Consider the following 143,373-nt stretch of genomic DNA (forward strand, 5'->3'; position numbering starts at 1 on the left):
GGGAACTCAAGGTGACAGCTGCTGCCTGGGTGTCCGCACTGCGAGCCAGCGTGGAGGAACGGCTTGCCCCGGCGGTGTCCCAGCTCGCGGAGGTGCCAGGCCGCACGGAAGCAGAGGCCTTTGAGCTGGGCGAGTTCGGAGCTGGGCTGCGCGTCGCCCCCTCTGCCGTCGGCGCGCCCCAGCCAGCGCGCGTCGTGCCCAGGCCGGAGGAAGGACCGGAGGAGGCGAATGCCGTGGGCCGACGGGACGCGGTGGCCAAGCCCTGGTCAGCGCTGCCGGTGGCGCTGCTTTGCTGCCTGCTGGCAGGCGCGCTTGCGGAGCTGGGCAGAGAGGTGGAAGAGCCGCTCCTTGCCGCAGAGCTGGGGTTTAGGGACACGGAGCCAGCGCTGCCGCTCGGAGCGCCCACGCCTGTCGCAGCGGGCTCGGGCCTCCTGCTTGCGAAGGAGGCGCTCGGCGCCTCGCTCCCGGCAGACGCTCCGAGGGAGCTCGCTGTCGTAGCTGCAGAGCGCCCGTCCGAGGCAGGGGGCGCAGGCTCCGTCCGCACTTTTCCGCTCTCCGCCTTCGCCGTGGATGCCGTCGCCGGTGATGTTGTGGGGAGGGAAAGGGAGGTCCTGGCGTCTAGGTCAGCCGTGGCGCCGCTCGCCTGGTTCGCGGTGGCGCTTCCGCCTTTGCCCGCAGGAGCCGTGGTACCGCTAGGAGCGGAGGCGGGAGCCGTGGCGGGCACCGGCCTCCCCGGGGACAACGAGGCGGCCCCAAGCTCCACGGTGGCCTTTCCCTGGCTGCGGGAACTCAAGGTGACAGCTGCTGCCTGGGTGTCCGCACTGCGAGCCAGCGTGGAGGAACGGCTTGCCCCGGCGGTGTCCCAGCTCGCGGAGGTGCCAGGCCGCACGGAAGCAGAGGCCTTTGAGCTGGGCGAGTTCGGAGCTGGGCTGCGCGTCGCCCCCTCTGCCGTCGGCGCGCCCCAGCCAGCGCGCGTCGTGCCCAGGCCGGAGGAAGGACCGGAGGAGGCGAATGCCGTGGGCCAACGGGACGCGGTGGCCAAGCCCTGGTCAGCGCTGCCGGTGGCGCTGCTTTGCTGCCTGCTGGCAGGCGCGCTTGCGGAGCTGGGCAGAGAGGTGGAAGAGCCGCTCCTTGCCGCAGAGCTGGGGTTTAGGGACACGGAGCCAGCGCTGCCGCTCGGAGCGCCCACGCCTGTCGCAGCGGGCTCGGGCCTCCTGCTTGCGAAGGAGGCGCTCGGCGCCTCGCTCCCGGCAGACGCTCCGAGGGAGCTCGCTGTCGTAGCTGCAGAGCGCCCGTCCGAGGCAGGGGGCGCAGGCTCCGTCCGCACTTTTCCGCTCTCCGCCTTCGCCGTGGATGCCGTCGCCGGTGATGTTGTGGGGAGGGAAAGGGAGGTCCTGGCGTCTAGGTCAGCCGTGGCGCCGCTCGCCTGGTTCGCGGTGGCGCTTCCGCCTTTGCCCGCAGGAGCCGTGGTACCGCTAGGAGCGGAGGCGGGAGCCGTGGCGGGCACCGGCCTCCCCGGGGACAACGAGGCGGCCCCAAGCTCCACGGTGGCCTTTCCCTGGCTGCGGGAACTCAAGGTGACAGCTGCTGCCTGGGTGTCCGCACTGCGAGCCAGCGTGGAGGAACGGCTTGCCCCGGCGGTGTCCCAGCTCGCGGAGGTGCCAGGCCGCACGGAAGCAGAGGCCTTTGAGCTGGGCGAGTTCGGAGCTGGGCTGCGCGTCGCCCCCTCTGCCGTCGGCGCGCCCCAGCCAGCGCGCGTCGTGCCCAGGCCGGAGGAAGGACCGGAGGAGGCGAATGCCGTGGGCCGACGGGACGCGGTGGCCAAGCCCTGGTCAGCGCTGCCGGTGGCGCTGCTTTGCTGCCTGCTGGCAGGCGCGCTTGCGGAGCTGGGCAGAGAGGTGGAAGAGCCGCTCCTTGCCGCAGAGCTGGGGTTTAGGGACACGGAGCCAGCGCTGCCGCTCGGAGCGCCCACGCCTGTCGCAGCGGGCTCGGGCCTCCTGCTTGCGAAGGAGGCGCTCGGCGCCTCGCTCCCGGCAGACGCTCCGAGGGAGCTCGCTGTCGTAGCTGCAGAGCGCCCGTCCGAGGCAGGGGGCGCAGGCTCCGTCCGCGCTTTTCCGCTCTCCGCCTTCGCCGTGGATGCCGTCGCCGGTGATGTTGTGGGGAGGGAAAGGGAGGTCCTGGCGTCTAGGTCAGCCGTGGCGCCGCTCGCCTGGTTCGCGGTGGCGCTTCCGCCTCTGCCCGCAGGAGCCGTGGTACCGCTAGGAGCGGAGGCGGGAGCCGTGGCGGGCACCGGCCTCCCCGGGGACAACGAGGCGGCCCCAAGCTCCACGGTGGCCTTTCCCTGGCTGCGGGAACTCAAGGTGACAGCTGCTGCCTGGGTGTCCGCACTGCGAGCCAGCGTGGAGGAACGGCTTGCCCCGGCGGTGTCCCAGCTCGCGGAGGTGCCAGGCCGCACGGAAGCAGAGGCCTTTGAGCTGGGCGAGTTCGGAGCTGGGCTGCGCGTCGCCCCCTCTGCCGTCGGCGCGCCCCAGCCAGCGCGCGTCGTGCCCAGGCCGGAGGAAGGACCGGAGGAGGCGAATGCCGTGGGCCGACGGGACGCGGTGGCCAAGCCCTGGTCAGCGCTGCCGGTGGCGCTGCTTTGCTGCCTGCTGGCAGGCGCGCTTGCGGAGCTGGGCAGAGAGGTGGAAGAGCCGCTCCTTGCCGCAGAGCTGGGGTTTAGGGACACGGAGCCAGCGCTGCCGCTCGGAGCGCCCACGCCTGTCGCAGCGGGCTCGGGCCTCCTGCTTGCGAAGGAGGCGCTCGGCGCCTCGCTCCCGGCAGACGCTCCGAGGGAGCTCGCTGTCGTAGCTGCAGAGCGCCCGTCCGAGGCAGGGGGCGCAGGCTCCGTCCGCACTTTTCCGCTCTCCGCCTTCGCCGTGGATGCCGTCGCCGGTGATGTTGTGGGGAGGGAAAGGGAGGTCCTGGCGTCTAGGTCAGCCGTGGCGCCGCTCGCCTGGTTCGCGGTGGCGCTTCCGCCTTTGCCCGCAGGAGCCGTGGTACCGCTAGGAGCGGAGGCGGGAGCCGTGGCGGGCACCGGCCTCCCCGGGGACAACGAGGCGGCCCCAAGCTCCACGGTGGCCTTTCCCTGGCTGCGGGAACTCAAGGTGACAGCTGCTGCCTGGGTGTCCGCACTGCGAGCCAGCGTGGAGGAACGGCTTGCCCCGGCGGTGTCCCAGCTCGCGGAGGTGCCAGGCCGCACGGAAGCAGAGGCCTTTGAGCTGGGCGAGTTCGGAGCTGGGCTGCGCGTCGCCCCCTCTGCCGTCGGCGCGCCCCAGCCAGCGCGCGTCGTGCCCAGGCCGGAGGAAGGACCGGAGGAGGCGAATGCCGTGGGCCGACGGGACGCGGTGGCCAAGCCCTGGTCAGCGCTGCCGGTGGCGCTGCTTTGCTGCCTGCTGGCAGGCGCGCTTGCGGAGCTGGGCAGAGAGGTGGAAGAGCCGCTCCTTGCCGCAGAGCTGGGGTTTAGGGACACGGAGCCAGCGCTGCCGCTCGGAGCGCCCACGCCTGTCGCAGCGGGCTCGGGCCTCCTGCTTGCGAAGGAGGCGCTCGGCGCCTCGCTCCCGGCAGACGCTCCGAGGGAGCTCGCTGTCGTAGCTGCAGAGCGCCCGTCCGAGGCAGGGGGCGCAGGCTCCGTCCGCACTTTTCCGCTCTCCGCCTTCGCCGTGGATGCCGTCGCCGGTGATGTTGTGGGGAGGGAAAGGGAGGTCCTGGCGTCTAGGTCAGCCGTGGCGCCGCTCGCCTGGTTCGCGGTGGCGCTTCCGCCTTTGCCCGCAGGAGCCGTGGTACCGCTAGGAGCGGAGGCGGGAGCCGTGGCGGGCACCGGCCTCCCCGGGGACAACGAGGCGGCCCCAAGCTCCACGGTGGCCTTTCCCTGGCTGCGGGAACTCAAGGTGACAGCTGCTGCCTGGGTGTCCGCACTGCGAGCCAGCGTGGAGGAACGGCTTGCCCCGGCGGTGTCCCAGCTCGCGGAGGTGCCAGGCCGCACGGAAGCAGAGGCCTTTGAGCTGGGCGAGTTCGGAGCTGGGCTGCGCGTCGCCCCCTCTGCCGTCGGCGCGCCCCAGCCAGCGCGCGTCGTGCCCAGGCCGGAGGAAGGACCGGAGGAGGCGAATGCCGTGGGCCGACGGGACGCGGTGGCCAAGCCCTGGTCAGCGCTGCCGGTGGCGCTGCTTTGCTGCCTGCTGGCAGGCGCGCTTGCGGAGCTGGGCAGAGAGGTGGAAGAGCCGCTCCTTGCCGCAGAGCTGGGGTTTAGGGACACGGAGCCAGCGCTGCCGCTCGGAGCGCCCACGCCTGTCGCAGCGGGCTCGGGCCTCCTGCTTGCGAAGGAGGCGCTCGGCGCCTCGCTCCCGGCAGACGCTCCGAGGGAGCTCGCTGTCGTAGCTGCAGAGCGCCCGTCCGAGGCAGGGGGCGCAGGCTCCGTCCGCACTTTTCCGCTCTCCGCCTTCGCCGTGGATGCCGTCGCCGGTGATGTTGTGGGGAGGGAAAGGGAGGTCCTGGCGTCTAGGTCAGCCGTGGCGCCGCTCGCCTGGTTCGCGGTGGCGCTTCCGCCTTTGCCCGCACGAGCCGTGGTACCGCTAGGAGCGGAGGCGGGAGCCGTGGCGGGCACCGGCCTCCCCGGGGACAACGAGGCGGCCCCAAGCTCCACGGTGGCCTTTCCCTGGCTGCGGGAACTCAAGGTGACAGCTGCTGCCTGGGTGTCCGCACTGCGAGCCAGCGTGGAGGAACGGCTTGCCCCGGCGGTGTCCCAGCTCGCGGAGGTGCCAGGCCGCACGGAAGCAGAGGCCTTTGAGCTGGGCGAGTTCGGAGCTGGGCTGCGCGTCGCCCCCTCTGCCGTCGGCGCGCCCCAGCCAGCGCGCGTCGTGCCCAGGCCGGAGGAAGGACCGGAGGAGGCGAATGCCGTGGGCCGACGGGACGCGGTGGCCAAGCCCTGGTCAGCGCTGCCGGTGGCGCTGCTTTGCTGCCTGCTGGCAGGCGCGCTTGCGGAGCTGGGCAGAGAGGTGGAAGAGCCGCTCCTTGCCGCAGAGCTGGGGTTTAGGGACACGGAGCCAGCGCTGCCGCTCGGAGCGCCCACGCCTGTCGCAGCGGGCTCGGGCCTCCTGCTTGCGAAGGAGGCGCTCGGCGCCTCGCTCCCGGCAGACGCTCCGAGGGAGCTCGCTGTCGTAGCTGCAGAGCGCCCGTCCGAGGCAGGGGGCGCAGGCTCCGTCCGCACTTTTCCGCTCTCCGCCTTCGCCGTGGATGCCGTCGCCGGTGATGTTGTGGGGAGGGAAAGGGAGGTCCTGGCGTCTAGGTCAGCCGTGGCGCCGCTCGCCTGGTTCGCGGTGGCGCTTCCGCCTTTGCCCGCACGAGCCGTGGTACCGCTAGGAGCGGAGGCGGGAGCCGTGGCGGGCACCGGCCTCCCCGGGGACAACGAGGCGGCCCCAAGCTCCACGGTGGCCTTTCCCTGGCTGCGGGAACTCAAGGTGACAGCTGCTGCCTGGGTGTCCGCACTGCGAGCCAGCGTGGAGGAACGGCTTGCCCCGGCGGTGTCCCAGCTCGCGGAGGTGCCAGGCCGCACGGAAGCAGAGGCCTTTGAGCTGGGCGAGTTCGGAGCTGGGCTGCGCGTCGCCCCCTCTGCCGTCGGCGCGCCCCAGCCAGCGCGCGTCGTGCCCAGGCCGGAGGAAGGACCGGAGGAGGCGAATGCCGTGGGCCGACGGGACGCGGTGGCCAAGCCCTGGTCAGCGCTGCCGGTGGCGCTGCTTTGCTGCCTGCTGGCAGGCGCGCTTGCGGAGCTGGGCAGAGAGGTGGAAGAGCCGCTCCTTGCCGCAGAGCTGGGGTTTAGGGACACGGAGCCAGCGCTGCCGCTCGGAGCGCCCACGCCTGTCGCAGCGGGCTCGGGCCTCCTGCTTGCGAAGGAGGCGCTCGGCGCCTCGCTCCCGGCAGACGCTCCGAGGGAGCTCGCTGTCGTAGCTGCAGAGCGCCCGTCCGAGGCAGGGGGCGCAGGCTCCGTCCGCACTTTTCCGCTCTCCGCCTTTGCCGTGGATGCCGTCGCCGGTGATGTTGTGGGGAGGGAAAGGGAGGTCCTGGCGTCTAGGTCAGCCGTGGCGCCGCTCGCCTGGTTCGCGGTGGCGCTTCCGCCTTTGCCCGCAGGAGCCGTGGTACCGCTAGGAGCGGAGGCGGGAGCCGTGGCGGGCACCGGCCTCCCCGGGGACAACGAGGCGGCCCCAAGCTCCACGGTGGCCTTTCCCTGGCTGCGGGAACTCAAGGTGACAGCTGCTGCCTGGGTGTCCGCACTGCGAGCCAGCGTGGAGGAACGGCTTGCCCCGGCGGTGTCCCAGCTCGCGGAGGTGCCAGGCTGCACGGAAGCAGAGGCCTTTGAGCTGGGCGAGTTCGGAGCTGGGCTGCGCGTCGCCCCCTCTGCCGTCGGCGCGCCCCAGCCAGCGCGCGTCGTGCCCAGGCCGGAGGAAGGACCGGAGGAGGCGAATGCCGTGGGCCGACGGGACGCGGTGGCCAAGCCCTGGTCAGCGCTGCCGGTGGCGCTGCTTTGCTGCCTGCTGGCAGGCGCGCTTGCGGAGCTGGGCAGAGAGGTGGAAGAGCCGCTCCTTGCCGCAGAGCTGGGGTTTAGGGACACGGAGCCAGCGCTGCCGCTCGGAGCGCCCACGCCTGTCGCAGCGGGCTCGGGCCTCCTGCTTGCGAAGGAGGCGCTCGGCGCCTCGCTCCCGGCAGACGCTCCGAGGGAGCTCGCTGTCGTAGCTGCAGAGCGCCCGTCCGAGGCAGGGGGCGCAGGCTCCGTCCGCACTTTTCCGCTCTCCGCCTTCGCCGTGGATGCCGTCGCCGGTGATGTTGTGGGGAGGGAAAGGGAGGTCCTGGCGTCTAGGTCAGCCGTGGCGCCGCTCGCCTGGTTCGCGGTGGCGCTTCCGCCTTTGCCCGCAGGAGCCGTGGTACCGCTAGGAGCGGAGGCGGGAGCCGTGGCGGGCACCGGCCTCCCCGGGGACAACGAGGCGGCCCCAAGCTCCACGGTGGCCTTTCCCTGGCTGCGGGAACTCAAGGTGACAGCTGCTGCCTGGGTGTCCGCACTGCGAGCCAGCGTGGAGGAACGGCTTGCCCCGGCGGTGTCCCAGCTCGCGGAGGTGCCAGGCCGCACGGAAGCAGAGGCCTTTGAGCTGGGCGAGTTCGGAGCTGGGCTGCGCGTCGCCCCCTCTGCCGTCGGCGCGCCCCAGCCAGCGCGCGTCGTGCCCAGGCCGGAGGAAGGACCGGAGGAGGCGAATGCCGTGGGCCGACGGGACGCGGTGGCCAAGCCCTGGTCAGCGCTGCCGGTGGCGCTGCTTTGCTGCCTGCTGGCAGGCGCGCTTGCGGAGCTGGGCAGAGAGGTGGAAGAGCCGCTCCTTGCCGCAGAGCTGGGGTTTAGGGACACGGAGCCAGCGCTGCCGCTCGGAGCGCCCACGCCTGTCGCAGCGGGCTCGGGCCTCCTGCTTGCGAAGGAGGCGCTCGGCGCCTCGCTCCCGGCAGACGCTCCGAGGGAGCTCGCTGTCGTAGCTGCAGAGCGCCCGTCCGAGGCAGGGGGCGCAGGCTCCGTCCGCGCTTTTCCGCTCTCCGCCTTCGCCGTGGATGCCGTCGCCGGTGATGTTGTGGGGAGGGAAAGGGAGGTCCTGGCGTCTAGGTCAGCCGTGGCGCCGCTCGCCTGGTTCGCAGTGGCGCTTCCGCCTCTGCCCGCAGGAGCCGTGGTACCGCTAGGAGCGGAGGCGGGAGCCGTGGCGGGCACCGGCCTCCCCGGGGACAACGAGGCGGCCCCAAGCTCCACGGTGGCCTTTCCCTGGCTGCGGGAACTCAAGGTGACAGCTGCTGCCTGGGTGTCCGCACTGCGAGCCAGCGTGGAGGAACGGCTTGCCCCGGCGGTGTCCCAGCTCGCGGAGGTGCCAGGCCGCACGGAAGCAGAGGCCTTTGAGCTGGGCGAGTTCGGAGCTGGGCTGCGCGTCGCCCCCTCTGCCGTCGGCGCGCCCCAGCCAGCGCGCGTCGTGCCCAGGCCGGAGGAAGGACCGGAGGAGGCGAATGCCGTGGGCCGACGGGACGCGGTGGCCAAGCCCTGGTCAGCGCTGCCGGTGGCGCTGCTTTGCTGCCTGCTGGCAGGCGCGCTTGCGGAGCTGGGCAGAGAGGTGGAAGAGCCGCTCCTTGCCGCAGAGCTGGGGTTTAGGGACACGGAGCCAGCGCTGCCGCTCGGAGCGCCCACGCCTGTCGCAGCGGGCTCGGGCCTCCTGCTTGCGAAGGAGGCGCTCGGCGCCTCGCTCCCGGCAGACGCTCCGAGGGAGCTCGCTGTCGTAGCTGCAGAGCGCCCGTCCGAGGCAGGGGGCGCAGGCTCCGTCCGCACTTTTCCGCTCTCCGCCTTCGCCGTGGATGCCGTCGCCGGTGATGTTGTGGGGAGGGAAAGGGAGGTCCTGGCGTCTAGGTCAGCCGTGGCGCCGCTCGCCTGGTTCGCGGTGGCGCTTCCGCCTTTGCCCGCAGGAGCCGTGGTACCGCTAGGAGCGGAGGCGGGAGCCGTGGCGGGCACCGGCCTCCCCGGGGACAACGAGGCGGCCCCAAGCTCCACGGTGGCCTTTCCCTGGCTGCGGGAACTCAAGGTGACAGCTGCTGCCTGGGTGTCCGCACTGCGAGCCAGCGTGGAGGAACGGCTTGCCCCGGCGGTGTCCCAGCTCGCGGAGGTGCCAGGCCGCACGGAAGCAGAGGCCTTTGAGCTGGGCGAGTTCGGAGCTGGGCTGCGCGTCGCCCCCTCTGCCGTCGGCGCGCCCCAGCCAGCGCGCGTCGTGCCCAGGCCGGAGGAAGGACCGGAGGAGGCGAATGCCGTGGGCCGACGGGACGCGGTGGCCAAGCCCTGGTCAGCGCTGCCGGTGGCGCTGCTTTGCTGCCTGCTGGCAGGCGCGCTTGCGGAGCTGGGCAGAGAGGTGGAAGAGCCGCTCCTTGCCGCAGAGCTGGGGTTTAGGGACACGGAGCCAGCGCTGCCGCTCGGAGCGCCCACGCCTGTCGCAGCGGGCTCGGGCCTCCTGCTTGCGAAGGAGGCGCTCGGCGCCTCGCTCCCGGCAGACGCTCCGAGGGAGCTCGCTGTCGTAGCTGCAGAGCGCCCGTCCGAGGCAGGGGGCGCAGGCTCCGTCCGCGCTTTTCCGCTCTCCGCCTTCGCCGTGGATGCCGTCGCCGGTGATGTTGTGGGGAGGGAAAGGGAGGTCCTGGCGTCTAGGTCAGCCGTGGCGCCGCTCGCCTGGTTCGCAGTGGCGCTTCCGCCTCTGCCCGCAGGAGCCGTGGTACCGCTAGGAGCGGAGGCGGGAGCCGTGGCGGGCACCGGCCTCCCCGGGGACAACGAGGCGGCCCCAAGCTCCACGGTGGCCTTTCCCTGGCTGCGGGAACTCAAGGTGACAGCTGCTGCCTGGGTGTCCGCACTGCGAGCCAGCGTGGAGGAACGGCTTGCCCCGGCGGTGTCCCAGCTCGCGGAGGTGCCAGGCCGCACGGAAGCAGAGGCCTTTGAGCTGGGCGAGTTCGGAGCTGGGCTGCGCGTCGCCCCCTCTGCCGTCGGCGCGCCCCAGCCAGCGCGCGTCGTGCCCAGGCCGGAGGAAGGACCGGAGGAGGCGAATGCCGTGGGCCGACGGGACGCGGTGGCCAAGCCCTGGTCAGCGCTGCCGGTGGCGCTGCTTTGCTGCCTGCTGGCAGGCGCGCTTGCGGAGCTGGGCAGAGAGGTGGAAGAGCCGCTCCTTGCCGCAGAGCTGGGGTTTAGGGACACGGAGCCAGCGCTGCCGCTCGGAGTGCCCACGCCTGTCGCAGCGGGCTCGGGCCTCCTGCTTGCGAAGGAGGCGCTCGGCGCCTCGCTCCCGGCAGACGCTCCGAGGGAGCTCGCTGTCGTAGCTGCAGAGCGCCCGTCCGAGGCAGGGGGCGCAGGCTCCGTCCGCGCTTTTCCGCTCTCCGCCTTCGCCGTGGATGCCGTCGCCGGTGATGTTGTGGGGAGGGAAAGGGAGGTCCTGGCGTCTAGGTCAGCCGTGGCGCCGCTCGCCTGGTTCGCGGTGGCGCTTCCGCCTTTGCCCGCACGAGCCGTGGTACCGCTAGGAGCGGAGGCGGGAGCCGTGGCGGGCACCGGCCTCCCCGGGGACAACGAGGCGGCCCCAAGCTCCACGGTGGCCTTTCCCTGGCTGCGGGAACTCAAGGTGACAGCTGCTGCCTGGGTGTCCGCACTGCGAGCCAGCGTGGAGGAACGGCTTGCCCCGGCGGTGTCCCAGCTCGCGGAGGTGCCAGGCCGCACGGAAGCAGAGGCCTTTGAGCTGGGCGAGTTCGGAGCTGGGCTGCGCGTCGCCCCCTCTGCCGTCGGCGCGCCCCAGCCAGCGCGCGTCGTGCCCAGGCCGGAGGAAGGACCGGAGGAGGCGAATGCCGTGGGCCGACGGGACGCGGTGGCCAAGCCCTGGTCAGCGCTGCCGGTGGCGCTGCTTTGCTGCCTGCTGGCAGGCGCGCTTGCGGAGCTGGGCAGAGAGGTGGAAGAGCCGCTCCTTGCCGCAGAGCTGGGGTTTAGGGACACGGAGCCAGCGCTGCCGCTCGGAGCGCCCACGCCTGTCGCAGCGGGCTCAGGCCTCCTGCTTGCGAAGGAGGCGCTCGGCGCCTCGCTCCCGGCAGACGCTCCGAGGGAGCTCGCTGTCGTAGCTGCAGAGCGCCCGTCCGAGGCAGGGGGCGCAGGCTCCGTCCGCACTTTTCCGCTCTCCGCCTTCGCCGTGGATGCCGTCGCCGGTGATGTTGTGGGGAGGGAAAGGGAGGTCCTGGCGTCTAGGTCAGCCGTGGCGCCGCTCGCCTGGTTCGCGGTGGCGCTTCCGCCTCTGCCCGCAGGAGCCGTGGTACCGCTAGGAGCGGAGGCGGGAGCCGTGGCGGGCACCGGCCTCCCCGGGGACAACGAGGCGGCCCCAAGCTCCACGGTGGCCTTTCCCTGGCTGCGGGAACTCAAGGTGACAGCTGCTGCCTGGGTGTCCGCACTGCGAGCCAGCGTGGAGGAACGGCTTGCCCCGGCGGTGTCCCAGCTCGCGGAGGTGCCAGGCCGCACGGAAGCAGAGGCCTTTGAGCTGGGCGAGTTCGGAGCTGGGCTGCGCGTCGCCCCCTCTGCCGTCGGCGCGCCCCAGCCAGCGCGCGTCGTGCCCAGGCCGGAGGAAGGACCGGAGGAGGCGAATGCCGTGGGCCGACGGGACGCGGTGGCCAAGCCCTGGTCAGCGCTGCCGGTGGCGCTGCTTTGCTGCCTGCTGGCAGGCGCGCTTGCGGAGCTGGGCAGAGAGGTGGAAGAGCCGCTCCTTGCCGCAGAGCTGGGGTTTAGGGACACGGAGCCAGCGCTGCCGCTCGGAGCGCCCACGCCTGTCGCAGCGGGCTCGGGCCTCCTGCTTGCGAAGGAGGCGCTCGGCGCCTCGCTCCCGGCAGACGCTCCGAGGGAGCTCGCTGTCGTAGCTGCAGAGCGCCCGTCCGAGGCAGGGGGCGCAGGCTCCGTCCGCGCTTTTCCGCTCTCCGCCTTCGCCGTGGATGCCGTCGCCGGTGATGTTGTGGGGAGGGAAAGGGAGGTCCTGGCGTCTAGGTCAGCCGTGGCGCCGCTCGCCTGGTTCGCGGTGGCGCTTCCGCCTCTGCCCGCAGGAGCCGTGGTACCGCTAGGAGCGGAGGCGGGAGCCGTGGCGGGCACCGGCCTCCCCGGGGACAACGAGGCGGCCCCAAGCTCCACGGTGGCCTTTCCCTGGCTGCGGGAACTCAAGGTGACAGCTGCTGCCTGGGTGTCCGCACTGCGAGCCAGCGTGGAGGAACGGCTTGCCCCGGCGGTGTCCCAGCTCGCGGAGGTGCCAGGCCGCACGGAAGCAGAGGCCTTTGAGCTGGGCGAGTTCGGAGCTGGGCTGCGCGTCGCCCCCTCTGCCGTCGGCGCGCCCCAGCCAGCGCGCGTCGTGCCCAGGCCGGAGGAAGGACCGGAGGAGGCGAATGCCGTGGGCCGACGGGACGCGGTGGCCAAGCCCTGGTCAGCGCTGCCGGTGGCGCTGCTTTGCTGCCTGCTGGCAGGCGCGCTTGCGGAGCTGGGCAGAGAGGTGGAAGAGCCGCTCCTTGCCGCAGAGCTGGGGTTTAGGGACACGGAGCCAGCGCTGCCGCTCGGAGCGCCCACGCCTGTCGCAGCGGGCTCGGGCCTCCTGCTTGCGAAGGAGGCGCTCGGCGCCTCGCTCCCGGCAGACGCTCCGAGGGAGCTCGCTGTCGTAGCTGCAGAGCGCCCGTCCGAGGCAGGGGGCGCAGGCTCCGTCCGCACTTTTCCGCTCTCCGCCTTCGCCGTGGATGCCGTCGCCGGTGATGTTGTGGGGAGGGAAAGGGAGGTCCTGGCGTCTAGGTCAGCCGTGGCGCCGCTCGCCTGGTTCGCGGTGGCGCTTCCGCCTTTGCCCGCAGGAGCCGTGGTACCGCTAGGAGCGGAGGCGGGAGCCGTGGCGGGCACCGGCCTCCCCGGGGACAACGAGGCGGCCCCAAGCTCCACGGTGGCCTTTCCCTGGCTGCGGGAACTCAAGGTGACAGCTGCTGCCTGGGTGTCCGCACTGCGAGCCAGCGTGGAGGAACGGCTTGCCCCGGCGGTGTCCCAGCTCGCGGAGGTGCCAGGCCGCACGGAAGCAGAGGCCTTTGAGCTGGGCGAGTTCGGAGCTGGGCTGCGCGTCGCCCCCTCTGCCGTCGGCGCGCCCCAGCCAGCGCGCGTCGTGCCCAGGCCGGAGGAAGGACCGGAGGAGGCGAATGCCGTGGGCCGACGGGACGCGGTGGCCAAGCCCTGGTCAGCGCTGCCGGTGGCGCTGCTTTGCTGCCTGCTGGCAGGCGCGCTTGCGGAGCTGGGCAGAGAGGTGGAAGAGCCGCTCCTTGCCGCAGAGCTGGGGTTTAGGGACACGGAGCCAGCGCTGCCGCTCGGAGCGCCCACGCCTGTCGCAGCGGGCTCGGGCCTCCTGCTTGCGAAGGAGGCGCTCGGCGCCTCGCTCCCGGCAGACGCTCCGAGGGAGCTCGCTGTCGTAGCTGCAGAGCGCCCGTCCGAGGCAGGGGGCGCAGGCTCCGTCCGCACTTTTCCGCTCTCCGCCTTCGCCGTGGATGCCGTCGCCGGTGATGTTGTGGGGAGGGAAAGGGAGGTCCTGGCGTCTAGGTCAGCCGTGGCGCCGCTCGCCTGGTTCGCGGTGGCGCTTCCGCCTTTGCCCGCAGGAGCCGTGGTACCGCTAGGAGCGGAGGCGGGAGCCGTGGCGGGCACCGGCCTCCCCGGGGACAACGAGGCGGCCCCAAGCTCCACGGTGGCCTTTCCCTGGCTGCGGGAACTCAAGGTGACAGCTGCTGCCTGGGTGTCCGCACTGCGAGCCAGCGTGGAGGAACGGCTTGCCCCGGCGGTGTCCCAGCTCGCGGAGGTGCCAGGCCGCACGGAAGCAGAGGCCTTTGAGCTGGGCGAGTTCGGAGCTGGGCTGCGCGTCGCCCCCTCTGCCGTCGGCGCGCCCCAGCCAGCGCGCGTCGTGCCCAGGCCGGAGGAAGGACCGGAGGAGGCGAATGCCGTGGGCCGACGGGACGCGGTGGCCAAGCCCTGGTCAGCGCTGCCGGTGGCGCTGCTTTGCTGCCTGCTGGCAGGCGCGCTTGCGGAGCTGGGCAGAGAGGTGGAAGAGCCGCTCCTTGCCGCAGAGCTGGGGTTTAGGGACACGGAGCCAGCGCTGCCGCTCGGAGCGCCCACGCCTGTCGCAGCGGGCTCGGGCCTCCTGCTTGCGAAGGAGGCGCTCGGCGCCTCGCTCCCGGCAGACGCTCCGAGGGAGCTCGCTGTCGTAGCTGCAGAGCGCCCGTCCGAGGCAGGGGGCGCAGGCTCCGTCCGCACTTTTCCGCTCTCCGCCTTCGCCGTGGATGCCGTCGCCGGTGATGTTGTGGGGAGGGAAAGGGAGGTCCTGGCGTCTAGGTCAGCCGTGGCGCCGCTCGCCTGGTTCGCGGTGGCGCTTCCGCCTCTGCCCGCAGGAGCCGTGGTACCACTAGGAGCGGAGGCGGGAGCCGTGGCGGGCACCGGCCTCCCCGGGGACAACGAGGCGGCCCCAAGCTCCACGGTGGCCTTTCCCTGGCTGCGGGAACTCAAGGTGACAGCTGCTGCCTGGGTGTCCGCACTGCGAGCCAGCGTGGAGGAACGGCTTGCCCCGGCGGTGTCCCAGCTCGCGGAGGTGCCAGGCCGCACGGAAGCAGAGGCCTTTGAGCTGGGCGAGTTCGGAGCTGGGCTGCGCGTCGCCCCCTCTGCCGTCGGCGCGCCCCAGCCAGCGCGCGTCGTGCCCAGGCCGGAGGAAGGACCGGAGGAGGCGAATGCCGTGGGCCGACGGGACGCGGTGGCCAAGCCCTGGTCAGCGCTGCCGGTGGCGCTGCTTTGCTGCCTGCTGGCAGGCGCGCTTGCGGAGCTGGGCAGAGAGGTGGAAGAGCCGCTCCTTGCCGCAGAGCTGGGGTTTAGGGACACGGAGCCAGCGCTGCCGCTCGGAGCGCCCACGCCTGTCGCAGCGGGCTCGGGCCTCCTGCTTGCGAAGGAGGCGCTCGGCGCCTCGCTCCCGGCAGACGCTCCGAGGGAGCTCGCTGTCATAGCTGCAGAGCGCCCGTCCGAGGCAGGGGGCGCAGGCTCCGTCCGCGCTTTTCCGCTCTCCGCCTTCGCCGTGGATGCCGTCGCCGGTGATGTTGTGGGGAGGGAAAGGGAGGTCCTGGCGTCTAGGTCAGCCGTGGCGCCGCTCGCCTGGTTCGCGGTGGCGCTTCCGCCTCTGCCCGCAGGAGCCGTGGTACCGCTAGGAGCGGAGGCGGGAGCCGTGGCGGGCACCGGCCTCCCCGGGGACAACGAGGCGGCCCCAAGCTCCACGGTGGCCTTTCCCTGGCTGCGGGAACTCAAGGTGACAGCTGCTGCCTGGGTGTCCGCACTGCGAGCCAGCGTGGAGGAACGGCTTGCCCCGGCGGTGTCCCAGCTCGCGGAGGTGCCAGGCCGCACGGAAGCAGAGGCCTTTGAGCTGGGCGAGTTCGGAGCTGGGCTGCGCGTCGCCCCCTCTGCCGTCGGCACGCCCCAGCCAGCGCGCGTCGTGCCCAGGCCGGAGGAAGGACCGGAGGAGGCGAATGCCGTGGGCCGACGGGACGCGGTGGCCAAGCCCTGGTCAGCGCTGCCGGTGGCGCTGCTTTGCTGCCTGCTGGCAGGCGCGCTTGCGGAGCTGGGCAGAGAGGTGGAAGAGCCGCTCCTTGCCGCAGAGCTGGGGTTTAGGGACACGGAGCCAGCGCTGCCGCTCGGAGCGCCCACGCCTGTCGCAGCGGGCTCGGGCCTCCTGCTTGCGAAGGAGGCGCTCGGCGCCTCGCTCCCGGCAGACGCTCCGAGGGAGCTCGCTGTCGTAGCTGCAGAGCGCCCGTCCGAGGCAGGGGGCGCAGGCTCCGTCCGCACTTTTCCGCTCTCCGCCTTCGCCGTGGATGCCGTCGCCGGTGATGTTGTGGGGAGGGAAAGGGAGGTCCTGGCGTCTAGGTCAGCCGTGGCGCCGCTCGCCTGGTTCGCGGTGGCGCTTCCGCCTTTGCCCGCAGGAGCCGTGGTACCGCTAGGAGCGGAGGCGGGAGCCGTGGCGGGCACCGGCCTCCCCGGGGACAACGAGGCGGCCCCAAGCTCCACGGTGGCCTTTCCCTGGCTGCGGGAACTCAAGGTGACAGCTGCTGCCTGGGTGTCCGCACTGCGAGCCAGCGTGGAGGAACGGCTTGCCCCGGCGGTGTCCCAGCTCGCGGAGGTGCCAGGCCGCACGGAAGCAGAGGCCTTTGAGCTGGGCGAGTTCGGAGCTGGGCTGCGCGTCGCCCCCTCTGCCGTCGGCGCGCCCCAGCCAGCGCGCGTCGTGCCCAGGCCGGAGGAAGGACCGGAGGAGGCGAATGCCGTGGGCCGACGGGACGCGGTGGCCAAGCCCTGGTCAGCGCTGCCGGTGGCGCTGCTTTGCTGCCTGCTGGCAGGCGCGCTTGCGGAGCTGGGCAGAGAGGTGGAAGAGCCGCTCCTTGCCGCAGAGCTGGGGTTTAGGGACACGGAGCCAGCGCTGCCGCTCGGAGCGCCCACGCCTGTCGCAGCGGGCTCGGGCCTCCTGCTTGCGAAGGAGGCGCTCGGCGCCTCGCTCCCGGCAGACGCTCCGAGGGAGCTCGCTGTCGTAGCTGCAGAGCGCCCGTCCGAGGCAGGGGGCGCAGGCTCCGTCCGCACTTTTCCGCTCTCCGCCTTCGCCGTGGATGCCGTCGCCGGTGATGTTGTGGGGAGGGAAAGGGAGGTCCTGGCGTCTAGGTCAGCCGTGGCGCCGCTCGCCTGGTTCGCGGTGGCGCTTCCGCCTCTGCCCGCAGGAGCCGTGGTACCACTAGGAGCGGAGGCGGGAGCCGTGGCGGGCACCGGCCTCCCCGGGGACAACGAGGCGGCCCCAAGCTCCACGGTGGCCTTTCCCTGGCTGCGGGAACTCAAGGTGACAGCTGCTGCCTGGGTGTCCGCACTGCGAGCCAGCGTGGAGGAACGGCTTGCCCCGGCGGTGTCCCAGCTCGCGGAGGTGCCAGGCCGCACGGAAGCAGAGGCCTTTGAGCTGGGCGAGTTCGGAGCTGGGCTGCGCGTCGCCCCCTCTGCCGTCGGCACGCCCCAGCCAGCGCGCGTCGTGCCCAGGCCGGAGGAAGGACCGGAGGAGGCGAATGCCGTGGGCCGACGGGACGCGGTGGCCAAGCCCTGGTCAGCGCTGCCGGTGGCGCTGCTTTGCTGCCTGCTGGCAGGCGCGCTTGCGGAGCTGGGCAGAGAGGTGGAAGAGCCGCTCCTTGCCGCAGAGCTGGGGTTTAGGGACACGGAGCCAGCGCTGCCGCTCGGAGCGCCCACGCCTGTCGCAGCGGGCTCGGGCCTCCTGCTTGCGAAGGAGGCGCTCGGCGCCTCGCTCCCGGCAGACGCTCCGAGGGAGCTCGCTGTCGTAGCTGCAGAGCGCCCGTCCGAGGCAGGGGGCGCAGGCTCCGTCCGCACTTTTCCGCTCTCCGCCTTCGCCGTGGATGCCGTCGCCGGTGATGTTGTGGGGAGGGAAAGGGAGGTCCTGGCGTCTAGGTCAGCCGTGGCGCCGCTCGCCTGGTTCGCGGTGGCGCTTCCGCCTCTGCCCGCAGGAGCCGTGGTACCGCTAGGAGCGGAGGCGGGAGCCGTGGCGGGCACCGGCCTCCCCGGGGACAACGAGGCGGCCCCAAGCTCCACGGTGGCCTTTCCCTGGCTGCGGGAACTCAAGGTGACAGCTGCTGCCTGGGTGTCCGCACTGCGAGCCAGCGTGGAGGAACGGCTTGCCCCGGCGGTGTCCCAGCTCGCGGAGGTGCCAGGCCGCACGGAAGCAGAGGCCTTTGAGCTGGGCGAGTTCGGAGCTGGGCTGCGCGTCGCCCCCTCTGCCGTCGGCGCGCCCCAGCCAGCGCGCGTCGTGCCCAGGCCGGAGGAAGGACCGGAGGAGGCGAATGCCGTGGGCCGACGGGACGCGGTGGCCAAGCCCTGGTCAGCGCTGCCGGTGGCGCTGCTTTGCTGCCTGCTGGCAGGCGCGCTTGCAGAGCTGGGCAGAGAGGTGGAAGAGCCGCTCCTTGCCGCAGAGCTGGGGTTTAGGGACACGGAGCCAGCGCTGCCGCTCGGAGCGCCCACGCCTGTCGCAGCGGGCTCGGGCCTCCTGCTTGCGAAGGAGGCGCTCGGCGCCTCGCTCCCGGCAGACGCTCCGAGGGAGCTCGCTGTCGTAGCTGCAGAGCGCCCGTCCGAGGCAGGGGGCGCAGGCTCCGTCCGCACTTTTCCGCTCTCCGCCTTCGCCGTGGATGCCGTCGCCGGTGATGTTGTGGGGAGGGAAAGGGAGGTCCTGGCGTCTAGGTCAGCCGTGGCGCCGCTCGCCTGGTTCGCAGTGGCGCTTCCGCCTCTGCCCGCAGGAGCCGTGGTACCGCTAGGAGCGGAGGCGGGAGCCGTGGCGGGCACCGGCCTCCCCGGGGACAACGAGGCGGCCCCAAGCTCCACGGTGGCCTTTCCCTGGCTGCGGGAACTCAAGGTGACAGCTGCTGCCTGGGTGTCCGCACTGCGAGCCAGCGTGGAGGAACGGCTTGCCCCGGCGGTGTCCCAGCTCGCGGAGGTGCCAGGCCGCACGGAAGCAGAGGCCTTTGAGCTGGGCGAGTTCGGAGCTGGGCTGCGCGTCGCCCCCTCTGCCGTCGGCGCGCCCCAGCCAGCGCGCGTCGTGCCCAGGCCGGAGGAAGGACCGGAGGAGGCGAATGCCGTGGGCCGACGGGACGCGGTGGCCAAGCCCTGGTCAGCGCTGCCGGTGGCGCTGCTTTGCTGCCTGCTGGCAGGCGCGCTTGCGGAGCTGGGCAGAGAGGTGGAAGAGCCGCTCCTTGCCGCAGAGCTGGGGTTTAGGGACACGGAGCCAGCGCTGCCGCTCGGAGCGCCCACGCCTGTCGCAGCGGGCTCGGGCCTCCTGCTTGCGAAGGAGGCGCTCGGCGCCTCGCTCCCAGCAGACGCTCCGAGGGAGCTCGCTGTCGTAGCTGCAGAGCGCCCGTCCGAGGCAGGGGGCGCAGGCTCCGTCCGCACTTTTCCGCTCTCCGCCTTCGCCGTGGATGCCGTCGCCGGTGATGTTGTGGGGAGGGAAAGGGAGGTCCTGGCGTCTAGGTCAGCCGTGGCGCCGCTCGCCTGGTTCGCGGTGGCGCTTCCGCCTTTGCCCGCAGGAGCCGTGGTACCGCTAGGAGCGGAGGCGGGAGCCGTGGCGGGCACCGGCCTCCCCGGGGACAACGAGGCGGCCCCAAGCTCCACGGTGGCCTTTCCCTGGCTGCGGGAACTCAAGGTGACAGCTGCTGCCTGGGTGTCCGCACTGCGAGCCAGCGTGGAGGAACGGCTTGCCCCGGCGGTGTCCCAGCTCGCGGAGGTGCCAGGCCGCACGGAAGCAGAGGCCTTTGAGCGGGGCGAGTTCGGAGCTGGGCTGCGCGTCGCCCCCTCTGCCGTCGGCGCGCCCCAGCCAGCGCGCGTCGTGCCCAGGCCGGAGGAAGGACCGGAGGAGGCGAATGCCGTGGGCCGACGGGACGCGGTGGCCAAGCCCTGGTCAGCGCTGCCGGTGGCGCTGCTTTGCTGCCTGCTGGCAGGCGCGCTTGCGGAGCTGGGCAGAGAGGTGGAAGAGCCGCTCCTTGCCGCAGAGCTGGGGTTTAGGGACACGGAGCCAGCGCTGCCGCTCGGAGCGCCCACGCCTGTCGCAGCGGGCTCGGGCCTCCTGCTTGCGAAGGAGGCGCTCGGCGCCTCGCTCCCGGCAGACGCTCTGAGGGAGCTCGCTGTCGTAGCTGCAGAGCGCCCGTCCGAGGCAGGGGGCGCAGGCTCCGTCCGCACTTTTCCGCTCTCCGCCTTCGCCGTGGATGCCGTCGCCGGTGATGTTGTGGGGAGGGAAAGGGAGGTCCTGGCGTCTAGGTCAGCCGTGGCGCCGCTCGCCTGGTTCGCGGTGGCGCTTCCGCCTCTGCCCGCAGGAGCCGTGGTACCGCTAGGAGCGGAGGCGGGAGCCGTGGCGGGCACCGGCCTCCCCGGGGACAACGAGGCGGCCCCAAGCTCCACGGTGGCCTTTCCCTGGCTGCGGGAACTCAAGGTGACAGCTGCTGCCTGGGTGTCCGCACTGCGAGCCAGCGTGGAGGAACGGCTTGCCCCGGCGGTGTCCCAGCTCGCGGAGGTGCCAGGCCGCACGGAAGCAGAGGCCTTTGAGCGGGGCGAGTTCGGAGCTGGGCTGCGCGTCGCCCCCTCTGCCGTCGGCGCGCCCCAGCCAGCGCGCGTCGTGCCCAGGCCGGAGGAAGGACCGGAGGAGGCGAATGCCGTGGGCCGACGGGACGCGGTGGCCAAGCCCTGGTCAGCGCTGCCGGTGGCGCTGCTTTGCTGCCTGCTGGCAGGCGCGCTTGCGGAGCTGGGCAGAGAGGTGGAAGAGCCGCTCCTTGCCGCAGAGCTGGGGTTTAGGGACACGGAGCCAGCGCTGCCGCTCGGAGCGCCCACGCCTGTCGCAGCGGGCTCGGGCCTCCTGCTTGCGAAGGAGGCGCTCGGCGCCTCGCTCCCGGCAGACGCTCCGAGGGAGCTCGCTGTCGTAGCTGCAGAGCACCCGTCCGAGGCAGGGGGCGCAGGCTCCGTCCGCACTTTTCCGCTCTCCGCCTTCGCCGTGGATGCCGTCGCCGGTGATGTTGTGGGGAGGGAAAGGGAGGTCCTGGCGTCTAGGTCAGCCGTGGCGCCGCTCGCCTGGTTCGCGGTGGCGCTTCCGCCTTTGCCCGCAGGAGCCGTGGTACCGCTAGGAGCGGAGGCGGGAGCCGTGGCGGGCACCGGCCTCCCCGGGGACAACGAGGCGGCCCCAAGCTCCACGGTGGCCTTTCCCTGGCTGCGGGAACTCAAGGTGACAGCTGCTGCCTGGGTGTCCGCACTGCGAGCCAGCGTGGAGGAACGGCTTGCCCCGGCGGTGTCCCAGCTCGCGGAGGTGCCAGGCCGCACGGAAGCAGAGGCCTTTGAGCTGGGCGAGTTCGGAGCTGGGCTGCGCGTCGCCCCCTCTGCCGTCGGCGCGCCCCAGCCAGCGCGCGTCGTGCCCAGGCCGGAGGAAGGACCGGAGGAGGCGAATGCCGTGGGCCGACGGGACGCGGTGGCCAAGCCCTGGTCAGCGCTGCCGGTGGCGCTGCTTTGCTGCCTGCTGGCAGGCGCGCTTGCGGAGCTGGGCAGAGAGGTGGAAGAGCCGCTCCTTGCCGCAGAGCTGGGGTTTAGGGACACGGAGCCAGCGCTGCCGCTCGGAGCGCCCACGCCTGTCGCAGCGGGCTCGGGCCTCCTGCTTGCGAAGGAGGCGCTCGGCGCCTCGCTCCCGGCAGACGCTCCGAGGGAGCTCGCTGTCGTAGCTGCAGAGCGCCCGTCCGAGGCAGGGGGCGCAGGCTCCGTCCGCACTTTTCCGCTCTCCGCCTTCGCAGTGGATGCCGTCGCCGGTGATGTTGTGGGGAGGGAAAGGGAGGTCCTGGCGTCTAGGTCAGCCGTGGCGCCGCTCGCCTGGTTCGCGGTGGCGCTTCCGCCTCTGCCCGCAGGAGCCGTGGTACCGCTAGGAGCGGAGGCGGGAGCCGTGGCGGGCACCGGCCTCCCCGGGGACAACGAGGCGGCCCCAAGCTCCACGGTGGCCTTTCCCTGGCTGCGGGAACTCAAGGTGACAGCTGCTGCCTGGGTGTCCGCACTGCGAGCCAGCGTGGAGGAACGGCTTGCCCCGGCGGTGTCCCAGCTCGCGGAGGTGCCAGGCCGCACGGAAGCAGAGGCCTTTGAGCTGGGCGAGTTCGGAGCTGGGCTGCGCGTCGCCCCCTCTGCCGTCGGCGCGCCCCAGCCAGCGCGCGTCGTGCCCAGGCCGGAGGAAGGACCGGAGGAGGCGAATGCCGTGGGCCGACGGGACGCGGTGGCCAAGCCCTGGTCAGCGCTGCCGGTGGCGCTGCTTTGCTGCCTGCTGGCAGGCGCGCTTGCGGAGCTGGGCAGAGAGGTGGAAGAGCCGCTCCTTGCCGCAGAGCTGGGGTTTAGGGACACGGAGCCAGCGCTGCCGCTCGGAGCGCCCACGCCTGTCGCAGCGGGCTCGGGCCTCCTGCTTGCGAAGGAGGCGCTCGGCGCCTCGCTCCCGGCAGACGCTCCGAGGGAGCTCGCTGTCGTAGCTGCAGAGCGCCCGTCCGAGGCAGGGGGCGCAGGCTCCGTCCGCACTTTTCCGCTCTCCGCCTTCGCCGTGGATGCCGTCGCCGGTGATGTTGTGGGGAGGGAAAGGGAGGTCCTGGCGTCTAGGTCAGCCGTGGCGCCGCTCGCCTGGTTCGCGGTGGCGCTTCCGCCTTTGCCCGCAGGAGCCGTGGTACCGCTAGGAGCGGAGGCGGGAGCCGTGGCGGGCACCGGCCTCCCCGGGGACAACGAGGCGGCCCCAAGCTCCACGGTGGCCTTTCCCTGGCTGCGGGAACTCAAGGTGACAGCTGCTGCCTGGGTGTCCGCACTGCGAGCCAGCGTGGAGGAACGGCTTGCCCCGGCGGTGTCCCAGCTCGCGGAGGTGCCAGGCCGCACGGAAGCAGAGGCCTTTGAGCTGGGCGAGTTCGGAGCTGGGCTGCGCGTCGCCCCCTCTGCCGTCGGCGCGCCCCAGCCAGCGCGCGTCGTGCCCAGGCCGGAGGAAGGACCGGAGGAGGCGAATGCCGTGGGCCGACGGGACGCGGTGGCCAAGCCCTGGTCAGCGCTGCCGGTGGCGCTGCTTTGCTGCCTGCTGGCAGGCGCGCTTGCGGAGCTGGGCAGAGAGGTGGAAGAGCCGCTCCTTGCCGCAGAGCTGGGGTTTAGGGACACGGAGCCAGCGCTGCCGCTCGGAGCGCCCACGCCTGTCGCAGCGGGCTCGGGCCTCCTGCTTGCGAAGGAGGCGCTCGGCGCCTCGCTCCCGGCAGACGCTCCGAGGGAGCTCGCTGTCGTAGCTGCAGAGCGCCCGTCCGAGGCAGGGGGCGCAGGCTCCGTCCGCACTTTTCCGCTCTCCGCCTTCGCAGTGGATGCCGTCGCCGGTGATGTTGTGGGGAGGGAAAGGGAGGTCCTGGCGTCTAGGTCAGCCGTGGCGCCGCTCGCCTGGTTCGCGGTGGCGCTTCCGCCTCTGCCCGCAGGAGCCGTGGTACCGCTAGGAGCGGAGGCGGGAGCCGTGGCGGGCACCGGCCTCCCCGGGGACAACGAGGCGGCCCCAAGCTCCACGGTGGCCTTTCCCTGGCTGCGGGAACTCAAGGTGACAGCTGCTGCCTGGGTGTCCGCACTGCGAGCCAGCGTGGAGGAACGGCTTGCCCCGGCGGTGTCCCAGCTCGCGGAGGTGCCAGGCCGCACGGAAGCAGAGGCCTTTGAGCTGGGCGAGTTCGGAGCTGGGCTGCGCGTCGCCCCCTCTGCCGTCGGCGCGCCCCAGCCAGCGCGCGTCGTGCCCAGGCCGGAGGAAGGACCGGAGGAGGCGAATGCCGTGGGCCGACGGGACGCGGTGGCCAAGCCCTGGTCAGCGCTGCCGGTGGCGCTGCTTTGCTGCCTGCTGGCAGGCGCGCTTGCGGAGCTGGGCAGAGAGGTGGAAGAGCCGCTCCTTGCCGCAGAGCTGGGGTTTAGGGACACGGAGCCAGCGCTGCCGCTCGGAGCGCCCACGCCTGTCGCAGCGGGCTCGGGCCTCCTGCTTGCGAAGGAGGCGCTCGGCGCCTCGCTCCCGGCAGACGCTCCGAGGGAGCTCGCTGTCGTAGCTGCAGAGCGCCCGTCCGAGGCAGGGGGCGCAGGCTCCGTCCGCACTTTTCCGCTCTCCGCCTTCGCAGTGGATGCCGTCGCCGGTGATGTTGTGGGGAGGGAAAGGGAGGTCCTGGCGTCTAGGTCAGCCGTGGCGCCGCTCGCCTGGTTCGCGGTGGCGCTTCCGCCTCTGCCCGCAGGAGCCGTGGTACCGCTAGGAGCGGAGGCGGGAGCCGTGGCGGGCACCGGCCTCCCCGGGGACAACGAGGCGGCCCCAAGCTCCACGGTGGCCTTTCCCTGGCTGCGGGAACTCAAGGTGACAGCTGCTGCCTGGGTGTCCGCACTGCGAGCCAGCGTGGAGGAACGGCTTGCCCCGGCGGTGTCCCAGCTCGCGGAGGTGCCAGGCCGCACGGAAGCAGAGGCCTTTGAGCTGGGCGAGTTCGGAGCTGGGCTGCGCGTCGCCCCCTCTGCCGTCGGCGCGCCCCAGCCAGCGCGCGTCGTGCCCAGGCCGGAGGAAGGACCGGAGGAGGCGAATGCCGTGGGCCGACGGGACGCGGTGGCCAAGCCCTGGTCAGCGCTGCCGGTGGCGCTGCTTTGCTGCCTGCTGGCAGGCGCGCTTGCGGAGCTGGGCAGAGAGGTGGAAGAGCCGCTCCTTGCCGCAGAGCTGGGGTTTAGGGACACGGAGCCAGCGCTGCCGCTCGGAGCGCCCACGCCTGTCGCAGCGGGCTCGGGCCTCCTGCTTGCGAAGGAGGCGCTCGGCGCCTCGCTCCCGGCAGACGCTCCGAGGGAGCTCGCTGTCGTAGCTGCAGAGCGCCCGTCCGAGGCAGGGGGCGCAGGCTCCGTCCGCACTTTTCCGCTCTCCGCCTTCGCCGTGGATGCCGTCGCCGGTGATGTTGTGGGGAGGGAAAGGGAGGTCCTGGCGTCTAGGTCAGCCGTGGCGCCGCTCGCCTGGTTCGCGGTGGCGCTTCCGCCTTTGCCCGCAGGAGCCGTGGTACCGCTAGGAGCGGAGGCGGGAGCCGTGGCGGGCACCGGCCTCCCCGGGGACAACGAGGCGGCCCCAAGCTCCACGGTGGCCTTTCCCTGGCTGCGGGAACTCAAGGTGACAGCTGCTGCCTGGGTGTCCGCACTGCGAGCCAGCGTGGAGGAACGGCTTGCCCCGGCGGTGTCCCAGCTCGCGGAGGTGCCAGGCCGCACGGAAGCAGAGGCCTTTGAGCTGGGCGAGTTCGGAGCTGGGCTGCGCGTCGCCCCCTCTGCCGTCGGCGCGCCCCAGCCAGCGCGCGTCGTGCCCAGGCCGGAGGAAGGACCGGAGGAGGCGAATGCCGTGGGCCGACGGGACGCGGTGGCCAAGCCCTGGTCAGCGCTGCCGGTGGCGCTGCTTTGCTGCCTGCTGGCAGGCGCGCTTGCGGAGCTGGGCAGAGAGGTGGAAGAGCCGCTCCTTGCCGCAGAGCTGGGGTTTAGGGACACGGAGCCAGCGCTGCCGCTCGGAGCGCCCACGCCTGTCGCAGCGGGCTCGGGCCTCCTGCTTGCGAAGGAGGCGCTCGGCGCCTCGCTCCCGGCAGACGCTCCGAGGGAGCTCGCTGTCGTAGCTGCAGAGCGCCCGTCCGAGGCAGGGGGCGCAGGCTCCGTCCGCACTTTTCCGCTCTCCGCCTTCGCCGTGGATGCCGTCGCCGGTGATGTTGTGGGGAGGGAAAGGGAGGTCCTGGCGTCTAGGTCAGCCGTGGCGCCGCTCGCCTGGTTCGCGGTGGCGCTTCCGCCTTTGCCCGCACGAGCCGTGGTACCGCTAGGAGCGGAGGCGGGAGCCGTGGCGGGCACCGGCCTCCCCGGGGACAACGAGGCGGCCCCAAGCTCCACGGTGGCCTTTCCCTGGCTGCGGGAACTCAAGGTGACAGCTGCTGCCTGGGTGTCCGCACTGCGAGCCAGCGTGGAGGAACGGCTTGCCCCGGCGGTGTCCCAGCTCGCGGAGGTGCCAGGCCGCACGGAAGCAGAGGCCTTTGAGCTGGGCGAGTTCGGAGCTGGGCTGCGCGTCGCCCCCTCTGCCGTCGGCGCGCCCCAGCCAGCGCGCGTCGTGCCCAGGCCGGAGGAAGGACCGGAGGAGGCGAATGCCGTGGGCCGACGGGACGCGGTGGCCAAGCCCTGGTCAGCGCTGCCGGTGGCGCTGCTTTGCTGCCTGCTGGCAGGCGCGCTTGCGGAGCTGGGCAGAGAGGTGGAAGAGCCGCTCCTTGCCGCAGAGCTGGGGTTTAGGGACACGGAGCCAGCGCTGCCGCTCGGAGCGCCCACGCCTGTCGCAGCGGGCTCGGGCCTCCTGCTTGCGAAGGAGGCGCTCGGCGCCTCGCTCCCGGCAGACGCTCTGAGGGAGCTCGCTGTCGTAGCTGCAGAGCGCCCATCCGAGGCAGGGGGCGCAGGCTCCGTCCGCACTTTTCCGCTCTCCGCCTTCGCCGTGGATGCCGTCGCCGGTGATGTTGTGGGGAGGGAAAGGGAGGTCCTGGCGTCTAGGTCAGCCGTGGCGCCGCTCGCCTGGTTCGCGGTGGCGCTTCCGCCTCTGCCCGCAGGAGCCGTGGTACCGCTAGGAGCGGAGGCGGGAGCCGTGGCGGGCACCGGCCTCCCCGGGGACAACGAGGCGGCCCCAAGCTCCACGGTGGCCTTTCCCTGGCTGCGGGAACTCAAGGTGACAGCTGCTGCCTGGGTGTCCGCACTGCGAGCCAGCGTGGAGGAACGGCTTGCCCCGGCGGTGTCCCAGCTCGCGGAGGTGCCAGGCCGCACGGAAGCAGAGGCCTTTGAGCTGGGCGAGTTCGGAGCTGGGCTGCGCGTCGCCCCCTCTGCCGTCGGCGCGCCCCAGCCAGCGCGCGTCGTGCCCAGGCCGGAGGAAGGACCGGAGGAGGCGAATGCCGTGGGCCGACGGGACGCGGTGGCCAAGCCCTGGTCAGCGCTGCCGGTGGCGCTGCTTTGCTGCCTGCTGGCAGGCGCGCTTGCGGAGCTGGGCAGAGAGGTGGAAGAGCCGCTCCTTGCCGCAGAGCTGGGGTTTAGGGACACGGAGCCAGCGCTGCCGCTCGGAGCGCCCACGCCTGTCGCAGCGGGCTCGGGCCTCCTGCTTGCGAAGGAGGCGCTCGGCGCCTCGCTCCCGGCAGACGCTCCGAGGGAGCTCGCTGTCGTAGCTGCAGAGCGCCCGTCCGAGGCAGGGGGCGCAGGCTCCGTCCGCACTTTTCCGCTCTCCGCCTTCGCCGTGGATGCCGTCGCCGGTGATGTTGTGGGGAGGGAAAGGGAGGTCCTGGCGTCTAGGTCAGCCGTGGCGCCGCTCGCCTGGTTCGCGGTGGCGCTTCCGCCTTTGCCCGCAGGAGCCGTGGTACCGCTAGGAGCGGAGGCGGGAGCCGTGGCGGGCACCGGCCTCCCCGGGGACAACGAGGCGGCCCCAAGCTCCACGGTGGCCTTTCCCTGGCTGCGGGAACTCAAGGTGACAGCTGCTGCCTGGGTGTCCGCACTGCGAGCCAGCGTGGAGGAACGGCTTGCCCCGGCGGTGTCCCAGCTCGCGGAGGTGCCAGGCCGCACGGAAGCAGAGGCCTTTGAGCTGGGCGAGTTCGGAGCTGGGCTGCGCGTCGCCCCCTCTGCCGTCGGCGTGCCCCAGCCAGCGCGCGTCGTGCCCAGGCCGGAGGAAGGACCGGAGGAGGCGAATGCCGTGGGCCGACGGGACGCGGTGGCCAAGCCCTGGTCAGCGCTGCCGGTGGCGCTGCTTTGCTGCCTGCTGGCAGGCGCGCTTGCGGAGCTGGGCAGAGAGGTGGAAGAGCCGCTCCTTGCCGCAGAGCTGGGGTTTAGGGACACGGAGCCAGCGCTGCCGCTCGGAGCGCCCACGCCTGTCGCAGCGGGCTCGGGCCTCCTGCTTGCGAAGGAGGCGCTCGGCGCCTCGCTCCCGGCAGACGCTCCGAGGGAGCTCGCTGTCGTAGCTGCAGAGCGCCCGTCCGAGGCAGGGGGCGCAGGCTCCGTCCGCACTTTTCCGCTCTCCGCCTTCGCCGTGGATGCCGTCGCCGGTGATGTTGTGGGGAGGGAAAGGGAGGTCCTGGCGTCTAGGTCAGCCGTGGCGCCGCTCACCTGGTTCGCGGTGGCGCTTCCGCCTTTGCCCGCACGAGCCGTGGTACCGCTAGGAGCGGAGGCGGGAGCCGTGGCGGGCACCGGCCTCCCCGGGGACAACGAGGCGGCCCCAAGCTCCACGGTGGCCTTTCCCTGGCTGCGGGAACTCAAGGTGACAGCTGCTGCCTGGGTGTCCGCACTGCGAGCCAGCGTGGAGGAACGGCTTGCCCCGGCGGTGTCCCAGCTCGCGGAGGTGCCAGGCCGCACGGAAGCAGAGGCCTTTGAGCTGGGCGAGTTCGGAGCTGGGCTGCGCGTCGCCCCCTCTGCCGTCGGCGCGCCCCAGCCAGCGCGCGTCGTGCCCAGGCCGGAGGAAGGACCGGAGGAGGCGAATGCCGTGGGCCGACGGGACGCGGTGGCCAAGCCCTGGTCAGCGCTGCCGGTGGCGCTGCTTTGCTGCCTGCTGGCAGGCGCGCTTGCGGAGCTGGGCAGAGAGGTGGAAGAGCCGCTCCTTGCCGCAGAGCTGGGGTTTAGGGACACGGAGCCAGCGCTGCCGCTCGGAGCGCCCACGCCTGTCGCAGCGGGCTCGGGCCTCCTGCTTGCGAAGGAGGCGCTCGGCGCCTCGCTCCCGGCAGACGCTCTGAGGGAGCTCGCTGTCGTAGCTGCAGAGCGCCCGTCCGAGGCAGGGGGCGCAGGCTCCGTCCGCACTTTTCCGCTCTCCGCCTTCGCCGTGGATGCCGTCGCCGGTGATGTTGTGGGGAGGGAAAGGGAGGTCCTGGCGTCTAGGTCAGCCGTGGCGCCGCTCGCCTGGTTCGCGGTGGCGCTTCCGCCTTTGCCCGCAGGAGCCGTGGTACCGCTAGGAGCGGAGGCGGGAGCCGTGGCGGGCACCGGCCTCCCCGGGGACAACGAGGCGGCCCCAAGCTCCACGGTGGCCTTTCCCTGGCTGCGGGAACTCAAGGTGACAGCTGCTGCCTGGGTGTCCGCACTGCGAGCCAGCGTGGAGGAACGGCTTGCCCCGGCGGTGTCCCAGCTCGCGGAGGTGCCAGGCCGCACGGAAGCAGAGGCCTTTGAGCTGGGCGAGTTCGGAGCTGGGCTGCGCGTCGCCCCCTCTGCCGTCGGCGCGCCCCAGCCAGCGCGCGTCGTGCCCAGGCCGGAGGAAGGACCGGAGGAGGCGAATGCCGTGGGCCGACGGGACGCGGTGGCCAAGCCCTGGTCAGCGCTGCCGGTGGCGCTGCTTTGCTGCCTGCTGGCAGGCGCGCTTGCGGAGCTGGGCAGAGAGGTGGAAGAGCCGCTCCTTGCCGCAGAGCTGGGGTTTAGGGACACGGAGCCAGCGCTGCCGCTCGGAGCGCCCACGCCTGTCGCAGCGGGCTCGGGCCTCCTGCTTGCGAAGGAGGCGCTCGGCGCCTCGCTCCCGGCAGACGCTCCGAGGGAGCTCGCTGTCGTAGCTGCAGAGCGCCCGTCCGAGGCAGGGGGCGCAGGCTCCGTCCGCACTTTTCCGCTCTCCGCCTTCGCCGTGGATGCCGTCGCCGGTGATGTTGTGGGGAGGGAAAGGGAGGTCCTGGCGTCTAGGTCAGCCGTGGCGCCGCTCGCCTGGTTCGCGGTGGCGCTTCCGCCTTTGCCCGCACGAGCCGTGGTACCGCTAGGAGCGGAGGCGGGAGCCGTGGCGGGCACCGGCCTCCCCGGGGACAACGAGGCGGCCCCAAGCTCCACGGTGGCCTTTCCCTGGCTGCGGGAACTCAAGGTGACAGCTGCTGCCTGGGTGTCCGCACTGCGAGCCAGCGTGGAGGAACGGCTTGCCCCGGCGGTGTCCCAGCTCGCGGAGGTGCCAGGCCGCACGGAAGCAGAGGCCTTTGAGCTGGGCGAGTTCGGAGCTGGGCTGCGCGTCGCCCCCTCTGCCGTCGGCGCGCCCCAGCCAGCGCGCGTCGTGCCCAGGCCGGAGGAAGGACCGGAGGAGGCGAATGCCGTGGGCCGACGGGACGCGGTGGCCAAGCCCTGGTCAGCGCTGCCGGTGGCGCTGCTTTGCTGCCTGCTGGCAGGCGCGCTTGCGGAGCTGGGCAGAGAGGTGGAAGAGCCGCTCCTTGCCGCAGAGCTGGGGTTTAGGGACACGGAGCCAGCGCTGCCGCTCGGAGCGCCCACGCCTGTCGCAGCGGGCTCGGGCCTCCTGCTTGCGAAGGAGGCGCTCGGCGCCTCGCTCCCGGCAGACGCTCTGAGGGAGCTCGCTGTCGTAGCTGCAGAGCGCCCGTCCGAGGCAGGGGGCGCAGGCTCCGTCCGCACTTTTCCGCTCTCCGCCTTCGCCGTGGATGCCGTCGCCGGTGATGTTGTGGGGAGGGAAAGGGAGGTCCTGGCGTCTAGGTCAGCCGTGGCGCCGCTCGCCTGGTTCGCGGTGGCGCTTCCGCCTTTGCCCGCAGGAGCCGTGGTACCGCTAGGAGCGGAGGCGGGAGCCGTGGCGGGCACCGGCCTCCCCGGGGACAACGAGGCGGCCCCAAGCTCCACGGTGGCCTTTCCCTGGCTGCGGGAACTCAAGGTGACAGCTGCTGCCTGGGTGTCCGCACTGCGAGCCAGCGTGGAGGAACGGCTTGCCCCGGCGGTGTCCCAGCTCGCGGAGGTGCCAGGCCGCACGGAAGCAGAGGCCTTTGAGCTGGGCGAGTTCGGAGCTGGGCTGCGCGTCGCCCCCTCTGCCGTCGGCGCGCCCCAGCCAGCGCGCGTCGTGCCCAGGCCGGAGGAAGGACCGGAGGAGGCGAATGCCGTGGGCCGACGGGACGCGGTGGCCAAGCCCTGGTCAGCGCTGCCGGTGGCGCTGCTTTGCTGCCTGCTGGCAGGCGCGCTTGCGGAGCTGGGCAGAGAGGTGGAAGAGCCGCTCCTTGCCGCAGAGCTGGGGTTTAGGGACACGGAGCCAGCGCTGCCGCTCGGAGCGCCCACGCCTGTCGCAGCGGGCTCGGGCCTCCTGCTTGCGAAGGAGGCGCTCGGCGCCTCGCTCCCGGCAGACGCTCCGAGGGAGCTCGCTGTCGTAGCTGCAGAGCGCCCGTCCGAGGCAGGGGGCGCAGGCTCCGTCCGCACTTTTCCGCTCTCCGCCTTCGCAGTGGATGCCGTCGCCGGTGATGTTGTGGGGAGGGAAAGGGAGGTCCTGGCGTCTAGGTCAGCCGTGGCGCCGCTCGCCTGGTTCGCGGTGGCGCTTCCGCCTTTGCCCGCACGAGCCGTGGTACCGCTAGGAGCGGAGGCGGGAGCCGTGGCGGGCACCGGCCTCCCCGGGGACAACGAGGCGGCCCCAAGCTCCACGGTGGCCTTTCCCTGGCTGCGGGAACTCAAGGTGACAGCTGCTGCCTGGGTGTCCGCACTGCGAGCCAGCGTGGAGGAACGGCTTGCCCCGGCGGTGTCCCAGCTCGCGGAGGTGCCAGGCCGCACGGAAGCAGAGGCCTTTGAGCTGGGCGAGTTCGGAGCTGGGCTGCGCGTCGCCCCCTCTGCCGTCGGCGTGCCCCAGCCAGCGCGCGTCGTGCCCAGGCCGGAGGAAGGACCGGAGGAGGCGAATGCCGTGGGCCGACGGGACGCGGTGGCCAAGCCCTGGTCAGCGCTGCCGGTGGCGCTGCTTTGCTGCCTGCTGGCAGGCGCGCTTGCGGAGCTGGGCAGAGAGGTGGAAGAGCCGCTCCTTGCCGCAGAGCTGGGGTTTAGGGACACGGAGCCAGCGCTGCCGCTCGGAGCGCCCACGCCTGTCGCAGCGGGCTCGGGCCTCCTGCTTGCGAAGGAGGCGCTCGGCGCCTCGCTCCCGGCAGACGCTCCGAGGGAGCTCGCTGTCGTAGCTGCAGAGCGCCCGTCCGAGGCAGGGGGCGCAGGCTCCGTCCGCACTTTTCCGCTCTCCGCCTTCGCCGTGGATGCCGTCGCCGGTGATGTTGTGGGGAGGGAAAGGGAGGTCCTGGCGTCTAGGTCAGCCGTGGCGCCGCTCGCCTGGTTCGCGGTGGCGCTTCCGCCTTTGCCCGCACGAGCCGTGGTACCGCTAGGAGCGGAGGCGGGAGCCGTGGCGGGCACCGGCCTCCCCGGGGACAACGAGGCAGCCCCAAGCTCCACGGTGGCCTTTCCCTGGCTGCGGGAACTCAAGGTGACAGCTGCTGCCTGGGTGTCCGCACTGCGAGCCAGCGTGGAGGAACGGCTTGCCCCGGCGGTGTCCCAGCTCGCGGAGGTGCCAGGCCGCACGGAAGCAGAGGCCTTTGAGCTGGGCGAGTTCGGAGCTGGGCTGCGCGTCGCCCCCTCTGCCGTCGGCGCGCCCCAGCCAGCGCGCGTCGTGCCCAGGCCGGAGGAAGGACCGGAGGAGGCGAATGCCGTGGGCCGACGGGACGCGGTGGCCAAGCCCTGGTCAGCGCTGCCGGTGGCGCTGCTTTGCTGCCTGCTGGCAGGCGCGCTTGCGGAGCTGGGCAGAGAGGTGGAAGAGCCGCTCCTTGCCGCAGAGCTGGGGTTTAGGGACACGGAGCCAGCGCTGCCGCTCGGAGCGCCCACGCCTGTCGCAGCGGGCTCGGGCCTCCTGCTTGCGAAGGAGGCGCTCGGCGCCTCGCTCCCGGCAGACGCTCCGAGGGAGCTCGCTGTCGTAGCTGCAGAGCGCCCGTCCGAGGCAGGGGGCGCAGGCTCCGTCCGCACTTTTCCGCTCTCCGCCTTCGCCGTGGATGCCGTCGCCGGTGATGTTGTGGGGAGGGAAAGGGAGGTCCTGGCGTCTAGGTCAGCCGTGGCGCCGCTCGCCTGGTTCGCGGTGGCGCTTCCGCCTTTGCCCGCAGGAGCCGTGGTACCGCTAGGAGCGGAGGCGGGAGCCGTGGCGGGCACCGGCCTCCCCGGGGACAACGAGGCGGCCCCAAGCTCCACGGTGGCCTTTCCCTGGCTGCGGGAACTCAAGGTGACAGCTGCTGCCTGGGTGTCCGCACTGCGAGCCAGCGTGGAGGAACGGCTTGCCCCGGCGGTGTCCCAGCTCGCGGAGGTGCCAGGCCGCACGGAAGCAGAGGCCTTTGAGCTGGGCGAGTTCGGAGCTGGGCTGCGCGTCGCCCCCTCTGCCGTCGGCGCGCCCCAGCCAGCGCGCGTCGTGCCCAGGCCGGAGGAAGGACCGGAGGAGGCGAATGCCGTGGGCCGACGGGACGCGGTGGCCAAGCCCTGGTCAGCGCTGCCGGTGGCGCTGCTTTGCTGCCTGCTGGCAGGCGCGCTTGCGGAGCTGGGCAGAGAGGTGGAAGAGCCGCTCCTTGCCGCAGAGCTGGGGTTTAGGGACACGGAGCCAGCGCTGCCGCTCGGAGCGCCCACGCCTGTCGCAGCGGGCTCGGGCCTCCTGCTTGCGAAGGAGGCGCTCGGCGCCTCGCTCCCGGCAGACGCTCCGAGGGAGCTCGCTGTCGTAGCTGCAGAGCGCCCGTCCGAGGCAGGGGGCGCAGGCTCCGTCCGCACTTTTCCGCTCTCCGCCTTCGCCGTGGATGCCGTCGCCGGTGATGTTGTGGGGAGGGAAAGGGAGGTCCTGGCGTCTAGGTCAGCCGTGGCGCCGCTCGCCTGGTTCGCGGTGGCGCTTCCACCTTTGCCCGCAGGAGCCGTGGTACCGCTAGGAGCGGAGGCGGGAGCCGTGGCGGGCACCGGCCTCCCCGGGGACAACGAGGCGGCCCCAAGCTCCACGGTGGCCTTTCCCTGGCTGCGGGAACTCAAGGTGACAGCTGCTGCCTGGGTGTCCGCACTGCGAGCCAGCGTGGAGGAACGGCTTGCCCCGGCGGTGTCCCAGCTCGCGGAGGTGCCAGGCCGCACGGAAGCAGAGGCCTTTGAGCTGGGCGAGTTCGGAGCTGGGCTGCGCGTCGCCCCCTCTGCCGTCGGCGCGCCCCAGCCAGCGCGCGTCGTGCCCAGGCCGGAGGAAGGACCGGAGGAGGCGAATGCCGTGGGCCGACGGGACGCGGTGGCCAAGCCCTGGTCAGCGCTGCCGGTGGCGCTGCTTTGCTGCCTGCTGGCAGGCGCGCTTGCGGAGCTGGGCAGAGAGGTGGAAGAGCCGCTCCTTGCCGCAGAGCTGGGGTTTAGGGACACGGAGCCAGCGCTGCCGCTCGGAGCGCCCACGCCTGTCGCAGCGGGCTCGGGCCTCCTGCTTGCGAAGGAGGCGCTCGGCGCCTCGCTCCCGGCAGACGCTCCGAGGGAGCTCGCTGTCGTAGCTGCAGAGCGCCCGTCCGAGGCAGGGGGCGCAGGCTCCGTCCGCACTTTTCCGCTCTCCGCCTTCGCCGTGGATGCCGTCGCCGGTGATGTTGTGGGGAGGGAAAGGGAGGTCCTGGCGTCTAGGTCAGCCGTGGCGCCGCTCGCCTGGTTCGCGGTGGCGCTTCCGCCTTTGCCCGCAGGAGCCGTGGTACCGCTAGGAGCGGAGGCGGGAGCCGTGGCGGGCACCGGCCTCCCCGGGGACAACGAGGCGGCCCCAAGCTCCACGGTGGCCTTTCCCTGGCTACGGGAACTCAAGGTGACAGCTGCTGCCTGGGTGTCCGCACTGCGAGCCAGCGTGGAGGAACGGCTTGCCCCGGCGGTGTCCCAGCTCGCGGAGGTGCCAGGCCGCACGGAAGCAGAGGCCTTTGAGCTGGGCGAGTTCGGAGCTGGGCTGCGCGTCGCCCCCTCTGCCGTCGGCGCGCCCCAGCCAGCGCGCGTCGTGCCCAGGCCGGAGGAAGGACCGGAGGAGGCGAATGCCGTGGGCCGACGGGACGCGGTGGCCAAGCCCTGGTCAGCGCTGCCGGTGGCGCTGCTTTGCTGCCTGCTGGCAGGCGCGCTTGCGGAGCTGGGCAGAGAGGTGGAAGAGCCGCTCCTTGCCGCAGAGCTGGGGTTTAGGGACACGGAGCCAGCGCTGCCGCTCGGAGCGCCCACGCCTGTCGCAGCGGGCTCGGGCCTCCTGCTTGCGAAGGAGGCGCTCGGCGCCTCGCTCCCGGCAGACGCTCCGAGGGAGCTCGCTGTCGTAGCTGCAGAGCGCCCGTCCGAGGCAGGGGGCGCAGGCTCCGTCCGCACTTTTCCGCTCTCCGCCTTCGCCGTGGATGCCGTCGCCGGTGATGTTGTGGGGAGGGAAAGGGAGGTCCTGGCGTCTAGGTCAGCCGTGGCGCCGCTCGCCTGGTTCGCGGTGGCGCTTCCGCCTTTGCCCGCAGGAGCCGTGGTACCGCTAGGAGCGGAGGCGGGAGCCGTGGCGGGCACCGGCCTCCCCGGGGACAACGAGGCGGCCCCGAGCTCCACGGTGGCCTTTCCCTGGCTGCGGGAACTCAAGGTGACAGCTGCTGCCTGGGTGTCCGCACTGCGAGCCAGCGTGGAGGAACGGCTTGCCCCGGCGGTGTCTGAGCTTTTTCCAGTAGTGCTATTCGTGGTATTTTGCTCCATGTGTAATGTTTTAATGGAATGGTTTGTAAGAGATGAGGTATACATTACCATTTTTTCTGTGGTTGTGTTTGTGTTCTTGGAGCTATCCCTGCTGAAAGTTCTCATGTCTTTTGTCATTGCCGTAGTGAAGCTTTTGCATGCTTGCCCTGTAATTGTTTAACTTAATTAAATACTCTTCATAAATCCAAACTTTTTTGATCTCAGATTTCATTCATCTCAACTCCATAGCCCTTTTATTTTTTTTTTTCCATCTTATCAGGTACTCAACTTTGTAATTATGTATCCACCAATTTTCAGATATTTTAAGATCTGTGTACATTATCCACCTGCAGATAATCAGTTCGCTATTCTATATAGTTTTCATTATTAATCTTACTAAATTAGAAGCATTTCTTTCTACACATCATATATTTTTCAATATTATTTTTTCTTTTATCTCTCTAAATATCATTTCTTCTATATTCTTTCACATCAAAATTTCTAGAGATATGTCAAGAAAAATTAATAATGAAAAGAATGGAAATTTTCCATGTATTTTCTTTTTTTCTGCAATTCGTGTACATTCCATTATTTCAGTTTCTCTAGTTTGCAATGCAAATATATCTTCATTATTTACTGTTGTCCAGGCAAGATACAGAGGTTTTCTCTGTACATATTTTTATTCTGATATCTTAAATCGTAAGTAAACATGGGAGAAAATTCACTGCTTTCCTGTGTTTATCTGTATCACTAAGAATTAATAAATATTAACTAGTGTAGTTTGCAAGCATGAACATTTCTACACATTTCTAATGCTCCTCAGATTTCTTTAAGGAGGAAATCAAATATTGTTTCTGTTTTGATGAAGTATTCAGGCTAATTCAGACTCATTTCGTTTACTTGCCTCACTATTTTTACTTTTATTCTGAGGAATGTTTTTGTGCCTACTAAGAACATAGACACAGTCTGCTGTCTTATGTTAATATTATGCTTTAGCATCATTTAGTTAATATCCTAGTTCTTTGCTTTTGGCTGTTTAAAACTTAAAGGATTCTCAGCCAGGGTATACTGGAGTAGCTCTACCGAATGCATAGGAGCTACATTAATTAACTTCCTTGGACTCTACGTACCTGTAAAGCAGAGTGGAATTTGTCATACCGTGAGGGAAATATATAACAGTATGCAACATAACAACACATACTTGCAAACTTCCTTCTACAGACTAATATATTTTCTGATCCCCCATCCAGTTTTAACTATATGACCCTGTGTTTGTATCCCTTGGATTCTTAATAGCAAGTACTGATTTCCAGATAATCTAACTCTAATGCTGTATTGAATGATATAAAACAAGACAGTAAGAATCAAATAATACAGCAGTCTGAGTTTCTAGATGTTATTTCAAACAGCTCTTGCATTATAGTGAGAACACAGCATAATTAATATAACATAGTTCATGTTTTCTTACCAGTCTTTTCCTAAAGAGCCTCTCAGGTGAGAAAGACTGGCAAAACACGTCTGTCTTTCACATGTCTCGTAACTAAGAAAGTTAAGACTTAAGGCTAAAAAAGTCATAAAATCTAGGCAGACACTGCATGTTTCATCTTTTAGATGAGAGATTTCCACATAAATTATTTTTCCAAAAAGTATTTGTTTATATCGATTTTTAGCCCCCAAAACATGAGATTATTATTTGAAATCTGTGTCAGAACCTCTTAAAATAAATAACAAGGATACATAGTCAAACAGATTTTAACTTACACAGGAAAAAACAGAAAATGAAATGCTGCAAGTCCTTCCAAGTCCCCATGATGAGTTTTCACCTCCTTGCAGTACTCTTTCCATTTGTGAAAGTGACATTTTGAATTGAAGGCTTCAGTATTTTAAACAGGGTGAGGCTGCATTGTTACGTCTCAGCTTCAGACAAGCAGGATCCCAGCCAATCTAATGATATTCTCACGCCTGACCTTACTATAATAAATTCCAAAGTTTTCTGTAGAAGTAGGCTTGCTTGTCTTTAATAAAACAAAGTCAGGGCCTGATCCAAAGTCCAATGAGTCAAAAGGAGAAACTCTTACTGAATTCAGTGGGCACTGCATCATACCTTAACACCTCTGGATATTTGATAAGCAGAATAGTTTAACAACCTTGTGCCTGGTCAACGCATGACCAAGATGACCAAGATGCAATGACTAAGATACAGAACTGAGGCATCTTGAGTCCTGAACTCTTGCCTTAATCAGGTGATAAAAGTTTCTTTGTCACATTTCCCAGTACTTTAAATTATTTAGGAGTAGATGTTGAAGTATTCAATCTTAACTTGTACTTTTATTGGCTTAGCATGCCAAATCACCAGGAATCCACCAAATGAACCTCAGCCTTTGGTCCTCCAGTCCTGTACAGAGGCTGGAGCAGGTGTAAATCTCTACTACCTCACCTCTTTGAACTAGGTGGAAAATACTGCATAATCAGACCTCTCATGCTGAGTTTGTGCACATTTTCTTTAATGGGTCACCTCCTCCTAATTATAGGCAGTTGGTACTGACAGATAATACCAGTCACTTGTTTTGAATCATATCCTCACCCCACCAATGCCATACCCACCTTTTTTCATTTCAGTGACCAATAATTATTGGTCCAGTATTATCTGTATGCCTGGGGGTTTATCGATGACTTGAGCATTTATATTATGTCATATTTTCAATACCTTTTCCTGCCTCAGGTTTATGCTGGTAAGAGCCTTGATTAAATCATTTGCGGTGAGATTTTTTTTTTCTGCCACACAGTGCACAGAGGAATGCTTCTAACTAGAAAGCACTTCTGGGTCTTTGCAACTGGGCCTCTTACTCTGTAGCGCAGAGGGAGTCCATACTGCCTCTCCAGGGAATGCTACCAGTACTGGCATAGCAAGTGCTGTGACTATGCTTCAATTTCCTGCAGGGAAGGGGAAGAAAGTGGAGAAGGAAGGTTCTTGTATGTTATATTTGTATTAGTGTAGCCTTTAAATCACAACCTACTGTGCCTCATTATAAAAAAAATATTCTGTGTCTTTCCTGTTTCCTTTGTCTCTCTAGATGACTTTCACTCTGTTTCATCATTTTGCTTCTTAGAACTATATCGGTCCTATTTTCTTAGTCACACAGACTAGGACACTAAGTCTCCAGTTTTCTCACCATTCATTGGGAAAGAATGAGGAACTGAAAGATACAAAAGAGAACAGAAAAATCTGTTTCACGGTTACTGGGAGATTTACTCTGGCTTTCTACTAAGAATACCCTATGTGATGTGGTTAGGAGTACAGGCCCAAAAAAGGAAGACCATTATCTATCTAAGCATTTTTCAAGTTTTCAAAACCTGGCATATCTATAGCTACATAAATCCTAGCTTTTGCTCTGGAAGATATGTTTTCTAAAATCAGTTTCATTTTGGTTTCACTTTGACACGCAAGTGAGATGAAGGCAAATAATACTTCTGATGAACCCAGCAAAGGGTATTGTTGTTCTTTGGTGTGAGGTAGCAGATTTCTGCTTTGTGCCTTGTTTGATGTAGGAACTCCTGATGCAGAGTCAGGGTGTTTTCTTGGCAATCATTTGTTTACACTCATACACTCCGGCTTTAACTGAATTGTTTAAAGAATGCAAACAAGCTATTTCCTCTTGCAGAAATCACTGGAAATCCCATCCTCCTTTTAACCAGGAGTCCAATGTCTTTGGGCTTCCCTCTCTCTTGGACTCTTATTAGTCTAACACTCATCTTCAACTCATAGTCAGCTTGGGCACTTATGGTTGAACCATTCTACATGCAAGGGGAACATTTGGATCTTATCCCCTTCCATGGCCTCCGCAGGTCCTACTCCTCTCCAAACATTGTATAAGAATCAGTTCTCTTGCAAACTAGAGCCCTCTGTCCCTATCAAGGAAAGGGCAAGATTTGCTCCTCCTTCCTTCTCTTAGCCAGTATCATCGTGTGTGAACTGACAGCCATAGAAAATTGGCTGCAAAATATTAAGTCAAGATTTTAACTACCTTGGAAGAACCGCTACCGTTCTTTAATGTACAATGACACTCAACTTTTATGAAAGGGGAAGTTTTTTATGTACCAAAAGGGCAAACCAAGTTCAGAATTTAGCAATATGAGTCTATTTTTACTGACTTGGTTTGCCAAGGCATATTATCTTAATGAAAAAAACTTTTGTTTTTTTCAGAGGGATAGATACAGTGGGCTGGCTGGTTGTTTCATCACAGCCTGTCACCACAGCTAAGGTTCAACTAAGCCTCTCTGTTAGGCAGCCTACATTCCACAGTCTCTCTTTTTTCACCAGGGACAATTTATGTCCCAAGAAGCAAACTAACCTCCAAGTCATCTTGCCATATATTTTCCCATAAAAGTTGCTTTCTGGATAATGCAGAACAAGTTTTACCACATGCCTTAAAGATATGAGAGTTCCCACTATCAAACTGCTGTCACTTGTCAAATTTTTCTAATGCTTTTTGACTCATCTCACTCATCTATAAACTCAAGATTTGACTGACCACCTACTTCTTGTATATTTCTTTCATAACTTGTGAGGAAGCTCATGTTACACCTAAATGTAAGAGATGAAGAAACAAGACTGAAACTCCATACAGTTTACTTGTTCACTTGTTCAAGATCTTGGCTTGGAATGCTAAAGGCTCTGGCCCTTACATTGCAAAAAAACTTAGGATCTTAATTTCCATCTGCTTCAGAACATGTCACTAAAAGCCCATATTTACCAAGGCCTCAGCTTCTCAATAACATGGAAGAAGCAAAAAGAAATACAGAGGGCAGCAGCCGTTGGCAGAAGCAGTATGTTTTATAATGTCAACTAATACAATGGGGAAAAAAGCTAAAACTCTTGTGGGCAATTAATCCTCTCAGCAAGCTTAAATCACAAGCAACAGATATTGGGGAGGGATGTTAGTGACTTCACAACTGAAAGATAAACAACCCATTTTGATGTATTCAGTTTTCTAACACTCCCTTCTGCCAACTGTCACCGAACACATTCGGATTCTTACTCACCCATCTATTAATCAAAGGTAGAATTTCTTGGGGAAATGACCATTTGGGGAAATAGGATAATATTGTCTTTAACTTCTTTTATTGTATCACAGTCCCAAACTAATGTATTCAAGAACTTCCAAAAACATATCAGTACTGTCAGTGAGGACGTGGTTGTTAATATTGCTCTGTGGGTGTTAAGAGCAAGAGAAAAGTTTTTTTTTTTAATGTAATAACTCTACTTTCCATGTGCATAAGAATGCCTGTGTGGTCATAAACTATAACTGTCAAAAATCAAAATCTGCTCCACAGTGTTCTTAGAATAACACAAAAGGAGCACCATAATCAACTTCTTCCCATACAGTTATCCCTGTAAATGAAACAGCCCTAGTTAGAAACATGATGTGCCTGCACTGTCATGAAGCGCACCACAATATGAATTTCAGACATTCAAACCCTTCTGCCTTCTACAGTCATTTAAGAGGTTTTTGCTGGAGGAATAGATTTTTTAATACTAGCTGTGGGTCAGTGACATTTCCAGCTGACATGTTGCATCACTTACAACTACACTTGTGTAAGAAGTGTCTGATCACTGAATTTTCTTTTCAGTTCATTTACTCAATGGGTCAACCTCATTTCAGAGCCTTAAATCCACCTTAAGAATGTAAAGCTACATTATTTAGTGGATTCAGCGGAGCCAGTGGATCACTGGATTTGCTCCAATATCAGCCTATTTAAAATTAATTCAAGACTGTCCCTGAGATTTTATATTTGCCTTCTCATTAATCATAAATAAAAGTGAAGTTCTTCATTGTCCAGATGTATGCAAGCACCTTCTCATTTAGTAATTTCAGTGTCAGAGAGAATGTTCTCTTTTTAACAACTCTACTACTTACTTTGCTACTGCAATTGATTCCATTCATTTCTAAATTCATTCAGTGTGATGTCCCAATAGCACAGATATGAAACATATTTTCTACTGCTCATAAAAGTCCAAAAACATTCAAAGAAAATGTATGGATTTAAATGTGCACCCAAATCTTATTGTCTATGAGGTTTTAAAGGGCTCCAGAGCAAAAATAATGCTCAGGAGCACAAAAAGTTAATCAAATATAGGGAAATGAGATGATATTAGCACCAGGCATTCACACAGCATAGTTATCTTGGCCAGAGACTTAAAGAGCACACTATGTTCTGTCAGGTCCTAGTTCCTAGATCATCCAGACTGAAGACCTGGTTGAAGGAAGCTGGGTTTCTCCCTTGCCCCTTTACATTTTGTGAGAAAGCAATTCAAGGGAGGTGGGGGAGTATTCCTGTCCCTCATGTAACATGAAATCAGTGCACAGAGGACACCCCATGGTATATGGCAGTCATGTGGTTCCCCAACTTTAGACATCACCCACCTCGGTATGGAGATAGCTCTGAGCTACTTGCTTTTTAGCACACCATGTGAGCTATGTATTGTGAGGTCTTTCTCATACATGGACAAACTGCAGGCTGGGGACATGTATTAACTCATAGCAGGATTAATATAACGATTTCCTAGCTGGTAGGCCCCAGAACAATCTAGCTGGTAAGAGGGAAGAAAACGCTTCCTTTGTGCTACACAGGACTTCTAAATACCTTTGAAAGGCTCCTGTTCATTAAGGCTCACTCTCACTACACTAAAAAACATGCCTGTGCCTGCTTTCTCTCTTCTCATGTGGTGAGGAACTACAGGAAACAAACCTGAGTATGAACCCTCAGAGGGTGGTCACACCTGTCCAGAGTCCTCTGGAGAGGGACTTTTTATAACTAGATGGGTCCCTTCTACATTGGCTGCATCCCTGCTTAGAGGCTTCCCCACACACACACACACCTTTTGCCACCCTAGACAAAATCTACAGCAAGGCCTGGAATGAGTTACTGCTTATCCAATGGGGATACACAGGCTGGTTTCAACATCACAAAGTCATTGAGCATGTGATTTTAAAAAGTCACTGAACAGTCGTGATTCCAAAAGCAAATGGGATCTAAATATATATTTTAAATGTAAATCATTTGGCATCAGGTTTGCAATGAGAGAAAATGGGTTTCCTAGAAACTATTCCTATTTCAAATTGGCAAAACATGTTCCCTTTTGTAGAAGGTTAATGAGGCATGGTGTTGAGTAGAGAGCCCCAGAGGTAATGAGTGTGCTTTAACTAGCTCTGATGAGATGAAGCCCATGTTTTCCTACCCAGACTTGCAGTATCCTGGAAAGAGCAGATGGAAGATAAATCAAGTACAAAATACCAGGAGAATTGCAAACAACACAGATTAAGAATCGGAGATACAGCTGAACCAAATCAACACCCAGAGCTCACAATCTAACCTGGAAACCAGAGGCCCCAGCTCCAAACAGACAATTCATGGATTTGTCAAAATGCTCTACTCTGGAAATAAGAACAGCAGAAAATAGAAAGAAATTTTCTGTGCAGGAAAGGAGGAATGAGTGCGGGGGAGAAGGGATATATGTTCTGCATTTGGACAGGGCATAAAAACAAAAGCATACCATCATCAGAGAATGCATCTACCTCACCCAGTAGCACTCAACACAGAGATCCCTGAGATAGCACAACCAAGATGGCTCTAGAAGCAGAAGTACGAAAGCCCAAGTGCCCTTGTTGTTCCACTGCAGCTAATTAGTCCTGAAAAAAGGCAGCACTATGTTAATGAAGCTATGCTGCTGCTTTGACTTGACAAGCAACTTTGCGTGACTTTATTCTGTGCTGTGTAGATGCATCAGATTGGTCGTAGCTATATCAGGGAAGCGCTAACACAGAACTGCATAAGGCCATGTAGAAAAATTGTCCCTGTAAATCTGGACAGGAAAAGGAAGAAAAGAAAATGTCTCTAAATGAGAATGTCCAGTTGTCCATCAAGCATTATCCCTCACACAGCATCTGCTTCAGAAATGCATCCATCAGGCCCACTGCCAGAGAATAAATATCCATGTTAATCATAAACTAGAGATCAGAATTAAGAAATTAACTGTGGGTTCCAGAACATAATTCCAATGACCGTGCTCAGCCAGGGATTACTGCCAACCATAACAGTGTAACTTCATTATGGAGAGCTGGCATCCAAAATTAAATAGTGACTCCCAAGGAAGATATACCTGTCTTGCAGGCTTGCTGCATGGGATCTAATGCCTTTCTGATTAACTACCAAAATGATGATGGTAGACACTGAAAGCAGCTGTTAATGTGGCTATTGATGACCATCACTCCCATGGCTCTGATTCTTGTTTTCTTGATGTTTCATTCTCATAATTCCACAGTCTTCTTTTTTTTCTCTTAAATGGGACTTCCTAGCATTACTGAAAAGTTCCCCACATGTAGAAGGTCTGCATTTTGTAGCATAACATTTTTAACTCCATATAGCTTGTCAAAACTTCTCCTACAAAGGCAGAAACACAGCTGCCTTGGAGAACCCCCGACAACTACATACACTGAGAGAAAGGCCAGTCTGTTAATTGAGACATCAAATTGGGCCTCTGTGAAATTAACTCATTTCCAGGTCTGCCACAAGCACCTCCCAACATCCTGAACATAAGGTCTCATCCTCTGTCAGCAAAATGAAGATTTACTTTCTTTGTCTGGGCTATTCAAATTACTATTCTTTGGAGAAAAGATCAGCTGCTGGGATTACTGCTTCTGCATGTGAGTGTGTGTAGATCTTGCATTTGTTAATAGCGAGCCTTGCAACTTATTAGGAGTAGAGTTGTTTTGTGCTGCTAAGAGCAGCAGACAGAGAAGGAGATTTCTTACATTCAAGATGTGCTTTGATGTTATGGCTAAGCTGAAACTGCTGCTGAAAGGGGCTGTCATGCTCCCCTATGCCAGTCCCTGGCTGTGCATAGCTGCATCTGGCTTTACATTGGTTCAGTAAAATCATGCAGCTACAGTGGGGAGTTGACTGGGTTAGTTATCTTGCAGAAAACTGTTTTCTTTTTCATCTTCTTTCTTTTTTGAAGGATTTATTTTAATAGGATCTGCCAGCTGAGCTGACTCTCCCTGAGGCCACAGAATCACAGGATCTGAAATAAGTTTTGCGCATGCAGGCGCATACCACTAGAGAAAAGGGTGGGCCTGCCCTTCTTGGCAGCTCCCAGGTGTTAGATTGGCATGGCTGTACTGCCATGTTGCAGCTTCAGGACCTTTTGTGAAACAGTTACTGGTGCAAAACCAGCAACCACATGGAAGAATTTTGAGCTAGCTCTAATTGATCCACCAACATGGAGTGGGGTTCTTGAGCAAGCCTGGTCCAAAATCAGGACTACTATGAGTCCACCCTATTGATCAATTTTTTCTTCCACTTACTGCAGATTGAAACAGAGAACTCTTTTGATAAACACCTTTTTGCTACAGATACTGTTTTGTGACATTTCTGAGAGGGTGTTTTATAACTCACCTTCCCCTCTTACTAGCCTTGTTCCACAAAAGTCAGCCACACTATTTTGCAATTTCTTCAGGCTCAGCATTTCCAGAAGTGACAGAAGGCATAAGTGCTACAGGAATCTCTGTTTTCTTCAAGACTTTGAACTTTTGCTTCATATTGGCTCAAAGTGTCACCACTCTCTAGAGCATTTGTGAAACAAAGTACGCTGAATTTTGTTTTCAATATTAAAGAAAATTTGGGGTTCTGGCTGAATGCTCTTGTTTGGACTCTTATAAATTTAAACACCCTGATTTCCAGACCATATTAAATTGCAAAGTGAGGTTAAAATACAAAATGATAAAGAGGAATAAAAACTATTTGACAATATATTGAAAAGAAACATTGTGATAAACTCCCTGGTAATTTCAGAGAAATCAGAGTACTATTGAGGGAGAGTTTCTTTTCACTTAAACAGATTTTTTTCTACAGTTCTGTTCTCAAGCCAGCAAAAACAGTTAAAGATCTTCCAATGGAACAGTATTTTGGCCAGGGATTCCTCTAAGTTGACTGTCCTCTTTAACAAAACCTGGTAATGACTATGCAAGAATGCTGTGTTCCATATTAGGTTATGCTTTCTACACCTACATTCCTTTCATTAGAAACCTCTGCCACAGAACACTGTAGAGGATACCACCAGAACCAGAACTGGGATTTTAGCCTTCCATTGCCATTTTCCTGAAGAGCTGTGATTAGTGTCACATGGCTGCACAGAAGGCACAAGGCCAAGTCGTTACAGAAAGGAGTCTGTCTTTCTAGAAATGGAAAGTGAAAGAGAAAAGGAGATACCAAAAAGTCACCATCAACCCAAATATCACTAAATAGAAGAGAGCTGTGAACTGCTCTTGGGCCCCAAGGCCAGAGATACCAGCTGTTTTGCAACTACACTGCTTAGAGCTTGTCCCCTTACAGAAGTTTTGTCTTGGAGAGAACCAGAGTGAACTAACAGTTAAGTACTGTGGAAGCTCAGAGGTCTGCTGGGTGAACTCACTCCACTCCCTGGCCCATTTTTATTTAGAAACACAGATGTCACCAGTGAGAATGTTTTTCTCTCTCTCTCTCTGTTGAGAAATGATGTTCATGGAAGCTTTTCTTTTACTTCACAGGAAAAAGTCTCATTGACATGTGCAATGTCTAAAAGATGTCAGGACCAGAATCAGGAGATAAGACCAACATGAATAAACAATCATCATGAATAAACACACTCTACTAAGGGTGTGGGGGGATCTTTTGCCTGTGAGGACTAAATGCTGAACGTGAATCAGAAAATGTGTTCTATAAGCTGTCACTTTTCAAGAGATCACTCTATACCTTTGGCATAACTGGCTATGTGTTGCTGCTAAATATTGTCCTACACAGCGTCCATGATATTCATCTCAGTTTTTACAGTCTAGGTTGGATCCCCTTGCACAGACAGCACAAGGGCAATGTGCTCCCTGTCAAACACTCAGATTGCATGACTGACACTGTATTTCTCACTAGTCCAGCCTGTAGAGGAACCTGCAGGCTTCTTGTTGAAATTTTCTTTGCTGCCTTTTCACATTTCACAAAGAGCTATGACTTCTGCTCACTAATAAGAAGAGAGCTAGAGCCTTTTCTTCTAGACAGGAAGCCCTTAAACAGAATTATCACAGGGCAAGTCCCTGCTCTGCATGCTCAAATACAGTGAGTAAATGAAGGCACAGATCAGGTAAATGACAACACAGTGAGCCACTTCAGAGGAGGGAGCATATGCAAAAATGAGAGAATAAGTGATTAATAGGTGATATTAATATATATAACACTCATTGCCCTCAAGGTGTGCACAACAGAATGTACACACCTCTATAAATATATCATATGACTCTCCCTCTCTTCTAACTACCCTTAGCACCACAACAAAAATCAATATCAATTACAGTAAATAGTGACTAAGTTAATTCCATGAGCATGTGGAGTATTGAATGCTTCCAGGTGCCTTTTACTCTCTGTGAAATAACAGGCCTAAGCTTAGTAGTTTTTGAAGGAAATTAATTCTCTGTAGTGACTGTAAGCTGCTCAATGTACCTGGCATGGCAACACAATCCCTTTTTGTGCTCCAGAGCTACCAGAAATATTACCCTGTGTAACATGGCTGTGGGAATGAGAAGTTGGTGACATTTGTGAATAGGATACAGGTAGCTTAGAGTAAACCACGTTGGCTTGCTGCTGTCCCAACCAGGAAGGGCAATATTTTAGTGCTGTGTTTAAGTTTGTGAAGGATGACTTAGCTTAAGGAATGACTTTTGATTTGCCTGTGATTATTTACATGCTGTTCAGGGACAATGAGGAGCCATTAAACTCCTTTCTAGGTTAATTTATCCACAGGGCAAGGGCTGAATGGCTTCAGCTAGCCATGCCTGTTCCAGCATTCTTTGGGGAGGGACCTTTTTGCAAGATGTAATAACAGCAAGGGCTTAGCTGGAATGTAAATTATTCTTTGGGGCCTGCCAAAATTAATGGGAGGAGGATGGGACTGGTATTCTTTTTTTGTCCAGTTTCAGGACTGAAAATAATGGAAGATCTTGTTTCTTTGTTATCGTATTCCTCTGTAAACTCCAGTGGAAGATCAATGACTCAAATTTGTCTCCTACTGGTATTTCTTAATGTCTCAGTTCTTCTTCCGAGAATGCTCTTTTCTTTCATCACTTTCTCTAATTTGGTCTGATTTGGCCTCCAGTGGGACATTAATTTAATAAAGTAATTCCTGGCCTGCCTTCTGAACTTTAGAAACCTTTTTCTCTACCAGCCTTATCAGTCGCTCAGTTTTCAAAATATACTTAAAATAAGCTGACATCTTTAGCTGACAAGAATTTTCCTGGAAACTGTTGATGAGGTAAAGGGATTCTCACTATTCACTAGGAAAGGGATTCACTAGAAAATTCTAAGTAGGTTCAGCTAATGAAAGCATCGATGCCTTCAAAAATATTCTTGAAGTTCATATCTGAGCCTTGGAAAGGAAATAAGCCTGAGAAAATGCAGACCAAATGCTAAAGACAATACCTGAATTTTTTTCTCAGATGGTCTATCTGAATCTAGTAATGGCTATAGACCCCCTTTTGTACCCCTCCAATATTTATGCATTTTGCTACTTTTTGAGTTATCCGTGGTTTAGCAAGAGTACTGAAAACCCTGTGTTCACTGTCATTGCTAGGACTTTGACAAGTCCTACCAGTTTAATGATAATTCCAAAGCCACTTCAAAGATTTAGACACCATGTAGGTCACCACATTACTGATGGTCAGGATCACATTTTCACTGTAGTGTTTAAGTAAAGAGGAAAAGCCATAAGCACGTACTTACAATCAAGCAGGTACTTGAGAGCCTACTGGATTATGACTTGACAACACAAAGCTGAGTCAGGAATACATCGTGAGCACAGAGTGCACAAGACAACAAGAAGAATATATGTGATCAGTAGCTAATGAAACAATACTAAATCATTAAAAATAATAGTAATTAGTACTATTAAAAATAATAGTAATTAACAGAGCAAATTCCAGGCCCTCAAGCAGTACTGTCCCTGGCAAAGTCCTTTGATTTCAATGTCTAAGGATTGTGAAACACAACCTAAAAGTTTGCATCTCTGTAGGACCTGCCGTTTGAGATTTTCAAACATGACTTGGCTACACTTCATAATGTATTTGCCCCAACAGTTTCTCTAAGTATAATTAATTACTCTGATTTTACTAACAGAGAAACTGAATGGTTAAATACCTTGCTCAAGGTATTTGCACAAAAGAGTCCCTGGAGACTATGAATACCACTTCTCAGAGGCTAGAAATTTGCCCACTTCTGCCAGCGATAGCTTTCAAGTGAATGGGTACAGCAGAGACATTGGTACTAGAGAGAAGTGAAGGACTGGTATGGTGAAATTTCAAACACTTGGAAAACTTTCTATCCTCCTGAAGAAAGTTTAAAAGCCAAGTAAATTTAAGTGATTAAATAATGTCAGGATGTGTGTCCTGTTTCTTAACTCTTACAAATTCTTTACTTTTACATGGGCAGAGTAAGTTGGAGAGAGCTATAAGCAGAAATTCTTACTGTGTGTGGCAAGTGAATGGAGATAAAGAAGCTTTAGGAATAACACTGGACTCCTATATTAAAAAAAGTTTAATTTTGAGAAGAAATCTACACCACTTCCTTATGAAATTTGTATTACAATAATAGTGTGAAACCAGTCATTTCACTGAATGACTAAAAGTTTTAGGCATTTCATTAAATGACTGACATCAGACATTCTGTTACAATAAGTAATAGGATCTGTTTCTCTCAGGCATTTTATGAAACACCTATACATGTAAGATCAGTCTGGCATTCCTAAAAGTCATGATATGAACCTTGGCTCCACAGACATTCAGTTGCGCTAACAGTGAACAGAGAAATTCTCTGCTGGACGTTGCCTGACATAGAAATCTCACTTGGTCCCCACAACTTCTAACTGATCAGCTATGGTTAGAGGCAAGCCTCTAGACTCCCATTGTCAGGCTGTAACGGATGACACTATAACAAAGCTAGCAGTATGTGGACTCTCTCCCTATGTAGGGAGGCTGATATGTTGGTCAGATTAAAATGAGAGCCCCTGGCTTTCAGAGAACATTAACAACTCTTGGGTGGCTTTTTTTTGAGGCGGGGGGGGTGAGGGGGCAGTGTTCTTCATGAAGCAGCTTTTCTGGCATTTATTTATCCTGCAAGCAGAGCAGAGAAAACCCAGATATTGATGGCAGATCCCTCTTACAGTTATCTTCCCAGACAAGGTTTTCTTGAGGATGCACTTTAAGTTCCAAAAGTTGCAACTGAGCCAAACAGTTCACTGGTTGGTGCATCCAGAATCAGGGCATCACTGCAGACCCCAGATGTTAAGCGAGCACTGTCCTCTAGTCACAACACAAATCCACTTGAGGGTCTTCAGGCTGTTTGTGTCCCATGCTGATATTTATCTCTATAACCAGACTGTCAGTCTGGATGACAGACTCACTTCTACAAAACCACTGCGCCGGAACAGTAATCAGCAATCATAGCACATTGCAGAAGAGGTCATGATATTTCTGTGGCCTCCCTATAGAAGGTCTCAACCATGGATAAGTGTAAAACGCAGCTGCTTAGGCTTTTCATTTACACCTTAGCTAGTAGCATGCCATTTCAGAGTTATCTCAGTATGACTTAACATTTGATAGAAAGTTCTTGCAATTGCTTGTCAGCTAAAGACTCTAAGACAAACCTCTCCTCTCCAGATGGATCAAAAAGGGAGCATTGTATCTACAGCATGAATGAATCATAGATGATCCCTCAAGAAAGAAAGAAAAGAAAGTTACCTACTGATAATCAGTACTTTGAGATGCGTTGTCTATCTGCACATTTATTACTCATCCACCACCATCTGTCTCTGATCAACAGATTTTTGCAGGTGAGAGGAAACCACACTGTGCAAAGTACATTGGGTGAAGGGTAGTTTAAGCCCTTTTGTGTGGAACACAAGGGGAGGTGCGACCAGAAGTTGCTGGAATGAAAAAGCCTCTGTGCTAAGATCTTTATGGCATATGTGTCCTTACAGTATAAAAGTACATATGAAATATATAAATATATGCACATATGAAATACATACCATGAAGAAATGCTAGCTATTGACAAGTAACTTCCTTTTCTGTGATTTCACACATGTTACTGTATGGCTTTAAAATAAACATTAATCTTTTTTACATTAGTGACTGGGCATTTCATATAATGCTTATTTCTTCCACTATCAATTTTACATTGAAACCTCTCTGGAGCAGAGTCAGCCATGTACTACAAGGGGCCAGCACCTAGCACTGGGACTCCCTAGCCAGGCTAGCCTTCTTGCTCTACCATAAGATAAATCAGTGAATTTTTTTCTACTATTTCTATCACAGGTTTCATCTAGTTATTGTTGAAGAGTTGAAAGGAACTGTGAACACAGCCTCAGGAAGTGCAAACTGGCTGCACAAACCAGATGATTCTGAACTAGTCTTGCAATGAGCTGCTGACAGACAGCTCTCTGCTCAGCTCTGCTGAGTAACAGGGCTAGGGAAAGTTATGCTGGTGGGGCAACGTGAAGGGGAATGGCAAAACTGGTAAAGAAAGGAGCCTCGCCTTCACTGTGTAATCCCAAGTGCATGCTTCACTTTGCAGTGCTAATAGTGAGGCGAAAACTGCCCTCTCACCTCTGCTTATCCTGTTACTGACTCAAAGAGCATGTGAAAAAATTTATAGGGAAACATTTATACACAAGTATAAAAGAAAAGTACGCAGCCAGGGTATTTAAAGAAACACAATAATCCAATTGTACCTTTGAAGCAGGTACTGTCTATAGGTTTCTTGGTTAACTGAGGTTTTGTTGGCTGAAGGAAACTATTTTTATAAACCTGACTCTGAGCTTCACTATAATGGCTGTCCAAATAAACACCACTTCCTGAAAGTAAATGCCAAATCTATAAAATTAGCCTACAAATGTCAGGATTTGCATTTGTTTAAGGAGAAAAAAATGTAAGTGCAGTGCAGATCTTATCATTGCAGATCTGTGTTTGTTTTCTCTTCAGTACATTCTTTCCTTTTTGCTCCTGGAGCTGAGAAATGTATAAGTGCCTCATGGTATAGCTTGACAGCAGGATTGTTGAGGGCTTTTCCCTTTGGCCATTACTATAGTGGTATCTTGGGGCTGACTGCACTCAGCTGGCACTAGAAGCACTTGAAGGAGGAAGGAGAGGACCCAAACTACACTACCTGAAAGTAAATTTGAGAAGAAACCATGGCTCAGTTACACCCCAACTCCTTCAAACACAAGGATGGTAGAGCTTGACTAGGGACAAAGCATGTCCCTCTGGCATGTCTAGGGTGACCTGTGTTCTCTAGAAAGTGATAGCAAGAAAAAGTCTTTCTCTATCTCCTCCCTCCCAAGTGCTATCAGAGACCAGTCACCAGGCTAAAAGGTATCACAGCATTGTACAGGGGAATGACCCTGAAGCTGTGCCTGAGTGCTAATACTCCTGGAAGTCTTTTCTTCCAGGCATATGAAGGAAAGTGATTGGGAACAGCCAGTTTGGATTTACTGAGGACAAATTGTGCCTCACTGGCCTGAATGCCTTCTGTGATGAGATGACTGGCCCTGTGGACAAGGAGTGAAGAGTAGATGTCATTTACTTTGGCTTTAGCAAGGCTTTTGACAAATTCTTCCACAGCATTCCTGTATACAACCTGTGGAGGTATGGACTGGATGGGTGGAGAATAAGGTGGAAGGAAAATTGTCTGAACTGCAAGGTCCTAAGTATAGTGGTCAGCAGATCAAAGTCAAACTGGCAGCCAGCCACCTATTGGTATTCCTCAGTGGTCAATACTGGAGCTGGTAGTGTTAAATATCAACAATTTGGAGCAAGTTCATGAATGACAGCAAATTGGGAGAGTGGTCAACACATTGATGGGAAGGGTTGCCATTCAGAGGAGCCTTGATAGGCTGGAATGGACCAATGGGAACCCCATGAGATTCAACAATGGCAGGTCCAAAGTCCTACATCTGGGATAAAATAAGGCCCTTCAACACTACAGGCTGGGGGCCAACTGGCTAGAAAGCAACTTTGCAGAAAAGGACCTATTGGTCCTGGCAAGGATGCAGCTGGAAGTTGTGAGGCCACATTAAGAGTATTGTGTCCAGTTTTGTGACTGCCCAATGCAAAAGAGCTATTGAAAGACTGAAGCAAGACCAGGAAAGGGTCACCAAGATAGTTAACAGGCTGAGCACATAACACTTAGGTCTAAGACATGGGCTTGAGTTTCTCCTTGGTCAACAGACACAGAAGAGAGTCCTCTAAAAAGCTTGCCAATAAGTTCAGCTCTGAGTGTAACATGTTCACACTGCCCAAAGGTGCTTTCCCCACAGCTTTGTAGGCACTGCTGTGGGTCTCATGCTTCACCCAGAGAAAGGGAAGCTGTGTCACACTTGCTGCTGGAGGACATCAGCCTATCTGTGCTTGGTGCTTGTACTGGCAAATGATGTTAACTCAAGGTGTCCCTTTTTAACCAGGAAAGATGTACTTGGATAGCCTATAATGCAAGTGTGGTTAGACTTACATGAAAGTGCCTTAAACTGAAATAGTTTCTGCCACTTCCCACACAGCTCAATAATTCTGGTCTGAGTGCATCCTCCCCAAGGGACTTCTGTTTTCACTATTCCAATACAACAAAGGTAACAACATGAATATATAAAGACATGGTATTTTTATATTTGAGGAAGGCAGGGGTAGGCAGCATCCTCATTAAGTGAGTCAAAGTTCTGGGAAGTGGGTGACTCCCAGATACAACCAACCACCAGGCCTCTCCCGTTTACCAGACCCCATCATCCTCCAACTGTATGTGGTTTTGTGCGATCCCCTCCCACTTCTTTCCTCCCCCTCTCCCCATGTTCTCCTATGACCAATATCAGAGTGGCAGCCATACTTATTCACACAAAAAACCTGTGAGAGATGTCAACAGCACAAAGAATAGTATGATCCAGCAAAAAAACCCTTGACTTTTCTGGATCAACCAGCACATGCATTAATTTAATTTATAAATATGTACTCGTATTTCTTCCTTATTTGTCTAAAAAATTTCTATTTGATTTGGTGTGTTTAAACAGACAGTATAATCCAGACTGGCACTGCTAAGTCCCACACCTACTTGTGTTCCTTGTACACAAAAAATCATCCTTTACAGAATGATTACCTCCATACCTATAGACAGGTTCCTGGTTTTGCTTGTTTGCTGTGTACTAGCACTGGGAAGCAACACTTTTCTGAGCCATATTTGACTCATATCACTTAGAATTAATAGTTACTAATATTGCTGCCAATCCAGCAACAGAAGAGGGCTATTAGAGATTCATTTTCTCATTGGAAAAGGATATTTTCTCTCTTCAGCTGTTTTTCTCTCTGCTGCATTATTCATGCAAGCATATCCTTGCATAGGATCCCAGAAAACTCCCACTCTTATGCCCTGAAGCCTGAGATTTGACTCATTTTGGTTGGGCCCCAAACTCCCTTAACTTCCTAAAGTTCTTCCCTCTTTCTCCAAGCAAGCAAAATCTTTGCTTCTCCCAGAGGAAGACATAGTGGGCTCCAGTGAGATTTACTGCCCAAACTGTTATCCCTTGCCACCATGAGTGTATTCACGTGGATGTATAGTGCATTTACCTGCTACGTTCCAGCCTTGCCAGAAGCTCATTATTCTAGTTCTTTAAGGTATTTTCAGCCAAGCTATTGTTGCCAAGACAAAGTGGGGGGAAGAGGGAAGGGGAGCGCCTTGAGTTATGAATGACGAAGTAGTTTTTAATAATGACACAATGACAAAGCAAGACACCTCAGAAAGAAATATGAATGCAGCCAAGTTTTATTCAAGAGATGATAAAATCCCCCTCACCTGACTGGTCAAAACTGGAAAAAATAAACAGGTGTAAGACAGAACTAATGACATATCTCATCTTGACCTTGGCTCACTCATGCATTTCCTTGGCTTCTTCTCCTAACCTGGGAAAATTCCCTGAGACCCTGTGAGTAGACCTTGAACAGCTTCGCCAGATGGTTATCAGCAGAGAAGTGGAACTATAAAATGAGTCGTGTTGTCATCTCTAAAAATTAGCGGCATATAAATGTTTTATTGAATATAAATATTAGAACTTGTAAAATACATGCTCATCCACATATGTGAATACAGTTGGGAGAATTAAAATACTGCAGAGATACATCAGGTGTTAGACCTTCTTTAGGTCATGGGATGCTTTCCAAGCACAGAGGTCAGGACAGATCTGCAGGAAATACATTCTAGAGCACAAAGGCAAACCTACAGGAAGACAGGCTCACCTTATCCCTGCCCTCCAAAACTTGGCCCTTCTACTAGAATTCATGCCATATGCTACAGTGCTGCATTCCCTCTCTGATTTCACACCAGATGACCATAAAAGCTCATGCCACTGGCTGCAATAAGGAAGAAGTTATTTGGATGGCTTAAAGCTATAGAGCAAGATCTGTATTACGGAAGCTTATTTTCATTTTATGGATCATAAAGATGACTCAGTGTCTAGCTCTGTAAAGCAGTGATATGGCCTTTGATCTGTATGACCTTGTATAGAATGTGCCCTTTGCTACAAGACAAAAAAAGAGAAAGCCCTAATAGACATTGGATATTTATCAGATGAAAGCACATAGCAAACAGCAACAGACTGCAAATATCTACATTATGGTATCAGTTGCTATTGTAAAGGGAGAGGTCTAGAAAGGTGTGGAGGAATGAGTAAGGAAGGTCTTTTTTGAGGTCAGAACCGCCCACACAGAACTAAAAGGTAATTACAGAAGAGGCAGCTGGGGGAGATGCTCTTTATGTGCTTTGTGTGGAACCTCCATATCGCAGATGGACTAACTATAATGGGTTTCTTGTTCATGGCTCTGCAAATCCCTTTGACAGCTCAAGCCACGCATTGAGAATAAACATATATCTGTGATGCAAATGAATACGATACATATTGCAGCAATATGCATACATATGCAGCAATAAATGTACTCTACCAAGATATGCTAAGGCATTAAGCTTTAAAATCTGCCAGAAAAGATAATCCTCTAAGTACTTTGTATTGGAAATATTAAGCACGTTCACAATAGAAATGTCATTATTTTTAATCTGTAAAGAATGTGGTAACTTGCAATATGCTTAGAATCTATATCTAGCATCTACCAAGCAATACAGGAATGTGTATGTAGGGCCTAAGCATTTCCTGGGATCTGAGTTAATGTAAAACTTGCAAGAACCTCACAGTTTCCCTGTCAGAAATTTCCTAGGGAGCTTTAAAGGCATTTGGCACTGGTTTTGATGGCCTTGTTTCATGTCTTTTAGCATTAATTAGCAATCATCTTATTAAGAATAGGTCTCATTTTTCTAGACCATACAAAGACAGAGCATACAGTTATTTTCTAATAAGTATATATGTATATACAGGACAGAGCTCTTGGTAGGTATGCAGCTTTTTCTCACAGGTATGAAAATTCTTCCATACTCAGCCTTAGTGATCATAAGTGTAATTCAAAAAGTGATTGCGTTAGAAATGGGGAGATTAACTAACTCCTCCAACAAAGGACTGCTTTACTTAGTAGTAAATGTTACAATACTTGTATTAATTGATTTACCCAGCATTCGTATCCTATATTCAGGAAATGAAACTAAAAACCACACTGATTGATATGTTCTGGGCAGGGTTTCAAATTACTTTGAACAGACAGTTATCTGTCTTCCTTTGCTTAGCAGATAAACAGTAATAATATGCCAAGTTGCTAGAAACTTTTCTTTACAGAATGAAATACTTTCACTTCAGACACTGAACAACTTCTGACTTCTTCTGGGAAAGGAAAATAAAGCAGTGCAGAATGACAGGACAGGGAAGTAGTGTGAGAACAGTACTTTCTCCAGGCATAATGTACACCTGGCTTACCCCACCATATGCAGTCAACAGAACGAGGCAGTCATATTGCTGTCTCCCCCCGTTTTGTAATTATAGGTTCTAGAAAAGAAAAGAAGGCAACTGCCTTTGTAGTGTCGCACAATAGGGCCAGAACAAAACATAATTGCAACAGATGATGTTTGGATCTTGTTTATGCTCCTACTGACATGGAGGGGCTATTTTAGACACTTTCCATGCCATGAACTGAATTGAAGCCATTTATCCAGCTACTGCAAGGCTTCTAGACCTAAACAGCCCCGTCAAGCTTTAACTACAACTTTGGGTCAACACAGCCTCAGAGCCCTCATGTTAACTTCTATTAAATATACTCAATAGAGCATCCTGTCAGTGGGACTGGAAACAGCAAGAACCATCATTACTATCTCCCCATGTTTTTCCAGCCACTTTGTATTAAAAACAACACGATCAGCTCAGAGGGGTCTGGCATCAAGTGAAGACTCCAGGGTCTGCACACTGATGCTCCTCTGATAGGATTTTTGAGAGTGCTTAAGACGATGGCATCAGTTTACCTTGCCAGGGATGCATCCTTACATTTTAGGACTTATGACACTACACCAGGCACCTGAGCAGTCTGCTGCATCTTCTACTATATCATTAATAAGGGCTGGCAAAATCTGGCCCTGGAATGAAGAAATTGATATCCATATGAGGGGATATATGATATAAAAATTACAGAATCGCAGACTGTAAATTCCACATTTTTTGTGGACATGGCCCCAACAGGATGCAGTATTTGTGATGGAGGAGATGGTTGAAACAAGAAACCCCTGAGTCCAGCGGGAACTTCACAAGCGCCTGAGGCTGCCTCTGCCCTGCCGGTGGCCTCAGACCCTTCCCCATCCCTTACACCTCTCAGGGGGAGACGAGCCAGGTGATCCCCACCACAAAACCTGCACTACTCTTCCCCACCACCACCCAGGGTCTCTTAAAATGTGTCCCAGGTTCAGAAAGGGGAGACAAAAGGCTCTTTTGTGTCCCCATTTGCCCCAGGCCAGCAGGCCCTCCCATACCTTTCGCTCTGGGCCTTCACAGGTGCTTTCCACCCACCTCCCCACCACAGCACACACAGCAGGGAGACCCGCTACCGCCAGCCCCGTGGCAGCATTGGCTGCCATTTCCAGGGAGCACCATTGCCGGGGGGTGACAGCCCAACCCTTGCAAGGGGGTTTCCAGGCTGGTCCCCAAGCCCCTGACTGGGCCGGACATCACGGGCCCCTCCGTGCTGTGGGAATGATCTGCTGGTGCCTGGCCCTGGCTGCCATCCTGGCACCATGGCAAGGTGTCGCAGAGAGGCTGCGCTCGCCCGCTCAAGAGGTGGCTCCTCATCAGGCAAGCGCTTTTCAGCCAGTCCATGTGTCCCCCTGCCATGTGCCCTGTGGCCAGTCCTAAACCACTGAGTTTGTCTAGCAGGGAGCTGCTCTGTGAAGCAAATCTGCCTTTTCTCCTTCATTTGCATCAGCTGCCCACCCTTCTCCTGCTCTGCTCCCATTCAGATCCCTCTGCACATCTTACATGCAGAACAGGCACATCTCACTCACAGGTTTATGAGGAGCTGCTCTTTGCAAGCCTGTGAAATCACCGTCTAATGAAGCAGAGGCAGAAGTACACCAACACATACCTGGGAGAGAGCACAGAGAAAGGGGAAAAGAGTACAAAACATCAGTTCACCCAATTAAATGTACTGAGTACATTAGCCAATACTGGAAAAAATGCAGTAAACCTTTCCGTGTGATTTTATATAGATACAGTTTTTAATGCAAGATTGGTTTTCAGGGACACCATAAAGCACTCCTTAACTACAACCACTGTAATCTCAAACAAATTATGTGTGTAAATAAATACATTCATGTAACTAAACCCATGTCACTAAACAGAGCGTAGCTAAGTGGGTCTGTCAGAAGTAGGTTAGAAGGGTCCATCTTCCTCCCTTAGGAAGCTCTACAAGAAAAGGCACTTTTATTTGTGTCTGTGGGGTTTGAGGGAGAAAACAACCTCCTAGAAAATGTGCTTAGAAGACACAGAGTTACATTTTGTTCACCTCGCAGTCACTAACGTGTGTTCCTTAACAAGGAAAAAGAAGCTGTAGAATCACAGGAAGAATTTCAAGGGTTCAGTCCATCCTTTCTCTCATCTCCTGTATTATCTATCACTGTCAAAACGCAGCAGAAACTCCAGTAAGAAGGTGACATGCAGAGTTACCTCAGCCATCAGGTGCTGCCACAAAGGAGGTTGATTTTTCACCCAACTTCTCACCTCTGAAAAGCCCAGGCACCATCACATTAAATTCAACTGTATTTCTTACTCCTAATTTCAAACTACTTCTGCCCCCATTAATAACCTCCTGTCTTCTCACAGTCTTGTGAAATAGCTGACCAGATGCATACATAGGCCTGAATGAAGATTTCTGTGAGACAACATATGTCACATTTTGCACTCGGTGACAACTAGCTGAGAAAGTCACAGTTGCCAAATGAATATGAATGGCACCAGTGCTTTGCTGGAGAAGCGAGAACAGTAAAAACATTATGCACTGCGCCAAGACAAGGTACAAATATCAGTTGGTTGTATCGATGGGAAGACATTGGTGGTTACAATTAAGGAAGACAGCAGGCCACAGCACGGGCAAACTACAGGTGTTCCTTTCACTGCAGCATCTGGCTTTACTCACTGAAAATATTGATAACAATTTAAGAAACAAATTGTCTGGGGGCAGGGGGAGGGGGAATGTTTAAAATAACAAACCTGGAAGTTACTAAACATATGTCTTCCCAGGGATGCCATGTAGCTGTCACTGATTTCTATTAAGAAGTAGCTGAAGAAGGATGGCGTGTACCACCATGTCATAAGAGAAGCCCAGGACACAGGACAAGGATCACACCTGGACATGCTGGCACACTCGCTTTTTTGATAGAAGTTAAGTGAGATTTAGAAGTTATTTTCAGGGGAAAGACAGAACTTTACAAGGTGGTGCTTCTGGCATACCTGGAAGGCAACAGACACACTTTCCTCCTGTTAAAGAATAAGATGTCACAGCTGTGGCCAAACAAGGGGAAAGGAGGAGAACAGGGAGCTGAATCAATGATGACAGACTCACGAAACAGGCAGCTAACAGTATCTAGATATCTCCTGAGAAGTCAGCTGCTTTTTAAATGAACTGCATAATGTAGTCTCAAACAAGGCATCAGCTGTAAATCCTTCTGGGACATAAACAAAACAGCTCCAGAAGCCAATTGCATCTTGTTCAACTGTTACTCCTGGCTTTTGCCCTACTGACATGGACAAGAGCTGTGGGGTTTGGTTTGGTCCTGTGCTCTGCAAAAGCAGTTTTCTATAAAAATTAAAGTTGGATTCAGTAAATATCCCATTCCAAATTCCAGTTCAGCCGTATTTTCCCATATTCTTTGTTGAGTAACACGGTGGACATTATAATCTTACTGAGAAGGCATGATATACTGCACAATTAAATACGCTAGACTAAGCATAAGAAAGCTATTCATATATAACATTCAGTAATGAGTCTCTCAAGGCTGGCACTAGAACAAACACAAGACCCTTCCATCCACATGTACTAATAATAGTCATATTTGTTGAAAATGTTGAGGTGAAGCACTTCCTTCATCCTTTCAAATTGCCAAGTGTCAAAGGCAGCTAATAAATGGGAGCATTGTTTGAGGCCAGCATTTCACATCAAAGCTCCAGGCAGTATAAGAGGCAAGGCCGGACATTTCCTGAGCAGACTTGAAGAGTTTAAGCATTACTGAACGTAAGCCGTGAAGAACCCACACTGTCAATGTTATTAGCTGCCAGCACATTCCCAAGGTATTGTTTGCTGGAAAGAGCAATTCTACCCAACCATCTCTGTCAGAAAGAGGGGGGGAACCTTGTGCAGCCCTATCTAATTCTGGGCAATTTCTTCTTGGAATTCAGAAGTCACCACCACCGTCCTGGAGCATGATTTCTTGGTACTTTGGGATGGACTTGTGTTAGCCTGTTGAGAATACTGCTACCCTATAGCCTACTGCACCATTCCAGATCAGCTTCCAAATATCAATCAAAAGTAGCTCCATAATGGCACCATCCTTGGAGTACTCCAGTACTCCTCAATGTTCATATATAGCTTTCCTGTTTTTCCCATGGGTTTTCCCAAAGACCCCATCCAGCTGTGGAAAGAGTAAAACTTCTCATATAGCAAAGTGCCAAACATTCTCTGCACCATGAATAAGGTAGTTGGGACATATTTTCTCATCTCACTGTCCTTCAGTTCTGATCCTCCTCAGAGTTATTTGTAGCAAGAGCAGACACAAAACTGTCAATGAAAAGCAATTGTCAAGAGATGGTGTTCTTTGAAGGATTAAACGGAAAGATCATGGAAAAGAAATGTCATTTTTCTTTTAAAATGGATGACTTGCATAGTAAAGCAAGAAAAGGGGAAAATCTCTCTTTAAATAAAAGTCTGTTACTTCATCTGTGCCTACAAATACTTGTGCTTTTCCAGAAGATAACAAACATTTTTATATGTGTGAAACTTGTGTAGGAAACAAACATTTCTAATACCTTCTCTGAAGGGAAAGGAGAAGAAAAAGAGAAAGGAGTAGGATCAAATCAAGTTCTCTTCACTGTATAATTGCAGTATTCCTAAACATGCAGAATTGTGTGTAAAACACACACAAGCACACACAAAGATAGGTTGATAAAACCAGTATATTTTTGCATTTCTTACAGTTACTATTTCCACAAAGCCACTTACTGGACAGCAACATGCCTTTACCTTACCTGTCCCAATACTTTTATAGTCTTCTTTGTAGGTGGGTCTGAACGCTAGCTATTTAAGCTATTTAACAACAACAATATGAATGAACATATAGGGATTCATTCCAAGCACTGCACCAGTGATTTATTACTGGGACTTCCCTGAAGCACTCAGTCTTCATTGTCTTGGTCCTTTAATACTCTTTTCCTTACCTTCTCCAAACATTCTGGCTTTTCCTCAATTCCCCTCTTATTCTCACCTTAGGATTCCTAATAGCATATGAGTCTTTGCAACTATATTTGTATTAAGTCTCTAAAATTCTTCTTTCTGTGGGTCTCAGAGGAAAAACCTCCCTGTTTTGGGAAAGAAGGGCAGGAGAGGCAGAAAACACTTTCAGGTGAATTTGCTGTACATGAAAAAGCGCTGCACTGACAATTCTCCTGTGTTACCCATTGGCAGACATTGTTCACATCCAGACAACGTACCTGAGAGCATCTTTAGCACAAGATGGCAGCTGTCAGCACAGCCAGAGGGAAGAAAGTTGAAGAAACAGGCAGAGGTTCCCTGAAAACTCAAAGCTGAAGTACTGTCTCAAGTGGGCCTGTTAAGATCAGGAAGTGAAAAAGAGAAATCTGCAAAAAAGGAAGGGGTCTTAAAAGGCAGCACCTTAAGCAGCCACATAAAGAGGGTACTACTCAATTAAAAGTTTGCAACAAGCCACAGAGCACAGGCTTCCACAGAGAGCACATTTGACTGTGCAGACCTAAGAAGCCGTTAGGCGGCTCTGTGCTCTAGGCTTTCTGTCAGAACGTAGCTAACATCATGTTTTTAGATCAATTGCAATTAAATATTTTCAGTTTGTCTAACTTGTTTCCTTCCACAACCTACAAGAAAACTTTCCAAATGGGCATTAAGAAGTCAATTCCTTTATATTTTAATGGACAAGGACATTTTCAATTATCTCAGCTTTTTTCCCAGCCCCAGTGGGATCAGAGCTTGGCAATGTTACAATACAAGAGAAAGGCATAATAATGAGTGTTCCTGCATCAGGTGTCACCAGTGTGGTGTTCTCAGTGAACAATGGGGACATTAGGCACACATACCACTGCTCTTAAGTGTTTCTTAGGAAACAATGCAAGAGGTCAAAGCTAAATCTTCAGATTTTATTTCTACACATTTTTTCAGCCATTGGCACAAATAATTATCTAGAGCCAGTGCATTATTAATAGAACAAAAGGTGGGCAACACCAGACTGTGGGGAGGAGGTGGTCAGTGCTACTCCTCTGGAAGATCTCTTCTTGGACACAGAGCTATGTGCTTGGCAACAGACTGCCTGATTGCTTAGTTGGGCAACTGACCACAGCAGTCCAAAATGAGCCCTTCAAAGCCATTGAGTTTTGTCCAAGCATCAGATACAGTGAAATTAGCAGGGACAGAGGGACCCTACTGCTCCCTGTACGTGATACCTCAAATGAACAACCTGTTCTGTGCCTCAGCATGAAAAGGAGATACATGGCAACACGGCTCTGAGAGGAAGGTGACTGCTAGCCACTAAAGTGTACAGGAGAAGGGAAAAAATGATGAACAAAGAGGTGGTGGCAGTTGTGCAACACTTTTGCGTAGGGATGATAAAGGAAGTAGTTGGACCAAGTGCTGTCATCCTTCCCTGCTTTTCACACTCAGATCCAGACAAGAAGTCCACTAACATCCTTAGGCAAAGCTTCATGGAGGGAGCTCTGAATATGCTGCCTTTGGAGCAGCCCTCAAAACCGGACAAATCAAATGCTCAGGGAGGCTGGTGTCATGCTAATTTTAGATGGGATCACCACCTTACTGAAAGTCTGTTACGAGGCTAGAAATGTTGAATACTTTTTTGGTTGTCTTAGATGTAAAACATGAAACCAAGAATATGCTCATCTCCTTTGCTGTGTTGAAGAAGAGACTCTTATTAAGTGTGCATACATAGTCAGTCATAATTGCAATACATCAGTATTTGGTCATGTGCTGTGTTTTGGGCATTGCTCAAACATACTGATACTTGAACAGTTCTTCAGAAGCCGCCACATCCACAAGACACACATCTTAATACCTGTGACTAAATCATAAAAGCAAAAAATAACAGTACAAAGGTCAACAGTAAGCTTAGGGAGTGCTTTTATTAAGACACCAAAACTGAGCTACACAGACTCTGAAATTCACAATAGCAGTTTCTGCTGAGCATGCAAGGTATTACATGCAAGCTACTGCTTTGCATTTAAATGAGGACTAATGCTCAGCTTTTGTAAATTACATAACTCCACTGAAATCAACAGGCAAAGCTCTAGTCCTGTCACTTTCAAGAAGCTGAAGTCTGTAAGTACTACAAACTAGAAAAATATTATAGTAAAATAGTTTATCCTTTCACTGTGTCCAGAAGGCCAATACATTGTACATTCAAGAGCAAACTGAGCAAAAGTGAAGACACTCCTACAAAATAAAAAGTTTATGGTTATGTTAATTAAATTTTAAGATTGCAAAAATAAATAAATTGTAGCTTCATTAATGAATTGTAATGAAAGAGATTTTTATATCAGGATCTGGGAACTGTCATTTCATCAAGGAAAACACAAGTCACAAAGATTTCTCCTTGTAGAGCCATTTGAATTAAAAGCAAAATACAAATGATTATTCTGAAATTTATCTATGGATTTTAAAGGCATACATGATCCCAAAGATCAATTAGTCTGATCTTTTGCAAAATGCAGGCCAAGTTCCTTAACCAGTAATCTTAGTACCTAACAGAAATTAGATTAAGCAGACAAAAAAGATAAAGATTTCCCAGACTACCACTCCACACTGATAAATCAGTACCTAAATGCTATGGCTCCAAAGAGTATTTGTGAATTCAGATTTATGGCTAAATTCCACTGAAATAATGGTGTCTATTGCACTTAAAGAGGGATGAGCTTGTTCACTGTAAGTTACTGAATTATATTTGACCCAGACATAGCAGACTAAACCACCATACTGGAAGAGAGCACATAGCTATCAGAACCTGCTGGCTGTGGTGACAGGTTACCATGCTGCTTTCCTCTCCAGCTTCCAAAACACTCACTGAAACGTAGGCTTGGGGCAGCAGAGGGGAGAAGAACATCCCGGGGAGGAGTCCTGCAGGAGCTGCTCGTTGTGTCAAAGACTGGTCTGAAGAGTCACAGCAACAGCAGGCCTTTGCCAGCTCTGTGGCCCTTTGCAGATGTCTTGCAGCACAAATCTGACAGCACCTGTAGGTTTGGAGTGCTGTGGCTTAGGCTGACCTCTGCAAGACCATGCAGCACTCCACTTACTTATGCTGAGCATGAACTTTCTTTTCCTTTGCGAAGTGACAGCCTAGACCTTTCCCTCTGAAACACAGAGGAGCAGCTTCCCTTGCTATTAGAAACATATTGCAATTAAATTCTTATCATCATTTCTATTAATGGGTCACAGCAGAGGGTGACTTAAGCAGCAAGTCTAGGACACAGCTGAAGTGTGAGCAGCTGAGCAAGAACAAAAAGCGAAGAAGAAAAAAAAACCTCTGTAAAACTGTTTAAAGGGAAAATAGCGTTGCAGCAGTTGTAAAGTAAAGCCGTCAGGAAAAGGGGACTATTGGAGGAAATTGCACGGCTTTTTGTTCCAGTTTATCCAGCTGAACAAACACATTGTTATTGTATCCAGTGGAGCATGTAAACTAAACCCTTGCTGTTACACTAACAGTGGGATCTTGCAGCCAGTCAAAATACAGCTCAAATTTATATTTATTCGGTTGCAATTGGAGTGCCCTCACTTCAGTGGGCAATACACTCTGGAGTTCGATTGTACAGTCATTTTGGCCTACTTCAACAAACTAAATAGTTACCAATAGTTATCTGGAAATATATGGGCTCCCAGTAGAAGAAATAGCTTTTTTCCCCCCCTCTCCACTAAGCCCTTATTGATTAGAAAATTTACAATCAAATCTCAAAACTCATGCTGAAGAACACTTTGGGCAGGTTAAGCCTCAGATTCATGGTGTCTGTTCTTTATTTGCTGACAAGTCTACTACTTGTTCTCCAGCTTCTGTATACTTAAGGTGTTGTACAGCTAGGTCTTCAGCATCACTGCAGCTCAGGGCTTCAACCTCACCCTAAGTAAACAGGTGATTTGCAAATTGAAAAGGAGCTCTCTCCAAGGCTTTGCTGATTTACTTCCTGGAGTATTTGTAGAAACATCAAGCTTGTCAGTAGTCATACACACAAGTGATACAAGAAGGGCACATTGCAACATGACACAGTGGGAGAGCCAGACAGCGGAACATGAATAGAGAATCATGAAGTCTTTCCTTTTTCCCTTTTATTTTTTCCATGGAAAAACTGCCAGACAAGCTTGCTTCAGTCTAGAGCTGCAGTCACAATATTTCTTAGGACACCAGGGAAAAGCCAGACTGACAAAAAAATTGGAGGGATACAGAATCCTTTAATACATGACATTAACTTGCAAGAGTCAGTGTTGCAACCAGTTGTGACCATCATCACGAAGAATAATAAAAGCCAAATGCTGAGTGAAGACAAGCTGCTGTTCTCTATGTGATGAGACATGATCCGTCTAGAAAAAGTAAAAGCGAAATAAATCATGATTGAGAGATGTAATCAACTACTTTCAACTACTTTCCAAAGTAGAAAAATGTGTAGGGAAGTAAAATGCGTAAGGAAGAACACCTGAGTTTTTCCAGAATCTGAAAGGATCTATTAGTTGAGACTCCAACATGCTGATTATATACAAGTGTTACAAGCCTGACAATACTCTTCATGCTACAACCTCCTTGCACAACTTCAGAATTGCCATTAATTTTAAGTGTTACAATCACTCGTGACCACCAAGAGGAAGAATTACAAGAGCAGGATGATGAATGAAGGCAAGCCTCTCTTCTCCCTGTGGTGAGACTCAGAGGCTTTATAGATAGGTTTTAATGTAAGGCACCTAGATATGCCCTTTATGCCAGACTACAACAGCCCAGTGGGACCCGTATCACCGATGGGACCATACAGCTGCTGAGGCTGTACCAAGAAGCCCCAAGTACCTTCTCTTTGGGCTCCAGACAGGCAGCCCTGCCTGCCCTCACCTTCAGAGATCTCTCTGGAGCTGCCCATAGATTACTACAAAGGGTGATCTTTGTAATATACTCACTAACATGATAATGTCAAATAAGAAAGCACTCAGGAACAGAATGGGATCAGATGCACAGTAATCATCCTCGAGTTGTGAAGCAACATTGTGTATTATTTTTCAGCAAGCCAGCTTTCCCATCTACCCCTACTGCCCTTAAAGACACAAACATACAAACTGTGGTGAGCAGCTAGACGCACCCATTTTCAGCAAAATGCTGAATCCTATGGCATTCTGGAAAAGTGTCAAATTCCAAAGTTGCAGAAGTAGAATTTGTTGTAGTGGCTAACACTCCTAAGAGCTATCTTTTCAGACTCTCTGCAGGCTCATGTAAGCACTGCTTATATAGTATCAACATTTCCAGCTCTTATGTCTAACATGCCCCTATTTTCTTTAAAAATATAAACCCAGACTTTTGCAGAAAGGGGTAACTTCTGAAACAAATTCCCAGACAAAAAGGACCTTGCTTATAAAGATGGTGGTTAAGTTTCTTTCCCCTACTATGCCAATCCATGATGTAAATCAAAAGTGATATGCTTTCTTGGAGATGGTTATAGGCACTCTCCAAAAGTGGCATGTCATTTACTACAAATGAGACTGAAACCATGAAGGAAGAGAAGGCTATCCTCCTCCTCCATAGTCTGCAGCATTTGAAAAACAGCAAGAGTAGTAGGAATTTCATGCTTGCTTCTATGATCTTCCCCCTTAGTAAAAAGGAGATGGATGTACAAATACCTTTAACTGGAAAAAGTTCATCTGCAAGTATTTAACCAGTTCAGGAGGAGCTAAGCAGTTAGAAGAGTAACTGATCATGATTCAGTACTTACATCTGGTAACTTGAAAATAGCTAATCGTAGAACACTTGGTAGCTGAAGTTGTCAGACTTGATTCTGAAATTGTATCTTCCTGTCTTTTGCTGGTACCGGAAAATGAAAAGGCCTGCAACTCCCAGCACAAAAACAAATGCAGCAATGACAATAAGGATGATGTATCCAACTCCTAGCCCGGCCTCCTTCTCTCTCTTTGAATCAGATGCTAAAAAAAGAAGAGGTGAAAGACAAAAGCTTTGAAATTCCTAAGTCTGTTCCTGGGATAAGGAGCCAGCCAAGCCGTAGAACCTTGCCTACAAATTAGCCAGCGTACTTGTCAAAGCACAGAGCTGTGATATAGAATTGATCTGGCCTTTTTGGGAGAGTGCTTCTCATGGAAATGTGTACGATCCAAATCCAAGACCTCTCTTTGTATAAAAGTATAGAATCCCTGCAGACTTATGTGTGATGTGTGTTTGGAGTTTCCCTCTACAATTTTCCATTAAAATAAAAATTAAACAAAGGATAAGGATGTGCAGCTTTTTTGAAATGCTGGCCTACTTTCAGAGCAACCCAGATTTATAGAGGTGGAGCACTCTCTCATCTTAATCCTGCTCCCATTCATCCATGAATATTAAAAACACTTGGTTTGCTTTCATCTCATAAGTAACGCTTCTTTAAACACAAGGCATTTAGGGAGAGATTCAGCTCATAGATCAACACACTCACATTCAGAAGTCTATGTGGGGGTCTCTCTGTATTTGCTGGGTTTCTAAGCTCCCATTCTAGTCATCAGAGATCCAGCCAGTGCAGTCAGTGGAGCCAAGTAAGTGATTTACACCGAAGTAGTCACCAAGGCTCAACTTTGTAGCCTGAGCATTGGCATCTAGTGCCACCTGAAAAGCTGAAGGGTCTACGATATCTGCACAGGGCTGGCAAACATGGCATGGGATCTACAGGAGACCTGTACTTTCCTGGAATAGCATCCAGATACTGAGGGAAAGGAGAGAATAGGACACCATAGGTCATCTAAAGCAGCCCATGTGTGGGATACACAGTAAAGTCCCTGGTTGCCAGCTCTGTCCCTAGGCCCCACTGACCATCAATAAAACATATTCCCCTAAACTCAAATATAGACACCGCCATACAAGTGTCCAAATCTGCAGGCAGAACCCCCCACCCCTTAACATTATGCATCTATTAACGTTTGTACATGTACTATTGCACACTGCCCATTTATTCTTGTAAATGTACCTACAGAAACATGTATTTGTTTATATACATTCTCAGGACAGCACTTATTTAGCCTTGCACTTATGCAATATCTGAGGTGCACAGAAGACAATTAGAGACAAAATCTTTGGCCAAATGGCACTGTCGATAGTCAGGGAGGTACACAATAGCAGAGTCCAAGCTACATAGTGTCCAGGACATTGCTCCAAGACCGGTCAAGGCAGTTTTGCATATTATTTTTAGAACTTACTTCTGAATTTCAGCCTCAGACCAAGGAATGAAAAAGAAGATGTTCAAAGCAAATGGCAGCCTGCAGTACTGCTAAGGAGAGATATAGACAGGGGAGCACCATTTATCAGTGGACTTTGCTATAGCATGTTTTTTTTCATGTTTCACTGCAGCACCTTCCCTGACATAATAATTCACATTGTCTCCTTCAACACAGAGGGAGATATCACTGTCTAAGGCTAGCCTCACACTTAAAATGCAACATGAGTATCTAAACTGGAAATATTACACAACATTCTGCAGTGCCACATAGCTACACATTTGCCTAGGCATGGGTGTAGTACAGCCCAAATGCTAAAGCTCCCCTCAGAGTTCCTTTTGTATGATGGCCATCTTTCAATATTAGAATTACATCAGGGTCTCTGATACAAATGGGAGCAAGATCTACATGATATGAGTGCTGTACAAACAGAGCTGTATTAATTGCTAAGTTTAAAAGAAAAAAACTGATTCAGAAGTGAACACTGAGAGCCTGTTCTAAGTGACTAATACTGCATATAAAGGAAGAAAAATACAATATGCTAAGGAAGAACCTGTTTCAAGTTCCAAAAGAACATTGTGACCATCACAATAGGGGAGCAAAAGAAACACATAAAATCCATTAACAGTCTGACACTAACTCTGCAGTTAGAAAAGCATTAAGTGACTGGCAAAATAGGCAATCAGCAGGAGAAAACAGGGCAACTTCTGTGTATTCACATTAGATATGTGTTATAACTCTGAAGCTGGTGTGTACAAATACTTTTAATGTGTATTTTACACTAATAATAAATAAGAGTGCAAATGGCTGGAGGAGGCCAAATGATTCAAAATGTTAGAGGCAACAGTTGTCCTTGAAAACATCACTCAGGGCTAAATACAGAAGATGTAGAAAGCAGTACAAATTGGACCTTGCACTAAGTGCATGGTGCTGGTCTTCACTCTTTATTAACCTGTATTGTACTGCTCCACCAGATTAGCCAAAGTGCTATGTACCAGCTAGGCTCTGCTGCCTTCCCTCGCAGCATTAATTAAGTCAATGTCAGGGAATCTAAGGAAATATGGCAATGCAATTGGCAATGCAATCTTTTATCTCCTCTGATTTTGGACTTCAGAGCTCAATATAACTGTGGTCTAAGAACGGTGTAGAGTAAACTCTACAAAAACTAATTGCAATCTAAAAGATCCCAGCCACTTTGGGACTTTATAATTGTAATAACTGTTTGATTTTGTGGCTGTACTTACTCGCCTGTGCAAATAGCTACATGAAATACTTTCTTCTTCCTCCTTTCCCCAGTCACCTAACTATCTGATAGTCACTTCATCGAGAAGGGCAAAGACTTTTCCACACTGCCACATGGCTTCAGTAAGGACCCCTGCTCCTCAGAAAAATATGAAGAGGTTTTTGTATCACAGTTTTTCAGGTTCCTTTGCCAGTGAAAAAGAATCTTGAAATGGTGGTTACTCTGTGTCACCTTTTTGTAAACATCTATTCTTAACTCACCAGCAGATTTACATAGGGGTCCCCAGGATGTCCTGTGGGTAGCGATGGTTTCACCAGTTTTCAGGGATCGAACGCCACGACATCTCTGTAACGATTAATTCAAACTCCAATAAATCATATGGCAGACTAATTAATAATACAAAGCTTTTTGATGACTTGCTGAAAGCCCAATGTTATTCTGACTCATTGGGGTTCTGTTTCTTAATGTTATGCTTCGTTACACTGAAATGAACACCAAATGGAAGTTCAAAAGGAATGGCATTAGGGAAATACCAGTTTATAATCTGTAGTTAGTCACACTGGAAAACACTTCTGTGAACAGGCATTTCACATCGACAATCTCTTTCTTTTCATTACTTTTCTGCTTGTTTTAGGGAAAACCTATGGGAGAAAAAACTTCTCGCTATTTCTATATGCCAGGTTTTACAATAATTTCTGTCCGGATACATCTACTGCTCATAGAAGGCACAGCAGATACTATAACGAGCACCAGCATCAGCAGCGGCATCTTTCACTCCCTGCCAAGCTGTGGGTCATTTTGAAGCAACACACAACTCTTCAGTATTATGTGAACCACTACTCTGGGAACTACTAGTTTGGGAAGCCCTGCCCTGTCCAATATTGGGGATGAACTAGCTACTTTAGCTTTCTGTGAGCAATATTTGCAGAATACACAGCACACTGTCATCTTCTGTATACTTCCTCAGTAGTACTGTTTGGTTTGTTTGTTACTCTTTTAGGTTGCAACCTAAAGGTCTGTGCTAGGATCCATAGCCTGTTGAGGTTATTCTTAAGATACTGTGACCCTTCTGGAAGTGCACGTAAAACTGAGAAGACGCAGTACCATATCACAATCAACAAAAGAAAGCAGGAAAGTGTAAGGGTGTCTTAACAGCTTGTCTACACAAGATTGTTTCATCAGTGTCACCAGCCTAGTTATGCTGATACACCTATACAAACCATTGTCAGCAACAGTGCCTTAAGCCAGATCAGGCCTCAATAAAACAGCCATATAACTGTGACTTTGGCCTACCCCTGAGTAGCTTTCCCAACTAAGCAGATCCACAGCTAGAGAATATGGTTACATAGCTGGTCCCTGATGTCAATTATTTTTTGGTTCTACCTGGCCATGGAGTGACTGTGCTCTCCTGTACACATGGCTCTGCCTGATGGCAGTGGCACACCTTTCCTCTTCCCATTCAAAATCATGTTTCTTTTCCATTTCTTACCACATTTCTCTCCACTACATCTATCTTTCTGCTCTAAACTTAAGAGCATCTTACACTCCTCCACCCAAGAAAACAAGGAATTAAAAGACTGGATGAGAAGAAATAATAAAAGAAGTAAGCCTCAATTTTGTGGGCAAAGAACAGAAGCAAGTCTGCCACAAAGCAAATCAGTATTGCCTGGAGCAGCAGACAGATGGAGGAGCAGAGCACTGTGGGAGTATTCACCTTCCTGGCACCCTAGCCCAGGCTTCACACAAGTCAGCCAAGGGCTGGAAAACATGCTGCCATTGTGGCCCGCGATGGGGTCCTCTGTCAGCGCTGATTTCAGAGCTGCCTGTCAGTACTTTCTTCCCCTGCCCTTGGAATAACTGAGCTGGGAGCAGAGCAATCCTTGCTCTCTGCTAGCAGGGGCAGGTGGGAAGGTGGGGAAAGACTAGGCTTTACCCCTTTGCCCCTACTGCCTGCCCACAAGTAGCTAGTCAGTAGCTGTCCTCTCTGTGCAGGTCCTGTGAGGTGGCCCCTTTATCCCACTGGGGCCAAGGGACGTGCGAGCAGGCTCTTGACTAATCCTGCAGATACCACTTTGGCCTAAAAATGGAGACTTGCCTCCCCCTCTGCTTTCCCCCTTAGCTCTGGGGGCTCCAGCTCTCTCTCTCCTTGGTATCCAGAGGGTTCCCAGTACCTGGGCACTTTTCCACTTGTCTGAGGTGATTTCCAAATACATTTTTTGTCTTTGCTCCAAACATCCTTGATCTTTGCACCTCTGGCAGCTCCTCCTCCCTTCTTTGTAAAAGCTATTGTCAATTTATCCATCCTCTCTAGATATGCATAGTACTTGTCTTCTCCATACAACATTTTCTCTCAATCTAACATACTGAATTCCATAATTTTTCATAAGGGGTAAGTTTTGCATAAGAAAAAGAACAGTATATTTCCTTTTCCTTAAATGAATATTATCTCCAAAAGAAGAGGGCCTAGCTCATTAACTCTGCTGTGCCATGTTAATTGCTGATGTCAATCCCAACCATACCTCCAGGCCTCGTTTTCAGCTCTTTTACAGCCAGCTAGCAGAATTACACCATCACCGACCCCTGCAACTCAGATCAGAGCCAGGCCTCCAGCTGGCCATATACCTAAGCCACAATCCACACAGTTACAGGTCTGCTCCAACAGCAAACACAGCAGCTCCTAGTAAAGCCATAGCTTGATTGCTTGCAGCCACAGTATCTGCCCATGCAGTCCCTGTCCTGCCTGTCCCTGTTCTTCCCTGCCTGGCTCCTACCGCCATGTCCCTCCTTGGCTGTGCAGGACACTGCTTGTGCAGCCACACAACCATCTGGGGGAGGGAACCACCTCCTCCAAAGGAGGGCATAAGCTGGTGTTTGCTTAAGCACTGATTTTTAACATACAAAATCAGCTGTGAAACCTGGAGCCTTCTTTCCATCTGTCAATCACATTTCCTGTTCCTACTTCTTTTTTTCCTCTGGAGGAAGCTTTATGCTTTGAGAAGGAAAACAAGTATCTTCTGCTAGCCATTTGTAATCTTTTAGGAAAAGGTCATTTGCTTTATAATGAGCTCAAACTGAGTTATTTAGAGCTAGAGGAAAGTGTTAAACAATGGAGGAACACCAAATTGTTAATAAAAACATCCTTGACAGAAAAGAAACAGGAAGGTTGGCAGAGGGAGGGGAGAATTCCTGTGTATATGGTAAAAAGGAAAAAAGCCATCAACAAAAGCTAATTTTTCTTATTAATATTGTAGCAACACATTTTTAGATGAAACAGTGTATCACATACTTAGAACTAGAAAGAAACAAAGCATTGATTTGGAACACAATTAGGAAGACAATTAGGCAGAAGTTGTTATCAGAACGTTGCTTGGTTTGTTATTTAGAAAGCCCTATTAAACTGTACTGGATTCACATCCCTAGAAACTTAATGCCATGGAGTTTCCTATCCTGGCACCTAAACTCTGACCTGTAGAAGTAAATCTCTGGGGAAAAAAAGGACAGAAAGACATCCCAAATCAATTTAACCAGACTTTTTGCTGAAACTGCTAACATGGGTGCTAGCTGCCCGTTTTTATGGTGTGTTCATCTGAGCTGTATAAGGATCACTGACACATATCTGAACGGCCTATCTCATTGTAACTTCTATTCATTGCCTTCTAGATATCCCTAAAGCAGAGGTGAAAGGCTCAGTTCTCAAGTTCCCTAATTTTGATAACCATTTCTGTGTAAGCTCCATGCTTTTAACTGGGAGGATGGGGAACAGAAAGAAAAAGGTGGGCACTTCCATATGGCTATAGTTCTTCCCCACTGCTCTCTGCTCTCAGCAGAGAATGAAGGAGAATTTCAAGGGCTATTTTACAGCCTGTTTGGAAACATGAATCCTTCAGTTCCATAGAAGAGTTGTGTATGGCATATCAGAGAAAAATAGGAGTACAGGAGCAAAACCCTTACCATCCTGCAGGTACTTTCTGGTGTCTCCATACAGATACGAACTTTGCAGTGTAGGTAAACCACAGAATTGTTGACAAAGGAAAAAATTTTCATCTTAAACTGTGCTTTACTTGAATTCCCATTCTCTAGCAGTGTGGTATACGTGTTTGGGATGGGACAGCTGAAAAGGAAGAAGAAAAAACATACATGGTAGCTAGGGCTATAGAAGGTATCTTCTGGCAATAGCACATGATAACTCAGGTTGTAAACCTCCTTTAGAAAGTCATAGCCAGACATTCTATAAAGCAACCCTGAGGCAGGCATAGCTGTGATAAGGGATTATTTGTTGCTTTATTGTTGCAGTAACCAATAGAACAAGACATTCAAGAATTGTCTGAAGGAATAGAAAGAAGAAAACAGAGAGAAACAGGGAGAAGAATTTAAACTTGACTTCAGCAAACACAGAAAGTGAACCAAACAATACATTAGAAGGAACAGCTTTTGTTACTGAAAGAAAGGACTATCATGTATTTTAAGGTGGAGAGTGAGCCCAGGGAACAAGACATAAGAGTGAAGTCAGGGATGAACTTCCTCTCTCGCCAGAGTCTGCTGAATATTGCTTGTGGATCACACCATATAGGAATCACCTAACCTAGGCTTTCAGTGATGAGTCATGCAGGGCCTTAATATCTGAACCATAGAGAAATGGGCAAAGCACATGTTTCAAATGAACTTACACTACCAACTGCCATAACCACTTATTTCTTCAGATAAAAGGTACAATTCCTTTAAAAGCTATGTGGGAGACAACCAAACTCAAACAATTACCACATTCCCCTTTAAAAACATTTTCTTTTTATAAATACTTTCCTTGTTCAAAGAAGGCGTGACCTGTCAGAATGGTAAAGGACTGTGCATATGATCAATGAGAACATACATAAAAGGCTTTTAAAAGATAACACATTAATTGTTAGTACCACTGGCATATCCAAGGTATGGCACTTACTATTTGCAAGTAGCATTTGCTGTACCTGTTGTTGATAAAAGTGAATGAGAGGGGATCCACTGAATTATTAGTTGGAGTTGCCCAGCAGTCAGTGAGTACCACCTTGAGCTTGGTGTTCTGTCTCCGGATCCCTACTTCAATCAGTACATCGTCACTGGCAGAGACACTGAAATTTTTAGGTATTGGGGAGTTTCCAACAAACAACTGCATTTCTGTTCTGAAGTGTCCAGATCCATGTAAATCCTCAAAAATGGTGTAAATTCTGAAACAACAATTCACCTCTTTTAAGACCACAGATTTGACTGTGTTTCTGTAAGTCATAAGTATAGTGCCTGTTTCTCCACCGCTCACACACATTATAGGGAGGAGTTATCTGCAGTCCAGGATGTTAGGAAGATTTTCAAGAGAAAGGAGTGAAGAGGCATCAAGTTTTCAGGTGGAGAGGTAGGAAGCGAGGGGGAACAAGTCTATGAGCTGTCTCAAAGTTCAAAACAATGAGAGCAAAAGCCAAGAAGTGACAAGTCTGAACAATAAATGAGGGACATGAAGAAATGATACAGTTCAGAGAGAAAGAAGATACAAGGCCTGACAAAGATTTTATCTGGGGATGTAAAGGAAGGTACAGCATTTGGAGAGACTCAGGAACAGCAAGTGGATTTGGTGATAGTTTAAGCATGGTGCTAGGGAGGAGAGAGGAGGTGCAGACGTACAAAGGGAGAACATTCATTGTCAGGCTGTAGCCTATTCTGTAGCCATAAATGGAGGTTTTCATTCCATCTTACTGGAAGCTGGAGCCTTTCAAAAATAATATTTGCATCACATTTATTTTTTTCTAAGCTAATCAAATAAGAATTTGTGGGGGTTAAAAATTCCCATCCTCCTCACCAAGCACCCACCTACTAGTTTGCATGCCTAAAGTAGTGGAAAGGATAAAACATAGTTATGTTTCAAAAGCAGGTAAATATTGTTATTGCTAATTGCATGTGATTGCCTAGTGAGGCAAAGAGAGGTCAGGAGTTCTGGCTCCCAAACCTGCACCAGTAGTTCCCAAAGGTTAATTTTCATCTACGGTTTAACCAGGCAACAGTCAAGCTTTTTGGCTGTTGGATCTGTTGGCATGTTGGATCAAGTAGCAGAAGAATACTTAACAGGGATCCTCTGAGCACAGGATTCATAGGCTGTCAGGCTACTTAGCGTAGCAAGCACTGTCACTGAATACAGCTACTACCATTGGGGATTTTCCCCATGCAGCAGTGCTGAACACAACAGCATTTCAAAGCAGAGTTGTTACTTACCCTTCTGCAGTGTATCCAGATGAAGTCAAGAGATCATTCTGAAACACACAGTGAATTGGACTGGCAACTTTTAAGTGGTGTATTACTCCCTGAGCAGAAATGTCATTCCGAAGTATTGTTTTCACTACAGTATTAGTCACATTCTGTGGAACATAGAAAGAAGAAAGCAAAACTTGTCAATGTCAGTGTTTCTAGGGATATAGCAGACCTACAGGCTTACCAGCTTCAAGTAGTTAGGAATTCTCCATTCTCCTGAGTGCAAAAAGTCAAGCAGATTAAACCTCTAGTATCTTTGTTGCTGTAGAGCTAGAAAGTGAAAATCCATCAGCCTTCCTAGTATAGTCTGCAATGATAATTGCTCCACAAGGGAATTTCTATGCTTTGGCATAGCTTAAGCCTTGTTTTTGGTTTGGGATCCAAAATTTTAAAGATATGATACTCCCTTTAACAAAGACAGTCCCCTCTCATGTTCCTCATTACTATACAGTAATAATTGGGCTATTTGTTTAAATATTACATTGAAATTGCTTTTAAGAAAAGAGAAGCTTCTGACAGCTGCAAAGGTAACCCAAAGAAGCTTGGGAAGTGAGTGTCAATCAGGAAAGGCTGCTGAGTTTTGCTGCCTGAACCCAAAGACTCTCTTCTCTTTCTTACTTGCCCCCACACAGAGAGGTAACTTTCCACTTGCAGGAAGGGGTTTTCCTTGTCCAAAGAAATTTTTTTGGACAAAATTTCAGCAACTAACAGACTGTATTCCTAGCTTAGGATGTGCCATTGCATCCCACAGTGCGAAAGAAATGCTCTGGGGCTTCTTCACATTCACTGGCTCAAAGGACTTACCGTCTCAACTTCAATGCCGCAGTCGCCCCAGCCTGCCTGCAGTACAACGTGAGTGCCATTGCTGATGCTCACATTGCAGTGAGGCTCCCCCAGGTAGAGGGAGGATTCGGGGATAGATTCCTGCTGTAAAAATCTCTTCTGGATGGTAAGGACTATCTTCTCGATTTCACAGAACACTCTCACTGCATCTTTAATGGAAACCTCCTGGGCAGGTTTAACAAGGGGGAGAGGAGATGTTTGAGGAGAAAAGTCAGGAGTTGACATTGGATCTGTGGTGAAATGAGGCAGCATCACACCAGAGAGGATGGTGTTGTCCAGAGCTTTGTGCCTCGTGGTAGAGGAGCCCAATGCAGCAGGGGATGAAACATGAGTCGAAATCTGCAGAGATGGCACAGGTGAAACTGTGTTGTATACAGGTTTCTTATCCATCATTGTTGCCTCTTGGCGGATAGGAAGTGCTGAAGAGTACCAAAAATAAAGCCACTGTTGTAATTTACAGATTCAAGTTGATTTCATATGACAAAAGCAAACCCTTATGAGGACACTCATGGTTACTGGTAGGAAACTGGTTTCTTTCTTTCTTTTTTTTTTTTTTAAACCAGCTCTATTTACTGCCAAAGCTGTGGCTTTTTATTAATACATAAAGAGCCTGTGAGAAAAGCTGAAGTGCTTCATTTCCTGAGAGCTGCAATAATTTGTGTGCTCAAGGTATATAGCTTCTGGAAGATCAGCAAGAGATCTCCAATTGTAAGGCGCTCGACAAGTGTTCAGACTTTTTTGGCTAATACTGATGGGGGGACTGAACACTTCTGGTTTGGGGGTCTAAATAGGAGCAGAGCATGTTAAAAAACCTGGCTGCATTTGTGAGTGGTTGGTATCCAGAAATTATGACCCTCCGCACTTTGGAAAACTTGGTTTTTGAGGAAATGCAGGATAAACCTTATGCAGCAGGCCCATCCTGCACATGTGCCCTGAGAGACAGAGCAGGGAGTTCAACAAATGTGTGTTAGTAGGAATCTAATGATTCCAGGAAGAAAACAAACAGGGGAATTGATATTAATGTGCATGTGGAACACCCCACTTCCAGCATAGGCTCTGGCATTTCCCCATGTATGTCTCTTTAGTACTAGAAACAACCTGAGTGTTCATCCACCACTGATTTAGAAAGCACCAACATAATAAATTCAACATAATAAATTCCTTTCCAAGTGAAACAGGATGTGTCTCATTGTACAAAAAATCTCTCACAATATTTTTACTGGAGTGTACATATAAATAACATCTATTTCCCAAGCTGCATATATAAAAAAAAGTCCTTCTAGAACTCCCCTTCACAGCTTTTGGGAATGGCCCACATTGGAAAGTTGCTGATTTGAAGACAAGTGGAAAAAAAAAAAATCTGAGCTCTTTCAGAGCTGACTTGCTTAAAAGCTCATTATCAGATGCTAAATACCTGTTTAAACAAAACAAATGAATGGTTGGTATCAGTTTACAAATCCTTGTTACTTCAGCCAACAAGTAGCTTATCACTGTGGTTACAAAAACAAATACAAATTACTGAAGAAGCCTAAAAGAACTTAGAAGATTCATCATAAGATAGCTAACAAACGATTTGAGGAAAGACAGAGGGAGCTGCATGAATTGACTGATATGAAAAAGCATTTTGTCATCCCAACATTTCGTCTCTGCTGCAACACAGAAGTAAAACTACCTATCCTGTGCTTTCTGTTACCTTCTCCATTATCTCGGCTGCCTCCTTTACTACTGCTAGTGAAAATAACTTATGCTCCTGATAATCCTATCTACCTTTTATGGCAAATACAAGAAAACAGAAGTGTTAAAAGAACATTGCAAAGATCCTATTAAATATTCATATAATAGACCGGAGTATTACAGTTAGAAATTCTTAAAGTCTGTTGCAAGACATTTCTCATTAAGATGCAGTTGAATACAACAAACCAAATTCATCCCTGGCAAAATTTCAAGGCCTGTGGCAAGTGTGACCTAATGATCCAATAAAGATCAGATCGCTAAGATTTCAGTCAGCCATTACATAATAAGAAAAAGGGTTTTTGCCTTCACAGTTTCTTCCAGGCTTTTCCGGGTGCACATCAGCAAATCCTTCATTGCAGCTGCACTCATAAAACCCAAGTGTGTTATGACATGATGCATCTGGGGAACAGTCATCTTCTTCCCTTGCGCACTCATCATAATCTGTTGGGTATATTTAAGCAAAAGGCAAAGGTGAAAAGTGTATAAATGAAAAAGTGATGGTTGTGAAACTTGAGCATGATGGTATCATCAGCATATCATGGTGGGATTACACTTTTGTGAAACTGCACCATATGTGTCAGGTAGCTGCTGGCTCTACAGAAGGCAAGACAGTAGAGACAGCCTAGAGGACTACTTGCCTGCCACTGACAAAGGTCCTACAGGAACACTGCCACTAATGATGCTCTGTGGGTGCTCACCTAAATGTAGGCACCCCACTCCTATACCCCTAAACTGACCAACAGCCAAAGGAAACACTTATAAAACCAGGGGGTTCCTCAATTGTGTCCCCCATTTCACAGACCTGAGGAGATGATTAATAAATGCCCAGCATTAATGAAGCAGTATGAAAAGCAGGGGGCTCATATGACTGGTCCAAGTTTCAGTCTAATTGCTTTCTTCATTTTTCTCTGGCCCAAATTTTCATTTTTGAAAAAAAAATGCAAAACTTCCCTTTCTCTTCCCAAGGCTAATCAGAACTGTGCAGATATGAACATACCACCATAGGTGGGATTGAGAAAACAGCACTAACCCTCAGCTCTATGGGGACTTGTCCCTGAAACAAGCCATCTGTTTTAGTGCAGGCAGGCACTGTACAAAGTGCTACCACAAGATAGTCTTGATCTTACTAATTAATGTGCAGGTAGTGATCAGAAAGCATCACCATTTGGCCAAAATACAGCAAGGCAGAAGTCTTACAGAAATCAAGCAATCATGCCTGTACATACCAGAGATTCAAAAAGAGCATATATATAACCTGTAGTAAGCAGTAAAAATGCAGACTTGGTAATCCTTACATTTAGGGCCAGTTATCACACCAGAATTCACAATGAGTACAGCTTTACTCAGCTGCAATGTGACTGATTCTGGCCTTTAGGGAACAATACATTGCTGAATATTAGAGCTCATAAATACTACATAATCCCCCAACAAAGGCAGCAACGTTTTTAGAGCCACAGCTGTAAGGGTAACAGGCAGAGAGAATGTACAGGACAGACTGAATATATGCTTCTGATGTCATTTTGCCCAAGATTTTAATTGAGAGCTTATAACAATAGTCTTTGGACAAACTTATGTTGAGGATATAGAATTTGCAATTTTTTTCTAGAGATGACATCAATTTGTGGGACAGGATTCAGCAACACTTAGTCAGGAGATTAATGTTTCTTGTTACCATCTTAAATTACATATAAGGAAAAAGAAATTATACAATCACCCGTTGCGCTGGCCTTGGTAAACTGTGGACTTTCATCTGAACTCCCAGCCCACAGGTGTGTGAAGAAAACAGATACTCTCACTGCAGAAGAATTAATTTATTTGCTTTTGGGGTTTTTTTATCTCACGCAAATTTATCAGTGCAAAACAGAGGGAAATGTGTTTCAAAATGGTTTTATACAGGGCTAGACTGTCTGTGTAAAAGGACCTGTTTTTACTGGTAGCTTATAAAACCCTCCAATTGTGACCACAGTTTGCAATTTCTCCATATCTTCTTTTCTATAAAATCCCTAGCTATAGACCAAAACACTGGTTAGTTTTGTCCTTTTGGATCAGGGATACCACAGTTCTTATCTTTTGATGCTCTCTGAAAAAAGCTTATTGGGTGAATGGGCAGAAGCAATAAAAGAGAGATAATGGCTTTTCATCCATCAGTTTTACAGGTACTTCCATCTCAAAAAATACAGGCTAATAATAGGCTTTATCATCTTTTCTAGTTCTGAAGAACTGTTGTGATATAAGCTGCTCCTTACCGTTTATGGAGAGACTGCTCTTGTCAACTGTGAAATAGGAGCTGTGTTCAAAAGCATCGCGAAAAGCTGTGATGATGTAGTAGATATCCACATCTTCTGCAATCAGCAAATTGAAACTTACCACTGTGCTCCCATTAGTAATACCAGTTATCAACACTTTAATCAGACCGGCATCCATTTTCAGAAGGAGCTCAGGAGGCAGAGATTTTCGTACCTGGAATAAAAAACAAAATAAAGATAAGATGGACAGATAGAAGCAATTACATTTTAGGCTTTGTACGCTGCCCAGAAATGAATATTATGCATTACAACTCTGCTGCTTACTCTGGAGGGCAGCAGCAGAAAAATGACTTTTTGCTTCTTAACAACATTTCCACTCAACAGCAACTGAAGGATTTGATATTTGACTGTGAATATTAAACAAGAAAAATGATTAACTCAACCCATCTATCATTTGGCACAGGTCCTCACAAAAGCCCCTGGTAACAAGTCTGCCAAAGGAGAGGGAGCAACCCAAGACAAGGAGGTGCAGCCAATGGAAGTGGAGAGGCCTCCTGGCACTCCAGGCTGTGTGTATATCTACGATAAACATTCATGGAGCTCAGACTTATCTTACAGCTTAGAGCAGACCACTCTCAGACTTTCTTCACAAGTGATTTCTCATCAGAACTGAGCTGATGCACAAAATTCTTCTGCTTATCACTAAGTGTAAACCTGGCTCTTTTTAAGTACTGAGACCAGGGTAAAGAAAACAGAAAGGCAGCTGTTCCATGCTATCAGCATTGCCACACAGCCCAACCTCCTGTCAAGCCTGGACTCTACCCAGTCCTCAGTTTGATTTCAGAAATATTTCATTAACGTCTTCCCTGAAGAGTGTTGTATTATTTCTGCAAATTCTAGCTGCCATCTGGACTCACACCCCACACTCACAGTCCTCCTGGAGAGCCCAAGAGCCAGGCTAGGAAATGACTCTGCACTATTTTGAATAGGAAGGGTCGCCCTCAAAGTAGCGCAGTGCTAAACCATAGCTGAGCTTAGGGCAGTCTAGAGAAATCGATAAAATTACTATTCACAGCTTGTACACAGAAGCCTTGGAATTCACTAGTGGCCTAAGAAAGAAAAGTCCACCTTTTTCAAAGCACACTGAGCCTTGGTCACCACTAGCCCACAGAAACAGCCTCTTATATCACACTGGGGAGCATGGTGGTCTGCTTTCTACAGGACTGGAAAAAAACATTGCTCTGCTTTAGGCTTTGTACCAGCTACACTGCCTGGCCTCACCACTGTCCAGTTCAGACGGAGACACTGACCTCTCTCAAAGAGATTAAACAGGCTGGAGCTGAATATTCAGCTTCTTCCCTTTCTGCGGCTTTTCCCTCCACAGCTGGGTACCTCTGGTGGGCAGCTGCACACAGAAGCATCTTCTCCTCCCACAGGAGGGCAGTTCATGGGGCAAGGTACGATGCTGATGCAAGAGCCTGAGGGGGATTTCAACAGTTTTTACATTTCCTGCACCATTTTTCTTCATCTCCAGCCCCAGCACCAGCCACAGGAGCAACAAACACAGGCCAGGTGGCATCGGTTCACTGGACCAGTCCAAGACACGATGCAAGGCTAATATTAATTCAGCTTTAAAGAGTATGCGGAGAAGATGTTTTGCACAGAAATACTGACATAGTTGTGAGAAACTCATCATAAGGAGAAGTTGATAGACATCCACACATGCTCCCCTCAGTCTATTTCTTCTAAGTGCCCAAACAAGGGTCCCTATAGGACTGCACTGGACTCCCTGCCTGTCTGCATGTCCCAAGAAAAGCAGAGCACACAAGAGAGGTTTGTATGCTCAGTCTTGCAGACCAGATGTCATGGCACACTGCAGGGTAAGCACAGGCTGTGTGACACCATCCACCAGCACTGTGAATTTGACCATGAGAAGTGTATATTTTCTTCTCTCCCTTTCTCCAGGAGGTGCTAACAGACCTCTTGTGCTTCTTAATACCTTTCCTACATTAAGTTCCCCATCACACGTACATGTGTCTGGGAAGTCTTTTACTTTTTTCCACACTTAAAAAGTGCAACAACAGAAAATGTTGAACAAAACTTTCAAACCTGAATGGCTGAAAGGAAACACCTTCATTCACTATTTTGAACTACTGATATTAAAATTGCACATAGAGGGTCCCAGCAAAAGCCCAGCAAGAGATGGTCCGCAGAAAGAGAGCTGCTCCTAGCAGGACAAGAAAGACAAATCCCATGCCATCCTTGTCATTCTTCCTGAATGTTCAGAGTCTGGGATACATGCAACCTTCTTGTACATAACAGCCACTAAATTCAATGAAGGACACAGACAGACGGAGGCAGAAGAAAAAAAAACACTTCTACATGCCCCCCCATCTCTGCCAGGTTCCCTGGGGATGCCAAGAGAGGCAGACACAGAGCAGCAGAGCAAACTACACTGTAAGAGCCAGATGAGCAGCACTTGGCCCATGTGAGAGCTGACATGTGGCTGCCTTGTCTAGAGGAGTCACACATCTTTTCCAGTACCCTGCTCTGCTTTAGACCCTCTCTTTAGGATATATAACTCACTTCCTGCCCAGCTCAACTTTCCTGATTATAAAGACAGCAGGAGGGTGCTAAGCTACAGTCACCTCCAACAACGTATTCCTCTGCACGTTTGCTCTAGGTATTTCCTGCAAAAGAAGGGCTGGATTTCAGCTGTGAGTTTAATGCAGATCTCATGTCCGCAGCATAGTGCTCAGGCGCGCAGGCAGCAACCGCTACCCGGGAGAGCCCGGCCGGAAGGAAGACGGAAGGTGAGGGCCAGCAGTGAGGGCTGACACAAGAAGCAGCCTCATTTCTGCTGCACCCACGCACTCAGCTCCTGTATTTTTGGCTGGGTTTTCCCAGGTGACCATAGCTCTTGCACACCTACACACCAAGTCTGGCTTATCCCCCTGCTGCATCAGCCCTCCAGGCAAGCCCAGGATTTGCAGGCAAGCTGCAGCCCTTTTCTGAGCTGTCAGAGCTGATGTGCATTGCATGCACATGGTGACCAGGTGACACACACAGAGTAAGCTCCATGCTTACCACACGCCTAAAAGTCTCGCGGAGCAAATGCTGCAGTGCCCCACAAGGCACACAGGCAGAGCTAGGAGAACGGAAAGAGGTAACTTAGCCAGGAAAGCCTGGGCAGACTGCAGCTTGACCTTGTCAGCCCTATCAGCCATGTCACCCAGCCATGGGGTTCTTAGGTCTGTTCTTCTCTCCCTTTCTGCCATTTCACAACCATGTACTGAAAAGTTGTGGGTCAGCCCTAAGTTTTCATCTTTCATAATTTTTTGTCCGAACTTCTGGGTATTAAATACACCTGCGATGTCCTCTCAGCCCATCCCCAATTTCACCAGTATTCCTTTCTCATCTTTTTCTCTGAATATTTGGTTTTATTGTTGCCTCTTTTTACTTTGGGTTTGGAATTTTTTGTTTGGCTTATTTGTTTCTGTCTTTATTCATATTTTTGCTTACAAAGCATGACTTAAAGCTTGAAAAGCATCTTCGAAAGTACAATCACATTACTTGTAGCTAGCCACTAGATGACACTACAAAACCCTTTATTCAGAAGGCTACATGATTTCACAATACATACCACACCCTGGGTTATCAAAATAATAGTTGATGAAGTACATAGAGCTCTGGGGCGAGAAAATGAAGAAAAGAAAGAGTGATTTTTTAGAAAGTAGTAGTTTGATATATAGCATTCTTGAGGTTTTCTTACAAAAAATAAAATATTTTTGGATCCGTAATTGTACCTACAATTCCTGCAGCATAAAAAAGAGAAAACTAGCAAGGCCAAAACGGGAAAACATGTATGCCACAAGGAAGGGAGAAAGCGCAGACAAAATTAACACTGACATCAAGAGAAGGGAATGTCCCTTGTTAAAGCAAAGAAAACTAAGAGGGAGATAAAGTCAAAGTTAAGGGCCAGATGGAAGCCACACTAAAAATGATTTAATGTTATAGGAAGGGCCGACAGGTGTTTTGAGCGAGAGGAAAGTGCCAGGCTCACTCAGCCAGGCTTCCACTATGAGTGGCTATGGTTTTCTGGGACCATCCATCAGCAGGTCCCAGGCCAGATGTCAGCAGCTCATCAGAGTTATTGTAGGTCACCTACATGTATAAGCCTGCAAGGCCAATACAGCAGGAAACGCACTGGCATTTTGGAAACAAGTAAAAAGGACATTAATTTTAACAGAACATCCTATTAGTCAGTAAGATAATCTGCTTCAAACCTATTTTTCTGCTCAGAGAGCCCACCCCCATGATCCCTGCTCTGCCAGCACCACCAGAGGAAAGGTACTAGAGCACACATCTGCCCAGCCACCATCACAGCCAACTTTAAGGATTTCTCAACAGGGAGATAAACTCAAATTAACAAAAGGGGTGAATTTCCACTGGAACAGTGAGACTGCCTTAATTCCTGTATCAACATCCATTCCACATTCAAATGGCTTTAATTACATTCATTTTAAGTGCATTAAGCTACCTCAAAGGAAGGTTATGCCAGTTCCAAATGAGGGGGTCACCTTGTGGAATAAGGCAATATCATTTATTAATTTTACACTTTTTGTCAATCGATATTTAAGACACTATAATCCTGAATGATCTCTCGCACTCAGGAATTTAATGCACATCAGAAAATGCATTCTCATTTCAAACTCTTTGTTTCCTCAGTTCATTGTCTTGAGGACAAGCCCTTGCAGTCATGATATTCTTCTTGGCTGTTGCAAAAGGCTGGCTGAGCAAAATACAAGGGTAAAATATGTTGTATTTCAGGTGCAATGCGAGGACTGTGGTGAAACTAGCCTGGAAAATGACAGTGCAAGTTGTCACATCAAGATTCTTACCTCAAGTTCACGTACACTGTATTGCAAGGACAGTATTTCTATTTGCTGTACTGCCAATTTAACTACAAGGCTTTAAGTACTGGGGCAGCACTACACTAAAGAACATTATACACATGAGGATTTATAAATTTTCTGAACTGTAGATGGTGACAACAAAGGCATTTAAGAAAAATCTTTGGCAATATCTAGTTAACTGGATCCTGATATTGCTTTTAAAGCCCATAAGACTTTCCCCGCCTACCTTAATAGGATCTATTTGTGGCCCTTTAAACCTGAAAAGAAAAATTTGTAGACCTTTTTCTTTTCCTAAACTTGCTTTTCTTTGGCATTTGGAAACACAATATAAGCCCTATATCTAGTGGTTCAGAGATAGATGAGATAAAGACCATAACATGTCTAGTCAGCTGATTCACAAAACCTGTACACTGGAAAAAGGATTTACTTCCTTATTGTCCCAAGTGATCGTTTTCTGCCTAAAACTCGAGAACTGTGTAACACTGGCACAAAACATACTTTAGTTGCTTTACCCATATAAAAATACTTTAGTTCCTTTATCTAATCATTTTACAAATTCTCCAAACATATTCATATCACCGATTTTCTGGATTAAGGTATCTGACTGAATAACCTGTGAGAAATATATTTATTTTAACCATTAACTATTAACCAATAACCATTAACCCATTTTAATAACACACTATTCCCAAATAGCTTCAGGCAGAGAGTGATGTTGAATGAAAGTGAGGTCAGTGGAGAACTGTTCCCTTTCCACTTTGCACAATCATGTCACTTTCATGTTGTGACTAGTTCTGTGATGTGACTGCCTGGGGTGGAAGCAACCCTGAGAAAGCTGTGCTCCACTAGCATATCCAGAAGGGTGCAAACCAGTAACAACCAGTGGGAAAGTTATTTGATATCCAAGAAAATGCTATGTACAGCAAAAGAGTTTACACATTTCCCTTACAATTTTCTCTAATTTCTTGCTGGCCACAGCATCTTTCTTTTTCTGGACTCTGCCTGAACACAAATAGTTGTCATTGCATTCCCCACAGACAGCTGTATTTCAGTGACAGGCTATAACTCTGCACACAGTGAGAGTCTGCGGAGAGCTCTGCTGCATTTGAAAAGTCAAATAATTGTCAGCAGTGGATTTATCATCACAGTTATTAATCCTTCCAAAAACTAGACAGTTAAAATGAGACAGAGAAGAGAATAAAGCAGCACAACACAACCAGTGTTTTTCCAACCACAGATGTGTGTGTTGAGTAAACACCAAAAGGTGCAGCAGGAACAAACTTCCTATAAATTCACCAAGAAATTAGGAAAGTAATACTGTCAATGGCCATGCCTGAGAATTATGAGAATGTTAAAGCAGGAGTTGATATTGCAGTGTGCTTTGATACCCTGTGCCCTAATTAGAAGTCATGGCAGAGGTGACTTACCAAGAAACCACATTAGACTTCCTCTCTAGATATGGGCCTACAAAAAAGGATGATTATAAAAATGTCAGCCTTAAGGTACTATGCAAAATGGTAATAACAGACATACAGTGCATTGATATACCTCTGTGCAGGACAAGGGTATCGCTAGCACTTTGCAAACATTCATTAACATATCACCACATCCCTAAAGGAAATAAGCCAGTATAACTAGATGCGAGCAGCAGAGGAAACAGAGGCATCGGAGAATCCCCAAATCCTTGTCCCACTCTAAAACACTGCAGCATGCTGCCTACACAGTCTCATAGAGTCAGTGAGACTCAGGACATACATAGGGGTGTGAAGGGGCACATATGTGGCAATACACCCTTTAATGGGAAAAATCATACACATGACTTTATTGAGACCAGTAACAGGCCACATCCTTCTTATCCACTTACTTCATCAACAAAAAGCTGTGCAAAGTTTTGATATTCCTCACTGCTTGTATTGCTAAAGCCCAGAGAGTATTTCACATTTGTTATCCGCACCATTCCGTTAAGTTTCTGGACAGCTGCAAAGCAAGAAAATGACAATTTAGACACATGCTTCATGGACTATGGTCCATGGATGAATGTGTGATCGTCACCAGCATGCCTGGTTACACGGGGTTCATTTCAACTCAAAAGAACAGCAGGTCAGGCTGCTGAAATAAAGCCAGGGATGCAAGTGCCTAAACACAAGCATCCAGCATCTTAGGCTATATTCTCTGGCCTCTGGATGCTTTTCAAGAAGGGCACAAGTCTCATTTAGGTCTTATATCTGACAGCCTGTGTCTTGGATGCTCTGCAGCATCCAAAATGTCACTCTATGGCTATGTTCAGGTGTCTGAACTGCTCTCCTAGTCTCAGCTAGCTGTCCCAGCTCCCCCAACACTCAGCACAGGGAAACTGGCCCCTGCAGAGGGCAAATCATTCCAGCACCTAGATCCTCCCTCCAACTTCAGGTGAAGGCTAGATAGCTATCAGAGATTAGGCATACACATTTCAAATGGCCACTGTTAGATGTGATGAATCTGATGCCTTCTCCCCCCAAAGCTGTATCTGCTGAATCACATTAAAGCAATCTCAGGTGTTTTAGAACATTTCTTGGTATTACTTTTTTTGAATTGTTACAACAGCAACTGAAAGTGATCATGAAATGAAGGCGAGGGATTTCTCAAGACATGATTGATACCACTGGCATCATTTTAGTGGCTAACCAAATAAGTTGATTTATATCACCCAATACCTCAACCATTGCCAGCCTATCGTCTTCTGCACTGCCTTCCAGCTGTTAATGGATCATCACCTTTAGCCTTAGATATCCACCAAGATCTACGCTGGCTTCAATGTTTCTTGCAAATAGAGGGTGGTTCTGCACCAGAGACTTCAAGGATAGTACAATCTAGCTAAGGGATTCAGTTTAAAAATTGTTTCTGAATCCAATTAGCAGTCTTCACTTTCTGGTATACTGCCATGCTTTCCTTCATACACAGTTCTGTCCTGCTTTCAACAGTGTATAAGATATTAGGTTCTAGCCCTGAGACTGTCAGGCTCCTGCACTGAGTTTTAGTCTCCCATATTAGTTACTTTTACAGAAGCAGCAAGAATTGAAAAGCAGGACTCTGCATAGACTCTATGCACCACATTACATGAAAGCTAGTTTTGGTCACATTGAGGACAATAATCATTTGAGCTGGGACAAGTACTAGAAGAAGAGAAACAGTCTTGAAGTAAAGCTTTGCAGGGGAGAAGAGAAAGTCATGTCTACTTAAAGCGAGCTACTGACAGCTTGCTTTATCCCAAAATATTCCTGATCCAGAAGGAACCCTCACCACCACCAGATCGAAGGATTTGGCTCTGCTTTCTGCTATGGCTAAGGATGAGCTCCAGGTTAGAGGTGCTGCCACAAGGAGGAGCTCTATATTAAACATCACCAAAGATGGATTTTTGCCCTTTGAATTACCTGCTTGGGCTTGTGAAATACCACCATGGTGGCTCTTCCTTTTGTTCACCAAGCATAGTCACTTTGCAGGCCTCTTTCCTAGCAAAAGCTGGGCAAATGTACTTGGCTTAATATTTGATTCATCCAGAAAAGAAAGCAGATTTGTATAAACTGAATGTGTTTGTGTAGAATTCTTCGATTTGTTTTTCAGCTGGAAGAAAATGATCTTCGATATCTGACATCTAAAAGGAGCTACCTCAACATTTTCAAAAAGAAATGAACATTCGTTGCTTTCATTTGGGGGGAAAAAACCAACAGCAAAACCCGTTTTCTTTACTCTTCCCTATATCAAAGGTGGGGGAAGGCACAAAGCAAAGCAGTAAATGGAGCTTTTCAGTTGAGGTCAATATTTTATTCAGTCCAAAATGACTTTTTTTCTCCATCTGCCCAGCAAGCTCCCAAATCGTGTTTACCTACCTCTGTTCCTAGGTCTCACCAATGCCACGCAGAACAAAGGATATGAAGAGGATATGAAGAAAAGAGAAGACAAAAGCAAAAAAGAGGCATCTGCACAGCTGCCCAGAGACTAGTAGGGCTGGAGAAATGGAGACTATAGCACTGGGAGAGAGGGTGAAGAAGCAGCAGAGATGGTCTCAGGAGGGTGAAAAAGAGTATTTAGGGAGAAAGGAACTAAAGAGAACCAGAAGGGTGCTGGATGAATGGAGACCCCAGGAATAGGAGATCCTAGCAGAGAGGAAGAGAACAGAGAAACAGGAGAGTGCAGTTTGTGACTGGAGATGTAGAAGGCATGAGAGAAAGAAGAAAGACAAGCAGAAACAAAACTGAAACAGGTATCACTTGCTAACACACTAAAGGAACAGTACATTTAGCAATGGGCAGGGACAGTGACGTTCCTATCCCAAACACAACTATAATTTAAAGACCAAATCTGACTCTAACCTTGAACTGTGATTCAGCTCCAATCAACAGAAAGGTTACCTAAGTAGTTGCAATACCTCTTCCCAAACCCAAATGGATGAAGGCCTCTCCATCAGCCTTGTTAATCTCAATTAGAGGTCTTCAAAAAATGGCTCACATATTTCCTTGCACCTCTTGCCCCTCAGGGGATCTGCACCGTTCTGTCTAATCCATGCTTAACTGAGGGAAATATAAAGGCAGGTCATTTGATTTCTCAGGTCTCTAAGATATCTCTATAGGCTGCTGCTATGGTACCCTGGTGCCAGAGCATGTAGAAGAAACCAAGATATGCGACAAAAGGACATGTAACGTATGTTTCAATGAGCCACACTCTGAACACTGTATGATTCGCTTCATCTGCTTTGAGGAGAGGAAATGTAACATCAATAGGACTACTGTCAAATTACCAGAAAGTCAGAGTATTTTGACATGTTGATTTAGAAAAAAAGTGTCAATTCCTACAAGAAAATATATTTGACAAACTAATTGCAGTCACCTTCATTCCAGACCACTGATTACAACAACTGTACAGCTTTCTGGAATTTGAGTGAGGTTTGGCTTACCATGCTGTTGAATTACCATGCATGCAGGCCCCTGCTGGACGCATACTCACTGCAGTCCATGTCTGGGCCTGGCGTTGGGCTGGAAGCCTGAGAGAAGTCTGGCAAAGCTGGTGACCCCAGGATTTCAAAATATTTCTCAGACGAAGAGCTGTTCTTTCTTTCCATCTCTATATGTATTTTGAGAGTGGTATTGAGAGCAAGAACTCCAGCATCTCCTGTGACCAGCAGAGTTGTACTGAGGCCACCCTGAGAGCTTACTTCAGGCACACCAAAAGCTGCATGTCTTCCCGTAGTAGTGGAGGCCATTTGATTTGATAATATTGGCAATGGCGAACTGAGTTGCTTTTGCCCAGCCATGCCTGTGGGTGCATTTGTGAGAGCAACCACTTGTTGCAATGCACCAGGGGAAGCCTCTCCCACTGAGCTTCGCTGCAAGAGACTTACAGCTGCCTGCTGCTCTGCAGTCATGGCCAGTTCCTCGCTGGCTGTGGCACCCATGGCCATGGAGCTGTTTTCTCTGCCAAAACCAGTCTGTGATGACAGGCCTTTTTTCCAAGTGGCTGGAGGAGCATTGGTGGGAGAATGGCTGTGGGGTGCTTGCTTTTCACTCAGGGGCAGTACAGCAGGGACAGTAGTGCTCATCTTGGAGCCTACAGCAGCTACAATCTCCATCTCAGTGATGGCCGGGGAAACAGAGTCTGCGGTGCTTACTTCAGGAGCAATTTCTGTGGTGCCTGTTACTTCAGGGGACATTGTTTCAGTAAGGGGGTTCACAATTTCACCTGCAGCACAACAAATGCACATGAAATGGAAACTCAGACCAGAAGAGAACATAAGGACATGACAGATCTGACCTGAGGAAAAGGCTGAGACCACCTTGCCACAAGTAATAGTGTTAAGGAAATAGGACCCAGATATTTTATTAGTGAACTGCAGTATATGCAATTTTTATGGTACTGAGTCTGGTTTGTGCCCACACAAAGAAGAAGATTTGATTCCTGTATCTCCTCTTCTGGTTTGCAGGCCATGGATCATTACAGAGGAGGGAAATTAGCCCCAGAGATACCAGGAAAAGGAAAGCGTGCCTCATGTTTCTCAGCAGCCAGTCTTTAGGCTAATCAAAGAGTAGCTCTGAGAGATTACATGCAAAGACATATATAAGGGTCACATTCATAGTAGACAGAGATCATACATGATTCATCAGCCAGAGACTGCATTTTGTACACTATACAAACACTTGTCATAAAAGCAGAGGTAGAAAAACAGAGCTTATTCCCACCTTTCATGGCAACAGAAACTAAACAGCTGTCTCTTGCTCACCTTCACAGTTTCTTCCAGGTCGGGATGGATTGGTGTCCATGGTTGTCTTGCATCGGCACAGATACGAGCCCATCAAATTGATGCACTCTGCAAACACGGAGCAGTCATTCTCAGACTGATAAGTGCATTCATTCCAGTCTGGAAGACCAAAACCAGAACATCGGTCAAACAGCCTCCCTTCTACTGCATTAAGCTAGAAATAATCACAAAGTAGTCCTTTCCTGAATATTTAAATTTACGTATGTGATCTTCCTCTCTCATCATTTATCTGACAAACAAGCTCTGAGCGATGCAGAACACTATCTATGCTGTTATTGGGTCACATAAAAAAATCAATCTTTGTCCTTTCACTCTAAAGAATATTTTCTTCAGATAAAGAATTTTTTAAAGAAATTTTTTTTAGAATTATACACTGATTTGAAGGGAGAAAATATTGTAGGTTTGTGCATAATAAAGTCTGCTAAATGGTAGAAAATAAAATAGAGGTATAAGATAATAAGAGGCCAGAGAGATAGATATATCAAAAGCATACATTATACAAAATTCTGGTTACAATACCTCCAAATACATCAAGTAATGAATAGTTCTGTTACCACTAGCTAGAATATTAAATATAGTTTGAAGTCAAATCATTTTCTGCTTCAAACAAAAGGTAGATGGAAGTAACTCCCCTCTTAGCAGAGGAAGTTCTAAGGGTGAAAACTCTTCTTATAAAAGACTTCTTTTTACAGGTAATATTATAAAACTGTGACCCTCTTTCTGGTAGTCTCAGAAAAGAGATCCTGGTTCATCAGGGCATGATTATGCTCTAATGATATTTCTAAGGTCTAATTCCAGTCACTCTGAAAAGGTTAAAGTAAGAGATGCTCCCGTCATGGAGTTTTAGACCAGTTTTACAGCTGAGTATCTTCACTCCTGAAGGATTTTGCTCCAGAGTCTTATATCAGCATTTGCACTGTGTTTCAGCAAGCATGTAAAGGGGGAGTTAATGCTTTACGCACTAATAATCTCAGTGAATTCCACGTAACCACTCCCTGTGTACGCTCACTTGTGCATATATATTCACAGCCTCGGGCCTTAATTGACTGAGAGCAGGAAGCTAGACTAAAAACTCTACATCTTGGGACAAATAATTCTGATCAGAGACCTCAAAATTGTTTTGCACAAAGCATTATTATAAGCACTTGTTCTGCAAACATACAGACATTAATTACTCTGACTATTTCTCAGAAGAAAGTCCCATTTTAGAGACAGAAAGCACAGAGCATGTGTCTGCATGCACATACATGCATTTGCCTTTGTGCTTGCACACAAGCTTCCCCTTTTACTTCCTTCAAGCTAATATTTCAATTCTTTTTCCTTTCTTCCTCATTAGGTAATTGTTGTATCCATGATAATTTCCACTAGAAAATTTCATGTGTCCATAGCCAGCATCTGCCTATCAGGTTACAGCCTAAGCCACTTAGAAGGAATATAGAATCATGCAGGATTGATTAAAGAATCAGCAAGAAAATGATCTCACAAATGCCTTACTGTGCTATAAGGCAATTGCAACTCTTGATGATTTCAAACAACATTTGAGAGATGTTCTAGTGCTAACTGCCAAATAATTTACGTTCCCTGGCTCCATTGTCTCTGAGGGTTTCCTTTCCCATTACCTAGCATGGCTTTTTAAGCAAATTTCTTAATCTCTGATAACCACACTCCACAACGTTTCAGCCCCAAACTTATATTCTCTCTTCTGTGCTCATTGGCACTAATATATACACATGCGGACACACACACCACCCTTTTTCCTCTATAGTCTTTGCATCTCAGCCAAGGTGTGCTCTGTGCTCCTTTTCTGCGCTCTTGGCATCCCTCTGGCCTGTCTCATTTGACAAGAACCTTCTCTGCCCCCCACCTCTACCAACAGTCCTACACAAAGAATTATAAAAAAACCACTGTTGTGTGATTACCCATTATATCTGTACAAGGTACACAGAGTGGGTAAAAATCTGTGGAACTCCTTGCCTAATGATGTTGCAGGTGCTGAAGGTTTGCATGACTTTATGGGGTCCATGGAGGAGAAACCCAAAAGAAACCACACTGGATTCAGGGAGTCCTGGAGCAGTTGGTAACCAGCAGAGGATTAGTGAAAGGCATCATCTACACTTGCCATATACTTACTCTTCTCTAGGAATTGGTTCCCAGCTACTACTAAAGACATGATACTGTGCTAGATGCACCTTGACCCTGGCTCAGAACATGTCCCTTTCCCTTTTCTTACTATGCCTCACACAACAGACAGCCATTTTAGTGTCTATATATCATGGCAGAAAACTTAATAATTGAGATACAAAGAGAGGTGCAATTGCGCCATTCCTTCAGTTGTGCTATCTCTTCTGACTTCTCATTCTTGCTGTTTTAAAGCTGAATTTTCTGCTCTGGCACTGTCACTAAACCAAGAACATAGTCTTTTGATGGCCAGGCTCCACAGAGCATCTGAGAAGTGGCATTGCTCCTCAACGCAAGAGTAGCTGTGCTAGCTTATGACCTAATAGATGTCCCAGGACTCAGGCTGCCCTGCTTCCTGAACCCATCATAAAACCTTTCCTTCATGTGCTGCACTCTTCAGCCTTATTTTCCATATTTGATTTTAAGAAATTCATGTCAAACAATGCTGGTCTGGCCAGAGCTAAGAAATAGATCCCATTTTCTAGCCCTAAATAGGAGTGGTGGAATTGGCTGTGCTCCTAGATAAGAGCGCTGCTACTGGAAGTCATCTGGCTTTCTGAATTTAAAATAACACTCAAGAACTTTTGCCTCCTTCCTTCCAACCCCTTCAGTCTCAGGACACCCACAATCCTCTGTGCAGCCAGGAAGATTATATCAATGACGTTTTTAAGGTATTTTGGCACACGTCAGCATCTTGCAATTCAGTATCTGCTAGCAGTGCAATACTCATAGACTTCAGGTGCAATTTGTCTTTTCTGTTTTTTTCCTCTCCTGTTCTCTCTAACCTTGGTATACTCTGCAACTCCAAAGGGAATTTTCCCTGATCATTGTAAATAAGCTTGTAAGGGCACAGTACACTGGGAGAGAAGAATAACCCATTCTGTTGACTTTGGCAACTCTCTGAACTCTGACTGGCTTTGTCAGCTGTGAAACCTGAAGCCAGAACTTAGTCCTTTGAAGATAAAAATGGTGATTACTTAAGATCAAACAAATGCCTAGTTTAACATAAATTCCATACATGTTTCTTTAGTCCTACTCACTAAGAGGACATTAGGGAATTTCTCTAGCTGGATTTCTATTGTGAAGATGTTGGATTTCTTTTCTTAAGCCCTGGCCCAAATACAATCCCACAGCCTTGAAGTACAAATTGTCTAGAGGGCGTGTGTATTTAAAGGCTTCAAATATTCCAAAGTAATCCTATCCTCAATTCAGTGCAAGATATGGCAAACTTCCAAGAGCTCACAAGGAGGAGGGAGAGGAAAATTAATAGGGAAACTGAGTGCTCCTCTCCTCCTTGAACATACCAAAGTAGAGGGAAAGAGTGCCTGCAGGCACTTGGGGACAGCCAAGTGCTCCTTCTTCTGGGCTTACAGATAAAAGCCCACAGAGGTGTTCTGATGTCATGGTTTTCTCTCCAACAAATCACTGTAAGATCCACATTGTACTTTGTTTCTCTATAAAGTACTTTTCGTGAAGAAAGCTAACGATACCATGGGTGATCAAAATATGAACACTGCTTTGTTGTTTAAAAAAAATACCTTCTACTGCGGTGTTTTGTTGATCCACGAAAAGCCTGGAACCATTGTACAGGTAAGAAAGCATTGGGGCAAATGTAGAGGCATCAACTGGAAACTCGGGATCCTGTACAGTGATTCTGAGCCTCACAATGATACTTCCAGCCTGCAGAGATTCAATTTGCACTTTCAGCTTCCCAGATTTGTATAAGGCAGAAATGTTGGATGGAAATGAATTTTCAATCTGAATAAAGTGAGAGAAGCATCAACAATTAGGAACCCAATAAGAGTAGCTTATTTTAAAACTGAATCATGGTGGTACCATTTTTAAAGATTTATACACATGCAGTATTAGTAGAAAAATTTAGTAAAAGAAGTTTCAAAGCGTTTTTGAAATCCTATTTTTCAGAGATTATAAACACACAGATATGAGAGTCTCATTGTGCACCTAGGTACACTTGAAAATGGGACCCATCTGACTACTCATCTTACCGCAAGCGGTACCCAGGCAGGGTTTGGCATTTAGCATAGGCTAGGGACCAGTCTCAATAAGCAATTTGAATGTGGCCACCATACTTTGGAAGGCCAAACAGTATGGATGCAGGCTGTTTTGTGCCATCTCGTCTTAGTGCCAGAAAATGGTTCTGGAAATGTTTGATTAACAACTTTAGGCATAGCTTTAGACATAGCTTTAGATTATTTGAAACTCCCCAGTACAAGGCTAGCCTGCACCGAGTACGGTGACAAAGTAATCTCAGGGTGAGTGGCAAGAAAAATGGGTGGGTAGCTTCCAGAAAATGTATTTGAGACAGCTCAGCTTAAAGGCAATATCACAATTACATCATGATTGATTAACATTCAGCTAAGTAGACATACTTATTGAACAGATGGTGTTACTCTGAGTGTGAAAGCTGGCATACTGCTGTCAATATTTGAGCTGTGCAGAAGTTGGCATGTTTCACCCTACATCTCTGGGAAGCATCTCTTTTGCTTGAGCCTTTTTTTCCTATGTGCACCTCAAAGCACACCTTTGAGCATGCGGTGCATAGTCATAAATCAACACAACTTTGCTCCCATTCAACTGGAGTTTGCTCAAAAAATTTCTACAAACAAGCTGCTTAACCAGTCTAAGTTCATATCTGGGTGGGGAGTCAAGAAAAAGAGAAGAGGAAAGAAATGAGAAGTGGACAGTGTGCTCCCAAACATGCAGTGAGGCACAAGAGGCACAGATGGGCAGCCCTTCTTTTCCTTCCCAACTTCATGATGCCAATTAGTTTTGCATCAACCTCAGAGTAGAATCACCAACAAAAGTCCTCCTGCACAACAGAAGTGGACAATTTGCAGCTATGGGAAATAAAACCATGCCAGAAGGCTCAACTACCATTTTTTCATGAGTAAATGCCTCTTCTGTATTGCCTTTGAAAATATAGCTCCATTGTTGTTAGCTTTTTTTTTCTCCACAGTTTTATATTCACCTTTGTTCATGAGTCCCCTTGTATTTTGGGAAAGTTTAATTTTGGATGAAGATCTGAATTCCTCTGTCTGGGCCCTGTTCTCTACAACAAAACTGTAAGAGATTACGGTGTCTGAAATACCCTCCCTGTTTGGGAAGCTGAGAGTTGGTAACAGAGATCATGACTCAGTTTTGTTCATGGCTGATTATACCTGAGCATTGATAGCGGCTATATGTGGGTACATAATGAATGGAGCTAGAGAAGAAAGCCTAACCCAGTCACTTTTGCTTAAAGAAGAAAGAGCTTTGAGAGCAGTCAAACATTTATTGAGAAGACAGCACTGAAATGAACACCAGCAATGTCATTTCAAAAATCCATTAAAAAGCCTCAAGTCAATTTAGTGCAAGTTTATTGCCAAAGTAAAGATCCAAGAAAAGGAGTCCCTATTGCATGCCTGATTTTTTCTTCCTTTACTCTTCTGTAAGGGAAAATTCCCATTGGCTCCATTGCTAACAAGATCAAGGGCTTGATCTGTTTAGTCAGATGGATTTTGTTTTAATTATAAAGATAGGTCACAGGAAATGATATGATGATTTTCAAGGGACATTTCAGCTGTGCACAAAATCCTCTATTAAATAAATTTTCAATTTAAAAAATATATATTACCCACGATACTTTAACATTACCTCTGTAAACAACAGTCTTGAAAATTCTTGATATGCTGAACTACTGGCATCATAGAAATCTTCAGTGAAGTTGTAGTTCAGGATCCTCATAGTGATACCAAATATCTTGGCCTCTGTAGGACACAAAATACATGCTGACCAAGCAGAAAAGGAAAGGATTCAGTCAACATGATGTACTCAGATCAAAATCTCAGAGGCATAGCCAAATGCTGACAGCCAGCAGTAATATGGTGTCAGCACACCTGTTTTTGGCAAAACCTAAGATAAAATGTATAAATCTGGAATTGATATGCAACCATTTGTTTTAGACCCAAATATACACAGAGTACAAGACTAGAGCGTGTTGCTAGTAAGAGAAATATAGTGGGAGAAAAATTGTTCGTATTTCAAAGAAGATACCCCTTTTGTATTTAAAAGAAGGTCTCCTCCTCTTTTTTTGGGGGGTGGGAGGGAGGGAAGGGATATGAGGGGTAAAAGAATTTTGTATTAAACCAAGAAACTGATGCCAATTTTTTGCTATGAGTCTTCTATACACCGAGTACTTGCATCAGGTCCATAAAGATATTTAGGTGCCTAATTCCAACTGAGTGAGAGGGTATACACATATCCTTGTGGACCTGGCCCTACATAACTATTGCATTTGATTTACATCCAAGGTTGAATGTGTGCCAGCTCATCTTCAATCCATCAGTCGCAATAATTTTTATTTCAGATCTTGGCAGTGCAGGAGTAAGTATACTCCTAAACTGAAGAGGAAAAAAAATGTGCATACTGCTTCCTCTGGTGAGCACGGAGAGATCCTGCACAGAGCACATCAGCTGAAACCTAGAGTCAAGGAATCTATAACCAATTTAACCTGTATAAACAATCTGAGTCAGTTACTCTTTGGACTCGTCTTTGAAAACTTCTTTTTTCAAGGGCTCTGGCTCCATACTCTGCAGGCCAACCCCATTTCTGTGAGCACTAGACCTCCTACTTCCCCCCCAATGAAGAGAGGCAGCTCCTGGTGACCCAAATGGGAGTCATCTCTTATCTGATCGAAGGGAAGGCTCTTACAGATAAACATAAATAGCAGCATTCCCATGCTGGCAGGTATTTAACAGTTCACTGCCTGCTTTTTAAAGAAAATGAAGAGATTTCTTTTTCTGTGAAGGCTCAGGAAATAATTTAAGGATAAAGAAAAAGCAAAGTTACATTTGATCAACAGATTAGGGTCTCAGGGAGCTAACATCATTGACTAATTGAATGAAATTATGCAGCTATTCTGTAAGCTTTCTTACACAGCTCTTGTTATCCACTTTAATCCTGGTCACTTACTTACAAACTATTCATCAAAATCAGGCCTTCCTCTGAGCACTTTCAACAGCTCAGCAGAGCCCTGGCCAAACCAGTTGACTGGATTCCTCACTTGCCCCAACCATAAATCAGGAAAAAAAAGACCCTGATGGGAGAAGGGTTAGTGGTGGTAGCAGAAGGGAGTGCCAAACAAGAAAAAGTGTATTCCAGTTTAGCCTGATATCTGTAATTGTCTGAGTCAGTTCTAGCACTGCTTCATCAGCTGAGGCCAAAGCCCTGCTGCCTGGTAGTCCAGATTGTGAAAGTGCTGGGGTGGGGAGCAGAGAAAGTGTCAAAGGAGGTGGGAAATGTAGACTGGGGAGGCCCAGAGGGATCACTGCTGAATTGCAAGTGAGTGTAAAAACAGAGAGAATATTTTCAAGTGGCTATTTACCTGTTTTAACATTTTGACGTGAGATGCTGTTTTTTCCACAGGTTTCATAGCTGATCTCTACTGAATACATCACACCTGCTTCCAGTCCAGACACATCCATTTTCATTTCCTCTGTCTTCAGGTTTTGTACAATCTCCTTGTCCTTGAACACTTGGACTTGAAAAGTATGGTTCAGAGTGGAACTGATGTGCCAAGAAATTTCAAAACTGCTGCTGGTAACACTGAAGATTCGGTGGTTTCTAATTGAAGGGGGATCTACCACAGTCCCAGGGAGAATTATCAAAGAAAAAGCATTACTTCATCCTTAAAACATTGTGCTCTTCTAAATCCATTATAGACATGCACTTCTACAATCAATAGGGGAAGTTTCTCTTTCAATTACATCACAACAGATGCATCCCTCTTACAGTAAGAGGTTCCTTCATCCCTGAACCACTAGAGTGAGTAATCGAGTATTCATTCTTTTTTTTTTTTCCTTTTACCATAAGTATTTGTGTTGAATCTCTGGTAATACTGATAAGCTGAGAGTGAGCTACGGGCTCAAGCAACAAAAGTAAGTTGGAACTAGTGAAACTGTGTAATCTACATATGTTCACACTTGTTTAGCCTCTTGCCACTTTAATCATCAAATGCACATCTTTAGGTGGAGATTCACTGCCTTGATTTATGCCTGGAAAAAAAACACCAATTTCCACATAAGTCAGAGCAGAACACAGACCCCAGCTTTTACAGGCTGAGGGGTAGGGGAGGAAGGGGAGACCTTTTTACTTATTTATGCCACTATAGCCCAGTGCAGTCGTTGTCATGTCAATGGGAAAAGACAAGACTCTTCATAGATGATTCCTCTCCTCAAAGGAGGGGGAGGAGGCACCTATATTAAGTGGGATGAAATGCTTTTGAGCAGGGCCTGTCTCTCTCCACTAACTATAGAGACAGCCCAGATGGTGACCACAGACTAGACACCTCTCTTATAGTCAGCTGGGATCAGGTGAGACGAACATCAGCCCCTATGCTAAATTAGAGACCATGCCATACTCCCACCACAACTTCAATTTTTTTTATACTAACAGCCTGAGAAAAAGGGTTGTTTTCTTAAATTATTTTAATGGGACAGAGTTTTTTCCAGGCCTCCTGCCAGACCACCCCAAAGCCATACTGCCCTGCTCTAGGGAGACTTCAGTTTAATTCCTTTAGCATCAAATTGGATCAGAAATTGTGGATAAAGATGAAGATCAAGAACATCCAGCCTGTCTCAGTGAACTAGGCAAAGAACTCTTTAAAGCTATTTCCTCCCTAAAGAAGAACAGAATGTTCTTAAAAGGATTGTGATAACTCTTGCCTGAAAGGACTGAAGTCACCAATATAAAGACAAATCTATTGGGGTTTGTTTTTGTTCTTATCATGGTCCCTCAGACAGCTATAATACAATGCAAAGAGAATATTCACGCAGAGAGAATATTCATTCACAAACATTAACTCCAGCGTAGGGTGGCTGTGGCCAGCCCTCTTGGCTGAACAAGTACCCCATCAACATTTTTGTGGACTCAGAGGCAAAAGGTCTGCATCCTGGTGGCCATGGCCAGGAGGATCTCTTGCAGTCGGGACTGGATCCTCCCTTACATTGTTCCAGGACCAACCAGGGATGAACACTCAGCTGGGTCCAGAGGCAGGACTGTGGTATGCACCTCGTGCAGCCCTCGCTAGAATTCTTCCTTGTGTTGGAGGCTTTGGATTATCCAACACAAATCCTACAACAGGAGCTGTGCTTGAACTGCTCACCAGGCAGAAGTGGCTCAAGAAATCAAGCGCAGACACCCCACTTCAAGGAGGCCAGCTTCCTTCAGTAACCACTGGGATAACAGGGCCTTTTCTAGTGGTCCATTCACAGCACTACAGCTCCCGATTTGAATCTCCCACTGGGGGACCCTCTTTCTTTCCATTTCCATAGGTGGAGATTCACTCCAAAACTATCATCAGCTTTTGTGAACATCCTCCCATAGCTCAACCAGCCTCAGGAAAAAGGGATCAAAGAGGTGCTGAATTAAAAGCAAGACAATATTCACTCAAATCCAAGGTTACTTACAGCATCCAGCCTCAGCAGATTGGTTAGTCATGGACAAGAAAGTTGAATTACTTATAGACTGAGAGCTATTGCCAGTGTTAATGGGATCCAACGCTGCACTTGGAATAGATGCTACTATGCCTAAGGGAGAAACAGTAAAGCATTCCTAATAAAGCAAATCCAAAGTAATATCATTCACATTTTCAGCAGCTGAAAAGAAGCAATAGAAGTAATATAAATACAAATGAAAATGGATGTATTATCACATAAGTATAATGATAATACATTATCTTCATATTTGAGACTAAGGGACTGTAAAATTGTTTTTGAACTAAAGCACTGAATCTGCAAACATTTATTCATCTCATAATCTGTAAGCCTGTTAGCAGGCCCATTGATGTCTGTGGACTGTAAGCACATGCCTACATACTTTGCTGGACTTTGCAAAGAATCATTTCACCCACTGCTAAACTCCAGCTGCCTCCAGAAGGGAACTCAGCAACAGTTCAGCAGCTCAAGGTGATATTATACAACCACTGAGTTCAGGCTGTAGTCATGCAGTCAAAACGGAAGGAGACTTTATGTATGCATAATGTCATTAATCATATTTCCCCAGGCCGCTGGGGCAGTGTACTGACTATGAATGACTTGCTCTGAGAAGAAGTCAAGGTCTGAAGCTAGAGAGATTTTGGCAGGTGGATAAGGACAGCTGAGGGTGAGATATGGGAGACAGTCTGGGACTGTGAGATAAATACACACACCATGTTTCAATCAGAAGCAGCTAACAGCTAGCTCCGATGGCACCTTTTGCCAAAAGGAGGATATGGACCGCTCTGTATTCCAGAAATCCTTGCCTCTCAGGCAGCTCCTGCACTAGACCAAAGTTCCACAGAAGCAACCTCAGTATTTTCAAGATGAGGCCTACATTTCTTACCTTCCTTTCTTGTGTTCATCTGGTGAGGGCTGACATCAGCATGTTCATGCTCAGGGTTGCAACTGTAATAACCCTCCAGATTTACACAGGTGTCTCTCTTAGGACAAGCATTGAATTCGGCATAGGAACATTCATTGACATCTAAGAAGAAGAATACATTTTACACAGATCTTGATAGCAACATCGAGATTGATTTGCAATGCATGTCAATCAGACTCTGGATATGATAAATTTAGTGAAAATCTGCAGTAACTTTGTTGAAACAACTCCAGATCCACACGGGTGCAATGAAATCAGAAAGTTGCCCTTTCCTGAAACAAGCCCTGATTCAGTTATAACTGTCACTTTTTTGCTCAGATTCTTTGGAATAAAATGGTAATAGTGGCAGCCCTCTCTTGCAGTTCCAGGGTGTCATCCAAACCCAAGCAAAATGAGAAGCAGGGGAAGGCAGATCTACCCAGCGGTTTCACTGAAAGTTACACTGAGTTTTCAAAAATAAACACAGAGTAAGAAGTGATGACAAACAGTGCTGTTGAGGCATTTCAGGAGTGGAAATGTTCAAACAAATATGCAGCAAAAAAGTAGATTAAATCTATTTAAATCGACTAAGTATTTACCTAAAATTTAAATACACAATAGTAATTAACAGACTATAAATACTCAGTGTTTCATGCAAGCTTCTGGAAATAACACAAGTCTACACAAATAGAGTATATCTGCTTCCTAAGAATACCTCAAACACCTTTGTTAAGAGCCTCTTCTGCTTAAAATAACCAGTGATTGTGCCACAGACTTGAACCCCCTTTGCTTTTCAATACAAAGGTGGGCTATGCTATTAGGAGAAAATAAATTTAATTCAGGAAGCAGGACTATTCCCCTCCAAATTATTCACTCCAAAATAATTACTAACTACACCCATCTACTCATCTTATAATGCATAATTTAGGGCCATATTTTCAAAGTTTACAAGATTTGACACACTAAATTTCTGAAAGCCAATGGACAGTCATACAGATAAAATCCCAAGTGAAGAGGGATAAAAAGGCTTCCTCCAAGGACAGGATTATAGTAAATAGCAACCTTGCACATCTGTGTCAATCACTTCATACACACGCTTCACAATGTCCTTCAAGGAAGAAGAAATATCCACTAGTGGAGCTGGTTGATGCAATCCAGTGAGAACCTGAGAGGCCACTGTCCCAGCATATATTTCTGCATTGTTACTCTGGATATGATACACAGAGGCATTCAAGGGCTGTAACGCTCCAGTAATCTGGAAAACAGGTGAACAAACACTTCAGTATCTCATTTCTTTATCAGTACAACTGCATGCCAATGAGGCATAATCTATGCAATGATTACCATTATAAACTGAGTGCAGAAAGCACCGATTCAGAAATCTTAGCAAACTAGGTCTGTATTTATGCAAGGAGAGCTCTTCTTATTATCGCATTTCACAAAAGAGTTACAGTACAGTAATGCCAAACCACAGAACATGTGGAGGAGCTGCAATGTCAGATCTCAAACGCTTTGAGAGCATGTAACCCAGAAAGATATGGAAATGTTCTCTTTGGCATGTAATGCTTAAACAGCAAAATCTCAATGGGCAGAATATACTTTAGACAGGCTCTTTGTGCACCTCTAATAAAGCTGTCCAACACTTCCTACTTTAAGCAACTGGAAAGGGTCCTTTAACTTTGCCATAGTTTGGCCAGGAGAAGTAAAGTTTTCCAGGGTAAGAGTCAGCCTCAGGCTGATTTTTTTTTCCTTCTGGTTGTTGAAGGCTTCAGATGAAATAATTCAGTAGTTCCTAAGAATTAGGACCTATGAAAAGTCAATAAAGAGAATTCCAGAGACATTATGCAGAAGAAACTCTACCATCACCTGCCTGTTTAGGAAGAACTACTTGCCATTTGGCATATGTGCAGACTGACTTGCATTAGGATTGTGGGTTTTCTTCTTACTAGGAAAATGTGACCACATTTGTCCAAGTTCAAATGCACTGAAAAATTAGATTTCTGTCCATCGCCTCCAAGCATGCTTCAGCCTCTAAGAGCTCTGAACCAGACAGAGTAACTCAGCTTTTCCAGTGACTCCTTAGAACTCTCCTTACAATTTCAGTCCTCAGCTGTGTTGTCCTGAGAGCAAGCAACAGAGCTGTGAATGCAGAGCATTGCCTTTCCCCTTGTTGCTTTAACTGGTGTTCAGGGAATATAATGGGGAAGGTGCACTGATGGGGACACAAGGAATAAGAGATAGACCCAAAAAGAAGAAAGGAGTGGCCTGAGAACAGAATGTAGATGAAGCAATGAGAGCTACAGGGAGGGAGAAAAATCCTAGTGCTGGCAAAAGGAATATTAAAACAAAAAAAAGGAGGGGGGAAAAAAGCAACAGACTGAGCAAGGAGACTGAAACTAAGAGCTACAGAGAGAGACAGTGGGACTGATTAAGTCCTCATAACCACAAGTCACAAATCAGACAGGTGACACTGAGACCAGCTGAGCATTGAAAGAGGAGTCATTGGAGCAGACAGGGCCTGGAAGACATTCTTTTGAGAAAAGGTTCCTTACAAAGCCTCCTTTTTGTGTTTTCTTTTGAGTGCTTGACTTTTTGCCATAGCTTCATTGAGACCAAGATAGGTAAGTCCTGGTAGATCATTGCCCTCTACTCCTTACCCCAACAGGACAGGACCAGGGCTTCTGTTTTTTTTAGTACATGGAGAAGAGGAATTTAGGCAGGAGGAAGAACTAAATTCATACAAAATCTCTATGTTACTACTATCATTTCTGTTCTCCTGCCCATCTATGGTGGGAGAGGGGTATCCTTTGCTACTTGCTCACTCCCAGTTGGAAACTGGGGAGGAGCAGAAATGAAAGAGAAGGGTAATAGGGAACTTCCCTTTTAGGTACCTTTCAGGGACCACATCAAAGCCTGGTTTTCTCCATGAAATGGTGACATGTACTAGGAAAATGCTTCAAGTTTATGGTTTGGTGTCTTTGTCCTAGTTCATCAATCCAGTTCCTAAATACCACTCTATGGACAGAAAAAGCCACCCTGTCTGAACACTGCCTTAGTCTGTAGCCTGGTTCTTCCTGTAGACAGACCATCCTTTAGAGATGCTTGCCTCAGCCTCTTCTTATCTGTTGTAGCTGGGATACCGAGATACATATCGTGCTGCTGTAATGTGACTATACACACACAGTTACCATGGTCACTGCTAATCCATGCACGAGGCAGAGCCTTGGTCCTACAGAAAAAGAAATACCCTGTTGTCTCACAGAGCACTGCTTGCTATTGTAAGAATGAAACTGAAATACCCTTGATCCAGAGACAGTCCCATGCCATATTCCTAGATTTTGACAGAGAAACTTCTAGCCTTGCACAATCCACCTTGCATGTAGATCCCTATTTCATAGATCAGATTTGTCTCTTGAAAAGTTCAACTCAAAACTCCTTATTGGAAAACATCACACTTTGCAGGTCTTGAAACCCCAACCCAGTCTGACTGTCACAGACCTAGAACTGAACTGAGCTGAAGCAGGAATCACTTAAGCAGGAGAAAAAAATATATTTTAGAGTGTGAAAACTTTAAATTCCCCTTGGCAGAGACCTGAAAAATTTACTAAAGAAGATGTTAAATCCACATTACTTGAGGTTCTTGAGGATGAAGTTGACATTCAGTTATTAGGAATATATTAGGGCCAAAAACAATTATCTCACAGAACAACGGGGGAGCAACTAGGTAGAAGATTATGCCCTGCACAGAGGACTATGAGATCCTTTCCAAACCAAAGCCATTAGTGGTTACTGAGTAACAGAAATGCTGATGAAATGAGCAACACACAAGAATATTTTTGTACATACCATGGAGTGTAACAGGCGTGAATGATTCAAAAGGTGGGGATCCACTCTGATTAATTCACTAAAATCCATTTTAACAAGCACTGTCACATTGTACCAGAATATTCTTTCTGAAATGAACAAAATTAAACAGTCAAATCATCTGAGGTCTGATATCTCAGTTCAGAGCTATAAGAAGGCCCTGAGAAACTGAAGCCAGGTTTAAATTCAAAATTTTGAAGGGCCCAAATAAAACCATCAGCTACTGCTATGTTTACTACATGCTGAGACAGCACCACTAGCTAGAAGAACTTGAGCAAAGTCCACTGGACCTGTAGCACCTGCTATTCAGGGCTCGCAGATTCAAATATTGAAACTGAATATCCTGGAACTGATCCAAAACAGATTTCTATATTTGTTTTATGAAGAGCTATGGTAACAGTTGTTCTGCCCACTCCCATCCTCAGAAGCAAAAATAAAGCATATTTTTGTATTAGAAGCAGTTTTGAATTTATCAATAGCATACCCTCTGGCACTGGATCCACACAGCCTGCTCCTTTGGATGAGTTGCAGCATTTTTTAAGCCCTGGACATTCAGCGTCAAACGTGCAAGGATAATCAGATGTTTCCATATTCTCCGTTGGACAAAGACCAGGTCTTGAGGCAAATATACTGGATCTATTGAGTGCTAAGTAACAAAAACATTTCTGAGAGCAAAAATATAGAACATTGTTTCCGTAAAACTGTAATGTTGAATTTATAACAAACACCTCCTCCTCATTCTAAAAGTATGTCTGTTCTGAGGTTTTCATGGGGAGAAAACAGCAACCACTATTTCATTTCAAAAGTGTAAATGTTATCAGAATTTTCTCTTGTTCATGACAGTTCCGTTACAGAAATTTTGAACTTATAATTTTCCATAAATGTGTGTGTGTGCGTGCGTGTGTGTGTGTATAAAAACATATATATATATATATATAGTTTCTAAATATGGAGAAATTGAAGCACTGCAAAATTCAGAAAATCAGAAAATGTACCTGATGTCAGCTATGACTAATCCAAATAAAATATAATGATCAAAGCAAACAAGTAATATCTAAGCTAGAATTCAGGAGATTTTCTTTAACCTTTTGTTTCAAAAAAGTTAACCTTTAGTTATAATAAATAATCAAAGATGTTACACGAGAACTGAGATAAATGCTGTTCTCAGTTACAGTTAAATGGGTTACACACAAGGACAGGAGGGCAGAATTTAGCTCATGGTCTTTAACCTGACAGCATCCACTCGGTATCAGCCATGCATCCCGTGAGATTGCTAACCCATGGCTGACAACCCTGGAGAAAGGGTAGCTAAGACAGGTGGTTTCTGCTTCCCAAACCAACTGTAAACAGTGGTCCTGGCTCAACGCCAACACCTAATCTTCTCCAGAGGAAAAGAAAAAATATATTTAAGTTCTACAAACATCACCTTCACCCACACTCTCAAATATAGCTCCAAGTAATGCTCAGCTCTATTCTTTCCAACTGGCATAAAAATTTTTCTTCTCTTTTCCATTCATTTGGTACCTACAGCTCTTTGGTCTTATAAACTCTCAATCTATTTACCAGGCAATTAAGTCAGCCAGGAGAAAAATGAAGATGATTCTTGCTATAGAAACAGGTTGTAATGGAGAAAGACATTTCTCATAATAAAGTCAACTGCAAATGTAAGGTCTATAAAAACCTAGAGCAAACTACAAATCTATCATGAAATGCCAGTTTCCACAGGGTTTCAATTTCTGTTATTCCAAGACTCTGAATAAAAGTAAATGAGAAATGGAAGGGAATATTGAATCTATGATTTTTTGCCTCAGCAAAGTAACCTTCTCAAACAGGCAAATGGTCTCGATTAGTCAAGATTTAAACTAAATTATGTAATGTGCTGGCACATGCACATTTCTGGTCCCCTCTCTGCTAATCCACAGTAGACTGGAGTCTACTGCAGAGAGCCTTGGCTTTTTAGCAAACTCTGTAACAGATCTCATTTTTAGTACTGCAAATCCCCAATTCAATTTACAACCCAGGGATCAAGCTCAAAATTAAGCATGCAAAACTCAGCACACAGAATTTGCAGCCATTTCTGCAAATGGGCATGCAGTCATATTTGCGTAAAGAGATAGTCCACTGCAATCAGTGATTTTGAGCCTATGTTTGTGTCTTCCTCGGGGTCCATGGTCTACTTGTTAAGGTTCTCTGAAGGGTAGTTAAGAAAAGCAAGCTTAATTTAGTGATGGGGGTCCACAATTCTGCTGGAAAACCTGCCAGAACCCACAAGCTGGAGACCAGTGAAGGCACTGAGATAAGACCTCTCAGCAGCAGGCGTTTTATTTGTACATGAAATTTTAAAGATTTGGACCCAGAATACATGGGTCAGTGCCCTTCCCACACTATTTTCTATATTTTCTATTATATTTGGTATGCTCCATGCTTATATTTTGGGTGTATACAGTCAATGAGCACACCCTTTAACAGGGCTGTGAGCATCACTCAAGTAGAGTTAGCATTAGACACACAAGAGCCTTTGACAGTGAATAAGGAGCGCCCCCCAGGCCTGATGAAAGGCTGACTCCCTTACATCTTGCAGGATTTATCCTGCTACCTAATGTTCATTTTGCATCATAGACCCAGGTCTGTAGTGACAGGCTAAAACAAAACAAAAAAGCCCAACCTTGTACAATTTGACTGAAGTTACTTCTGAGTCCAGCAAGTCTCCACACCTGTTCTGCTTGCCAGCACGGACCAGCAACCTCTGCTTTTGGCTCAGGCACCTTGGGAAGTGTCTTAGGGGCTGGCACTGCAGATCATTCTCTGAAACGGGTCCTACTGCTAGAAATCTCTTCCTGATTTCTAGTCTAAAGCTCCAATAATTTGCGATATAGCCTTAGTCACCCCTGAATGATTCTTCTACACATTCCCAGGCTCGTGCAGTTGCTCCATGTTAACCTCCCACAGAGGGAGGCAGGTTTGGAGGCAGGAGGCTTGCCAGGGTGACAGGCTGTGTGAGCAGGGCTCTGTGCTCAGACTGCAAGGCCAGTTCCCAGTTCTGCAACAGACCAGCTTCATGTCCCTTGGCAAATTGCTTAACCAGTTTGCTTCCACCTGATGCTGGGGAAAAGGCTGAGAAATTAACCCTCTGCCTACCGCCTCTGGCAACTCTCTGAGCCAGGGAGCCTCTCGCACTGGGACCTTGCACAGAGACTGGCACCGGGGGACCTCTCACAAATATACCTTACTATTCAAACTAAGTGAATTCTGGTAAGCTGGACTCAGGCATGCAAACCCCTCCAGCTCCAAGATTCAGTTCAAGCAGGTTTGAGGTTCAAAGTAGTTTTTTGCACACAAGTCTTGTTTTTTTTTTTTTTTTAGCATGTTGAACTGTGATATAAAGAATTTAAGAGTCACGCGCAATCTCAGAAAACACTATTGAATCCTGGCCGAGTGCCGCACTACCCATTTATCTAAAACCTAAAGGTCATCATTTTTACATCAGCGGAAACAGGGAAGGATTCACATCACATTTCTGCCTCATCATACCAGATGCACTTTGAAATTCAATTCAGGCTCTCCACCTCGATCATCTTGGGGACAGTCACCCAGAGCTAAGCCATCTGCCAAGTAACATTGTAAGCATCAGGGAGCAAGCTGGCAAACACCTCCATCAGTCAGATAAAGCATAGATTTTTCTCCTTCATTATTTGCATAAACTTAGAGAAGTAGAAATGCAGTACTCACTGCCTAGCAACCAAAAGCTCAGTTACAAGCCTATCAATACAACAGCCGCAGTGTGTGCTGAGACCACAAAACTGGGGGATCTCCTAGGAGGTAGATGCTAGGGGATACAATTTGCTCAGCAGTAACCTCCCTTCCTCTCTCTCCTTGCACCCGGAGCAGTCAGTTTTCACCCAAAGGGTGCAGCACAGCTAAGGATGAAAAGCCTGCATTTGTCTTAGGCATCAGAAGGTGGAAGCAAACCTATGATATTATAGAAAAAGCTTCTGGCAAAGTCTGTTACAAAGACAGTCTGGTAGTTTTTGTTATAGGACCCTGTTTTGAGGCTCCGATGGAAATTCTCCATCCTTAGGGTCCATCCAGGGCTTAATCGGAATGGAGGGCAGAGTCAGGATGTGCTGGTTCAGTGTCTGACAAAATACTTACTGCCCTTTCCTATGAAAAGTCATATTATTCACCAGAACACATTCAGGAGCCAAGGGCTGAAATTTGGCAAGGATGCAGCTATTGGACAACGGAGCTACATGGCCTTTGAAACACAAAAACAGTCTGTGCTGCTTTTTCACCTTACAGTTGGTTTTCTGAAAACCTTAGAAAGTTTTACACACAAAAAATACTCTGATTGAAGAGTGGTCTTAACTTTTCAAATCAAGTCCTCTCAAATTAACGAATTTCAGGATTAAAGTTGTTCTTATTTCAACCTTTTTGTATACATATGCCAGCACCAGCCTTCATCACACACTCTTTTGTTCCCTGGCTGGGGATCAAACAGGGATAGATGGTAGAAAAGTAAATAAGGAAGGAGCCTCTTGCCTGCAGCTCTCCTGTTTCATCTTACGCAGTAATATGGAAGGTGGGTGGCAAATGAGCCAACAAGAAGAGAAGTAACCATCTTACTGATTCAGGCAATGGAAAACTAGCCTGGAGAATTGGACTCTGTCTCTGCCTAAAAGAATTCCTGCAAGATGCTGAGAAAGTCACTTACAAAAAACTCATAACAACCTTTCAGATACATGGGTTTTGCAGGCTCTGGGAACCTGACCTGCAGCCCTGGGAACCTGACCTGCAGCCCTGGCATCTGCTTAGCAAATGTGGGATTCCTTATAGTCACCATCGAAGACACTGGGCTCTACACTCCAAACACGTACAGTTGTTAAAGGCAGCACTAAGTGCCCTGAAGAAAGATCATACCCTAGATGTCTCAAAGAGGCCACACAAAATTATTTGATCTGAATTGCTCTGCAGCTCAGTTCCTCAGCTGTAAGACAGAGAACCTCCCTTCCTTCACACAGGCTTCATGAAGATAAATACTGTTTGTGAATCACTCCAGGATTTACCTCAAGAGGTGATAAATAATTCTCTATTCAGAGAGAGGCTTAGCAGAGCACTCAACCACAGAGCGAACACAGAGGCCAGAGTGATGCACCGCTGGGAAGCTCATTAGAAGGGCTTCCATCATCTCTGAGCATGACATGGGAACGTGGTTCTTGGGGCAAGGCAGCAGAGGAACAGGTAATTAAAAAAAAAACAAACAAAAACGTGCATGCATAGGCACAGAGAGTGAACAAAAATTGTATTTATTTAATTCTAACTTTAGAATTAACCCTAGCATTTCCTAACTTTTAGATACTTGACTTTGCAATCTGAATTTAAAAAAGTTAAAGTACTTTCTCTCTGTGTCTGTGTGTGTATAAAACTATCTTAATGGATCAACAGGCAACTAGTGGGAAATACTAGAGTAACTTGACTAATGATATAGGTATTTGTGCCCCAACAGTAAAGAAATAAGAAAAGCAGGGCCTGTCATATCCCAAGCAGGGGTAAATGATTCCTTCCAAGAAGAAAAGGTGGGGAAGTGGCCAGAAACAGGTTATTGTGAAAGGTCATGCTGACCTTTCACCTCCTAGTACGATGGAGAGAACGCCAGCATGGATAACATCAAGACGAAAATAACAGTAGTTCAACAGCACACCACGCAGTAATTTCAGCAGTTCCAGTTTCCTCTTTTCATCATTTATTTAAGACTGTGTCTAGACAGTGCATTACTATTCACAGAATTTATGACTAATGCCCTGAAAAGCAAAGATACCGGAATAATCTAAACAGAGAAATCACCTAGAAACCATACAAATCCTTTGATGGTTTAAATTATTCCCAAATTAAGTTTGACAGGAAAAGAGTCAGGATGATCACAGTATTTCATGGACAAACCTGCCCAGAGTGCATATCAACAATGTGGCAAATTGAACTTGAAATTCCATAGCTAAGCTTTGCAGGAGACTTTTAGTACTGGATGAAATAAACTCATAGACACCTCTCAAGCTTCCATATTTGCTAGAGATGCTTCTAAAATGCATATAATTATACTAGCAAAAAAATTTTTTTATGTGTAACCAAGCATGGAGTTTCTCATTCAAACAGAAAACCATAACTTGCTAGTCACTCTTCAACATTTGGCTGCCACGGATATTCTCTTGTGCTACAGAATTAAAAAAGCAATTTTCTCCAACTGCTTCTCAGCCTTGCCATTTGATTAATTTATTTATAGTGCAAATGTGCACACATGCATGTATATTAAAAGATCTTACTGAAGTGACTATTGAACATGAATTAGATCCCCTGGAGATTTTCACCAACCTGGAACTGCTGCTTGAAAAATACGTATTATCAATAGTCAGTCTTTTGCCAGTCTGACAAGACTACCTGGAAATACTGTAACCTGCAGGTCAAATTTTGCCCTGGTTGACATTTAGCAACAGCCACAGAAACAAAACAATAGCAGGAAACAAAAAATGAGGGATGATGTATGCCTAATTATGCTTTTATTCTTTTTCCCTACCAAATCATTTTAAAAACAAATAAAAAACAATGACTACTTCTGTGCTTCAGCCTTCCTGTTAAAAGCTTTTTCCTCCTAAAACAATATTCTATTAGCAATTACTGAGAAAACAACTCGGAAAAGTTGTTTGGAGGTTCATTTTCTAATACACTGAAGCAACTTGAGAGTAGGATGAACACATTCTTCTTGACAGATCACATGACAAGATATATGGCTCATACCCGCTCATGTCATGTTATGTGATCTGATGCAGGAGCAGCTTTGGGGACATTCCCATAGAAAGGAGTCACTCAAGTCATATGACCCAAAGGCAGGGCTAGGGCTGCAATAGGACCTTTCCTTTTTGATCGTTAGTTACATTGCTGATACTATGTAAATTCCTAGGACCATAACTTGAAAAGGGGAAATGGAGAAAATGCAATGTCATACTGAAAATATGAGACAAAATTCTGTCCTACAGAATTTTTCTGGATGCTGGAACCATCCAGTGCTTACCCAGCTAACCCAGGATGCCTGTTTAGCTTAAAAGCATATGGTTTTGTCCATAAAAGAAGGTTGCATGAATATAACTTGAATCATCTTCTGAAACAAATACAGACAATCCACCACAAAATGCTACCTGAACAATCTTTTTCAAGCATGATTTTTACTTGATTACAGATATTCTTAAAGGACTTAAAGCAAAATAAACTTCTCTTTTGCCAAAAAGGACTCATGCAAACCTTTTGCACCATTTTACTTCTACTGGAAAAACGTTGGCTTATACTAAAGCACCTTCCTCAGCAAACCAATAGCCAGAGGGACTTTGTCATAGGAACCTACCGGAGGGCCCTTGGAGGATTTCAGCCATTTTCCCCAAGGAATCACTTCTACTTGTGACTCTCAGGAATTGTGCTAAAATTAAGAAACGATTGTTGGCAACATATAGCCCTGATGGGGGAAGCGGAAAAAAGTTCCAGCTCGAGTCAAAAATTATTACCTTTTCCTGAGTAAGGAGTCTTGTCAAAAGCTCAACAGTTAGATCAGATCTGCTAAAGGGTTCACCAGTTTCTAGTCCTTCATGTAAACATGGCTTTGGGTAACCAAGGAAGCCCTGAGAAAATGGGCCCTGATATAGTTTTGATAGGAAAGTGTATGGTACCAATTTGCACTGAGACAATGAGTTGTTTGAACTCAACACCCAAGCTAGGGGAGCAGTCCAGAAACTGACCCTGCTCCAAATCAAGCTCTTACTAGAAATGCAACCTCACCCAGACCAGACACAGAACCACGCAAGGCTATGCGAGTCACTCCACTTGGCCCCACGTATTGGACTGAACCAGGAAAAGGAATGAGCTCTCATATGGGAAACAAGTAAAAGCCTTCCTCATGCTCACCTAGAACTTTGATTTTCTGGTGAATTTGTGAGAAAGGGTGACAAACAGGCAGAGTCCTGTGAATCAGGAGCATTAGTCTTTCATGTCTACACCTTAACATTTTGGACCAAGTCTACTGTAGTTTTTTTGCAGACTCACTGATTTCCCCTATTGCCCAGAACTGTATTAAACCTCAGTCTCAGTTTAAGTGAATCACCTCCCAGAAGAAGCACTTATTTCAACTATTAATCTGACTAAAACTTACCCAAAGAGCAGTAGAGTCCAACTTGTTCATATCCTTCACAGCAATCTGTAAGATTCGTGGTCTCAGGGACTTCAACAGTGTGATACTGCGTTTTATAGTACGTCCGGGGACAAACCATCCATGGAATCCATCCTCCACAGGAAATACTTTTCTCATAGGACTTTTGATAGGCAACCATTTTAAACACATTTCTGGTCAGGCTATAGTTGCACAGATGATAGCTTAGCAAAGAGAGACCTTTTTCTGGGGGGGAAAAAAGCAGAAAAGAAAGTGATCAGCACTAACTTTTCATCCCACAGCACAAGGTCCCTGCAGTGTCTAGTTAAAAAAACTGTTATGAGATAGCAGCACAAAACCAACAAGAATGAATGATTTCCAGGAAAGCTGATGTTAGGAAGAATATCACTTCAGAAAACGGACAGGAGAAAAAATTAGTAGTGACTGCTCATCATATGCATGATTTCAGTCATAAAAGGATAAAGACTGGCAGAAAATTCAAATAGTTCTCAGTGCCTTCATGTATAAAGCATAAAAAGGGCAATTTAATTCAAATAAGTGTAAAGGAAATTAATAAACATGCTCCAAACTTCAGATACGTGCTCAAGGACTAAGAGCTTCTAGAGTTATCTGAGGAAGGGTATTCCTCAAAGCACAAAAATTGGGGGGAAAAAAGCATACTATATTTTTAGTTAGGGACAAGAGAAGTCGAGTTTATATTCACTACTTCAGCTATCTACCACATAGTCATCTGTATCTAAGTTCAGCAGCCTAAATGGTCTCTATAAAGAGTAGAGAGGAATAGGCACTTCTAAGTCAGAGTCATCCAAGTATTTCAGGTGTCCACCCCAGGCTCAGGCCATCGAAGTGCCTGTCTTTCTCCACTGACTATAAATGGAACAAAGGATGAGTGACTTAGAGGCAGAGGAGTCACAGTAGATGTTTGGAAGAAGACATCCTTCAGACATTACTGTAGGCTAAAATTGGGTAGTCAGACATCATTGGGGAGCACTTTCAGGTGTCTGACAAAAAAGGTATTCTTGGAGCTTCTGTTTTGCCCAGCTACATTTGTAATAGGCAATGTTAGATCAGATCCTCTGAGAGCTGCTATGGTTCATTGACTTCAGTTTAAATGAAATCAGTGATAAGCTCATTAACTACATAATTTTATGCAGGTCTGAGAATGAGACTCAATTTCTAAGCTCTGAAACCAGCAATGATGAAGGTAGATTTAACATAGAGCAAACTAGTTTTAAATAAAGCATGTAACAAAACTGAAAGTACTTGCTCAGGAGCAGTTAAACAAACAAATAAACAAACAGGTAGAGTAAAAGAATGAGCAGTGAGCAACCTACGATCATGTCACTGACAACAGTTTATCTCCTGAAGAGGTATTATACAAGCCGGAGGGGCTGAGTCACCCTGTATCCCATTCAGGAAAGAGATGGAATAGAATTAAAAAGGTCTATGCTGTCCTTCAGATGAAGCAAAAGGAACTGCAATAAGGATAAACGTGAAGCAGATGCAGGAATTCAGCTAAGGCAAGATTGTTATTTTTGAGAGCTCTTAGGGACTAGAACCAGTCAACAGATAGACTGAAGTTAATGTAGTATACACAACAAACACACAATTAAAATATTTACAGCTTAGGGAATCAGAGAAGATGAAATATGTACAAAATAATTTTAAAAAATCAGATTCTTGGGAATCAAGTGCTTTCATTTCCAGTTAAATAAAAGATATAGGCAGAATTTGAACAGGACTGATATAAAGAGCTTTGGACAGGAAAATCCATTTTGTAGTACAAGGACAAATACCATAGGCCACAACAGGGTCCTGAAGTCGGCTCAGCTGAGTGACCTAAAAGGTCTTCCTCCAGCCTTAATCTTAGCAACTGTTCGAATAAGAAGAGCCTGAAAGACATCCCCTTCCTTAGAAGTTCAAAAGGCCAAGATGGAAAATAGATTTGGATCAGAAAGCAGTGGATGCAACATGGCAAGCACTTGTGGACTTCAGCCTTTCCCCGTTATCCATTAGTATCCCCCAATTTCCTAGGTAAAGGGGTGCTAATATCTCCCACTTGCACCAGCCCCAGAGCACATGCTCCTGCAGCCACAGAGCTCCACACACCCTGCCCTTCCCTGTTTCCACCCAGACCCTGGCTCTGTTCCCACAGGCACTGCTGAGCAGTCCTGAGGCCACAGGGCCCCATGTGGGTGCAGGGTGTGGGTGAGGTGCCCCCTCGCCCTGGGGCAACCATACCGGTGGCCCACGCTGCACCTTGCTCTGGCTGCAGGCAGTTGTGCTGAGCACCCTCTGTCCTGGGGCAAAAGGCAGCGTTAGATGCCAAGGGGCTGTCAGGCCCTGGGGGCCCCAGCAGCCCTTGCTGTCCCTGTTCTTCCACCCCAGGCCTCCTCCCACCCAGCCCCAGCCCCCTGTCAGCCCAGCTGGGGCCATCAGTCGGTGCCCCACAATGCTGCAGCGGTGCCAGCTCCAGCCCCACCATGGCCCTGCCTCTGCCCGGCCATGGGCCCCGCCTAATCCCGACTGTGGGCGACCACCCAGCCCAGCCTTGGCCCGGCCCCACAGAGGTGCCTGCTGACCACTGGTGCCGCTCCTGGCCCTGATCTGCCGATTGACTTCCCAGCTTGGCCTCAGCGCTGCCTGGTCACCGCGAACTTGCCTGGTGATCTCACCTCCTGGTTGAGCCTGCCCACGATCTCCGGCCTGCCCCGCTCCCTCGCTGGGGTGCCGCAGGATGGCCCCAGCTGGTGGGGCCCCAGCCCTCCCAGCCACCGTTTCCCCTTGGCTCCCAGTTTCCCAGCCCTTAGGGAGCAGCCGGTGCTCACTGCACCTTTCCAGGAACGCTGCAGAGAGCGCAGGGAGAGCTAGAGACCTCCCAGGAGGGCCCAGAGAACCACATGCTGCTGCTGAGAGCAGGTCAGCAGGAGAACATCGGGAATAAGGGCATATCCTGAAATCCCACTGCCTGCTTTTTCCTCCTCCCCAACCTCAGGAAGGGCACCTCTGTGTCTGGTCCCTGAGGCTAGCTCCAGAGACAGCAGCCTAAAGGCTTTTCTGTCATTAAAAAGCACTAGGGTTGTGCTTTTTCATTAAGAACAGAGTCAAGGGAGACAGGTGTGAGCAGCAGGAGGTGGGGACATGGCTTTTCTCAAGTCGAGGGCCTCAAACCTGTACCTTGCCTGACACAGAAGAGAAACCTGATGGCCAGGATGGAGGGTTAAAGGAATCACAAAAACCTGTATCCAGCTGCAGGACATAAGTGAGCCAGAGAAAGTAAGCTGGCCTCCCCATGCCTGGTATTGAAGGTATCACTCTGGGAGAGGGGTAAGAGAATAACTCTAGGTTCCAGATCAGAAATGAGAGGTCAAAGGCTGTTTATATTCAATTCATTTGATCAATTACCATTTCACCTAAAATGGAAGGCAGTGCCTTAGAAAAAACAGGTAGCCATCATTGCATCTTGTAAAGCATTCCCTTGGTACTTGTTAGGAGCGCTCTGAGAATATCTACCCCAGCAAATGCTTCTAGACATGTAGGCATGGAAAAACAAACAAACAAAAAATTGTTTCTGGACCCTGATCAGGCTTATATAAGTGAGATAGATACAATAATGCTTCACCCTATCCAGACTAGGCCAGCCCTGGAAGCATGCACAAAAGCATATCGGGGTCCTTCCCAATCTTGATTGCTTCCAAAGAGTAAGATAATGGTGGAATATAGGTGCTTCCAGGGTTAAAGCTGTGGCTGGAAGAGAAAGGGCTGAGAAGCTGGGCCACAGTTTTGGACCTGAATGGTTAAATACCCAAACGGGGATGGAAACAGTATCTAAATCATTTTGGATCTAGCCTTTATCTGAAGAATGTACACAAGCACCTGCTGGTGATCAAGGAAGGTGGGAGAAGTAGGACAACTTTTGTTCTATGGAAATAAGAAAGAAAAAGTATAGTATTAAGGAGTTAGAGTGTTAAAGTATGAAATCACGTTAGGATGGGGTAAGGCTATAAGAGAGAACTGTATAGCCTGACTCCTTGTCAGTATTATTCCTCCATTTCACTAGAGCTTGTATCATAGCACAGCTAAAGCAATGCAGGAATTCAAAGAGAGCAACCGAGTAAGAAGAATGTCAAAGATACGCGTCTCAATGCAGAGTTGAGGCTACAGCAAGGACATCGCACTGAAAAGGTAAAAATTCCACAGTCAACTGAACTGGCTGAGGCTTTACAGCAATGTGCAATGCAAATACAGGTATGAAACAAAGGGCAAAATGGTATAGAATTAGACACAATTTATAATTAGAAACTACAGCTGTCAGAGCAGATATGAAATCATATTTCATACTTAAATAACAATACTAGGCATAGAATGAAGCTGCCAAAGCCAAAAGAGCAGATTTGATATATCGCTATGGTGATACAAAGATACTTTCTCTAAAAGAGACAAGACTAAGGGCAACAGGATAAGGTGCAGTACCTCCACAAACCTTACTATCATTCATCACTCCCACCTAGTCTAAAGGGAGCTTTGACACTTACGGAGTTCAGTTATTTACTGACAGCAGTTTCTTCCTGAGCAACATTGCTTAGATCACTTTGGGCTCTTCAGCAAATTGGCTTTCAGTTCTTATTACCCCCACTTGTGGGATTATGGCACTATCAAACAGAATTAAACTGCACTGGCTGTTTTTCCATCAACACGCAGCTGAGGTCAATAGCAAAGTAGAAGGTAGCCACCTAACATTAGTAGTGCTACTTTAGGCCTTGGGCCTGTCATCTCTGAACTTCACGTTTTTATCTTAGGAATCACTTTCAGCACTGGCAGGAAAAATACAAATTTTATTATGCTAAGCAACAGCAAAACCAATTAAAGCAAACACTTTATTAAGAGAAACAAATGTTCATAGGAGAGGCTGAAAGGAAAGCCTCCTAAAGCACTCTTCATAGAATTCAAGGTCAAACCCAGATCAGGCCTGGTATCTGAGAGCATAGTCAAACAATCAGCAATAATAAAAGCTTGGAAGTATTTATGCCACAGACTTAGTTGCAACTCTGGAAACCTCACAAGAGCTTTTCAAGTGCCAGAAATGCCACTGTTAGTTTGAATCTGCAAAATCCTTTCTCATCTGAGCACAGCAGGAGTCAAAGACAAGGCCCTCTCTTGCATTGATGTAACCTCAAAGATAACCTATAGCAGTTTACTTCTGTAACCTCAAAAGTAACAGGCTCATAGAGGGAAGGTTCAAACTCAGCTTTAAAATGCAAAGGCTCCAAAACATGAAAAAAATGTAGATTAAGGACTTGTTTTCTAGGTTTTCCAAACTATTTTTAAAATCAACGCCATTGACTTCAAATGCCAGCAGAAGGGGGGTTCTGCTGACACCCATTCTATAGCTATATCTTTTTTTAATGTGAATTTGACAAAATAACCAAGAAAAATCTGCAAGGCTTTAAAAAAAAGTCTCGTATTTTAACTGAGACTTGCAAAACCACTTAATTAAAAAAGACAGGAAAAAAACAGCCAGAAATCACAATTTTTTCCCATCTAAATAAATTAAACTAGAAATTAAGAAAAAGTTATGATTTAATTTAGCAGTTACAACTTAGTAATTCGGTTAGGTTTTCCCAGTTACAACCCATACCATAGACAAGAGTTAAACAATATGTCATCCACAACCTCATTTTATGCATCTCCTGAAATTTCCCAGGTATACTAATACATATTTTCCTCAAAAAGTTAAAAAAGTTTAAAGTTTAAAAAGCTTTTCCATAAAAATCTGGACATTATTGAACATAAAGCAGCAATTCTACTCATTCATTTCTGGCAAAAAGGAAATGACAAGGCTTTTGCCTGAGGACTAAGAGATGGGGCCAAACGTGTTTTGGTTTGATTAGATTTTTGTTTGTTTGTTTGTTTAATTATCAATAGAGGATTCTTAAATGGTTTTTGAGACATTGCCAGCTCTCCAGAGAGAGGTCACCGTGGTTGTTTTATTTCCAATAAAGAGATATGTCACATCCAAACTAAGCTATCATACATAAAAGCCATGGTTCTCTGACAGGATTTCCATTACTCACCTGTAATTTCATTTCCCGTTCCCTGCTGTGTGGTTGCCCAGAGGATGAGAATAGAAATAACAGTGATCCTGCCCATTTTATCAGCCATGCTGGACAAGAGCCCTTCTTCTTGCTTTGTTTCCAAGGCAGTCAAGCTCAATTGTCTTTACTTCAGGCTTTTGGAATAGGGAAAAAGCTGCTCTGTTCTTGCCTTTTGCAGGTGGATGATAACTACTAGCAACAAAAACAAATAGGCTCCAGTGGGAATTTCGCTGGTGCAGTCTCCTTTGCACCTTCCCCAAGGAACCCGCCTCTTCTACCTGCTGTGCTTGGCCAACCCTCAGTCACTGTGAGAAAAATGCATTTCAAAATTGCTGATTTAGTCCATGTTTATCCTTCTGAGCACTTATTCCCTCTTGCACCTTGAACACCTAACAGCCAGGAGCCAGATTAGTATACACCTCAGCTGTCATTTATATATATATATGTTGAATTTTGTTTCTGTCCACACATCAGGTGATATTATATTTAGGTCCTGAAGGTTAATTCTGTACCTCAAAAACAAACTGACTAAGAGTAAAAGAAAGTAGATTATCTGTAAATGATTCTTCCTGAATTTGAGTTGTTTTACTATCTGTTCTCATTGTGCTCCTCATTTCATTTCAATTTTGGCGTAACATAAACTAGAGCAATGCTAGGCAAACAAGAATGCTTATTAGGCAGAGCATGTATCGTTATATTTGCAAAACCAAAATCCCTTTCTCTTCCTCATGTAAATCAGAAAGGCAGATTCCTAAGAGAAAGATACTTGCAGCTTTACAATGAGGACGGTTACTTCAATGCAACATCACTTGACTTATACAAAGAAAAGGAGTAAACACAATATGATATTTTATGAAGAGTTCACACTGATGTATGGAAAATCACAGGTGTGTTTCTTGGGGCTGATTTAACAAGTTCAGACCAGTACTTAATACATATAACAGTATCACAGACAAATTCATAGGCATTAAAGACCCAGATGAAAGGGAGTCAGAACTGCAAATTTTCTTATTTGTGTATTTTCAGAATATCAGCCACATCACTTCTGTAAAACACTGTCAGGCAGTTACCTTATCAGCACTTGCAAGCTAAGAGGGTCAGGCCGCTGGAGAACATGCAGGGCCTACAGGGGAGTCGGTGGATGGCTCAGGTCATCTGAGTGAGGGCAGAACCAGAGCTCCAAGTAGTGTTGAGGCACTTATGAGCTGTCCCTCTGGTCTGGAAGATAAAACATGAAGCTCATCAGGGGAAAAAAAAAAAGGAAAGAAAATTAAGATTTGCCCAAACTTCCATTGAAAATGTTTTTGGTAAAAATGGATATAGGAGAAAATTTCAACTGAAAAAAAAAACCCAAAATATTTTGGTTTGGAAACACTGCTGTTATGCCTTAGGAGAATGTGTACCTCAGCTCCCCTTTTCCTGCATGCACCGGTATGTCTAGTTAGGCTGCATCATTTACATCTCCTGTTAGCACAGGGAGGCACTATGAGAGGCCCAGGCCATAGACTTTGCAGAAGATGCAATCTGATTGGAAAATCCTACCTATAAAAAGAAGAGGACTTGAGTCAGTGAAGCACAATTTGCAAATAGAAATATTTCTCTTCACGGCCTTTTATCTTTTTTTCAATGAACAATCCCAATCTTCTGGGAAAAAAAAAACAATTTGATTGAAAATTTTCAGCTAGCACTAACAAAAATGATCTCTTGTCCTTAGAAATTACTTGGAACATTCTGCAAGAATAGTGTGTCCTGGCCAAATTCAAATACAGGTAATTCCAGACTGGCATCTGAATTAGACTGCATTTGGGGTCTCACACTTACTAGTCCAAATAGCTGGATGGCGTTGCCATATGTCTTAAACAGCTGCTGCTTTCCAGAGCTGGCTATAAAACAAATGTCACTGTCTTCACTGAGGGCTTCTATAACTGAACTATGATCCTCCATACCATATATTAAAGGACTAATATTCTAAAAGACTTAAATTCATGCTTAGCTTTATGACTATTAAAGAACATGGATAAAACTTTGCATATCAACAGCTCAGTCTTATGACTGGTGGCTGTAGCAGGCTTATATTGTGTGAGGCAATTAACAGCAAGTTACAACTGTGTTGCAATAGTAAATGAAATGGATCCTATATACATATGTAGAAACCCCTGTTCAAACAAAACTCTAAGTAAAGTCAGTAAGGGTTTAATCTAAATAAGAAATTGATACAAAAGGTGTGTGTATTCCAGGATTTATCCTACAATTTGCAAAGTATTTGGGGTTCTGATTCATATCATTTTTTCAGTGTTATAATCATTTAGGCACACAGCAACTTAGATTTTCAGCAATACAGATATCAGAGGACACCATTCAGAGAGACAATTAAGCATGCATCCTGTGCCTTTACAATCATTTACAAATCTTTCAGACATGGTCTTGCACTGCAGAAAGTTTAAGATGATGCCCTGCATCCCAGGCAGCTGCACATGCTCTTTATATCACTGCAGTTGCTGTAACGAGTTGTGCTTACTAAAGACAGCTCTATGGAGAGTGTCCTGCAGAGAAGCTAGCCAGATTTCTCAATAATTTTGGAAAACTATCCACCTTGATATGCATGGCTAATTACATATAATTATATTTTTAGTAACCATTGGTGTATTTCATAGACAGACTTTTGGTCTTTTTTTACCTTATTCTTTTCAGTTAGGTATTATCTTAGGTCCCCTGTGGAAAAACTGCTCACTTTCACCTTGGTGGTGGGGAAAGACAAGGAGAGGAATGGAAAAGGAGATGCTTAGTGGAATAAAAGCCCTGGCTACATGGTGCCAATAGTGCATTGGAGTACACTTTGGAAAGAGCTCATCGCAATCCTCCTGGCCCAGTCATCTGGAACTGATCAGTTCTCCTGCCTCTTTTGTTTATATTTTCTGCAATTACATTTGTAATGTTCGAATTGATCTAAAGCGATGCAGCTTATACAAAAAAGGGCTGTGCCAATTAAAGCTATGTCAAAATCCATTAAGGATGACTTTGCAGGTTGAGGGAGCAGATTTTTTGAGATGGGATACATAGGATTTGACCCTCCTAGATTATAATATCAGTAATTGGAATATTGTCTGGAATATTTAGTCTGAGAAAGACTAGATTACAGTCACAGCAGTCAGGAGGAATAGATGGAGGTGCCACCAGTGCTGAGGATCTCACAGGGGAAATAATAAACTAATCTGGTTAGGAATGCATGGGTGAAACCATGCCGCTCGCTGCTGCTGAAGGCAACAAGAAGTTCCTCGAGTGAGACAACAAATGAGGCCTGATTTCCACCTGATTTCTGCCCTGTGATTGCATTCTCTGTTGTCGGTGTCACCCACATGAAGCTTGTCTCACAATTAGGGAAGTCTTAAAAACTACCCCTGCTGTGACACTTTGGATGTCTAGCAAAGGTCAAGCTCAAACACAGTCTCCCTCTCAATGGGGGCATTGCTAACGTTTCTTTTTTCTTCTCTACTCCTGATCTTTTTGAAACCTATAGAAACTTAATTACTTTTGAGACTGTAGATGATCTGTCAAAACTGGCTTAAATTGGTCATCAAGGCCAAAAGGTAATAGAAGAGAACAGGCTGACTTAGCCAGAAGTAACTTTTGTGTGGTTATAGACAAAACAAATCACTCCTGTCATCAAGATAAAAACTTGTTCCAGCTTCTGAAAATCAATATGTATAACAGACACCTTAATGTCTATTCCCTACAGAGGACTGAACTTTCCAGAAACCTTAAATATTCATCCCTCAGAGTTAAAACACTAGTCTGGGATTTCAGAGACCTGAACTCCCTGCCCCGACACAGACTTCTCATGAAACCATGAGCAAGTCATACCGGTCAAATTTGTCAGTGCAATGAAGTCACAGGGGGAGGCAGAAAGCTCAACATTTCAGACCTTGTGAAAGACATGGTTACAATGCTAAAAGTATGCTTTTGCTTTTGTTGTTTGGGAAAAGCTGCAGCAGGAAAAGCACTATTTTGCAAGTATATGCTGTGCCTGTGTAAGGATGGACAATAGCTAAATTGACAACTTTCTTGAAGGGGTTGTTGTTTCTGTAAGCCTCAGATCCATATCCAAAAAGTGGAATAGTAACACTTGCTTATTTCACTGATGTGTTTTAGAGAAAAATGCGTTAAAGATTAAGGAACATTCACATATTACAATAAAAAATGCTCACTCAAAAGCCCTAAGAGTTAATTAGCTCAACTGTGCTGTCTCGCAGACAGAACAAACCCTGACTGTATCCAGTGATTTGCCCCATCTTACCAGCAAACTGTTCCTCAGGAAAATCTTTGGGTTGTGCTTTGTTCCTCCCTGAACATGCATAAACTATCTTAAAGTGACTCATGAGGAAAAAGTTCTTATTGGTAACAGCAGGAAAAAATATGAGTCAGGCAGAGGTCATGCTGAACCTCTGCCTGGCCTTGCTGCTCTGACTGAGCACCGATTGTGCAATCTGAGGACAGAGAAGCTCTTATTTTCTCCAGTGCTTGATAGCATGATCCCATCCCCAGTACAGAGTTTGGCACCAGATGAGACTGTTGATTACACCTCATACAGGATATGGCAGTGCTGCAGGGAAGAAAGTCCCATCTAAGACATTCTCATACTGCACTTTTTGTTTATAACTCTAAAAACAGGCATTTTCAAAAGAAAACAGTCTGGGCGATGGGTATTACCCTTTGCTATGAAGGCATACTTGGAAGAAAAGTCAGAGGGTCTCTCCTGCTCAGCATCCCTCCATGTGGTACAGGGGCCGAGGCTACCTGAAGTTCGCAGTCAGCACAGAGGATCATGCCTGCCCTGTATGAATACTCAGTGAGCCGATGGGAGCCCTCCTCACTCTGCCTCCTGCGCGTGCCAGCCCTGCCACTGTGCAGTCGGCTCAGCTCGCTGGCTAGGCCATCCATTCCCTGCGGTGAAGCACTGGGAACATGGCAGAGACACCGATCTCACGTGTCCTTGCTGACCCAATGCTGTGGGGCAATGGCAATGCCTTGCAAACGCTAGCGGCCAGCCTGTCGATGTGGCCAGACTTCGCTGGTTTGTGCAAACACTGCTGCCTGTATCCGTCTTCTGCCTGAAATTTCTTCCCAGTTCTTATCCCTCCTAAACCTGTCCAACATGCAGCCGTGGTACGGATGGGAAGGGCAGAGGACTGTGCATTCAACTGGCCATTCCCCTTTAATCCTTTTCTTACACACACACACACACAAAACCTGCTTTTTTAAAGCAGATTTCAGAAGCGCAGAATGAAACAGCCAAAATATACAACCTATTTCTCACTATTAGTCAACATAAGGTTTGGCCCTTACTTTCAATCAAGAGATATACAAAGAACCAAGTACATTTTTCTGATAAGAGATTTCTCTAAATTTTTGCAGAAACTAAGCCATAGTCCAAACTCTAGAAAATATTCCTCAATTTGTGCAAGATCTCTTACAGCTGCATTAGACTTAGATACTTATGAAAACATCTGTTTGAGAGATCTACGGGCAGATTGCTCTCTGCATACTCCTGAGCCAGTTCAATTAAGAACAGAGAGGCTCGTGAAGGAAGAAGAGTCTTTTAAATCAGAAACGCTGGACTCGGGGAACCTATTATTATAAAGACAGGACAAATTATGGCACCCTCACCCCATTCCTAGTGTGTGAATAATGAGTGAGGACTTCAGGAAATGTTTAAAAGAAATCAGCACATTTTCACCTGGTCAAAAGGTCCAAAGACTGGAATAGATTCGTTTAGAAGAAGGAATGCAGTAGGTTGCTTTGGGAAGGGGTGTCTTTTCTTTTTTTCTGTTAAGTCGTCCCTGACAAACACCAGGTTACTAAGTATAAGGTAGGTAGGGAGGATGGGCTTTTTAAACCAAGCAAATAAAACAAATAATTAAAAAGAGTGTGCAATAGAAGCTTAGGGTAGAGGGAAGCTTGGGTCGCAAGAAAAAAGAATAAGAAATTTAATCTTTGTGCCAAAAATTAATGACTGGACAAGTTTGAACCCAAATCTTTGTCTCTGAGGAAATCTGAAGAAACAGAAAATACATCAGTAGCTTCACAGATCTCATTACTAAATTGGAATTTTTTTCTTTTCTTTTTAAGAAAATACTGGCCTTCTGTCAAATGTAACTGTTGTTTTAAAAATGACTTCTGTTGGGAGATTGACCCCAAATCATCAGTGTGATTAAAATCAAAAGATCTATGGGTTTTCCACTCCCTTGCTCATACCCCTCCCCCCCAAAACATTACAAACTACTTTTAAGAACCACTGCAACAGCTGTCTGTCAGAACGAAACCAAGTCCGAACAAATATTCAGACTTGCCCAGAAGGCACTACTAGGTTAAAACTCCCTCTGAACTCCCTCTGAGTTACTCAGCTGGAGGCTATTCATGTCCTGTTCTGATTCTGCCTTTTGACACGTATACATTTGCCATGGTTTTGCCCACCAAATGACTTCTGTCATCTGAAGCATCTGTTGAGTTCAAACTTTTGCTTAAAAAGAGAAGAGTAATGCTCCAGCATGCATAGCCTTTTCCAGCATGCTAATAAGACTTATTCCACCTGTGCATTAATGGAAGAGTGGAAGTCTAATATTAGCCCACAGACCTCACATGGGGCGGGGGCGGGCACTTTGCAGGACTCTGTGCAGCTAGAAGGAAGCCTCCATCCTTGGAACATGAGTTTTACATTAAATTGGGGAAGAACCACACTCTGTCTCAGCAGACTTTTTCAGCATTGATTTTTCCACTTCTGATGCCAGGAAAACTATTGCTGTTTCTACACCCTCCCCTGCCTTAGTTAGATAGCACTGTCTGTTCCTCCAGGTACTCAGCAAATTAAAATCATTCCTGGCTCTTAAAAGCATAAACTGCTGCCACAAACATTTGCAGTTTCTCCATAATACCATAGTGCTGAAAGGGAAAGTAGATATCTAAATCCTGGTTTGGAAAAAAGGCTGTATTGCATCACTGGCTTGGTAATCCATAAGAGAAACAGAAACAATCAATGACTCTTTTTTTGCAAACCTGATTGAGAAAAAGAAGAGATGCCTGGCAAGGAGGTGACCTAAAGTTGGATGTTTACAATCCAAAGGGACTTCAAACATTTTTTGGTATCCTAAGGTGAAAAGAAAGATGTAGTGATGCATAATAAAATAGGAGGAAAATGATTTTCTTGATTTTTCTTTCCTTCCAGTTTTCAGAACACAAAAATCCCCACTAAAATTATTTCACTCTATTAACTAAAAAAAAAAATCACATTTTGCCGGATATTGAGAGCAGATATTTAAAGTTCAAAAGATGCTTTTCAAAATTTTTATTGGCTTGTGAAAACAGTGGGTTATTTACTGAATCTGTTCTGCACCCTTAATTAGCACAAACACCAGTAGGGAAACTTCCTGTGTGCTTTCGCCCATGCTGACCTTCTGCATGAGAAAAATTCCTCAGTGAAAATAGATTTTAATTCCCTCTTTGAAATCAAACATCTGGCTTTGGTTAAAGAGGCACATGACTGTCCTTTGTGAGATTTGGACTGCAAGTGCTCTGGAGTAGGGAGTATTTTCTTTGTTATTTGCTGCTGAAAATGATAGGGGCTTCAGTTTATAGATATAATAATAACAATGCTACTACTGAATGATGACAATATGATTGTTGTCATGATTAACATTAGTATATCTTTCAAATGCCGAGTATAAATATCAGCACACATCATATTCCATCACTCTTCATCTTTGTAATTCATTTCTAATGTATTCTAAAAACTACTGAATATTGTCCTATTCAAGGGTCTAAGCTCATGAACTGATCTAAGGCCAAAAATTCCCATTGAAACATGGGAGTCAAGGGTATGTCACTCTTCTCAAAAAGGCAATACTGCCGATATAATTATGTGCATCAGTTTAATGGGAGACACAAGAATGTGTGTGCACTTCTCTTTAAAAAGTGGGAGGCAAACAAAATAGGATTGCATCTAGCACATTTTCATTTAATTTGCTGTTCTTGGCTTCTCAGAGGTATGATGGGATGGATGGACCATGGCCCACTGGCAAGGTCAGAAAAGGCTTTATGACAGTCTACAAAACTTTCATGCCTCAGCTGCATAGGATTTAAGAAAGCAAAAGCTTAGCTGATGACAAAAGCAAACTAATACTTTGCCTACATGACCCTGATTCTAAGTAATCATGCACTAAGATAAACACTTGAAGGCAATGCCATTCCCTGCTTGCAAAAGATCTGTTTTTTATAGAATCTTTTACTTTCAGGAGCAAGAGGGACAAGAATCCTTTTTTTAAACTGTTGGCCACAGGACAGAATATAGAGCAATACACACAACTATCTACATTGGGCTTTGGAAAAGCTCACGGGATGAGATCTGAGTGCTCATCAACAGCAGCAGATGGATAGACCCTTAATCAACACTCAGAAAATCACCCTGATTTCAGCATGGGAACTTGATGCTTCTCCTAGGATTTGGTGAGTATGTATCGTTATCAGCACGGTAGAAACCTCCTGGTACAGAAAGACACAGAAAAGCATCCTTTAGTAACAAGTATATCTTTATAGTAACAAGGGTCTAATAATTTATCATAGGGTCCACAACTAAAGCAATGTTTTCATGTTAACAGTGACATGCTAGAGACAGTTATGTATTCTGAAGAGCTGCAGAGACACAAAGCAGCCCAAAATTTGACAAATTGTCTGGAGTTTCACTGGGCAAAGGAGTGATGTAGACCCAGAATAACGGGCTCTACATAATTCTTTGGTCATTTGGCCAGAGAAAAGAAGGAAAAGTCAGAACTTTTTTCCATTTAAGAAGATTCTAAAACATCCTCAAAAGGAAATATGATCAAAAGGAACTAAAGGCAACTTCCAACAACACTGATATGCCCTTCCTTTTTGCTGTGCCAAGCACAAAAATGGGAGGTCTAGCTTTCTTTTTTTTCCCAACAAAGATCTGAATTTTGGAGAGTCATGTGCCTAAATTATGCAACCATCTTATCCCTGCTGAAATGGGCTGATTTTCAATCTAGAGTTGCCTAAAATTAAATTTGGGAAGACCATTTTCCTAGAAGGGTAAGAGTTACGCACATAACTCAATATCTACTTATAAAAATCTGTTCTGCATTCCTATAAACAGAACTAATGATTATCCAACAGAAAGAGTTTTTATATCTAATTTACTTGTAGCTCCTCTTCTCCATTTCCCATTTTACATTTCCATCAGTCTAAACAGTAAACATAGATGAATCTGGTTTGCTTAGTTTGTTTCTTAACAGTTTTGGTGTTCTGCCTATATATATGCACATGTACATGTATGTGTATATGTACGTGTATACATATATGTACATGTGTATGTATATATTCACAAATATATGCATGTATACACAAACACATACATATATGTATGTGCATGCATTTGTATGTGTACATACAGATACACACAAAGATATAATCATTGCAAGGGAAATTTTGATTCAACAATGTTAATATTTAAATTAAAAATGATGGAAATCTATTGATGTGTTGAAACTTGATTTTACAAAATCCATTTTTCAACCATGATTACTCTCTTTAAGCATCACAAGTCATACAGAAAGTGATTGCGATGAGGAAAGACCAGTTCTAACACAAGTAGACGAGACAAAGGAGAAAAAAAAAAGAAACAGAAGCCATAGCTTGCATTAAAGTCTTGGGCAATTGTGTGCAATCAGTGAGCAGGGAAATGGCTCCCTGTGCATTGGATTCTTGAGTCTGATGTTGTAAACACCTTCTAGAAATTTTATCTATCAGTTTAGTTTAAGCCTCTGTCCCTAACAAGTCTTTATATGCACACCATAAAGGCAAGTCCCATAGCACCTTATTAACTTGTTTATTCTTTCCAGCTCTCTGCATTCAAGCTAAATCACATTATGTAATTACCTTCTATGAAAACAAACATATTTTGTTTTGCATGTTTAAGGATCAATTCAAAATCTGTTCTCTTCAAAAAATATTTGACTGACTTAGTTATGATCGGTTTGATGTTGAATTATCTTCCTGTACTATGAAAAAAGGGAGCTAGTACTGAAGTTATGTTCAAAACCATTCAGATGGTATAAAAATCTGTAACTCAAATAGTATATTTTGAAGATTTAGACAACTTGATCATCTCTCCTGCAGGAGAAGAAGAATTCATTATTTTTAGGAGGTAGGACTAACAGGGTGTTCTTAACATGCCACCAGGTTCATCCTGCAGTATACTAATATTTTTTCCATTGAAAATCCTTGTCTCCAAATTTCAGTGTTCAACTGATTCAATTATTAGCAACTTCTTCTGACAAATAAAAGGCAACTCATCTCAACTATGTTACGTGACACTCGTTTGTACAGGAAAAGGAAGGAGACAGTTACCATGTAAACAAAAGAAAAACAAGAACAAAATCTCACTTGCTCAGTTGAGCTCATCACCAGCAAAGCTTGATTTTGATCAGCTGTCCCATCAACAGCAGGATTCACTCTAATAGAATTTACCATAAAAGGAGATTTAAGGGTTTACTGTTATCAGAGGGATTGACCAAATATTAAAATTCCAACAGTAAGAAAAAACTCAAGCTATTTGAAACCATTGATTTTAGCATGTATTTGTTTTCTCAGTGTGTAAGAGGTCCACTGTGGCTTTCATCAGAACAGCTTTGCGTGATTTATTTCATGACTTTCTTTATAGAATCAGTTCATACAAGCCTGTTTCCAGTGTTAATATAGTCCCCAAAAACACAGAATGTGGGAATTCTCTGGGTGTATCCCAGCCTGAGAAACCAGTACAGTTGCTGTCCACTTCTTGTCAGTATATTTCAGGAGAACAAAGACATTCAGCTCGTCCTTTATATTGTTGGGAGCTGAATTCACTGACAAAAATGCCCCAGTTCTACAAGCGATAGGAAAAACTACTGTTGTTCAGGGGAGTTCGGTGGACATGCAGCAGTTTACTTGCCTGAAGCCTACTATAGAATTGAGGTCTTTACATTGATCTACCAAGCACAAGATATTGTGAGTGTGTGAAGTTACATTTAAACCACATCATGTATATTGTATGGATAGTAAAATGTCATCTAGAGATACACTAGAAAAATTCTTAGGCTTTCTTGTTGAAAAGGCAAAAGATTTTTGCATGCCATGTGAAGATATGATTTTTTAAGGTGTATTTAAAAATAAACAAAAATTTAAATTACATTCTAATAAGCTATTTATGATCAGTTCAAACTAAGTTCCACTGAAAATAAGCTTGAGAAAACACAAGGGTGTCTTTCAATAAATATTTATGGAAATAAAGAAAGAGGAACAGAAACTTGGTCATAAATTTGCCCGGATGAATAGAAGATGTCATTAACATATGCTCTCTCTGTATGAACCATGGGTTCCTCCTCTTGGGGGAATCACAGTGGAAATTTGTAAAGAGATTTTTCTGCACACCATCATAAAATAAATTCCCAGTTCTGTACTCAGTGCTGGAGACATTGCCAGGCAACAGGAAATGATTGCTGTATCTTGAGAGAATGCCCTGAATTTATTATTTTTAGGTCTTCCAGAAGTGACACAATGCAAAGTTCTGACTAGATTTTATTCCAGCAAGTCCATACTTGAAGCTAAACAGATGTCCAGAAATTCCACCAGATTAAAAAACACAAAAGCATCTCTTTCGTTCATTAAAATATGTAGCTATCAAGTGATAACAGTTAGTATACAATTTATTGGGAATTAAGTGTTTAATTATGCCGACTCAGCATTACCCTTCCACCCCATTCAGAAGTTCAGGAAGATCTGTGAGGGCAAATTGCCTTCCCCCATGCTCAGGACACACCGCCGCTGGTGCACTCATCATGGGAATGCACCAAGCACACTGCATGGGCAACTGCAGGTATTTCAAGTAGGAATGCAGTCTTGATGACAGTGAAGCCACCATAACCCTCAGTAAATTTTTCCAGTGGTTAATTATCCTCACTGTTAAAATAACCCTGCATTTTGTTACTTCTCTGAATTTATAAAGCTATAGCTTCCAGTCCTGGAAGCTTTTTTTTTTTGCTATTAGATTAAGTTAATTACCTTTTTTGCTTAAAACATTTTCAGAGGAAATGCTTCTTTTTTTCCCTAATTTTTTTAATTGAAGAGGAGATGATGTTGAAAGGGTCAGGTACTAGAGGCCAAAAAAAAAAAAAAAAAAAGGTAAAGCTATACCAGAAGCTATAAATTCAGTCCAGAGTTAGTGAGGGGTTTTAGGGACAATTTACATGGAGAGGTGTATTACATGATTGCAATAGCCCTCTTTAACTTCAGAAATTTTTAATCCCACAGAATTTGAGGTAGGTAACAATGATAAATGAAGTAATTTTCAAACATTTCCTGTAAAATGCAAATGCATATATCATCTTTGAACCCAAATCTATTAATGATTTGGCATCGCATATGCCTTTTTTAAACACTTTGATGTTCACCTTTCTCAGTGCTATTTTATTTTACATTTGCTACAGGCTAAAAACATGTGTCCAGCCAGATTTTTCAGCTTAGCTGGCAACAGATAATTTGTTAAGCTATGGTTAACTAGAACACTTGCAATTGTCTCTCCATACCCACCAGTTGGAGCCACCTGACAGATGGAGGTGCAATTAGTCTGAGCCCAGTTTCTGATAACTGTACACTGAGCAGCTGCTATCCCTGTGTTGGCACACACTCAGAGGGCTGTCCTTGGTGGCTGAAAACACACCTTGGTGGGAAAAGGTCACAGTGAGAGGTCCAGTGAGGAGAAAAGCAACAACATCACCCGGTGTGGCATGGGGCTGTTGCTATAAATGAGTAACAATAACTGTTCGCATTGTATCTGGAATACTCAGCAAACATGTTTGTCCAGGACATCTCCCGACATCCTCTGCCTGCTGGGTTTTTGTAGATACCTGGTTGTAACTTAAAACACCCTGAAAAGTGGTGGTAATTTTCCTCTGAGCTAACTCCTGGCTAAAGAAAACAAGTCACATTTTAGTAGAAGAGTGAGTGGAGTCCTCTAGCTCATTCCTTTAAAAGCTGAAGTGCAATACAGGCAAGAAGAAAGAAACCATTTGGGACTGAGGAGTGTGAGGAGGGGAAATCAGGAAAAACAGAGAAGATGAAAGAGAGAAGACAGGAAGGAAGGATGGAAGGAAGGAAAAGACAAAGCTCCGTGTTGCTACAAATAGCATTTGTCAATTACATATAGAACGTAATGCCTCAGAAAGACCCAATTAAGGCAATGGAAATGCAGAAGCAGTAATGCAGGGATGAATCATCTGACCTAAAATAGAGGGGATGATGAAACATATAAGGGAAGAAAGTATGTCATTTTAGCTTTAACAGTAAAATAATTCCAGATATAATCTTCCAAAAATATTTGGCTAACAGAAACCACAAGCTAGTGTTGGTTACTACAGCTTTATGCAGGTACAGTGGAGAAATTCTCTATTCCAAGCTATAGCTTAAAATGGGCATTCTGCCCCTCTGTTGGTCTTGTACACAAAAGCTAGTCAACACAATATACCACGCATGCTAGCCAGTCTCCAAGAGTGACACTGTCAATTAAGGATACAAATTAATCTAAAGATCAATTCATCATCTTTGTAAAACAGTATGTCATGCATGTCATAAATTATAGAATCCCTTCTCAATTTCTCTCTTCCAGGACAGCCTTATACTAACGAATAAAATGAGAGACCACAGACTAGCTCTCATGACACTGTAGGTCTGCAGCAGTTGTGAAGCAACGGGGAAAAGGTTTCCGATACAGAGACCCCGTACCTATTCCTAGAACTTGTACAGCCCTACTTGAAATGAAAACATGTCCAGCTGAAGGGAAAAAATCATATCCAGGCAGCTGGGCAACATTCTAGAGATGAGAGGGCAGAACTTCTGTTCCACATCACACCTTTCTGTAGATTGCTGGGAACAAGTATACCCCTTCAGTAACTCCAGCGTCCATTAACAAGAGTATGGCAGTCAGATTCCTCAGCTGCGGATTTAAGAGCAGCTCTAAATCACTGCAATCTACCCTCTCCTCTAGCCTGGAAAAGGCTGAACTAAACTCTCCTGCATGTTACATCTGGCCCATATAGGCTCCGATATATGTCAGATTCCAGTAGCACTTCTCCTGTATGCTCTCCTAGCAGCATGGTACCCACAGTCTTCTCTCACTTCAACTACCTCTATCATCCCCATACAAAGGGAAATTTGGGGTCTACCAGATCCTCCCCAACATGGAACCTCCCATTAATATTTAAAAACAACTTTAATACAACTTTGTGCTACTTTGGAAATACGAGAAGACCTTAACAGAAGAAAGAATAGCTGCATACCCTGAAAACACAATAGTTAGGTCCCTCTATAGACCCTGTGTAGCTCTGAAGCTCTCAGTATTTTCTGCACTTTGAATTAGCATTTGATGAGTGTCATCAGCTTCTAATCAAGTGTTAGAATATACCTGTATGATGTTAAGGCCAATGTCAACCTAAGATTTCTCTAGTCATGAGCCGTCAGGTACCACAGCTAGTAAAATGTCTTTTCATATCTGCAGTATACACCATAATGTATCAGACATACATAAAATATCACAAAGTACAAAAATAAAAAAGGTTTAAAACAAAGATTTGTCCGCATCTCTTCATCCTTTCTACAATGATTCTGTTCAATTTCCTGATTTATGCCAAAAACCATCAGGTACCCAGTCTCTTATGGTAACGCATGTCACATGCACTAGAATGCTGAGGCTTCACTGCAGTCTGCCCAAAAGCGCATTAGTTGCTAGGTGGAAGTCCACAGTTTCAGCAAAACTGACACCTAGATATCGTACACTGAGACCTATGCAGCACACATGCATTTGGACTACCACAGAATCCTAGCTGAGATTCAAGAACTGAGGTAGACCATCTGAAGTCTTCCTTTCTACACCTCCTTCTGCAGTAAGTATTCTAGCAGTACTGGTGGTGTGCAGGCTAGAGCTATGAGCTCTGCCACCATAACTAACTACGAGAATGATATTGGAGGTAGTAACGCTTGTATAACTCAGGGAGGGGAAGCCAACTGTGTAATCGCATGGACAAATTTTCTCTCTTCACATTTAAGCTTTCGAAACAACATGTATACATAGCATTGTGTAAACACATATACCTACCAAATCCCAAGAGTGTAACACATTACAGTGAGCTAGACTTAAAGCAAGATCCTTGTACTGAAGGGGCAGATAGCCTCTCTGTTGTTCATACATAATTTGCTCATACATAATGAACTGCTACAGGGAATTGGGCAGGTAGAGTGTCAAATTGACACATAAGCAGGTCGTGCGAAAAGGTCTCTTCCAGAACAGTGTTTTTGTACTTTCCAGCCTTCCTACACATTTTAGGCAGTCAGAACTGTAGAACGTTTACATAATAAATCCCCTTTCTGGTTTGGGTCTGAATTCATCATGCAAAGAACGTCATTTGACAGTGCAGATTTGACAATAAGAAATTCAGCTAGTAGCATGAACATAAAGATATCAATAATTCAGTATCTTGGTTATGTTTGCTATGCCACTTGAACTTTCTACTCAGTAATAAATAAATCAGTACTGAAATGACATCAATAAGGCTGCACAGGCCATAAAACTGAAAAAGTTGACCCACTCTTGTTACAGGGCATTACTTCCATATGCACAGCCTGAAAGCAAGTTTCAGCTCCTGATCATAGTCTTGTCTTTACAAAGCACAGAAAGGCACTGAATTAAGTTTAAAGTTTTTATAAATTGCAAGGTCTCCTTGAAATATCTATTTTGTAGTCTTAAGACCAGCATTTAAATGTAATAAATGAAATAACTTAGGGACAAAACAGCATCCTCAAATGCAGTACGTGTAACACTTTTAGGCTGCATAAACTCAAAAAACTTCATATAAAAATACAACATTTCTGGCACTATTTGATGAAACAAAAACATGCAGACTCAATTTTTGAGTAAGCCCATAATGAAAATTCAATTTCCATAGTTCTTTCTAATTTACGCATTTGTTACTTGGTGAGAAGTTACCACAAATTGCTTTTAACAGTCAGATACAGTCTTCTTAAAAGAAAAATAATCTTACCCATCATACACCCCATTTTTTCAGTCCCTTAACAATGTACAAACACAAATGCACTCGCTACAACCTGGAAAATTGCTACCTATCTCTGTGTAATCTCTAACACCAGAAGACTGTTATGTGAGGCCAAACTGTCTGATTGATACTGAGGAATTAAAGCATCAAGCTGACTTCTTAAATATTCCATAGCACTAATAGCTCTTTGGTGATTTCTCTAATCCACTTACACAAACCTTCTAGAGAACTGAGGCTCCAGTCACTGTGCTTTCTGCCAAGAAATTCGATCCCTAAAGCCATGTTTTCAGGAAAGCAGGATGATAAACATAATTACTGTACAATGCAAAATTTCACACGATCAATCCATTTACCTTTCTTGAAAATAAACTTTGCTAAACATGAACAAAAGCACGAGCCATTCTTTTTTATAACAGGCATGAGACACTTCATTTTGCTTCGTTTTTCCTCTCTTGGAGTTAGTATAGGGACATAATTCTAGAATATGCTTGCCATATCAAAAATGTCTGTTTTTCCCATTTGCTTTTTCCCAAATTCCTTTATATACAGTTTGTCTGAAATAAAGAGCCAGGATGTACGCATCTGTACCTGGGAAATCAAAACCACTTTTTAAAATTGTCTTTTTTACATTTCCACTGTAATCAGAATACTCTGGTTCTTATTTTTCGAGGACCTCAGAAACCAAACTCCAGCTGATCAGAGCTGTGAAAACTGATAACAGGAATTCACAGCCAATCTGCTGCACCATAACAAATTTTGTATTTCAGTAGACCTTGCATCTTTTTTTCAATGTATCTTTTAAAGAATCCATGAATGGCTTACCAGATGTGAATGAAGATACCTATTTTTTAAACAACAGTCATAGTAGTAACATGACCATCTTCCTGCTTAGAGAATGCATGCCTTAATATTTGTAGTGTATTTTTCTTTGAATCCTTGTCTGATCCATGGAACTATCGCCTTTTAAAGTAGTTTTTTAAGTAGTTTACTACTATGTAGCAGTCTTCTATGGTAACATTACTATATAGTTTGTACTAGTCTGGCAGCATTTATCTGAAATAGTCCGAGCTGTTAGGCATGTGGATTCTGAGTGGAAAATATTAACTAGATTCTGCTATTCTCAGAAGAATGAGGGTGACATCTAAAAAAGCTCAGAACTTGGCACTCAGAAACTACAATACCAGGAATGAAGACAGAAGTTTTACATTATACCACATCATAGTTATTATCCTGTTAAGAAACCTAAACTTTAAGAAAGAGTTTTGTATGTGTACTTTGCTTCACACTGATTATGGAAACACTGCGTCTTTTGTAATATTGTGATTGTATATCTTACTGCCTGCTTGTCATTTTCTGTTCCCGTTCTCACCAAATACCTACAGCTGTCAGTCCTTTTCTGACAAGAGAAGTGATAGGTTCTAGTTAGAAAAAATAGGATTTCTATTTACCTACTAACAGTCATTATGAGGTTTCATATGAACATATTAAAGAAGCAAAAAACAGGCTTCCTTTTTCATAGACAGCTGTCAGCAATGAAAAACTGGTAGAAAATTATTTCTCTGTATTGTGGCAAGTCATAAGATACCTGCGTTTTGACAAAATATTTAGAATCACGAAAGCTAGACCTTTAGTATTTCTAGAAACATTTGCTGCACTCAACAGTGAAAGAAACTGGTTCATTCAACTGCTTTCAGTGATCACAAACAATAGCAATTCACTTCTCAAGGGTTCTGGGATAGAACCAAAGATCTGAGGGACAGAGTAACACTGATACTATGGCCCGTACCATTAGCATTTGCTCCATCGCTAAGTTTTTGAGGGCAAACTGAGAGAGGAGGCAGCTTCTTAGAGATATTTCCCCATGCAATGTCCTTGGCAATAATAATTCCACAGTTTTTGGTGCAAAACTTAAAGGACGTCATGTTCCGACCCTAGGGGTACTGTATTTCTATTATTACAGTATCAACCTTAGTGTTTGAAAAGCCATACTGGCTGGAAGGAGGGGACGCAGCAGCAGTATATACTCCTAAAGGCTATCAAAATACAGAATGGATCTCTCTATACAGACACAAGACTAAAAGAAGATCTATCAAAATGAAAACATTTTTGCATCTATAGCTTGCCAAGGTTCCCTCAGTAAAATCACGCAAAAGTAGGCTGTATAACATTCCTTCTAATGAGCATTCTTCTTTCTTTATCCTTTCCCCTTCTCTTTCCACAGCACAAGCTTTCCTCTAGAAAATTGTTATTCAGCTGCTGATCTATGGTTGCCTAAGGGTTTCTGAGATACTTCTCTGTGAAAGAAAATAACCTATTGTAATAAGTTCTAAATTAATCACACAGGGTTGAAACTTTCACTGGAAAATTGTTAGGGGTCTATAAATCAAAAAGGGTTGAAACAACTGCTCTGGAAAAAGGGCCTAGCTCCAGGATATGACTTTATTTTAAATATTTTAGTACAGAAAATGAAACAAGTATTATATTAAAAAACAAGCTATGCAGAGTACACAACTTTGCTCTACAGTACAATATTTGCATCACAAAAAAAGAGTAACTTTTTTATACTTACACATACAACCAATGCAAGCATATTACAGTTTTCACATAAACAGGTAAATTTTTCCCCAAAGGCCATGTACAATCATCCACATTTTTTAAATAATTTGCTTTACATTCATTTGTTGCACAGGTTCAGTTTTTGACAAAATTCCATTGATTGAACTTGCTGGCAAGAACGATCAAAAGTGAATCTGAACAGCTACCAGATACTCTGGATGAAAAACAAACCTTATACTCAACAAATACATATTGGGTAATAACAGCTGCAACCTCACATATGTAGATGAAAAATATATCAATCTAAGTGCTCCATAGAAGCATTTAAAATTAGAAATATCTAAAAGAATTGTTCATGAACATGCTATTCTGAAAGAATGAGAAAATATTCAAATAATTCTGAATAAGTATATTTGAGAAAATTAACCTACTTACAATTTAAAACCCAAATAATTCTACACCATTAATTCCTGGCCTAGATTTCATTAGCATCAAGAAAAATCTTATTTACAGGGAATTAAAGCATCTATACAACTTTAAATAAAGTCAGCTTCTTAGACACATTTCTCTAAGACATATCTGTCTTATGTCCTTTGAAACCACAAATATTTTGAGAATTTTGTTCAAAATTTTCTCAAATCGGCAGCATAACTGCTGTTTGGTACCAATATTACACAAGTCACATTGTGGGCTCTGTTCTAATAGCTGCAATATCACTGGGAATTTGACAGATCCAGAAATACTGATAATAAATAACAGCATAATAACATATTTTTCTGTGCATGTATGTTTGTGAGCAGGCCTTAAAGAACATAACTTTTTCAGCAGGATAGTACTAGCGTGGAGGTTCTCTGTCTGTGATACAGGCCCTTTTGGAGAGTGGTGGATGAGAAAATAGTTATGCAAGACCAATTTGCTTCTGTTTGGATGACAAATAACTGAGCATCTGTGAAAAAGTTAGCTGGGCCTTGCTAGATTCATGAGCTCAGGTTAGTTTCACAAAAGCTTTTCTGGTAGCACTGCTGATTTCAGTGCATAAACTGGTTTATACTAAGAGACGAACTGTTTTCCTCATTGTCTTTTCACATTACAACACTAGGCCCACTGTTGTGCCAGTGCACTTGTCTGCATACTCATGCAACAAGTCAGATCAGTTAAGTATTGCAGATTAAGCCAAGCAGTTGTTTGGGTTTTGTTCTGGCTCGTCACCTGGACACATTAATGCCAGGGGAGAAGAGGCAGTGGCACAAGTGTGTGAATGAAAAAAATGTTCCTTTTACAGACAGCTTAAAAAGTTTGTGAAACCACCAAAGGAGCTAGCAATGGCAAAAAGCAGATCTAGAGAGGGGAGTGAGTAGCTGGACCCAGTGAGGTGCATTGCCAGTTTTCTTTAACGCAGTTTGGATTATTTGCCCTGATTCCTTGGGAAAAGGATTTAAACACAGCACTGAAACACATTATAAGGATTCTAGTAACTATTTCGGAATATTTGTGGCTTATACAGAATATCTAAAAGCATATTATTCAAAAACCTGTACATGGATTAGATGTTACTCTCTAGAATTTGAGCTGTCTTTAATATAAAGAGCCAGATTAGCCTTCAACAAGAACAGATTTTTCCTCATTCTAATGCATATTTAAGAAACTCCTCAAATTTTAATAATTCTATTTTGGCATATAAAACCCTATTCAGGTGTTTAATTCACACTGGCTCATTTTAATGAGAAGAAAGCCTAAAGCAACGATAAAGTCGACTATAATTTTTCAAGTTGTATCAAGATGAACGAGTTAAACAGTTTTAAAGGGTCTGACTGATCCAAAACGCACGAATGCCCGTGTGTGTCTCCCTGCTAATACCAAATGACTCTGGACTAGGCTGCAAAGACACCACGTGCATATCACTAGAAAACGAGCTTTTTAGGAGACTGCATTGGACCCTGCCGCACATTTTAGAAAAGCAAGCATTAAAAAAAAAAAAAAGTATTATTAAATTACGTGAACTGCAAATGAATCCTGACCGTACAGATGAGCCCCAGCAGACCCCTGTCCTCAGGAAGCCGGGGCAGGGTGGATGTGAGGGCAACCGCAGCGGCACCCCACCAACGCCGCTGCCGCTCCGCAGGGCGCCACCAGCCCTCACCGCGACACGGGGGGAAGCGGCCCCGGGAAACGGCCCCTCACGACCCCCGTGCCCCGCCACGCCCTTCCCCCCGCCGTGACCGCGCGCCCTCTCGCCGCCTGCCTCAGTTTCCCTTCCGCGCGCGCTCCGCCGTTGGCGGTAGCGCAGGCGGGGGAGGGCAGCTCGGGACATGGCGGGGCACTCGGTGGTTTGCCGGGACTCCCCGCCAGGAGGTGCCGGCCGCGGCCCGCCCGCCCGCCCTGCGCGCCGCGGGCAGCTGCCGGCGGCCGCGCTACCTGCGGGGGAGGGGCGGCGGGTGGGGGATCCCCGCAACCGTCTCTCGCCGCCACCCTCCCCGCCGCGCGAGCGCCTCGCCCCCCGCGCGAGCGCCGGCCAATCGGAACGCTGCGCACGTGACGAGCGTTCCCTTCGATGACCTCATCCCTGGTGTGGGATGACGTCAAATTCAAGATGGATGGAATCACGGCGGTGGCAGCAGCGCGCGCGGGCGAATCGTGAAAGGAGGCGCCGAGGGGGGCAGCAGGGGGGGGCGCGGCTGGCGGCGGAGAGGGTGAGTAACGGCCGCGTCTCGCGCCCGTTTTGGGGGCTGCCCGCGCCGTATGGGTCTCCCCGTGTACAAAGGCGTCTTTTCCTGACGTAACTCTGAGGTGGATTTTTTTTTCCCCCACCGAGCGGGGCTGCGGTCCCCGAGTAGGCCAGTGCGCCTGCGCCGGTTACGAAACTCGGCTCCCTCTGCTTCGCGCATGCTCCGTTCGCTTTGAGGAGACGGCTGGTGCCCGTTGCGCCGGCACGCACCCGCCACATAACCATGCCGAGCTCCCTTGTGCGCATGCTCTGTGCCCGCACTGCGCCTCAGCTGTCTCTTGCGCGTGTGCCCTGCCCTCCCTCTGCCAGATTCGAGGAACTGCGCGTGCGCTTCGACTTGAGCGGGGGCAGCTCTGCCTTCGCTTTCCCTCACAGCGCATGTGTTGCCGGGCGGGGCGTGTTCGCGAGCGTGCGCGGTGAGGCGGGAGAGGCCGGGCGTGGGGAGCACAGCGGAGCCGCGGGGGAGCGCCGGCATCGCGGGGAGGGCGCGCGCCTGCGCCACGCGGAGGGGGAGGGGCAGGGCCGCGCGGCGGCCGCGTGCAGGTGGCAGCGTACCTGCCCTGTGCCGGCAGGCCGCGCCGCCCCGCGCCCCTTCAACGGCCGCGGGGGAGCCGGGGTGTCTGTAGGGCCGCAGGGACTGCGGCTCGCGACTCTTCCCCAGCGCAGATAACGCTCTCTGATCTGACCTGTAAAACATGACAGAGAGACTGTGTCTCATAGATCCTCCCTGATGTGTCTTGAAGGGAGAGCTGCCCTAGCCTGCAGATTTAAGGGTGGAAAGCAATCCTTCAAGGTTCCTACAACGTATAAGTATATGCAGGTATTAAAAGAAGTATAGTTTTACTCGTCCAAGCTCTCTTTGGCTGAATTATTCATGAGTAAGGGGAAAAAAAATACATCCCATGCTCTGTGCTGTGTAGAAGCATTTAGTTCAAACTTACAGAAAAAGCTGTGGAAGATACTTTAAGCAATCACAGCTATCGGAGGTAATTTTACTTTAAAGTTTGTTAATTTTGAAGTGCAAACTGTCATTATATGTTCAGATTGGATGTGGGTCTAGTAAAGTATTGAACCTAAAGAAAAACTTCACCTAAAGGAGTTACTTTTATGAGCTGTGGAATACGGTGCAGTATTTGATTTCATTGTGTACCGAATAAACTCTTTTTAATAATTAAATGGCACTTGTAGTAGTATTTCTTGTAGTAGTCACAGTAGAAGTAAGAGCCAGGTAGGCTATAGATGTAAGGAAAGATTGCGATGAATTACATTCTCGCAACTTTTTGCAACTACAGTTAAGATTTTATAGCTAAGATATAGCGAATACTTTTATCCTTACAGCAGTGTTAACATGAAAAGATATATTTTGAATATATTTTTGTACAGCAAGGCTTTTCATATTAAATCAGAAGTAGTAAATGCTGTGTTACAGGTAAAGCTAGCATTGCTTTATATTTGTATTGCCTAAACACTGCTAATTATAATGTTCTGTTCTGACTTTGCTCAAACTTGGACAGACTTTAACTGTTTTGACTAAAATTTTCCATCAGCTTTATGCTGATGTTTTTGTGGGGATGTTTTGAGCAAACTTTAGCAGCTATTTTTATAAGCTTTGTTTGCAAAAACAAATTTCGTGGCTATGTCTTGGGTGAAGGGGGATCTGGCATCCTTTTCTCTGAGAAGTTTTATTACCCTCATGCTATAGAGTTATAGTCTGATGAGACAATCTGGTTTATTCTAGCTATAGAAGATCTATGCAATCTGGCCAAATTATGAGCATTCGAAGAATCACCATTTACATGTTCTCAGTAGGGGTTTGCAGGGAGATTTCACAGACTGCAACCTCTGGAGCTACAACAGTGTCTGCCAGAACAGGATTTTTCAGCTGTTTCTCCAGCTGTGAGCTCC

General features: G+C 48.6%; 1 protein-coding gene across 1 annotated transcript; it reads right to left on the reverse strand.

The window, feature by feature from the left end:
* Positions 1-62,455: 62,455 nt before the first annotated feature.
* UMODL1 (uromodulin like 1) lies at positions 62,456-120,097 on the reverse strand. The gene is made up of 22 exons (XM_013955257.2): positions 120,022-120,097; positions 113,930-114,172; positions 106,229-106,390; positions 105,727-105,833; positions 102,943-103,135; positions 101,863-102,003; positions 100,950-101,069; positions 98,867-99,121; positions 97,138-97,250; positions 95,022-95,241; positions 91,267-91,404; positions 89,997-90,728; positions 86,881-86,993; positions 80,101-80,314; positions 78,158-78,295; positions 76,082-76,539; positions 75,242-75,384; positions 73,972-74,208; positions 72,962-73,121; positions 69,271-69,355; positions 66,285-66,492; positions 62,456-64,896 (listed from the first exon to the last, which is right to left on the reverse strand). Exons 1-21 carry the CDS (start codon positions 120,095-120,097, stop codon positions 66,305-66,307), a joined length of 4,236 nt encoding a protein of 1,411 aa, XP_013810711.2. The 3' UTR covers positions 62,456-64,896; positions 66,285-66,304.
* Positions 120,098-143,373: the final 23,276 nt, after the last annotated feature.

This window comes from Apteryx mantelli, chromosome 1 (assembly GCF_036417845.1).
Source record: "Apteryx mantelli isolate bAptMan1 chromosome 1, bAptMan1.hap1, whole genome shotgun sequence".
In the NCBI taxonomy this organism is placed as follows: Eukaryota; Metazoa; Chordata; class Aves; order Apterygiformes; family Apterygidae; genus Apteryx; species Apteryx mantelli.

What these genes read in the sequence shown, in the direction of transcription:
- UMODL1 (XM_013955257.2), bottom strand. Translation starts at nt 120,097, where the DNA reads ATGGGCAGGATCACTGTTATTTCTATTCTCATCCTCTGGGCAACCACA. An exon ending in GAGCAGTCTCTCCATAAACG is followed by an intron (nt 78,296 to 80,100) that starts GTAAGGAGCAGC and finishes TATACCCAACAG; the next exon opens with ATTATGATGAGTGCGCAAGG. An exon ending in TTCACTTTTATCAACAACAG is followed by an intron (nt 73,122 to 73,971) that starts GTACAGCAAATG and finishes CTTCCTTTTCAG; the next exon opens with CTGTCCCATCCCAAACACGT.